We start from the raw sequence: 144,179 nt of genomic DNA on the forward strand, positions 1-144,179 counted from the left end.
AGAAAGGAGAGGACTGAGTGACGATCTGATAGAGGTTTTTAAGATTTTGAAAATGTTTGATAGTATCGGTATAGAGATGTTTCCACTTGCAGTCGAGACCAGAACTCGGGACCATAAATATAAGCTAGTCACTAATAAATCCAATCGTGTATTCAGGACAAACCTCTTTGTCCAGAGAGGGGTGGCAATGTCGAACTTGTTACCACAAAGAGTAGTTGAGGCAAATAGCATAGATGCCTTTAAGGGGAAGCTAGATAAACAGACGAGGGGGAAAGGAATATATTGATAGGGTTAGATCAAAAGGGGTGGGAGGAAGCTAGTGTGGAGCATAAACATGGGCATGGACCTATTGGGCCAAATGACCTGTTTCTGTGCGATAAATACTTTGTATTTTGCAAGTTAACCACTGGAGAAATGAGAAGTTAGAATGTGATGAAGGGTGTGGGGGAGTGCGAGGCTGTGTGTTCAAGAAAGAAAGACTTGCTTTTGTATTATGTCTTTCATTACCTTAGGATGTCCCAAAGTGCTTTACAACCATTGAAGTACTTCTGAAGTATAGTCATTGTTGCAATGTAGGAAATAGAACAGACAACTTGTGTATAGCAAGCTCCCACAAACAGTAATGTGATAATGATCAGATTATCTGTTTTTGCAATGTTGGTTGAAGGATAATTATTGGCCAAGGCACTGGTGTGAACTCCCCTGCTCGTCTTCAAAATAGTGCTGCAGGTTCTTTTACATCTCATCTGAAAGACGGCACCTCCCACAGTACTGCACTGAAGTGTCAGCCTGGGTTCTGTGCTCAGGCCCCGAGAATGGAGTGGGCAGATTCGTTGCTCTAATTCCGACATTACACTTAAAGAGTGCTTCATTGGCTGAAAAACTGCTCTGAGAAGTCCGATGGTCGTGAAAGGCACTATATAAATGCAAGCCTTCCTTTTGAATTTCCAACCTTCTGACTTAGAAGCTAGAGTACAAACACATGAGCCATGAGTAACACCTTGAGGCTGCACAATAAAATACAATACACCAAATTGCAAACGTTCACTAGAAGCAGCTAAAAATATAATACAATGAACAAACAACACGTCAAACATTCTGTTCAAAGGAAATATTCTGAAAACATGTGGAGAAAACAGAACATGACAGGTGCCCTATCTATCTGCTGTCATTTGTTTCGAAAACTGGATAAAATCTCAATTATAATATCTCTTAATCTTGGCATTTAAACCACCGGAATGAATGTCTAGCCCTCGTTTTAAAACCACTTTTCCTTATTAGACTGTCACCAGGGAGCTTAGATAGAGCTTTTAGATCAAAGAGATCAGAAGGTTGGGTGGATATATTGACACATGGGATTAAAAACTAATTTTTAAAAAGCTAATACTTTTGACACCTCTCATTGCCATCCCATTGCTCCCAGTCCATTTTAGAGTCATAGAGTTATACAGCACAGAAACAGGCCCTTCGGCCCATTGTGTCTGTGCCGGCCATCAAGCACCTAACTATTCTAATCTCATTTTCCAGCACTTGGCCCGTAGCCTTGTATGCTATGGCGTTGCAAGTGCCCATCTAAATACTTCTTAAATGTTGTGAGGGTTCTTGTCTCTACCACCCCTTCAGGCAGTGTTTTCCAGATTCCAATGACCCTCTGAGTGAAAATTTTTTCCTCAAATCCCCTCTAAACCTCCTACCCCTTACCTTAAATCTATGCCCCTGGTTATTGACCCCTCTGCTAAGGGATAAAAGTTTCCTCTTACCTAATCAATCAATGTCCCTCATAATTTTGTATACCTCAATCATGTCCTCCCTCAGCCTTCTCTGCTCGAAGGAAAACAACCCTAGCCTTTTCAGTCTCTCTTCATAGCTGAAATGCTCCAGCCCAGGCAACATCCTGGTAAATCTCCTCTGCACCTTCTCCAGTGCAATCACATCCTTCCTATAGTGTGGTGACCAGAACTGTACACAGTAATCCAGCTGTGGCTTAACTAGCATTTATACAGCTCCATCATAACCTCCCTGCTCTTATATTCTATGCCTTGGCGAATAATGGCAAGTGTCCCACATGCCTTCCTAACCACCTTATCTACCTCTGCTGCTGCCTTCAGCGATCTATGGACAAGTACACAAGGTCCTTCAGACCCTCTGTACTTCCTAGGGTCCTACCATCCATTGTATATTCCCTTGCCTTGTTAGTCCTCCCAAAATGCATCACCTCACACTTCTCAGGATTAAATTCCATTTGCCACTGCTCCGCCCATTTTACCAGTCCATCTATATCGTCCTGTAATCTAAGGCTTTCCTCCTCACTATTTACGACACCACCAATTTTAATGTCATCTGTGAACTTACTGATCATACCTCCTATATTCACGTCTAAATCATTAATGTACACTACAAACAGCAAGGGTCCGGGCACTGATCCCTGTTGTACACCACTGGTCACAGGTGTCCACTGCAAAAACAACCCTCGACCATCACCCTCTGCCTCCTGCCACTCAGCCAATTTTGGATCCAATTTGCCAAATTGCCCTGGATCCCATGGGTTCCTACCTTCTTAACCAATCGCCTATGCGGGACCTTATCAAAAGCCTTGCTGAAGTCCATGTAGACTACAACAACTGCTTTAGCCTCATCGACATTGTAGATGTAGAGTATTGACAGGCAGAGAGATCTGGGCGTACAGGTCCACAGGTCACTGAAAGTGGCAACGCAGGTGGATAATGTAGTCAAGAAGGCATACGGCATGCTTGCCTTCATCGGTCGGGGCATAGAGTATAAAAATTGGCAAGTCATGCTGCAGCTGTACAGAACTTTCGTTAGGCCACACTTCGAATATTGCGGGCAATTCTGGTCGCCACACTACCAGAAGGACGTGGAGGCTTTGGAGAGGGTACAGAAGAGGTTTACTAAGATGTTGCCTGGTCTGGAGGGCATTAGCTATGAGGAGAGGTTGGACAAACTCGGATTGTTTTCACTGGAACGACGGAGGTGGAGGGGTGACATGATAGAGGTTTACAAAGTTATGAGCGGCATGGACAGAGTGGATAGTCAGAAGCTTTTTCCCAGGGTGGAAGAGTCAGTTACTAGGGGACATAGGTTTAAGATGAGAGGGGCAAAGTTTAGAGGGGATGTGCGAGGCAAGTTCTTTACACAGAGGGTGGTGCCGGGGGAGGTGGTGGAAACAGGTACGATAATGACGTTTAAGAGGCATCTTGACAAATACATGAATAGGATGGCAATAGAGGGATACGGTCCCCGGAAGTGCAGAAGGTTTTAGTTTCGGCAGGCATCAAGATCGGTGCAGGCTTGGAGGGCCGAATGGCCTGTTCCTGTGCTGTACTGTTCTTTGATCAAGGAAACTAAAGCCCTCCCTCCTGCACCATCTCCTCAGCCATGCATTCATCTGCTCTATCCTCCTATTCCTATACTCACTAGCACATGGCACTGGGAGTAATCCAGAGCTAACAACCTTTGAGGTCCTGCTTTTTAATCTGCTACCTAGCTCCCTAAATTCTTGTAGCAGGACCTCATCCCTTTTTCTACCTATGTCGTTGGTACCAATGTGTACCACGACCTCTGACTGCTCACCCTCCCCCTTCAGAATGTCCCGCAGCTGTTCTGTGACATCCTTGACCCTAGCACCAGGGAGGCAACATACCATCCTGGAGTCACGTTTGCGGCCACAGAAACGCCTATCTGTACCCCTTACGATAGAATCCCCTATCACTATAGCTTTTCCACTCCTTTTCCTACCCCTCCTGTGCAGCTGACCCACCTGTGGTGCCACAGACTTCGCTCTTGCTGCATTCCCCTGAGAACCTATCTCCCCCAACAGTAACCAAAGTGGAAAATCTGTTAGAAAGGGAGATGGACCCAGGGGACTCCTGCACTACCTGCCTAGTTCTTCTACTCTGCCTGGCGGTCACCCATTCCCTTTCTGCCTGAGCAGTCTTTACCTGCGGTGTGACCACCTCCCTGTACGTGCTATTCACGATGATCTCAGCCTCGCAGATGCTCCACAGTGTCTCCAGCCGCCGCTCCAGATCCGAAACGTGGATTTCGAGTAGCTGCAGCTGGAGACACTTCCTGCACACGTGTTCGCCCTGGACACTGGAAGTGTCCCTGACTTCCCACATTGCACAAGAGGAGCACTCCACACTGTCGAGCTGCCCTGCCATGACTTACCCTTAATTTCTCTCCTTACCCAAAAATTAGATTATTTACACTTGATTCCCTAAAAAAAAACTACCTACTATATTTTTTAACTGTAGACCTTTCCCTTTACCTTTTGTTACTATCCCAGCTATTTAGAGTTATTCCATAACAGCAGTTACTCACTAACCAATCATCTTGCAGCTTTCCTGTGGCAACACTGCTCACTTTGTTTTCAAACTCCAGTGCGCCTGGACTGCTCTCCGGTCAGCTCCCGGAAGGTATTGTTTGCCTTTGCTCCGTGACCTTTTGGTCAGCTATGTGGCCTGGTCCAATCTAGACCTTCTCCTTTGTTATCTCTTGCCCCACCCCTACCTCACTTGCTTATAATCTGTGACTTTTCTAATATTTGTCAGTTCCGAAGAAGGGTCACTGACCCAAAACGTTAACTCTGCTTCTCTTTTCACAGATGCTGCCAGACCTGGTGAGTGGTTCCAGCATTTCTTGTTTTTATTTCAGATTTCCAGCATCCGCAGTATTTTGCTTTTATTGAAAAATTATTAATTGGCTGCTCAATCAATGAGTGGAAGGAGGTCGTAAAATAACATTGAAGGACCTTAAATGGGATACATGTTGCCTTTATTCAGAGAGCAAACATACTGTCGGTTAAAGTTATGATATAAGTAATCTTTATGAGAAAGACTGGTGCATCTATGAACTTGGCCTGTGACACCGGTCAATCTCTGACGCTGTGTGCCAAGCTGAACCAATGTCAGAGGGCAGCGCCCCCTCCACTTTAAGAAAGAATTTGCATTTGTATAATGCCTTTTATGAGCACAAGACATTCCAAAGGGTTTTGCAGTCAATGAAGTCATTTTTGAAGTGTCGTCACAGTTGTAATGAGGAAACATGGCAGCCAATTTGCATACAACAAGCTCCCAAAAACAGCAATAAGCTGAATGAACAGTAATCCTTTTTTTTTTAGTAACGTCGATTGAAGGATAAATATTTGTCAGGTCAGTGGGGAGAACGCCCCTGGTCTTCTTTGAGTTAGTGCTGTGAGCCACAAACAGAATTGAGATAATGCTCACAGCCATCACTGCAACATCTATTAGCAGTTACTAACAATAAACACAGGTACATAGGAACACAGGAACAGAAGTAGGCCATTTAGCCTGTTGAGCCTGTTCGACGAGATCATGGTTAACTCCATGTACTCACCATGACCTATATTCCTTAATGTCTTTCGTTAACAAAAATCTATCAATCTCAGATTTAAAATTAACAGTTGATCTAGCATCAGTTGCCATTTGGTGGAAGAAAGTCCCAAATTTCTATCACCTTTTGTGTGTCGAAGTGTTTCCTGATTTCACAGCCGTCAAAGTTTTAGTTCTAGTTTTTAGGCTATGCCCCCTAGTCCTCGACTCCACACCCAGCAGAAATGATTTCTGTCTATCTACATTATCAGTTCCCCTTAATATATTGAAAACCTCAATCAAATCACCCCTTAACCTTCTAAATTCCCGGGGAATACAACCCTAGTTTGTGTAATCTCTCCTCGTAATGGAGAGATGTTGGCAGTGGAGAAGGAAACCCAAACAAACAATAGTCTCACTTTAATTCTTTCGAATGATTTCATGTGCGATTTTCATGCTATGATGCAGAGCAGCCATTTCTGACAAGCTGCAAGTACTGCTGTGATGACAAAGCAGAGTCTGACTGTCTGATGGTGAGATGCCTCATACAGCAGTCAGGGCCCCCTTAGCCCTGAGCGGTCACTTGCTGCGATCATCACAAGAGCCCCCTTTTTTTCATTCATGGGATGTGGGCATCGCTGGCTAGGCCAGCATTTATTGCCCATCCCTAATTTCCCTTGAGAAGGTGGTGGTGAGCCGTCTTCTTGAACCACTGCAATCCACGTGGTGTAGGTGCACCAACAGTGCTGTTAGGAAGGGAGTTCCAGCATTTTGACCCAGTGACAGTAAAGGAATGGCGATATAGTTCCAAGACACGATTGTGTGTGACTTGGAGGGGAAATTGCAGGTGGTGGTGTTACCATGCGTCTGCTGCCCTTGTCCTTCTAGGTGGTAGAAGTTGGGGGTTTGGAATGTGCTGTCCAAGGAGCCTTGTAGATGGTACACACTGTTGCCACTGTGCGCTAGTGGTAGAGGGAGTGAACATTTAAGGTGATGGATGAGGTGCAGATCAAGCAGGCTGCTTTGTCTTGGATGGTGTCGAGCTTCTTGAGTGTTGTTGCACTCATCCAGGCAAGTGGAAAGTAATCCATCATACTCCTGACTTGTGCTTTGTAGACAGTGGACAACTTTGGGGAGTCAGAAAGTAAGTTACTCTCCACAGAATTCCCAGCATCTGACCTGTTCTTGTAACCACAGTATTAATATTGCTGGTCCAGTTCAGTTTCTGGTCAATGGTGAGCCCCAGGATGTTGATGGTGGGGGATTCAGTGATCGTAATGCCATTGAATGTTAAGGGGGGTGGTAGACTATCTCTTGTTGGAGATGGTCATTGCCTGGCACTTGTGTGGCGTGAATGTTGTCACCCAAGCCTGAATGTTGTCCAGGTCTTGCTGCATGCAGACAAAGAATGCTTCATTACATGAGGAGGTACGAGTGGGACCAAACACTGCAATCATCAGCGAACACCCCCACTAATGACCTTATGATGGAGGAAAGGTCATTGACATAGGAGTTGAAGATGGTTGGGCCGAGGACACTACCCTGTGGAACTCCTGCAGTGAAGTCCTGAAGCTGAGATGATTGACCTCCAAGAACCACAACGATCTTCCTTTGTACTAGGTATGACTCCAGTCAATCAAAAGTTCCGCCCCTGATTCCCATTGACTTCACTTTTGCTAGGGCTCCTTGATGCCACACTTGGTCAAATGCTGCCTTGATGTCAAGGGCAGTCACTTTCGCCTCACCTCTGAAATTCAGTTTTTTTGTCCATATTTGTCCCTAAGACTTCCCAAAGTCTGGAGCCAAGTGACCCTGGCCAAACACAAACTGACCATCAGTGAGCAGCCGATTAAATGGGCCACAGCAGCCTTCCACCTACCATTCTGCTGTTCCAGGCTTTCACTTGGTGAAACACCAGCATAGGTAAGAGAACATAAGAACGTTAGGAGTAGGAGCTAGAGTAGGCCATTTGGCCCTTCAAGCTTGCTTCCACCTTCAACAAGATCCACCTCAACTTCATTTTCCTGCACTATCCCCATATCCCTCAATTCCCTTAGTACCTGAAAATCTATTGACTTCTGTCTTGAATATTCTCAATGAGATCACTTAAGGGAGGGACTATGGGGTCTCATACCAGGTTGATAATTTGTGCTGTGGCTTGCTAGTAAAATTACTGATAAACCCAAAAGTGATGCCAACAACTTGCATTTATATAGTGCCATTAATATAGTGTGTGCTAGGTCCCCACCTGCCTAGAATGAGGCACATCAATTTTGTCATGAACATTGATTTGTAACTGTTATTGGAGCGAGTAAATGACTTGTTAAACAGACCAGCCATGGCATTAAAGGTGAGGAAGTGCATTCCAGGGCCTGCTAACGAGGATACAATCCACAAGGGCCAGGACTGGTTAGACCAGTTGGTCACATGACTAACTGCCTATTCCAGGGTTTTCTTTTGAACGGGCCACAGAGAGTTTGAACTCAGAAAGACTTTTTGTTCCTGGACTGAGACAATCTCTCCTGTCTGCTCCCATCTCTTTCTCGCAAGCCTTTGAATCCACTGAAGACACATGAACCCCAAGAGAGAAAAGTCTCCTACAGCGAACAAGGTTTAAGAAGAATACTAGGCCCCAACGAAAAGCAAGATCTACCTACAATCAAGGACTCTACAGTGAGCTCGAAGAACCGTAACAAAAACTCTTCAGATATTGCCTCAAACTTTCCCACTTTATTTTTCTTCTGCTCTTTTCTGTCTCTATTTGCATGTGTGTATCGCATATGCCTGTTAACGTGGGAGTGTTGTATATCCGTAGGCATCAACCAAATTAGAGTTTAAGTTTAAGTTCAATAAATTTCAACCTTCTTTTCTTTAAACCTAAGAAAACTTATTTGTGATGGTTTCTTTGCCTTATAATTGGAAAGTGGTGAACAAGGATTCACCAAGGGGGAGCTAAAAACAGGTGTGTTTAAAATTAAACCCTGTTACTGTAAGACCAGGTGATGGCTGAAAGGGAACCCTAGACCTCTTCCTCACTGGGTCGTAACAATAGTAAAACGTCCCAAGGTATTTCACGAGAGTGTTGTCAAACAAAATTCAATACTGAGCCGCATAATGAGATATAATGAAAGGTGACCAAAGCTTGGTCAAAGAATTAGGTTTTAAGGTGCATCTTAAAGGAGGAGAGAGAGAAGTAGAGAGGTGGAGAGGATTAAGGAGACGATTCCCGAGCTTCAGACCTGGGCAGCTAAAGGCACAACCACCAATGGTGAGCCAGTGATGCGCAAGAGGCCAGAATTGGCGGAGTGCAGTGTTCTCAGAGGGTTGTAGGGCTGGAAGAGGTTACATAGATAGGGAGGGGTGAGGCCATGGAGGGATTTGGAAATGAGGATGATAACTTTAAAATCAAGGCAGTGTTGGACCAGGAGCCAAAGTAATTCGGCGATCCCTGGGGTGATGGGGGAAGGGGATTTAGTGCGAGTTTGGATACGGGAATAGGGCAGTATCTGAATCTAAACCTTGACATGACAATGCTGCACAGTTTCAAACTGATGAAAGGCAAATTTAGGAGTGATGATGGAAAGATTTTCTTCTTCCAAGGAATGATCAGAGCAGAGGTTTCTCTAGACGGATGAGTTAAATGAGCTAAAATGGCCTACCTCATGCATATTGATCTCTGTGATTAAAAATTAAAATGATCTTGTGTGGAAAGAGCCTGAGGCTATGTCACATCCATTTCCTACAAGTGTGGTTCGTATCCTTCACTGCCAAATAAGATAATTATCTGAAAATGTTACTCAATTAAAGATTTAAAAAATATTGATGCATTTATTTGCCTCTGTGTATTTACATTAAATGAGTTAATGACTGCATTAAAGTGGACCACAGAGAAAATTAAACCTTCAACGCAGTTCAATATGACATAAAGGTGTAAGCTGTGGTTCAGTGGGTAGCACTCTCACTAGAAGCTCGTGGGTTCAAGTCCTACTCCAGACACTTGAGCAAATAATCTGGGTTGGTACTTCATTGAGGGAGCGCCGTACTCTTGGAGGTGTAATGTTTTAAAATTCCTATTGCATTGTGTAATCTTGAGGCTAATGTAGAACACACATGATAGCAAAGAGAAAGTGAAACTAAAACAGAAAGAATAAAAGGTAAAGCCTTTATGTTCAGGTGCTGCAGTCTCTGTCTCAATCTCTGCCTCACATCTTATACTAAAACTCGGTCAGACCGCACTAAAGCTACAAGGACCTCACAAAGGCGATGTGGTAAGCAGAGAAAGGATTTTTAAAAATGGAAACATTGCTTTCAGGTATGGAAATTTTGCAAGAGTTTTATCTACTTTTACAGATAGTATTTTACTTGGACACTGTGTTAGTTACACACAGGAAGCTTGTACAGTCTAGACTCACTCACTGATCTCTCCAAAATAACCATCCTAGCCATCCTAGTGTATCACTGCAGATAAGTTTGCTCTGAAAGGAGTGTGATCCTGGATCCCTTATTACTGCGTTGCTGATCATTATGGCGTTGTCTTTGCCCAAGCTACCACCTTTTGATGTGCATTCAAAGGCATCATCCATATCCCCACATTGGTAAAAGTGGCTGTGACGTTTCGAAGGTGTGATGGAAAATTTTGCAATCAAAGACGACACAAGGGAAAAGGCTTTACTTCTATGTTAGGGAGGTGAAGAATTAGAAGATATCTTTGAAACACTTACACCTGAGCAAAATTACTACAACTCAGCAAAAATGCACTGACGACAACTTTATGCCCAAGAAAAACATCATATACTAAACCAATTATCTTCCAATGCACTAAGCAAGAAGTAAGCGAGACAATTGACCAATATTGCATGCGTTTGAGGAACCTAGCAACCAGATGTGACTTCAGTAATGTTGGACATGTCGAACGGGAAATCAAAACAAATAATCAAAGGATATCTCTCCAGTCAAGTACATCGAAAAGCACTCAAGAAATACAGAAAGCTACTAGAACTGCTGGCGTTAGCAAGATCACTATCATTCAGAGCTACTGAAGTTGAGGCTGCTAACAGTAACAACCACACTCCAAGTTCAACTTCTGTGAACACTATGCATCGCTCTCCTGGTAGGAAACCACCTACAAAGCAACAACAGCTGTCTCACAAACAGAGCTGTGACTTATCCAAAGAATGCTTCCATTATGGTAGTGCTTACGCACATGGGGCAGAGTGTCCTGCTACTGGTGAACAGTGTAAAGCTTGTGGAAAACCCAATCATTTTGCTCGTGTTTGTTGCTCATCAGCAAAATCTACAAAGACCAATACAAACAGAAGGGTGCCACGCAGGCGAGAGAATGTAGCCAAAGTAGAAGCCGGTGGCCCTGGACATATTTTTGAGATCTCTCTCAGCCACAGCAAACAGCCACATGTGACAGTGACCATTGGCTGCTCGGACGTAGATACTCTCATAGACACAGGAGCGTCTGTCAATGTCAGATTTGTCCACAGGTGAACACCTACTTGTTGTCATTGATGACTACAGCAGATTCCCAATCGTGGAATCAGTTATGTCAACTTCAACAAAAGCAGTCATCCCAAAGTTTGACCAGATCTTTGCTTTGTTTGGAATCCCTCAAACAGTGAGAAGTGACAATGGTCCCCCATTCAACAGTGATGAGTTCAGTAAATTTGCAAACTACTTAGGAAAATTACACCCCATTGGCCAACAGCTAATGGTGAAGTTGAGAAATTTATACGAACCTTGAAAAAAGTGATACATACAGCTACAGCTGAGAACAAGTCATGGAAGCAGGAGCCATATCACTTTCTTCGTAATTACAGAGAAACACCTCACTCGACTGCTGGAAAACCTCCTGCTACACTCATCTTTGCGCACACATCTACCTGAGCTACCCTGCGGAGCCAAAGATCAACATGTAGATGAACGCAATCGAGAATAGAAAGATCGAATGAAAGTACATGCAGAGCAAAACATGAAAGTTAGAACTACACCGCTGAAGCCAGGTGATAAAGTACTTGTGAAATGTGATGGTCATATTGGAAAACAAACAGCCGCTGATGATATCCAACCATTCGTTGTGGCCAACACAAAAAAATCTGCTAAGCGGGGTTCACAAATCATCACACGAAACACGTCATTCTGCAAAGCACTGAAAGCACCACTCATAAGCATTGAATCCTATTCTTTGCCAGCATGTGTGTTCTACAGAAGCCTCTAGAGTACACAGTGCATAATGCAATTGCAATTTCACAACACTACAACACTACATCCCTCCCCTTCTTAGTAAATAAGACATCGACACCTCAGATGAAGAACATGAGTCAATGAGACTACATCTGATGTCAGACGATATTCTACTTGTGAGAGAAAACGCTCACCATACTTAAGTAACTGTGTCATGAGATGAGCTATTTATGTTTAAGTTTATTGTTTACAGTTTGAGAAACAAACTATTGAAACATGCTATGTCTCTTATTTACTAAAAGAAAATAAAACAGGCAGAATAAAAGGAGAAGCCTTTATGTTCAGGTGCTGCAGTCTCTGTCTCAATCCGTCTCAATCTGTGGTAATGTAATTGAACTAGTAATCCCGAGGCCCAGGTTAATGCCATGGTGAAAATAAAATTCAATAAATGATTATAAAAAAATCTGGAATGGAAAGTAATGGTGCTATGAAACTATCATCAATTGTCGTAAAAACCCATCTAGTTCACTAATTTCCTTTAGGGAAGGAAATCTGCCAAACCTTACCTGATCTGGCCTACATGTGACTCCAGATTCACAGCAATGTGCTGACTCTCAGCTGCCTTCTGAAATGGCCTGGCAAGCCATTTGTCTCAGTTGTCAAGGGAAATTAGGGATGGGCAATAAATACTGACCTTGCTAGTGATGCCCACATCCCATGAAAGAATAAATAAAAAATCTCTGCCTCACATCTTATACTAAAATTTGGCTAGACCTCACTAAAGTCCCGAGGACATCACAAGAGGTGCCGTCTTTCGTATGAGACGTTAAACCAAGGCCCTTCTGCCTTCTGCCATGCTAGGCCTCCACCTGCCAAGACGAGGCACATTAATTTTGTCATGAACATTGATTTCAAACTGTTACTGGATTGAAGAAGACTTGTTGAACAGATCAGCCGAGGCTGGAAAGGACATTTGTATATTAACAGATGGTGTTTGAAAGGATAAAGCAGCCATTCCCTGACATTCAACCCACAATGGACTTCTGATCGCCAGACGTTGAAGGTGGGAGAGCTCGCATTCCAGATTGACTGCTAAGATGGCCGAATACACAAACGGACATGGTCACACCAGCTGGTCACATGACTAACCTGCTGGGCAACTTGAGTTTTTTGAATTTGTACAAACAGTTTGGGCTCAGAAAGTTGTTTGCTCCTGGACTGAGATCTCTGTCCTGTCTGCTCGCATCTCTTTCTCACAAGCCTCTGAATCCACTGAAGACACATGAACCCCAAGAGAGAAAAGTCTCCTACAGCGAACAAGGTTTAAGAAGAATACTGGACCCCAACGAAAAGCAAGATCTACCTACAATCAAGGACTCTACAGTGAACTCGAAGAACCGTAACAACAGCTCTTCAGATATTGCCTCAAACCTTTCCACTTTATTTTTCTTCTGCTCTTTTCTGTCTCTATTTGCATGTGTGTATCACATTTGCATGCTAGCACAGGGCACGGCGTGTATCCCTCGGTGTTAACCGAATTAGAGTTTAAGTTTATTAAATTTCAACTTTTCTTCTTTAAACCGAAAAAAAGCCTGTTTGTGCTGGTTTCTTTGCCTTATAATTGGAAAGGGGTGACCAAGGATTCACCAAGGGGGAGCTAAACCTCTACCACCCCTACAGGTAGTGTGTTCCAGATTCCAACCACCCTCTGGGTGAAAGAGTTTTTCCTCAAATCCCCTCTAAACCTCCTGCCCATTACCCTAAATCTATGCCCCTGGTTATTGACACCTCTGCTAAGGGAAAAAAGTTCTTCCTATCTACCATATCTATGCCCCTCATAATATTGTACACCTCTATCAGGTCTCCCCTCAGCCTTCTCTGCTCTAAGGAAAACAACCCTAGCCTATCCAGTCTCACTTCATAGCCAAAATGCTTCAGCCCAGGCAACATCCTGGTGAATCTCCTCTGCACCCTCTCCAGTGCAATCACATCCTTCCTATAGTGCGGTGACCAGAACTGTACACAGCACTCCAGCTGTGGCTTAACTAGTGTTTTATACAGCTCCATCATAACCTCCCTGCTCTTATATTCTATGCCTCGGCTAATAAAGGCAAGTATCCCATATGCCTTCCTAACCACCTTATCTACCTTTGCTGCTGCCTTCAGTGATCTATGGACAAGTACGTCTGGGCTGGAAGTGCAAAAGACTAACTATGCACTTTGACTCATACCCCAAAGTATCAACCAGTTTTTGCCTGTCTTACACAAATGTTTTCTACCCAACCACTGTCTTTGTCTGCGGACCCAATGTGAGGTTTAGCTTTCTGGCTTTTAGCTGGAGAAGGAATGATTGATGGAGCCACAAATAAAACAAGATGGAAAAGAAAGCCGGCGTAATTGTGCTGACACACTGGTAAACAAATCAAGTCAGTAAGGCTGTTATTGGTCTAAACATCCCAGTATTACACATTCCCTTGCTCCTCTTCGCTACTGACAGAGGCACTATGAATTATGCAACACTGTACTGTGTGATTACATTGAGAGGAAGGATTCCAAATTATGCCCATCTTTAGTATAAGAGGTGAGGTAAGCTAATACAGCAGGCAATTCTTCCAGGCATGTCCAATATCACTGCAAGTCAACAACGAGGGGGGAGGAAGATCGGAGGGGTATCAAGGGTCGGGGTTAGGGGAGGGAGATTGGGGGAGATCTGGGGTCGGAGTCAGCGGAGGGAGATCGGGGGTCAGAGTCAGGGGAGGAAGATCAGGGGACAGGGCTGGGGTCAGGAGAGGGAGATCAGGGCTCGTAGTGAGGGGAGGGAGATTAGGGGTCAAGGTCAGGGTAGTGAAATCAGTGGTCGGGAGGGATATTAGCAAGCAGGGTCAGGGGAATGGGGGAGATGAGTAGGGGTCAGGGGAGTGAGGGAGATTAGGAGTCAGATTCACAGGTTGGAAATTGAGGGTTAGAATCATGGGAAGGGGGAGATCAGAAATTGGGTAGATTAGGATCAGGGGTGGCAGGTCTTGGGGTTGGGGTCAGGGGAGGGAAATTAACATTTGAGAAGATTGGGGGTGGGGAGATCGGAGTCCGGTGAAAGTAGGGGTTGGGGAAATCAAGGCTTGTGGCTGGAAGATTGTGGGATGGTAGGCGCTGGTGGTGTTTCGTTCCTTTAATGTGGGATTGTGAGTAACAGCCCTGCAAAGGACCTAACATTTGTTTCAGGTATGGGCAAAAGACATATGTGCTTTCCCCTTATCAATATGGCAAATGTGGACTTTTGGCTGGAAACCCTGCTTGATTTCCTGTCTGCCATAGAGTTAGAGTCATACTTAGCGCAAAGGAAGATGGTTGTGGTTGTTGGAGGTCAATCATCTGAGCTCCAGGACATCACTGCAGGAGTTCCTCAGGGTAGTGTCCTAGGCCCAACCATCTTCAGCTGCTTCATCAATGACCTTCCTTCAATCATAAGGTCAGAAGTGGGGATGTTCACTGATGATTGCACAATGTTCAGCACCATTCGTGACTCCTCAGATACTGAAGCAGTCCGTGTAGAAAATCAGCAAGACCTGGACAATATCCATTGATAAGTAGCAAGTAACATTTGCGCCACAGAAGTGCCAGGCAATGACCATCTTCACAAAGAGAGAATCTAACCATCTCTCCTTGGCATTCAATGGCATTACCACCGCTGAATCCCCCACTATCAACATCCTAGGGGCTACCATTGATCAGAAACTGAACTGGAGTAGCCATATAAATACCGTGGCTGCAAAAGCAGGTCAGAGGCTAGGAATCCTGTGGCAAGTAACTCACCTGTTGACTCCCCAAAGCCTGTCCACCATCTATAAGGCACAAGTCAGAAGTGTGATGGAATACTCTCCACTTGCCTGGATCGGTGCAGCTCCAACAACACTCAAAAAGCTCGACACCATCCAGGACAAAGCAGCCCGCTTGATTGGCACACCATCCACAAACATTCACTCCCTCCACCACCGACGCACTGCAGCAATGCACCTAGGCTCCTTAGACAGCACCTTCCAAACCCGCGACCTCTACCACCTCGAAGGACAAGAGCAGCAGATGCATGGGAACACCACCACCTGCAAGTTCCCGTCCAAGTCACACACCATCCTGACTTGGAACTACATCGTCGTTCCTTCATTGTCGCTGGGTCAAAATCCTGGAACTCCCTTCCTAACAGCACTTTGGGTGTACCTACCCCACATGGACTGCAGCGGTTCAAGAAGGCAGCTCACCACCACCTTCTCAAGGGCAATTAGGGATGTGTAATAAATGCTGGCCTGGCCAGTGACGCCCACTTCCCATGAATGAATAAAAAAAAATATTGTGGCTTTAGTAGTGAGTAGTGCCCAATCAATCAAGTCTATTGATACTAACTCTGTTAAATGGTGCAAACTTAGTGCAGTGCAGTCCCTACTCACTACTACAGGAGAGACAAGTAATCATAAAGAAAACTGTTGCCAGTTTCATTAAACAGAAACACCTGGAAACTTCTTCCAATTTACCTCAGGCAATGAGGCAAACGCTGGGACACCATGATTACCAAGAATGTATCCATCAGCTTCGGCTTTCACTGCTATCCTGGGTCGGTTATTCCGTGCATTCACTGCCCTGTATGGAGGCATGGGGTTTGATCAGGGTGGTGGGGGGGAGGGGTGTGAAAGGGGGAAAGTTCTCCATTATGCGTGGGTTTCTGTCAGAGCAGGACATCCTCTGTGTGTTACAATGTTAAGGTTATATGTAATTCTGTTGTTGTTGTTGCTGTGGATGATGTTTTTGTTGTTGTTAGTAGTAGTTAGTAGTAGTAGTAATGGTGATAGTTAGTAGTAGTCGTAATAGTAGTTAATAATAGTTGACCTGTCTGCAACCTTTGACACGGTTGACCACACCATCCTCCTCCAATGCCTCTCCACTGTCGTCCAGTTGGGTGGGACTGCTCTCACCTGGTTCCATTCTTATCTAACTAATTGTAGCCACAGAATCACTTGCAATGGCTTCTCTTCCCACTCTGGCATCGTTACCTCTGGTGTCCCCCTGGATCTATCCTTGGCCTCCTCCTATCGACATGCTGCCCCTTGATGACACCATTCGAAAGCACAGTGTTGGTTTCCACATGTACACTGATGACACTCAGCTCTACCTCACAACCACCTCTCTTGACTCCTCCACTGCTGCTAAATTATCAGACAGCTTATCCGACGTCCAGTTCTGGATCTGCAGAAATTTCCTCCATTTAAATATTGGAAAGACGGAAGCCATTGTTTTCAATCTCTGCTCCAAACTCCGCTTCCTAGCTCCATTCCTCTCCCTGACAACAATCTGAGGTTAAAACAGTCTGTTAGCAAACTTGGTGTCACATTTTGACCCCAAAATGAGCTGATGACCACATATTCGTCATCACTAAGACCGCCTATTTCCACCTCTGTAACATCGCCCGACTTCACCCAGTCTGTGCTCATCTGCTGCTGAAACCTCATTCATGCCTTTGTTACCTCTAGACTTGACTATTCCAATGCACTGTTCTCGCACATTCTACCCTCTATAAACTTGAGGTAATCCAAAACTCTGCTGCCCGTGTCTTATTTGGTATAAAATCCCGTTCCTTTATCACCCCGTGCTGGCTGACCTACATTGGATCCTGGTCAAGCAACGTCGATTATAAAATTCTCATTCTTGTTTTCAAATCCCTCTATGGCCTCACCCCTCCCTACCTCTGTAATCTCCTCCAGCCCCACAACTCGATATCTGCAGTCCTCTAATTCCTCTTGTGCATCCCTGATTTTCATCGCTCCACTATTGGTGGTTGTGCCTTCAGTTGTTTAGGCCCCGAGCTCTGGAATTCCCTCCTTACACTGTCTCTCTACCTTGCTTTCCTCCTTTGAGACTTTCCTTAAAACCTATCCCTTTGACCAAGCTTTTGGTCATCTGACCTAATAGCTCCTTATTGGGCTCGGTGTCATACTTTGTTTTATAACACTCCTGTAAAGCACCTTGAGACGTTTTATTAAGTTAAAGGTGCTATATAAATACAAGTTGCTGTTGTTGTAATAGTAATAGTTAGTAATCGAGGTTAGTAGTAATAAAATAGTTATTAGTAGTAATAGCAGTTAGTTGTTGTAACTGTAGTTAATAGTGGGAGGAGCATCTGGCCCAGCACTGATGGTCGGGGCTCATCACATTGCTGCCAACACTGTCAACCAAGCCACTTCTTCCCCAACCCCTCCAAGTGGACACTTCCAGTTGGCCCATTAATGCTGTGGCCACTCCAGGACTTGAGCACAGAAATCCAGGTTAACACTCCAGTGCAATACGGAGGGAGTGCTGCACTGTTGGAGGTATCGTCTTTTGGATGAGACATTAAACCGAGGCCCCATCTGCTGTCTCTGGTGGATGTAAAAGATCCCATGGCAATATTTTGAAGGACATCAGGGGAGTTAATAATATTTACCCCTCAATCAACATCACAAAGTAGATTTTCTAGTCATTATCTCTTTGCTGTTTGTGGGATCTTGCTGTGTGCAAATTGGCTGCCACGTTTTCTGCATTACAACAGTACTTCAAAAGTACTTCATTGGCTGTAAAGTGTTTTGAAATGTCTAGTGGTCGTGAAAGGCGCTATACAAATGTAAGTCTTTCTTTTTCTTTCCATAAACCCAAAAATTCTTTCTGTGGCGATATCGTGTCAAAATGCAAAGATAGCGTCACAGTTAGTTTGGAGTGCTTGATGCCATTGTGCAAGGCAGCCGCCAAAAAAAGTTTAATTGTCCAAAAAAGATCCCTTCCCCTTGATAATTCAAAAATTCATCAAATATGTAAAGAATGTTCCAGCCATTGGATGGAGCTGCACAGCAGCTGTAGAAAACCACGGGTATTGAGGCAGTAATATATCTTGTTCTCTTTTTATGTCCGTTTAGTCTCCTAATTGTGTAACTCTTCTAAACCAACCCATTGATGTCTACTTAAACTGAAATGGGAACAGCTCTACTTCTGCTTATTACAGAGAAAGGCAAATTGTTTCTATTTTTGGGAACATTTGATTAATGGCCTCCAGTACTGCTTTGCTCTGTGTTGCATGAATAAGTAATTAATTGCAACTTGAATCAGAACAGCAAGTAGGCTTTTACATCAGAGATCAATAGGCATGCAATGAGGAAAGGAGTACCCTCTAACATACATATAGGTGAAAATCAACCCCTCAGCGCCTACAGAGGGAAATTCCGGAATGAATTAAAATTCTAAGCCCGCCACCAAATCACACCACCACCCTGTAATCTACAGGCCAGGTGTGATCTTAATCTAGCAACAGTGCTGTTCAAAGGTGTCTCCCGAGGCAGAGTCGGTGGCATCGGGTCTTAGCAGGTTAGACATTTTGACTGACATTGTACCTGTATGAATACTTAACAAACTTGTGTTAATGCAGGCATCAAAATAAGAACATAGCAAATAGCAGGACAGGTCAATAAGGTGGTTAAGAAGGCATACAGAATCCTATCCTTTATTAGCCGAGGTATAGAATATCAGAGCAGGGAGGTTATATTGTAATGATACAAAACACTAGTTGGGCTACAACTTGAGTAGTGTGTGCAGTTCTGGTCACCTCATTTTTAAAAAATTCATTCATGGGATGCGGGCGTCGCTGGCCAGGCTATTGCACATCCCTAATTGCCCTTGAGAAGATGGTGGTACAACTGAGTGGCTTGCTAGGCCTTTTCAGAGGGCATGTAAGAGTTAACCACATTGCTGTGGGTCTGGAGTCACATGTAGGCCAGACCAGGTAAGGACAGCAGATTTCCTTCCCTAAAGGACATTAGTGAACTAGATGGGTTTTTACAACAATCGACAATGGTTTCATGGCCATCATTAGACTAGCTTTTAATTCCAGATTTATTAATTGAATTCAGATTCCACCTTCTGCTGTGGTGGGATTTGAACCCATGTCCCCAGAGCAACACCCTGGGTCTCTGGGTTACTAGTCCAGTGACAATACCACTACGCCACCGCCTCCCCTTTCATTACAGAAAGGGTGTAATTGCACTGGAGAGGGTACAGAGGAGATTTAGGAGGATGTTGCCAGGACTGGAAAAATGCAGCTATGAAGCAAGATTGGAAAGGCTGGGGTTGTTCTCCTTGGAACAGAGAAGGCTGAGGGGAGATCTGATTGAAATGTGATAAGTTGTGAGGGGCCTGGATCGAGTGGGTGTGAAGGGCCTATTTACCTTAGCAGAGGAGTCAGTGACGAGCAGGCATAGGTGGTAGGGGAATTGTGGGGATGTGGTAGGAACATGGGATTAATGTAGGATTAGTATAAATGGGTGGTTGATGGTCGGCACAGACTCAGTGGGCCGAAGGGCCTGTTTCAGTGCTGTATCTCTAAATAAAATAAAATAATATGATTGGTAGAACGATTAGAGGGGATATGAGGAATGTTTTTTTCACCCAGAGGGTGGTAGAGGTCTGGAACTCACTGCCTGAAAGACTAGTAGAGGCAGAAACCCTCAACTCATTTAAAAGGTGTCCGGATATACACTTCAAGCGCAGTAACCTGCAGGGCTATGGACTAAATGCTGGAAGGCAAGATTAGACTGGGTGGCTCGCTTTTCAGCTGGCGCAGACACGATGGCCAAGTGGCTTCTCTCTGTGCCGTAAACTTTCTGTGATTCTATGATTCTAGGAGTAGGCTATACAGCACCCCAATCCCACTCCACCATTCAATAAGACCATGGCTGATCATCTAACTCAATCCCACCTTCCTGCATTATCCCTTGCTTCCCTATCAATCTCAGTCCTGAAAATACTCAGCGACTGAACATCCACAGTCCGCTTTGGTAGGAAAGTCCAAAGATTTACAACCCTCTGAGTGAAGGAATTTCCCCCTGTCACGAGACTATGGCCCCTCACCGACTCTCCAGCCTGGTGAAACATCCTCTCAACATCTACCCTGTCAAGCCCTCTAAGAATTTTTTATGTTTCATTGAAAAAATAGGAGCAGGAGTAGGCGATATAGCCCTTCAAGCCTGTATCACTATTCAATATGATCATGGCTGATCATCCAAACTCAGCACCCTGTTCAATGTGATCACCTCTCCTTCTAAACTCCAGAGAATATTTACTTAATCTCTCCTCATGGGACAGCCCTGCCATGCCAGGAATCACTCTAGTGAACCATTGCTGCACTCCATCTAAGGCAAGTACATCCTTCCTAGCTAAGGCAACAAAAACTCTGGTCTCAGTAAGGCCCTATATAATTACAGTAAGCCTTATTTACTCTTATACACCAATCCATTTGTAGTAAAGGCTAACATACTATTTGTGCTCCTAATTGCTTGCTGTAATTGCATGCTAACTTGCTGTGATTTGTGTAAAACAAATTTGTGTCCATCATACGGCCCGCGGGTCAGGATCAGGCCTGCCAAAGGTTTCCATCCAGCCCGCCGATGTAAACACTCCCTGGGGCCATTCCTCAGCCTTGCCAGAGGTCCGTGACCGGAGATGCGAAACTTTCCATTGTCAGAGTGGCTTTTAAAAAAAACACTGCAAGTTAATTTCACAGCTGACAGCTGCTGACATCGAGAACAGCCGTTTCTCAACTTGATTTGGGGTATTCTGGCAGGCTTTAAAAGAAAGTTAGAACCTGCCAGAAAACTCCAAATTTCTCTGAAGTTGGGAAACAGCTGTTCTCAATGTTAGCAGCTGTCAACTGCGAAACTAACTCACGATGTTTTAAAAAAAAAACTGACCAACCATCTGCTGAGCATTCCTGCTTTCTGCAACTGTCAGCGAGAGAGAGAAATGGGGACGGGGGAGGTGGGGGGAACAGGGACAGAGAGAGAGAAAGGGGGAGACAGAGTGAGGATGACATGGGGGAGGGGAATAACACAGAGGGGAGGGACACAGAAAGGGAGGATACGGGGAGGGAGAGAGACGGAGAGAGAGAATGATCAAGATCACTCCCGACAGATGGACATGTATCCGGAATACTCCGCATTGCTACAGCAAGTGTGCTGGCAAACATTGACTACTTGCGCAAGCAAAGAAATGCCAGGTATCTCACTAAATTACTGCCCAACATAGTGATGAGAAAGTAAGTCAATAAATTACTCTTCTCATTTAAAGCTTCTTCACAAATATACATTTGTTGTTGTTTTGATTAATAGTAAGATTAATTTTTAATGCCTTTATCTTAGCAAAGTTGTCTCACTGGCCCCCTATTTAAGGCAAAACTTGTAATGTGGTCCCCCACATGAAAAGGTTGGGATAACCCTGGTGTACAAGGACACACAGTTCCCTTTGAATCCCAACACTTCCCAGCCTCTCACGATTTAGAAAATATTTTGCTTTTCTATGTTTCCTACCAAAGTGGATAACTTCACACTTCCCTACATTATATTCCATCTGCAATGTTCTTGCCCACTCTATTGTCTTTTGCAGCCTCTTTTTGGCCTCCTCACAGCTTATTTTCCCACCTAACTTTGAACTTTGTATCGTCAGCAAACTTGGATACATTATGCTCAGTCCCCTTGTTTAAATCATTGATGTAGATCATAAATAGCTGAGGTCGGAGTACTGATCCTTGCGACACTTCACTGGTTACACCTTGCCATCCTAAAAATTACCTATTTATTCCTACTCTGTTGTCTGTCCGTTTACCAATCTTCAATCCATGCTAATATTTTCCCCCCATGAGCCCCAACTTTGTGCAATAACCTCTTGTATTGCACCTTATCGAATGCTTTCTGAAAATCCAAATATACTCCATCCATTGGTTCCCTGCTATCTGCCCTGCTAGTTTGAGAGTTGGTGGTGCAGAGAGGTTTAGAGAGGGAATGCTACCTGTCTGTTTCATACCAGTGTAATTGAAAGAAAAATTATTCTTGGGATGTGGGCCTCGCTGGCAAGACTGGAATTTATTGCCCAGCTCTAGTTACTCTTCAAGAGTTGGTGGTGAGCCTTCTTCTTGAACCATTGCCGTACGTGTGGGGAATTTGGTAAGTGATAGTGTAGTTTAATGGATCTCTGAAATGCGCTTTCCCCGAGTTGCATTTTTGCAAAGTAGGCTGCTAGGTTAGATGTCACTTTATATAATAATTATGCGAATAGAATCACAAGGCTGGCTACAAATTAAATTGAGTGTGTAAGACAGTAATAGCTTTACTAAAATTTAACTCCATGTTAAAGATTGACTATATTCACTGTCATGCCCTGCAAAGAACCAGTGAACTGCGCTGGGAGAAAGATTTCTTGTTTTTAAAGTAAAATAGCTGCTTTGTGGCAGGAATGGCAAGGAACCAGTTAACGCTATCAGGAAGGAACAAAGATGTTCCAACTGAAGGAGACATCTGTTCAAATTAATGAGCACCAGGACCTTGAGAAGTCTCACAAGAGTGAGAGAACACAGGACTAAATGATCTGTTGACTTCTTCCGCAAAACACCTTTTTTTGGAAGTTGCCCAGCTCAACTGATGAACCTTGAACCAATCCACGACCCCCAACTGTTGCAGCTGTTCTTTACATGATGGAAAATTACTGAAGGAGGCGCAAGGAAGAGGGAGAGCACCAGGGTGGGCTTTCTCAAACAAAGGGGTCAGCATGTGGTTGGACATTTTGGCCTAAGACAAATATCAGTTGGACAATAAGCCATTGCCAGCATGGTGTCTTGTCCCTCCCTAAAATTAAGAGATAAAATAAACTGTTAGAAAAATTTTGGTGTTGTAACTGGCGGGGAGGGGTTGCGGGGGCGGTAGGAGTGACTTGGTCAGTCACTAGGAAACTACAATCAATGTGAAGTTGACTACTCTTGGGTGATTGTATGTATTTGCTTGCTTCATATAATTATAAGTTTTAAGTAGTCCCTAGTAGGGTAGAGCATTGTATTGCATGATTTTTGGATATCTGGAGTAACTCGATAAAGTTTGATATCTGACTTGGTACTTTGAGTGTATTTCATTATTCCTGTAATTCCCGTGTCTGAACCAGTATAAGAGCACACAAAGTCCCACAAGTGTGAATGATGTCAGCCAGACACAGTCTCCGTGCATTCCACTGCTATAAGAGAGTCTTGCTTACAGATTCTCTTCAGTACTTTTAAGGCTGAAAGCTAAAATGTAATGAAAAGTATCATGATCAAGGATTAACTCTAAATACAACGTCATAAGTCACTTGTTGATATTGGGCCAGTTGTGCAGGGACAAAAGATGAAAATAAACTCATTAAAGGAACACTCTGTGCAACAACTGTTTTGGCAAAGATGGACCATCACATGCTCTGGGAAAGTTAAAAAGCTGAAATCCTGCAAGTATCTGCAAACTGAAACAAAAACAGGAAATGTAGGAAATACACAGCAGGTCTGTCAGAATGTGTAATATGTCAGCCATGCTGCATTTCCTATATTACAAAGGTCGTGGCACTTCAAAAATGCTTCATAGATGGTAAAGTGCTTCAGAACATCCTGTAAGGCGCGATATACATGAAAGTCCTTTTCAGCCTAAATGCAGCAGTGGTCCTACCATTGCTGCAAACAGAAAATCTACTGGGACAATATGCTGCACGACTGGAAATACTCAACAGGTCTGGCAGTGTCTATGGAGAGAGAACAAGAGTTAACGTTTCAGGTCTGTGTCATCACAGACCTGCAATGTTGGACAGAACTTTACTGGCCCCTGGGTGGCAGGAATGAAGGCAGGGTCCAGTAAAACAGCGGCGAACCACACAGAGCTCCCTGACGTCAGGGAAATTCCCCAGGGCTGAGCAGCAAGGCAGATTAGCTGCCTTCTCCAAGAAGGCGGGAAACCAATTTGCATATTTAAAGACCCAATTAGGAGCCATTTTACAGGGCCGACAGCAATTTGCTGACGGTGGAGTGTCCCCATGCCGCATAGGCAGGCCGTCAGCTTCATGGAGGCAGTCTGAGGGTACCATTGAAGCCTTTGCCTCCAGAGGGGAGGCAGTGGCATAGTGTTAATGTCACTAGACTAGTAATCCAGAACCCAGGCTAATGGTCTGGGGACATGGGTTCGAATCACACCACGGCAGATGGTGAAATTTGAATTCAGTTAGTAAATCTGGAACTAAAAGCTAGTCTAATGGTGACTGTGAAACCATTGTTGATTGTTGTAAAAACCCATCTGGTTCACTACTGCCCTTTAGGGATGGAAATCTGCCATCCTGACCTGGTCTGGCCTACATGTGACTCCAGACCCACAGCAATGTGGTTGACTTTTAAAATGGTCTCTGAAATGGAACCTGGAATGATAACTTTGCTTTTCTCTCCACAGATGCTGCCAGACCTGCTGAGTTTTTCCAGCACTTTCTGTTTTTATTTTTTTTAAATTACTACTTTTGAGGTTCTGCTTGCTAATTTCTTATCTAGCTTCCTAAACTCTGAGTGCAGGACCACATCCCTCTTCCTACCTATGTCATTGGCACCATGTGGATCACAACCGCTCTCTGTTCACCCTCCCCCTCTCCCTACATCTCAGCATTCTTTTGCTGTATTAGCCTTCTTTATTTATTTGGTGACAGTTCCCGTGTCCTCCGTTATTTCCATAGAGTCATATATGGCACAGTAGGAGGCCACTTGGCCCATCGAGTCTATGCCAGCTCTCTGTGGAGCAATCAAATCAGTTCCATTCCCCCGCTCTATCCCTGTAGTCCTGCAAGTTTATTTTGTTCAAGTGCCCATTCAATTTTCTTTTGAAATAATTAATTGTCTTTCCTTCAATCAACCTTGTAGGCAGCGAGTTTCAGGTCATTACCACATGCTGTGTAAAAAGCTCTTCTTCACATTCCCCCTGCATCTCCTGCCCAAAACCTTCAACTTGGGCCCCCTAGTCCTTGTCCAATAAGCTAATGAGAAGATGTTTTAAGTCTACCTCATCCAAACCTGTCATAATCTTGTACACCGTTATCAAATTTCCCCTCAATCTCCTTTGCTCTAAGAAGAACAACCCCAGCTTCTCCAATCTAACCTTGTAGCTAAAATCCCTCATCACTGGAACCATTCTGGTAAATCTCTGTACCCTCTCAAGGACCCTCACATCCTTCCTGAAGTGTGGTGACCAGAACTGGATGTAATACTCTAGTTGTGGCCTAACCAGAGCTCTATAAATGTTCAGTACAACTTCCCTGCTTTTGTACTCAATATCTCTATTTATGAAGCCCAAGATCCCATATGCTTTGCTAACCACGCTCTCAATATGTCCTGCCACCTTCAAAGATCAATGCCCATGCACCCCCAGGTTGCTCTGTTCCTGCTCATTCTTTAGAACTGTAATTATCAAGTATTTTTTCCCTTTCCCACGCTGGAACTGTGCAACATGGAAGAGGTTGATGTGTGTGTAGCACTTGCCATGTTGAGTGTCCAACAACAAGAAGCAGACCAAGTGACCACTTCCCTCTTGGCTATCGCCTGATTGGCCGGCTCCAGTCTAATATCTGAGCCCAATGTCAACAGTATCTTGTGAACAATTTCCTGGCAATTCCTTTGCAACAAACATCAATCCTCCTCAGAGACAAGTCAAAAGGTAGGATTTGGTGTTTTGGGTCGGGACACCAGCATTGGGGTCAAATGCGGGTCCCGGCTCTGAACTGTGCCAGGTGCAGCCAGCTGACATCCAGTTTGGCTGGATCAGCCAATTAGAGGCTAGAGGGTGTGCTCGCCATTAAGAACGGCAGGCTGGCTCTCAAAGCTAGAGGGGCCGATAAGGAAGGAGCTGCAGCCTGCCGTTGCAGGTAAGGGAGAGAGAGGACGCCTCCATATTGAGGCGTCCTTTCAGCACTTTTAAAACTTTTGAAATAAACAATGGCCACAGCTGATATATCATCATTGTTAGGGGATAAGCCCTCCACGGGTCAGCCTGTGGCTACAGCTGGGTGAGGGTGGGGCCTCAGAGTCAGCATGCCACCCACCCCACACCGTGGTCGCTCCAGGAGGCTGCCTCCAGGCAGCTGCCGTGCTCACGGCACTGTGGGGGGTCTGGCAGGCTGACTGGTATATTCCAGTCAGTCTCTTTTAAATTCATTTTCATGGGATGTGAGCATTGCTGACAAGGCCAGCATTTGTTGCCCATCCCTAATTGCCCTTTCGAAGGTGGTGGTGAGCTGTCTTCTTGAAATGCTACAGTCCATCTGCTGCAGGTACACCCACAGTGCTGTTAGGAAAGGAGTTCCATGATTTTGACCCAGTGACAGTGAAGGAACGGCGATATAGTTCCAAGTCAGGATGGTGTGTGGCTTGGAGGGGAACTTGCAGGTGGTGGTGTTCCCATGCGTCTGCTGCCCTTGTCTTTCTAGGTGGAAGAGGTCGCGGGTTTGGAAGGTGCTGTCGAAGGAGGCATGCTGACTTGCTGCAGTGCATCTTGTAGATGGTACACACTGCTCCAACTGTGTGCCGGTGCTGGAGGGAGTGAATGTTGAAGGTAGTATATGGGGTGCCAATCAAGCATGCTGCTTTGTTCTTTACAGCTTCCCGATTGTTGGAACCACACTCATCCAGGCAAGTGGAGAGTATTCCATCACACTCCTGACTTTAGATGGTGGTCAGGGTTTGGGGAGTCAGGAGGTGGGTTACTCACTGCAGAATTCCCAGCCGCTTTCCTGCTCTTATAGCTGCAGAACTTATGTAGCTGTTCTAGTTGAGGGTCTGGTCAATAGTGACCCCAGGATGTTGATAGTGAGGGATTCAGCAATGGTAATTCTGTTGAACGTCAAGGGGAGATGATTAGATTCTCTCTTGTTGGAGATGGCCATTGCCTGGCTCTTGTGTGGGGCGAATGTAACTTGCCACTTATCAGCCCAAGCCTGAATGTTTTCCAGGTCTTGCTGCATGTAGACATGGGCTGGTTCAGTACCTGAGGAGTTGCGAATGGTGCAATCATGAGCGAACATCCCCACTTCTGACCTTATGATGGAGGGAAGGTCATTGATGAAGCAGCTGAAGATGGGTTGGGTCTAGGACACTACCCTGGGGAACTCCTGCAGTAGTGTCCTGGGATTGAGATGATTGACTTCCAACAACCAGGACCATCTTCCTTTGTGCTAGGTATGACTCCAACCAGCGGAGAGTTTTCCCCCTGATTTCCATTGGCTCCAGTTTTGCTAGGGCTCCTTGATGCCATACTCAGTCAAATGCTGCCTTGATGTCAAGGGCAGTCACTCTCACCTCACCTCGAGTTCAGCTCTTTTGTCCATCTTTGGACAAAAGCTGCAATGAGGTCAGAAACTGAGTGGCCCTTGCGGAACCCAAACTGAGTGTCACTGAGCAAGTTATTGCTGAGCAAGTGCTGCATGAGCAAGACTGACGACCACTTCCATCACTTTGCTGTTGATCGAGAACATACCGATGGGGCGGTAATTGGTCGGGTCAGATTTGTCCAGGACATACCTGGGCAATTTTCCACATTGCCAGGTAGATGCCAGTGTTATAGCTGTACTGGAACAGCTTGCCTAGGGATGCAGCTAGTTCTATCTCTGATCAGTGGCCTTAATTGGCCTCTTAATGACCTTACCCACTACTTGTTGTGGGTGGGGGGTGGGTAGCCGTTTCTTCCCCCCTCACCCCCCGATCCGGCCTCCAGGAAAACAGCAGGATGATGCCAGTGAACCAGCAAGTCGGCTGGTGGCGCCAAATAACGCATCCACTTGCCTCTGTTCCCGCCCCAAATCAGGGTGAAAACCCTGCCCGAAAGAACCCCTAGTACCACACAGTAACATTTTCTCAGATCTTTTTATTCAATGGGTTAAAGGTTTGGGGAAAAAAACATTGGAAACAATCTTATTTTATCCAGCTCTCACACCATAGTTATTTCAGAGAACATTCTGGTAGGTTTACAAAAGCAGGCCGGAAATTACAACTCACATAATATATTTTGCCCGATTTTAACTGTAAGTGAATGGGTCAAGTGTGTTAAAATATCCCCCACTATGTCTGCAGGAGTTAGTACTTTCCGTCTGGTTTTGTTTCTACCTGGCTGTCAGGTGACATGGTGTGCTCTGGGTGTTGTCATTCCACTCTGTGTGTTGCAGATGTACACAAGGAGGGTTAAAATTGCAATATCTCACTCACATAAATGTGAATACATCACACACAGAATACGTCAATGGGAGTTGTAGATTTCAACTCATGAATTTGACAACTCATGCCCTTAAATTCCAAAAGAAAGTGCAGGCTTATCTGAGGAAGGTTTGCAAACAATTAGGGTATTTTAGGTGCTTGTTCAGTGATTTCAAGATTGTGTAATCTTTGTGTGCGTGTTTGTCACTAACGTTATTCCCAAGTGAAGTGGCAAAATGCTAGATGAAAACTGTGTGAAGATGATTTATTGAACACTTTGATTTTGTTAGATTTGATAAAAATTAAAGCATCTCCTAACTCAGTTTCCCTCCAGACCACATTGGTGCCTTTGATTCACTCGCACTAAATGGCGCCTTAAAAGTTAACAATTTTTTGTCCTTTTGAGATGTGACACTTTGAAGATAGTGATGAAGGAACATTTGAGATATTGGGCCTGGTGCCACTTCAGTACAGACAGTTAAGAGGAGATTCAATGAAGGTTTTACCAATTGACAAAGGTGAAGTCAGCAATGATGGGCCATCGAGTCGAAACCCTCAGCAAGTACAGTGCACTTTAGTGGTTATAGTGGAATGGACTAGCAACCCAGAAGATTCTCAGCTTCGATCGTGAATATCACGTTTGTTTGTTTGGCAGGGCAGGGGATGGGGATGGGGTGTGGTTAATCAGCACTGGACCTGTTCCCATCAATAAACAAACTGCACGTGCACTTCCAGTATTCAGGAAAGGGGAACAGCTATGACTGTCTTTGCTGCCGAGATCATCATGATTTCTATAAATATATAGGCTGTTATGTGAGGCAAGGGAGGAGATAGCAGGGGCTCGGACACAAATTTTCAAATCCTTTCTGGCCACAGGAGAGGTACCAGAGGATTGGAGGACAGCGAATGTGGTACCATTATTCAAGAAGGCTATCAGGGATAAACCAGGTAATTACAGGCCGGTGAGTCTAACACCAGTGGTTGGGAAACTATTGGAAAAATTCTGAGGGACAGGATTAATCTCCACTTGGAGAGGTAGGGATTAATAGACAGCATGGCTTTGTCGGGGGGAGATCGTGTCTCACTAACTTGATTGAATTTTTCGAGGCGGTGACTAGATATGGAGATGAGAGTAAAGCAGTTGATGTAGTTTACATGTACTTCAGTAAGGTTTTTGATAAGGTCCAGCATTGGAGATTGTTTAAGAAGTTAAGAGCCCATGGGATCCAGGGCAATTTGGTAAATTGGATCGAAAATTGGCTTAGTGGCAGGAGGCAGAGAATGATGGTCGAGGGCTGTATTTGCGATTGGAAGCCTGTGACCAGTGGTGTACCACAGGTATCGGTGCTGGGACCCTTGCTGTTTGTAGTGTACATTAATGATTTAGACGTGAATATAGCAGGTATGATAAGTAAGTTTGCAGATGACACGAAAATTGGTGGTGTCGTAAACAGTGAGGAGGAAAGCCTTAGATTAGGGACGATATAGATAGGCTGGTAAGATGGGCGGAGCAGTGGCAAATGGAATTTAATCCTGAAAAGTGTCAGGTGATGCATTTTGGAAGGACTAACAAGGCAAGGGAATATACAATGGATGGTAGGACTCTAGGAAATACAGAGGGTCTGAGGGACCTTGGTGTACTTGTCCATAGATCACTGAAGGCAGCAGCAGAGGTAGATAAGGTGGTTAGGAAGGCATATGGGATACTTGCCTTTATTAGCTGAGGCATAGAATATAACAGCAGGGAGGTTATGATGGAGCTGTATAAAATGCTAGTTGGGCCACAGCTGGTGTACTGTGTACAGTTCTGGGCACCACACTATAGGAAGGATGTGATTGCACTGGAGAGGGTGCAGAGGAGATTCAGCAGGATGTTGCCTGGGCTGGAGCATTTCAGCTATGAGGAGAGACTGGATAGGTTAGGGTTGTTTTCCTTAGAGCAGAGAAGGCTGAGGGGGGACATGATTGAGGTATACAAAATTATGAGGGGCATAGATAGGTTAGATAGGAAGAAACATTTTCCCTTAGCGGAGGTGTCAATAACCAGGGGGCATACATTTAAGGTAAGGAGCAGAAGGTTTAGAGGGGATTTGAGGAAACATTTTTGCACTCAGAGGGTGGTTGGAATCTGGAACGCACTACCTGAAGAGGCAGGAACCCTCACAACATTTAAGAAGTATTTAGATGAGCACTTGAAACGCCATTGCATACAAGGCTACGGGCCAAGTGCGGGAAAATGAGATTAGAATAGTTAGGTGCTTATGACTGGTACAGACATGATGGGCTGAAGGGCCTGTTTCTGGCTGTATAACTCTATGGCTCGATATGTATATTTTTAAACTGTCCAATTCTGTGAATATCAATTTCTTTAAAACAAATAAGTCAGACCCACAAAAAGGATGTGAAAACTGGGAATACACTTCAGTTGTGTACAGACTGTCACTGCAAGATGTTTTTCAGTTAAAAATTCAAAACATCCTGGAAGTTCTGAGAAATTAGGGACGTTGCCAGCCTACAAATGGTTGGTTCTGACGAGTCCATTTGCCATATTAATGGTGATGTGGGAAGAGGCCATGCAGATAAGTGGTGGAATTCTGGGATACTGCTGGCACTGCAGTGATCAGAGGCTGGGGTGGGGTTGATGGGGGAGGCGAGTTCAGAGAGCAGGGAGACTGGAAATCAGGCCTAGAGAAGAGCTCAGTCAGAGGTCGTGTATATTGGGACTGATGAGCTGGGAGCAATGACCTTGCTCCTCCTGGCTCCACAGTCAGAGGTTAAAACTTATATTTCTGTTGCAGGTATCCTGCAGGGATAGCAGGTAGATGAGAAATTGCATCATCTTCTGCTGCTTCACTCCACTCCCATAGCCATCCGGGTCAAACTTCCTCTAAGGGTTCGTCCCGGCCCTCGTCTAGATGTTGCACCTTTCTCTAGTTTCTCTTCTATCTTCCCTCGGCGAGCTCTTGTCTCTGAGACCCACCTCCTGCTCCTTCGACCTGATTCCTAATAAACTGTTGACCACTTAACTTCCCTTCCTGGCTCCCATGTTAGCTGATATTGTTAACAGTTCTGTGTGTTCAGATACTGTCCCTCTCTCCTTCAAATGTTCCGTCATCATCACTTCTCCTCAACAAACAAACCTTGACCCCTACTTGCAAAATACGGCCCCATTTTCAACCTCCCTTTTCTCTCCAAAAGTTCTTGAACCTGTTGATGCCTCCCAAATCTATGCCCATCTTTCCTGGAACTCCATGTTTGAATCACTCCAATCAGGTTTCAGCCCCTGCAAAATACCCAAACACCTCTTATCAAAAACACAAATGACATCATAGCTATCCATGACAAAGGTAAACTTGCTCTCCTCAGCTTTCACGACCTGTCTGCAGCCTTTGACATGGTTAACCACCTCACCCTCCTCCATTGCCCCTCTACTGGTGTCCAGCTGGGTGAGTCTGCACTCACCTGGCTCCATTATTATTTATTTAATCATAGCCAGAGAATCACTTCCAATGGCTTCTCTTCCTGCTCCAGAACCTTTATCTCTGGTGTTCCCCAAAGTTCTATCCTTGGCCCCCTCCTATTTGTCATCCAATGCTGCCCTTTGACGACATCATGATCTTGAGCTTTCTTGACTCCTCCACTGTCTCTAAATGATCAGACTGCTTGTCTGACATCGAGTACCATCGAGCTTAGATTTCCTCCAACTAAATATTGGGAAGACTTTGGTTCCCCCACAAACTCCGTTGCCTAGCCACCGACTCCAACCCTCTCCTTGGAATTGTCTGAGGCTGAACCAGACAGTTCACAACTTGGCGTCATATTCAACCCCGGGATGAGCTTCCAGCCGCACATCTGCGCTATCACATTCCCAACTCTGTAACATCATCCAACTCCGCCACTGCCTCAGCTCTTCTGCTGCTGAAATTCTTATCCATGCCTTTGTTACCTCGAGACTCGACTATTCCAAAGCATTGCTGGACGGCCTCGCACATTCCACCCTCTATAAACTTAAGGTCATCCAAAACGATGCTCACTGTGTCCGAAGTAGCACCAAATTCAATTTACCTACCTCTCCTGCGCTCGCTGACCTACCTTGGCTCCTGGTTAAGCAACACCTTGATTTTAAAATTCTCATCCTTGTTTTCAAATACCTCCATGGCCTCACCCCTCACCATCTCTGGAATCTCCTCCAGCCCCATAACATATATCTGTGCTCATCTAATTCTGGCTTCTTGAGCATCCCCGATTTTAATTGCTCCACCATTGGCGATTCTGCCTTCAGCTGCCTAGGTCTAAGCTCTGTAATGCCCTCCCTAAATCTCTCCACCTCTCTCTCTTCAAGATAGTCCTTAAAAACCTATCTCGTTGACCAAGTTTTTGGTCACCTGTTCTAATATTTCCTTATGTGGCTCAGTGTCAAACTTTGTTTGATAAGGCTTCCGAAAAGGGCCTTAGAAGGTTTGACTATGCTAACGGCACTATATAAATATAAATTGTTGTTGGTTTCTCTGGAGTAATGTCCATGAGTGCTGAACTGCCTCAGAACAAATTAATCTTGCAGCACAGACCTCAAGTAGGCATTAGGCCACCTTATGCGCATATCTATTGGCTATCCCTCGCAGGCGAGGATGATTGTCTTCCATGAGTCCGCAGATGACTGATGAGGCTAATTCGGGATTTGCAGACGTTATGGTACATAGTTTTGTTTGCACTGGAGCGCTGACTTGGGTTGCATTAGAGTGCGACAGTGGAAGTTTGGTAACTGAGGGTAATTAAGGGCTAATTTTATCTTAAATCTAATCTGTCTTTTATTTAGCAGATTAACTTAACAATTGCTGTTAGGGTTGGAGAAGGTGAGTTTCAGACCAGCTTTAAACAGGGTTCACTCAGGCTCAGCTTGCAGTTGCATCTTGTTAATTAGAGAAGTGGCTGAAACCAGTTTTCAGGGGGCTAGAGTCAGTCAGTATAAAAATGAGCCATCTTACAGTGCTGACTTTGTTTGCACTAGAGTGCTGACTTGGGTTGCATTAGAGTGCTACAGTGGAAGTTTGGTAACTGAGGAAGTTCGGTAAAGAGGGAGTGAGGAGCTCCTTTCATTTCCTACCTGTCCTCAGAGTGAGGAGAGCCAAGAGCTTCCAAAGAGCACAGCTGACTGGGAGAAGACTCGGAGGGCGGAGTTCCGGACTGGTAAGTAAAAAAAACTTACCTCTGGGAAAAAAGCTGAAAGTGACGTCACAGGAAAGCTGTGACCTGATTGGCTGGTAGAATTTTTTTTTTACTGAATTTGAAAATAAAACATTGATAAAAATGGATTAAAACCCTAATTAACTAATTAATAAGTGGAGTAACTAAATCAGAGGGAGGAGATTACTGTATTTAGTTAGCATTTAATATTTATAGTAGGAATCTAGCACTAGGGACCATATAGTTATTATAACAATTTAGTAAGGATTTCATAAGTATTTATTTATTTTAAATTAATTTATTAGTTAGTGCTAGAAATGTCAGTTAGAGGGGTGAAGTGCTTCATCTGTGAGATGTCGGAGGTCCGTGATGTACCCAGTTGCAGCTCCTCAAAGACCGCATGGATCGGTTGAAGCGGCAACTGGATGCACTTAGGAGCATGCAGGTGGCAGAAAGTGTCACAGACAGGAGTTTTAGAGAAATGGTAACACCCAAGGTGCAGGCAGATAGATGGGTGACCGCTAGAAGGGGCAGGCAGTCAGTGCAGGAATCCCCTGTGGCTATCCCCCTCTCTAACAAGTATACCGTTTTGGATACTGTTGGGGGGGATGGCCTATCAGGGGAAAACAACAGCAGCAGCCAGAGCAGTGGCACCACGGCTGGAACTGTTGTTCAGCAGGGAGGGACAAAGCGCAGAAGAGCAATAGTTATAGGGGACTCTATAGTCAGGGGCACAGATAGGCGCTTCTGTGGACGTGAAAGAGACTCCAGGATGGTATGTTGCCTCCCTGGTGCCAGGGTCAAGGATGTCTCTGAACCGTCAGGGGGCATTCTGAAGGGGGAGGGTGAACAGCCAGAGGTTGTGGTACACATTGGTACCAATGACATAGGAAGAGTGATGAGGTCCTGCAGGGGGAGTTTAGGGAGTTAGGTAGTAAGTTAAAAAACAGGACCTCTAGGGTTCTAATCTCGGGATTACTCCCTGTGCCACGTGCCAGTGAGGCTAGAAATAGGAAGATAGTGCAGCTAAACACGTGGCTGAACAGCTGGTGTAGGAGGGAGGGTTTCAGATATCTGGACCATTGGGATCGCTTCAGGGACAGATGGGACCTGTACAAGAAGGACGGGTTGCAACTAAACTGGAGGGGCACAAATATCCTGGCTGCGAGGTTTGCTAGCGTCACTTGGGAGGGGGGTGGGAACCAGAGCAGTAGGACAGCAAGTGAAATAACTGAGGGGGAACTAGTAAATAAGGCCAGTAAGACTAAGAGGAAGAGCAGGCAGGGAGATGTTGCGGAGCACAGAGGGACTGGTGGTCTGAAGTGCATTTGTTTCAATGCGAGAAGTGTACCAGGTAAGGCAGATGAACTTAGAGCTTGGATTAGTACTTGGAACTATGATGTTGTTGTGATTACAGAGACTTGGTTGAGGGAAGGACAGGATTGGCAGCTAAATGTTCCAGGATTTAGAAGCTTCAGGCGGGATAGAGGGGGATGTAAAAGGGGTGGGGGAGTTGCATTATTGGTTAAGGAGAATATCACAGCTGTACTGCGGGAAGATACCTCGGAGGGGTCGTGCAACGAGGCAATATGGGTGGAGCTCAGGAATAGGAAGGGTGCAGTCACGATGTTGGGGGTTTTCTACAGGCCTCCCAACAGCCAGCGGGAGGTAGAGGAGCAGATATGTAGGCAGATTTTGGAAAGATGTAAAGGTAACAGGGTTGTAGTGGTGGGTCATTTTAACTTCCCCTATATTGACTGGGACTCACTTAGTGCTAGGGGCTTGGATGGGGCAGAATTTGTAAGGAGCATCCAGGAGGGCTTCTTGAAACAGTATGGAGATAGTCCAACTAGGGATGAGGCCGTACTGGACCTGGTATTGGGGAATGAGCCCAGCCAGGTGGTCGAAGTTTCAGTAGGGGAGCATTTCGGGAACAGTGACCATAATTCCATAAGTTTTAAGGTACTTGTGGATAAGGATAAGAGTCGTCCTCGGGTGAAGGTGCTAAATTGGGGGAAGGCTAATTATAACATTATTAGGCAGGAACAGAAGAATTTAGATTGGGAGCGGCTGTTTGAGGGTAAATCAACATCTGACATGTGGGAGTCTTACAAACGTCAGTTGATTAGAATCCAGGACCAGCACGTTTCTGTGAGGAAGACGGATAAGTTTGGCAAGTTTCGGGAACCTTGGATAACGCGGGACATTGTGAGCCTAGTCAAAAAGAAAAAGGAAGCATTCGTAAGGACTGGAAGGCTAGGAACAGACGAATCCCTTGAGGAATATAAAGATAGTAGGAAGGAACTTAAGCAAGGAGTCAGGAGGGCTAAAAGGGGTCATGAAAAGTTATTGGCAAACAGGATTAAGGAAAATCCCAAGGCTTTTTAATATGTATATAAAGAGCACGAGGGTAACTAGGGAAAGGGTTGGCCTGCTCAAGGACAGAGAAGGGAATCTATGTGTGGAGCCAGATGAAATGGGCGAGGTACTAAATGAGTACTTTGCATCAGTATTCACCAAAGAGAAGGACTTGGTGGATGATGAGCCTAGGGAAGGGAGTGTAGATAGTCTCAGTCATCTCATTATCAAAAAGGAGGAGGTGTTGGGTGTCTTGCAAAGCATTAAAGTAGCTAAGTCCCCAGGGCCTGATGCAATCTACCCCAGAATACTGAGGGAGGCAAGGGAGGAAATTGCTGGGGCCTTGACAAAGATGATTGATGAAGGAAGGGCTGTGGATGTTATCTATATGGACTTCCGTAAAGCCTTTGACAAGGTCCCGCATGGCAGACTGGTACAAAAGGTGAAGTCACACAGGATCAGAGGTGAGCTGGCAAGATGGACACAGAACTTGCTCAGTCATAGAAGACAGAGGGTAGCAGTGGAAGGGTGCTTTTCTGAATGGAGTGATGTGACTAGGGGTGTTTCGCAGGGATCAGTGCTGGGACCTTTGCTCTTTGTAGTATATATAAATGATTTGGAGGAAACTGTAGCTGGTCTGATTAGTAAGTTTGCGGACGACACAAAGGTTGGCGCAGGCTTGGAGGGCCGAATGGCCGGTTCCTGTGCTGTACTGTTCTTTGTAGGTCATTTGTTGTCATGTGGGATGTGTATACGCAAAGTGCGTGACAGCCTCTTCAGGCCTGGGTGTAGGATACCTCTTCTTTGTCCCGACCCAATATAGTGGGTGATGTCTTGCCGGTCGCTTTAGGGAAGTAGATGCCTGCGTAGTGCCTGAAAAAACTGGAAGCAAGCAGCCCAATTTCTAGGTCACTAGATCTCACCATTAAAGAAATAAAATGTACTGGAACACATCTGGGTGGCACAGTGGCGCAGTTGTTAGCACCGCAGCCTCACAGCTCCAGTGACCCGGGTTTGATCTGGGTACTGCCTGTGTGGAGTTTGCAAGTTCTCCCTGTGACTGCGTGGGTTTTCGCCGGGTGCTCCGGTTTCCTACCACAGCCAAAGACTTGCAGGTTGATCGGTAAACTGGCCATTATAAATTGCCCCTAGTATAGGTAGGTGGTCGGGGAATTGAGGGAAGGTGGGGATGTGGTAGGGGACATGGGATTAATTCATTCATTAGTATAAATGGGTGGTTGATGGTCAGCACAGACTTGGTGGGCCAAAGGGCCTGTTTTAGCGCTGTATCTCTAAAATAAAGAAAAATCTCTCAATGATCAGTGCAGACAAAGCAGGCCAGTCAGCCAATAAAGCTCTGCTTTCCTAAAGCAAGTTGCGATCCCTCATCTGTCTGCCTTCTGGAGGACTCTGAAAGACAGTTAGCAGCTGCATATCACTCTTTGCATGAAAATAGTTCTTCCCAACTTCAGGACTAAACTTGCTCGCATTTTTAAGCCCTTACTTGTGGTTTATCTTGAAACAGCTATAGAAGATCCTTCTACAAAAAACAGTTAATTAAATACCTCTGGGAAAAAAAGATTTTATAGAACACGTTAAGTTTTCATCGAGTTTGTGAAGAGATCCGTTTTGTTGTGTGCAACCTTTTCATTAAGCAGTTCTACACAGATTCTTTGATGAGGGTGGCCAGTCTTTGCAAACCCTGGAAGGGATAAGAAAAATGTAAATGAAGAATGCTTATTCCATCATTTTATTTCATTACTTTTCAGGATGATAGGCAAAGTGTACTCTCTGAAGTTTCGAAGAATGAGAGGTGATCTCATTGCAACGTAGAAGAGTTTGATAGGGTAGATGCTGAAAGAATAGGCGGGACACTGGGCCGCATTTTGCCAGCGGCAACCAATTAAGTGTCTGCCACTGCTATTACGGATTGTGTCCCATTCCCAAGAGCTGCCAGCTCAATCAGAAGGCCAGCTGATCAGCAACCTCAGTCATTGGCCACTGCAGGGGTTACACCTGGAGGATGAGGGCTGTGTGCCCTCAAAGTCAGGTAAGGGGGGGGGGGCAGGGGGGGTCTGGGGCACTGGGCCAGTCAGACGGGCCCCAGCAAGGGCAGGTGGGGGGGGGGGATCACTGTGCCCAAAAAGGAGGCTCCCCCCCCCCCCCCCCAACCACTGGTGCCCAATGGAAGGTTGCCAGAGTTTACCTTGCAATTTCCCCATGCAGTGGTGGCCCCCACCCAGCCACAGGTAAAATGCCAGCACAGGTGGGAAAAGGCCTTTAAATGGTCACTTCACTGGCTCAACTGGGCTCCAGGCCAGAGGCCATCTGCTAGCTTTCCCACTGCTGGAAAAATGGCCTGGCTGCAGGAAGACATTGGGAATACCATCAGACGCTTTCCTGCCATTTTGCCAACCTTCCGCCCAGCCTGTCCCCAAAGACCTGGTAAACTTCAGCCCAATGTTTCCCCTGGCTGGAGAGTTAAGAACTAGTGGCCACAGTCTCAGGATTAGTGGTCAATTATACAGGACTGAGATGAGGAGAAATGTCTTCCCTCAAAGGGCTGTGAATCTTTGAAACTCTCTATATCCCAGAGGGCTGTGGGTGCACAGTTGCTGAGTATATTCAAGACTTGAAATTGGTAGATTTTTTGGACTCTCAGGGAATTAAGGGATGAGGGGATTGGGTGGGCAAGATGAGTTGAGATCGAAGATCAGCCACTGTTGTATTGAATGATGGAGCAGGCTTGAGGGGCTGTATGGATTACTCCTATTTCTTATGCTCTTACTAACAGTGACTCGCAAAACACGTGCAAATTACTATAATTAACCAATTCCATCATCTCATCCATCCCTCCCATGTCATTCCATCCCTCCCATGCCATTCCATCCCTCCCATGCCATCCCCAACCCAACCCATTTCCATCCTGACCCCCCCTCTAAACCCGCAAGTAGCAATTCCTTGGCTGACATCTTGAAAATCATCTAATTAAAATTCAACAGGATTGGTTTTTGCCTGAACTAAACACAGGGCAGCACTGACTCACAAAGTGGAACAGGATCTCAGCTTCACTCCTTAACTCGGGATGGGTGTGGGTGTGTGGGGATTGTTGGGGGGGAGCGGTACCATCCTAGGTCGGTCCTGCTACAATCCTGACCGCTGACAGTGGCCAATGCGGAGCTGCTGACCGAGCCGGCGCGGGTGTTTAAGTGATTCTAAGTAATGTTCGCACATACTCATCTCCCAGCTATCGCATGTTAACACCATCGGAAGGAGGTGAGAAGAAAGGACAAATCCTGGTGCTTTCTGCTGATTTCCACCTCGGCTTTAAAAAAAATACAACCGACGTTCATAATACTCAGGGAGATTCCACACTGCTTCTCTCTCTTTGTCTCACACACACATACTCCATCACTGCATGGAGACAGCAACACACCAACTGTTGGCATTGCAACAGTATTTCTTTAGATCCCCATCCCATGCCATTCTATCCTTCCCATGCCATCCCCCTCATGCCATGCTCATCCCATTCCTTTCATCCCTACCCTATTCCGCCCCGTCTTCCTATTCCATCCCTCCCACGGCATCCCCTCTAACCCCCTCCTCCCCATCCCCAATTTGTCCAGCCAGGGTAACTTTGTTGTTGGGCTCCCCTTACCTTCCACTATTCCTTTTCACCACCAACTGCCCCCACCCCCACTGCCACCAGTTGCTGGCAGCTGCATGGGTGTCACACACTCCAGTCCTCCCCACACTGCTCGTGTGCCAGGCTCCACCCACCAAACCAACCCACTGACCAAACAGAAAAGTGTGGACAGACAAAAACTGCATATTATTATAATAAAGTAGAGAAAAAGAGACTTGCATTTACATTGTGCCTGTCACAACCACCTGACATCTCAGAAGGAACTGTAATTTACATAGCACCTTATTGCAACTCAGAAATATCTTTAGGTACTTTGTGTACAATTAATTAATTACTTTTTAAATGCAAAATCACTTAGGTGGGCAAATAAGTCATCACTTTTGAGCATAGCAATGGAGGATAGGAGGAGATAGGTCACTACAACAGGCTGCTCTACATTAAAAGCAATGTTTACAGACAACAATAAGCAACAATTGGGCCAAGATTCATATTTTCAAATGTTCTGATGAAAGGTCACTGATCTGAAACGTTAACTCTGCTTCTCTCTCCACAGTTGCTGCCAGACCTGCTGAGTATTTCCAGCACTTCCTGTTTCTATTTCAGATTTCCAGTATCTGCAGTATTTTGTCTTAAGTATTTAAATTGAGTTCTGCAATTTCAGATTGTAACCTTTGCCCCCATTTTGCTTCCTTTTTCTTTGCTGGTATTATTTTTTCTTTCTTTTATTTTGCTCCCCATGATTCTTCCATTCACACCTCCCCAAACATATCTCCTGTTTCTTTACTTGTCCCATTACCACTCCCTTTACCCTTGCAAAATCAACCCTTTGTCATTTAATCTCTTCTGCATTCCATCCTATCACAGACCTTCCCTTTTATTCTATACCCCTCCCTTTCACCTGCTCAAAACCAGTTACACCTCTAACTTTTCCCAGTTCTGATGAAAGGTCACTGACCTGAAACATTAACGCTGTTACTCTCTCCACAGATGCTGCCAGACCTGCTGAGCATTTCCAGTATTTTCTCTTTTCATTTCATCTTCCCCCCCCCCCCCCTCTCAGTTCTCCCACAACCACAGCTCCAAAACATCGTCCATCTCTAACTCCCTCAGCACTGGAGTTTCCTTCCTAAACTTCCCTGTCTCTCTTACCTCTCTTTGACATGTCCTCATATCCCTTTGTGGCTTGGTGTCAGATTTTATTTGAGAATGCTCCGATAAAGCACCTTGGGATGTTTTAATACAATGGGGTACTATGTAAATGTAAGTTGTTGTTGGTTAGCTATTGTTACTTTGGTGAAAAGGTTTAAGCTGTTTTTTAATACTTACTAGCATTTATTTTGGTTACAGTTTTCAGAGGGAGTGGCCTCCATGTCCCACTGTCATACCTTTATACTCTTGGTTTGGGAGCTAGTCACCTCTGACTGCTCCCTTTCACTGCACAATTACACAGAGAATGTACAGTACAGAAACAGGCGATTCACTCCACATGAGCCTCCTCTCACTCTATCAAGTATATCCTACTATTCCTTTCTCCCTCATGTAATTATCTAGCTTCCCCTTAAAGGCATCAACGGTTTGTCAGGGTATCAGCTGTAGCTCAGTTCATAGCTTCTCTTGCTCCTGAGCGTAAAAAGTTATGGCTTCATGCCCACTCCAAGATATCAGCATAAGAATCAAGGCTGAAACTCTGGTGCAGTACTGCGGGAGTGCTGTTGGAGGCACTGTCTTTCAGATGAGACATTAAACCAAGGCTCTGTCTGCCCTTGCAGGTGGACATTTAACATGGCATGGCACTCTTGAAGAAGAGCAATGGGGGCTATCCCCAGTGTCCTGGCCAACATCTGTCCCTCAATCAACATCAAAAAGATTAACTTCTTGTTGTCACATGGCTGCTTGTTGTGTGCAAAATTGGCTGCTGTGATTCTTACAACAGTGACTACACTTCAAAAGTACTTCACTGGCTGTAAAGCATACTGGGGACATCCTGTGGTCAAAGGTGCTACATAAATGCAAGCTGTTCATTCTTTTTATTTGCTTCAACTGCTCCTTATGGTAGTGAGTTCCACATTCTAACCACTCTCTGGATAAGGAAGTTTTTCCTGAATTCCCTGTTGGATTTATTAGTGAATATCTTCGAAATATGACTCTTAGTTTTGGACTCCTCCACAAGTGGAAACATCTTCTCTACATCTATCCTATCAAACCCCGCCATAACTTTAAAGGCCTCTATCAAGTTGCAACTCACTCAGCCTCCTCTTTTCTGGAGTAAAGAGCCGCAGCCTGTTCAGTCTTTCTGATGGTTATAACCTCTCAGTGCTGGTATCATCCCTGCACGTATTCATTGAATCAGTGAATATTGAAAGCATTTACCTGGTCTATTTGTTCAGGGGTGGAAACAGAAAAGGAAGCACGGATGTAAGAGCAAGGTGCCGATTTATCAATCATGAATGCTTGACCGGGAACAAAGAGCACCTGAGGAGAGGCAGACACATGCATTCTTAGCAGCCAATTTTTAACATCCAAAATGCAAGGAACTATATTGTTTTCACGGCAGTAACACTCTTAAACTTGTGCAAATACAAAAAGGGGACGGAGAGGGAAGAAATAAAATAAACAGAAGGCATTTTTGTGGAGAAAATGTTTAAGGGCACTGCAGTCTATGAGAAAAAGAAACTAAATCAGAAGGCAGGTAGAGCAAGATGAAGAATTCTAACAGGAATCAACAGCATTAAGCCTGGCATGAAGTTCAGTAAATATTGTATTTAAAGCAGATCCCTTTAAAGAACTTTTAAAGAAGGTTCCCCTCCAAGTCACACACCATCCTGACTTGGAACTATATCGCCGTTCCTTCACTGTGGCTGGGTCAAAATCCTGGAACTCCCTTCCTAACAGCACTGTGGGTGTACCGACCCCACGTGGACTGCAGTGGTTCAAGAAGGCAGCCCTTCTCCAGGGCAATTAGGGATGGGCAATAAGTGCTGGCCTGGCCAACGACGCCCACATCCCATGAATGAATAAAAAAAAAGATACTGGCTCCTTTCATGAGATGCTCGGGATAGAAATTGGAACTCATCTCTAGTGTTTTTCAGGCAAGAAGGTTGAATTTCATGGGGCTATTTCCTAGGCCCAATGGCACCTGAAATACATCCGATCCCATATCAGGATGCAGTGATATTAAGGCGTCCCTGACACTCACCTAAAACAAGCATTAGGCCCCTTGAGCATGTCAATGAGGAGCATAGTGCCTGTTTAAGGCCCTTTTCCGGATATATCTGTCAGCACTGAGACTTGCCCTGCTCTTTTCTTTTGGTTCCTTGTGTAGGTTGGGGGTGGGGGGCGGGGGGTGATGAAGCTTGCAAGAGTGCTCTTGTTGGCCTTTGCCAGTCTCCCATTCTCCTCCGCCCACTGGACCAACCTGGTTTTTAAACCGGCCCTCTTCAAGGCAGTGAGCTTCTTCTGGACACATGATGAATCTTGAGGCCGAACTTGGGAATGAGCTTTGGGTCTCTGGCTTGTGGAGCCTGCTGGGAACTCACTGCCTATTTCAGGCCCAAAACATTTAAGGAATTGAGTGTAGGGTGAAGAGGAGGGGAGCGTGAATAGGGCGGAGGGTGATCAGGAGGGGAGGGTGAATAAGGGAGAGTGATGAGAGGGTGAAGAGTAGGGGAGGTGAAGAGGAGGGGAGGATGAAGAGGAGGGAGTGTGAAGAAGGGGGGGAGGATGAATAAGGAAGAGTGATGAGGAAGGGAAGGTGAAGAGCAGGAGAGAATGATGATGAGGAGGGGAGGGTGATGAGGAGGGGAGGTTGAAGAAGGGAATGATATGGAAACGAAAAAGTTCCTTCCGGAATGTCGGATGTTGCTGGGAGAATTGCTTCCACCATTCAAGCCAGTACCTCTTTTTGCACAGCCTTCTCCGAGATTAGTTGGTACGTGTCTGGGATTCCCTTTAGCTTCATCCAGAAGAACATGCCAGCACTGGGAACATGCCAATCAACTACATCTGGAAAAGAAGTAGCAAGCAATACGGATAAAGGTTCATGAATTATTAACAAAAGCATTACAAGACTTACAAATATCCGTGAGTTCGGCTAGGACACTAAGGATGAAAAAAAATGCCGAGAATGTTAGAAAGGAAGATGGCGAGGAGTCCATTTTTTCTGGTTCTGCTCTCCAGTCAATGATTAAAATAAAAATTAGCAGACATGGACCAGTTTGACACTATATCAAGAAAAAGTGGTGTTTTGCAATATTCCAGAATTATCGCTACATTGTTCTATGTGCAGGGAGAGACTTTACCTATGCTGTTCCTAAGCCTGGGCCAAAAATATTCCACTTTGTAATTACCTTGAGGTGAAGGAAGAAGGAAAGTTAATAGTTGGGATGGGAGCCTTCCTCAGGATTTGATCTGATGAACAGACAAACCAAGTAAGTTGACTTTCCTTCTTTCCTTGTTGCCTTTAGTCCTTTGTGGCCTTCTAGCTGGAGCATTCCATAATCTCTTAACCAGCTGAACAGAGCTCAGGAAGTTAATTCAATTTATCCCTCCCACTGAGGGAATGCTACCTGTTGGACTTGCATAATATTTACAACACAGCAAACGGGCCGATTGGTCGATGCCAGTGTTTATTCTCCCAATCTTCTTCATCTAATCTTATTAACATATCCCTCTATTCTTTTCTCTCCTACGTGATTGTCTGGCTTTCCCTTAAATGCATCGATATCTATGTTGTTGCCTCAATTACTCCCAATGGTAGTACCACATTCTAACCACTCTTGGGATTTCCTGTCTTTCGGATGAGATTATTAAACCCAAAGCCTTGCCTGTGTACAGAAATGATCCCCTGGCATTATTCAAGTTCTCTTTCTGTTATGGCCCATATTTAGCCCTTAGCCAATATCACCAAGGCAGGTGACCTGGTAATTTAACTCATTACTGTTTGTGGGATCTTGCTGTTTCCCAACACCAGATCAGTACCTCAGAACTAATTCATTGGCTGTGAAGCACTGTGGGGCATCCATGTGATCGCGAAAGGTGGGCATTTGCTTCCTGGTGATTAGCAGTTGAATGCGTTAGTTTGCTGTTTGTGGGATCTTGCTGTGCACAAATTGACTGCTGAGCTCCCAACATTACAACCGTGACAACCCTTCAAATAAAAGTAAAGTACTTCATTGGCTGTAAAATGCTTCCTGACGTCCCTGAGATTGTGAAAGGCACTATAAAAGTGCAAGTCTTTATCCTTTTAGACTTTCTTGATGCAATCCATAGTGTTGGAGGGATACTGTTAGAGGGCCCTGCGTTCAATGACGAGAGGGATGCACATGCCGCAGTGATTCAGACTCGGGACCAGGCAGCTTATGGATTTTCAGAACTGTTTTCTCTTGTCTAAACTGAGTACTTGACAACACAGAATGCAGGGGACAAAAAAATAAAATGGCAAAAAAATGTTTTGGGAAATAGAAAATTCGTATTGATAGCGGCAGTAAACAGCGCACATGCTGCATGTCACTCAAAAACAGCGATCTAAGGAAAATGCTGGGAGTATGCATCAGGTCTGTTAGCATCTAAAAATGTTTCGGGCATTTACCCCTTTGATATGCTCGCCAGTCTTTTTAGGTTTAGGGGGAAAGGAATAGAAGGTAATGCTGACAGGGTATAATTAAGAGGGGTGGAAGGAGGCTTGTGTGGAGCTTAGACACTGGCATAGACCAGTTGTACTAAAAGGCCTGTTTCTGTGCTGTAAATTTTACATAATTCTATGTATACCCATTGCCTAATTCACTAACCAGTCATTTCGCTGTTCAGATAATGATGGATCTATTTCTATTTTAGCCCGTCTCAGCTCTTTTTCCTCAGAGGTGGAATACTCTGAAAAGGTCAAACAGACACCAGGCAAGCTCTGTAACTTGGGGATCATTACGGCACACGGATTGTGAAAATAAGCAACAATTAAAAACATAAACCAGCTGTTATTTAACCAGGAGTAATTCCAAGTCTACTGGCGTCCTTCGAATCTTTAGAAGTGGGGTATAATGGGAGTTGGCGGCAGGCAGATCTGGATATAGCTTTACAGACGAAAGTACACGCCTATCTCAGGCTTGATGGTTTCAACAGAACGAGCAGTCAGGGAGCCTATAGAAAGCTGTGGGATAGAACCATAGAAAGGTTACGGCACAGAAGGAGACTATTCAGCCCGTTGTGTCTGCGCCGGCTGAAAAAACTAGCCGCCCACTCTAATCCCGCCTTCCAGCACCTGGTCCATAGCCTTGCCGGTTACAACATTTCAGGTGCATGTCCAGGTACCTTTTAAAAGAATTGAGGGTCTCTGCCTCCACCACCAGCATTCCTGGATGTGAATTCCAGACACCCACCACCCTCTGGGTGAAAAAGCTTTTCCTCATGTCTCCTCTAATCCTTCTACCTTAAAACTGTGTCCCCTGGTAATTGACCTCTCCGCTAGGGGAAACAGGTCCTTCCTGTCTACTTTATCTAGGCCCCTCATAATTTTGTACTCCTCAATTAGGTCACCCCTCAGCCTCCTCTGTTCTAAGGAAAACAACCCTAGCCGATCCAATATTTCCTCATAGCTTTCCTCCAATCAAATGATAGTGTTCCCCCTCCAGCCTAGCAGCTGTGGCCATATTTATTTTTATTACATTTCTTAAGTCTTCAGAGGCTGCCTCTCCTATGTCAGTAGTGCCCACCACGTGTGCGGCAATCTGATTGGCCCTCCTGTCTGTGAAGCCCGCCCACTGTCCCTGATTGGTCACCTCTTGGAGGATCGCGCTGGTGGGCAGGACTCGGACACCGTCCCTATGCCCGAAAATCTTCTAACGTGGTTAACAATCAAGATTTTAATCTTTGGAGGCCATATAAAGAAAGAAGTTGCATTTATATAGCGCCTTTCACAACCTCAGGCTGTCCCAAAGCCAATGAAATACTTTTGATGTGCAGTAACTGCTGTAATGTAGGAAACACACCAGTGAATTTGTGCACAGCAAGCTCCCACAAACAGTAATGAGATAAATGACCAGATCATCAGTATTACTGATGTTGGTTGAGGCATAAATATTGACCAGGGCACCAGTTCTTCAAAGTAGTGCCATGGGATCTCTTATAGAGTCATACAGCATAGAAACTGGCCCTTTGGCCCACTGTGTCCATGCCAACCATAATGCCTATTTATACTAATCCCACCTACCTGCATTAATTCCATATCCCGCTATGCCTTGCCTATTCAAGTACCTGTCCAGATGCCTCTTAAATGTTGCTACTGTTCCTGCCTCCACCACTTCCTCAGGCAGCTCATTCCAGATACCCACTATTCTTTGTGTGAAAAATTTACCCCTTTGATCCCCTTTAAACCTCCTCCCTCTCTCCTTAAATCTATGCCCTCTAGTTTTAGTCACCCCTACCATGGGAAACAGACTCTGGCTATCTTCCCTATCTCTGCCTCTCATAATTTTATATACCTCTACTATGTCCCCTCTCAGCCTCCTTCGCTCCAGGGAAAAACAGACCCAGCCTATCCAATATTCACCTGAGAAGGCAGGCAGGGCCTCTGTTTAATATCTCACCTGAGAGATGACATTGCTGACTTTGCAGCACCTCCATCAGCACTGCACTGTCAGATCTGGTACTCAAGTCACTGAAGTGGGACTTAAACTCCCAACCTTCAGATTCAGGGGTGAGTGTGCTACATACAGAGCCACAGCTGTAGTACATGTGGGTTAAAGGAAACTCTATGAGCCACATGGAACACCTACGGCCTACAAGTATCCTACATATAGATTTATCAAGATCGGCGCAGACTTGGAGGGCCGAATGGCCTGTTCCTGTGCTGTACTGTTCTTTGTTCTTAAAGAGATAGTCTTAACCTATTCGCTGGAGGAACCAGGCTCACACTCCATAATTTCCATAATAATGGGAAAACCAAACAATTCACATGGAGAACAAATGATGGTTGGCATTGTAGGAGCTGCTTCTTTCAGCTTGGGTTAAGTCACACTATTGAGGCACACGTGTCTTCACAGCTTTTTGGAGGGGTGACTAAATGCTTGGTTTTAAGTAAGGTATTAAAAGGAGGAGAGGGAAGTGGAGAGACAGAGAGGTTTAGGGAGGGAATTCCACAGCTTGGGACCTAGACAGTTGAAGCCAAAGCCACCAATGAAGGAGCGGAGGAAGGAGGGTGAACGCACAAGAGGCCAGAGCTAGAGGACTGGAGGGTTTGGGAGGGGGTATTGTAAGGTGGGAGGTAGGAACAGAGAGGGAAAGGCTATGCCGTGTTTAAACACAAGAGTAAGAATTTTAAATTTGAGTCATTGGGTGGTCGGGAGCCAATATAAGTCATTTGTCTGGGATGATGGGTGAGCAGGACATTGTATGAGATGGGATATGGGCAGCAGAGGTTTGGCGGAGTGTAAGATTACAGATGATAGGATGCCAGCCAGTGAAATAGAGTCTGGAGGTAACAAAGGGAGGGATGAGTTTCAGCAGCAGATAAGCTGCGATAGGAGGTTTGAGGTAGAAGCAGGAAACCTTTATGAATGGAGATGATATAGGATCTGAAATTAGTTCACAGTCAAGTAGAACATCAAGAGTGCTAATGGCTTGATTTAGCCTGAGACAGACAGTGACTGGGTAGAATGATGGCGTTGTCAGTGGGCTATGGAGACTGTGGTGAGAGCTGAACAATATCCCTATGGCCTTCTGGAAGAAACTGCAGCTCATCGGAGATTGGATGTCAGACAGGCATTTATTTTTAAGAAAATCTATGCCGTAAGTAATGGTAATTAATAATAATCCCAGCCAAGATATCTTTGTAAAAAATGTTTTAAGTTACCTAAACTGTTCTTATCCAAAAACTGTCAGTACAATGAATCAACAATGAAAACAGAAAATGCTGGAAATACTCAGCAGTTCTGGCAGCATCTGTGCAGACAAACAGAGGCCGGAATTTTACGTCAGGCCGCAGGCCCCGCCCACTGGCAGAAAACGTTGGAGGCAAGCCCGCCTTCGCCAGGCCTGGAAGCCACGCTGTGATTTTACATGGCCCAGGCCCTTAATTGGCCTTGGGCGGTACTTCCGCTTCTCTGAGGCAGGAAGTCCTGCCTCCAAGAGCTGCTGGCCAATCAGTGGGCCGGCGGCTCTTCAGTCCCAGCAGCGCCACCGGGAGTGGTGGCCACTGCTGGGGCTGTACCCAGCCAGGACCGGCCACATGGATGAGATCCAGAATACAGGTAACTGTGTGGGGTGCGAGGCGGGGGGGGCGGTGAGGTGCTACAGGGGAGACAGACTGTGCCGCGTGAGGGACACTCCGTGGGGCACAGGGTGCCTGATCAGGAGGGCTCCCCCACAGCCCGCAATGAAGTCACCAGGCTTAACTGAGCAGCCTCCTGAGCTACGGAGCCACCTGTCTGCCACTGGTAACACAGCAGCAGCGGAGGGAGGAGGCTCTTAAGTGGCAATTAATTAGCCACTTAAGGGCCTTAATTGGCCTGGGGCAGGCAGGCCATTTGTCACCTCCCCCACTGCTGGTAAAACTGCAGCGGGGCGAAAAGGTGACGGAACAGCAACCCCCACCTCCCACTCAATTTTACGCCCACCGTCCCCTCCCCCCGCCCACCCCCGCGAGTGGTGTAAAATTCCAGCCAGAGTTAACGTTTCAGGTCAGGTTCTGATGAAATGTCATCGATCTGAAATGTTAACTCTGTTTCTCTCAATGCAGATGCTGCCTGGCCTGCTGGGTGTTTGCAGCATTTTCTGTTATTATTTCTGATTTCCAGCATCAGCTTTTGTATTAATGGATCTATAGTTTATTCAAAGAACAAAGAAAATTACAGCACAGGAACAGGCCCTTCGGCCCTCCAAGCCTGCGCCGATCCAGATCCTCTATCTCAACATGTCGCCTATTTTCTAAGGGTCTGTTATCTCTTTGCTTCCTGCCCATTCATGTATCTGTCTAGATACATCTTAAAAGATGCTATCGTGCCCGCGTCTACCACCTCCGCTGGCAACGCGTTCCAGTCACCCAACACCCTCTGCGTAAAGAACTTTCCACGCATATCCCCCCCTAAACTTTACCCCTCTCACTTTGAACTCGTGACCCCTAGTAATTGAATCCTCCACTCTGGGAAAAAGCTTCTTGCTATCCACCCTGTCTATACCTCTCATGATTTTGTACAACTCAATCAGGTCCCCCCTCAACCTCCGTCTTTCTAATGAAAATAATCCAAATCTGCTCAACCTCTCTTCATAGCTAGCGCCCTCCATACCAGGCAACATCCTGGTGAACCTCCTCTGCACCCTCTCCAAAGCATCTACATCCTTTTGGTAATGTGGCGACCAGAACTGCACGCAGTATTCCAAATGTGGCCGAACCAAAGTCTTATACAACTGTAACATGACCTGCCAACTCTTGTACTCAATACCCCGTCCGATGAAGGAAAGCATGCCGTATGCCTTCTTGACCACTCTATTGACCTGCGTTGCCACCTTCAGGGAACAATGGACCTGAACACCCAAATCTCTCTGTACATCAATTTTCCCCAGGACTTTTCCATTTACTGTATAATTCACTCTTGAATTGGATCTTCCAAAATGCATCACCTCGCATTTGCCCTGATTGAACTCCATCCGCCATTTCTCTGCCCAACTCTCCAATCTATCTATATTCTGTTGTATTCTCTGACGGTCCCCTTCACTATCTGCTACTCCACCAATCTTAGTGTCGTCTGCAAACTTGCTAATCAGACCACCTATACTTTCCTCCAAATCATTTATGTATATCACAAACAACAGTGGTCCCAGCACGGATCCCTGTGGAACACCACTGGTCACACGTCTCCATTTTGAGAAACTCCCTTCCACTGCTACTCTCTGTCTCCTGTTGCCCAGCCAGTTCTTTATCCATCTAGCTAGTACACCCTGGACCCCATGTGACTTCACTTTCTCCATCAGCCTACCATGGGGAACCTTATCAAACGCCTTACTGAAGTCCATGTATATGACATCTACAGCCCTTCCCTCATCAATCAACTTTGTCATGCTGAACGGTAGCTATAAACCTGCAATCACACAGTTAGCGCTTCAGGCGATGTTTAGCTGAAACCATGGGGGTAAATCTCCTCCTGAACTCTCCCAGCACTCAAGCCACAAGTCAGCTGTGTTGAAGATAAAGTGTCAGAGCAGAAAGCCTGAGAAATTTCACCCTCCTACAAAACAGAAATCCTGTTTATTTGTAGACTGTCACATAGAAGGAAATAATTTATGTTTCCATTGAACGTCAAGATTCTAGGTTCTGATGTCTGGTATTAAAAATGTCCAAAAATATTTCTCCAGTGGCTCTTTGTAAACCAGAGAGTTTGAAGGCTGCCAAGTGCATTCCGGAACTACGGCTTACATTGGTACAGCACTTCACGTTGTGAATCATCTCAGACTGTTTAACTGGGGGACAGGAAGGAGAATAGGCAAGGTCAAAGTGAAAAGATTTTAAAGGAGAGTTTCAGAACCACGGTTTTGGTATTCTGTACCCCAGACAGTTGTGAATGCTCAGTCGATGCGTACGGTTAAGACAGCAGGAGAGATTATTGGGCACTAAGGGAATCAAAGGATGTGGGGATAAGTCAGTAGGTGGAGTTGAGATAGAAGATCAGCCATGATCTTATTGAATGGCAGAGCAGGCTCAAGGGGCCTACTCTTGCTCCTATTTCTTATGTTCCACAGGATTGGAATGTCATGGGTGAAAGACTAGGGATCTGACGGTGCAGGGGATTGAGCGTGGGAGCTGTAATCCAGTCCTCAGAGCAATGGAGGGAGCCAGCTAGAGGAGAGAGTTTCTCCAGGGAGGATGGAGAAAGGCCAGAGAGGAATTGTGAAATGGGCTGAGGATCTTGAAATCAATATACCTAACACAAAGGAAGGTGGTTGTGGTTGTTGGAGGTCAATCATCTCAGTCCCAGGACATCACTGCAGGAGTTCCTCAGAGTAGTGTCCTTGGCCCAACCATCTTCAGCTGCTTCATCAATGACCTTCCTTCAATCATAAGGTCAGAAGTGGGGATGTTCGCTGATGATTGCACAATGCTCAGCACCATTTGTGACTCCTCAGACAATGAAAACCTGTGTACAGATTCAGCAAGACCTGGACGACATTCAGGCTTGGGCTGATAAGTGGCAAGTAACATTCGCGCCACACAAGTGCCAGGCAATGACCATCTCAAACTAGAGAGAATCTAACCATCTTCCTTTAATGTTCAATGGCATTACCATCACTGAATCCCCCACTATCAACATCCTGGGGGTTACCATTGACCAGAAACTGAACTGGAGTAGCCATATAAATACTGTGATTACAAGAGCAGGTCAGAGACTGGGAATTCTGCAGCAAGTAACTCACCTCCTGACCCTCCAAAGCCTGTCCACCATCTACAAGGCACAAGTCAGGAGTGTGACGGAATACTCTCCACTTGCCTGGATGGCTGCAACTCCAACACTCAAGAAGTTCGACACCATCCAGGACAAAGCAGCCCACTTGATTGGCACCCCATCCACCACCTTCAACATTCACTCTCTCCACCACTGATGCACAGTAGCAGCAGTGTGTATCATCTACAAGATGCACTGCAGCAACGCACCAAGGCTCCTTCGTCAGCACCTTCCAAATGTGCAACCTCTACCACCTAGAAGGACAAGGACAGCACACAACTGGGGACACCACCACCTGCAAGTTCCCTCCAAGCCACACACCATCCTGACTTGGAACTATATCGCCGTTCCTTCACTGTCGCTGGGTCAAAATCCTGGAACTCCCTCCCTCACAGTTGGTGTACCTACACCACATGGACGTCAGCGGTTCAAGAAGGCAGCTCACCACCACCTTCTCAAGGGCAATTAGGGATGGGCAACAAATGCTGGCTGAGCCAGCGATGCCCACATCCCATGAAGTAGAAAAAAAGATCAGGAGCAGGAAGCCCAACCACGATGGGATACTAGCTCGTGTTCTGAAGTTTATGTTGTTCAGGAGGAAATTTGGCAAGGAGAGCCTTTGAGAAACCAGTCCAGGAGGATGAAAGTTGCGAATAAGAGTTCGAGCACAAGAGAGGAGTTCTCTTTTATTGATTAATTTTTGGGATGTGGATAACGCTGGCATTTACTGTTCATTCCTAATGGTCCAGGTTTCCCGTACGGGCTGCTCCTACACACTCTCTCCAATTCTTTGCCCTCGCCTGTTGTCCGCATACCAGAGGAGGTGGGAGCCCCCAGTAGAGGGCTCTCTATGTGGGAGTCCTCCCCTTTTACATCGCTGAAACACTCATCCATGCCTTTGTTACCTCTAGGGTTGACTATTCCAACACACTCCTGGCTGGCTGTCCACCTTCTACCCTCTGCCAACCTGAGGTCATTCAAAAATCTGCTGCCCATGTCCCGTTCAGCCATCAAACCTCGGTTTGGTTAAAATTCTCATCCCTCCTTGGCCTTGCCCCCTCCCTATCTCTGCAATCTCCTCCAGCCCCACAACTCTCTGAGATATCTGCACTCTTACAATTCTGGCCTCTTGAACATCCCTGATTTTAATCGCTCCACCATTGGTGGCTGTGCATTCAGCTGCCAAAGCCCTGGAATTCCCTTCCCTAAACTTCTCCCCTCTTTACCTCTCTCTCTCCTCCTTTAAGATGCTCCTTAAAACCTACTTCTCTGACCAAGCTTTTGGTCATCTGTACTATTATCTCCTTATGTGGCTTGTTGTCCAATTTTGTTTTATAATGCTCCTGTAAAGCACCTTGGAACATTTTATTATGTAATAATATATAAAGAGGGATCAGCAACATGTCCGTACACAGTCTGTGGTTTCCATCTGGCCCGCCAATCCTGTGACTGACAGCGGGCTGTCCGTGGCTCGGCTTTGACTGACAGCTCTCCAATTAAAGCATACGCCAGGCAGAGGCGGGACCTGCGTCTGACAGGTGACAGATGCCTGTCTGTGATTGGTCATGTCTGTGAATGACAGCGGGCTGCCTGGGCAGGATGAGCACTGATTGGCGGTACACGACGCAAGTGCGCTGGGATCGGCCGCCCCTGCTGTTTTTGCATGGTTCAAGGAGTGAGCGGGAATGGCTATTGCAGCGGAGAGGGAGTGGGAGAGGGGCTGAGGGGAGAGCAGGAAGAGGGCCAGCACACAGCCAGAGATGCGGTGCGGAGGGAGAGGCTGAGTCAGGCAGTTCTTCAAACAAGCACCGGACCAGGAAGGTGCAGATACACACAGAGAGGGGGATAGACAGTGAGGGAATGGAAGCCGGGGAGTGGGTGATGAACACGCAGAGGGGAGAGGGGGCTGGCAACAGTGAGGGGAGAGAGGGGGATAGACACATAGGGGAGGAGAGGGGGATGGACACAGAGGGGGTGGGCACAGAGGGGGTAGAGGAGGATGAACACAGAGCGGGTAGAGTGGGATGGACACAGAAAGGGATAGATACAGAGAGGGGGAGAGAGAGAGATCAAGATCACTCCTGACAGATGGACATCTATCTGAATTCTCCGCATCGCTATATATAGTGTGCAGACATTGACTACTTGTGCAAACAAAAACAATGCCAGGTATCTCACTAAATAGGGAGAAATGCCTTTTAAATCAGACTGTGTTTTGATGGCATTTGGTTGGCTATGCACTTTATATATAGATTAATTTCCCCCTTGTCTGTGAGTGACAAATTTTGTCAAACGTCCCTGGTGCAACATGTTGGTGCCCATCCTTATAAATAATCACAAGTTGTAGGATTTGGCCTGGAGGGTGTTGGATGGAACAGATTACGTGCAACAGATTTTTCAGCAGAATCACAGACTGCCTGTAACTTTTGTGGCTTGGATGAGTCTCTGGTTCACATATACGTGGAATCTGACAGGTTGCAGCCCCTCTTTCACTATTTGAAGGATCTGTTCCTCAATTTCTAGCTGCACTTCAGTCCCATGCTCCTTATCTTTGGTCACCTGGTGCAGAAGGGAGCAGGTAAATCAGAGAACCCCCTCACAGGACTACTCCTGGGCCTGGTCCAGCTCCAGCCAGCGGGCAGTCAAGGTGGTCGCTTGGCCCAACTGCCCGCTTCTCTTCTGTGGTTATGTTCACGCCTCAGTTTCCCTGAAGAGGGATCAAATGGTGTCTACTGGTACACCTGAGGTTTTCTATGACCTGTGGGCACTTTGCTTCATTGACACCTGGAAACAAATTTTAATTTCATTTGATAGAGTTTTCCTTCAAACTTTAGTTTAATTGTCATGTCAGGGTTGGTGGCCCCTTTAAACAGGGGCACCTACAAATTCTTAAAAGTTGACGTCATTCTTACGGCCCAATCAAAAGACGTGGTGGTGGTGAGCTGCCTTCTTAAACCGCTGCAGTCCATGTGAGGTAGGTACACCCAAAGTGTTGTCAGGAAGGGAGTTCCAGGATTTTGACCTAGCGACAGTGAAGGAACGGCGATATAGTTCCAAGTCAGGATGGTGTGTGGCTTGGAAGGGAGCTTGGTGGTGTCCCCATGCATCTGCTGCCCTTGTCCTTCTAGTTGGTAGAGGTTGCGGGTTTGGAAGGTGCTGTCGAAGGAGCCTTGGTGAGTTGCTGCAGTGCATCTTGTTGATGGTACACACACCTACCACTTTTTGGTTAAAGGACCCCCTTTGAAATGGATCAGTAATCACGAATCTCCCCATCTAAATTATAATACGATATAATACTCAGAATATGAAAGTGCTGCATGTAAAGAGAGTTTTGATAATACTTTAAAGAAAACATCTTACAGATATAGTGATCTTCAAGGTACCCTCAAGAGCTCCTCTATGAATGTTCTCCTACAGGAGGCAGCCAGCCCACTCTGCCCTGCACATGCGGAGGCCGCACTCCACTCCTGTCTCTCACTGTCTCCGCCCACCCACATTACCGACCTGTAAAAGTGGCCCTGCTCGGTATGCACTTTCACATTATTTTGTGGACCCCGGCAAGTCTCTCCGGACTGCCAGGGATCTGAGGACCCCAGTTAGGCAAGCACGGGTTTAAAGGTAGTGAAAGTGCAAATGGGAAATGCCCTGGAAGTGGGAGGAGGAGAACCTGTTGAAAATGATACTGATTGTTCAGCAGCTGATCTTGCTCCGAATCATTTCTTTTTTATTACACCTTTGTGAAGTACCTTGGGATTTCTTCCACATTCAAGGAGCATTGCCAAAGTTCATGGTGGTTTGAATGGTGATAGATTGACTTTGCAAACATTACCTTTCAGCCATCTTTCAGCAGATGACTGCATAGCATCTCGCTGCTTCCTGTAAAACTCCACCACCCTGTCATAAAATAAAAGGAAAACAATTCAAATCAGTCAGTAATATGTTGGTATCTGTTGTACAGTTATTTTTAAAAAAAAATCATTCAAGGGATGTGGGCGTCGCTGGCCAGGCCAGCATTTATTGCCCACCCCTTGAGAAGGTGGTGGTGAGCTGCCTTCTTGAACCGCTGCAGTCCATTTGGGGTAGGTACACCCACAGTACTGGAGTGGGGGGTGGGGTTAGGAAGGGAGTTCCAGGATTTTGACCCAGCGACAGTGAAGGAACGGCGATATAGTTCCAAGTCAGGATGGTGTGTGACTTGGAGGGGAACTTGCAGGTGGTGGTGTTCCCATGCAGTTATTCTTTTAAGTTCTCTCAAAAATAACTCTCTTCTTCTATGACACACACATAGCTCCTCATCTAAGTCGTGCTTTGAACAAATCTCAGACTGACTACTCTTTCTGAGGTCCCTTGAACACGATTGACAATTAGCACCGATTAACTGCGAAATTGCAAGAGGCTTTGCTCGGGGCCCATGCTCACCAGGATTTGGGATAAACCCAATTTACACAAAACCCTTGCAGGAAGGGTGGGGGAGAGAGGAAAGTCAGAAAGTGAACAAGACAGAGGAAGGAAGGAGTGTGAAAGGAGAGAGAAAGAATGAGAAAGAATAAGGAGAGAGATTAAAATGAAGAAATCGGGCTAAGTGTAACACAGTTGGATAATACCCTGTCGGCCTCCAAAGTCCAATTTCACCCCAATGTGGGCTGAGTTTGATCTTGGGAGTCAGGAGTGAAAAGACGTTTTGCTCATCTAGTCTCCTAAATACCATACTCTTGAAATGTTCAACAAGTGAGTCCATAATATAGGTCTCAGCAAGCATAAAAATAGCTGAGCCTCCAGACACCAGTCCTTTAGATGTTTTCCACCATTGTGAACCTGTGCGCTCCCCTCTCCCAATGATACCCAATTATTAAACAAATTCTTGTAACACATCACGAGACTCAGGTGCTTTGGGTTTGCACTCGGCCAATGCTCACCTCCCAGGAAACAAAAAAGGAGAACGAGGGCATGCACGAGAGAAGGAGAAAGCACAAAGGGAGAGAAAGAGATGAAGGAGGGAGAGAAAGGGAGAAGTCATGTTTCCAGATTCCCATCCTGATCATTCTAATCTATCTCCGAGAGTTTCCTAGGGATGGGTGATTTGGCTGAGATAAGGAAAAGATTACAACTGCAGCATGCAGAATTGTATTTGGAATGACAATGAACCTGGAGGGATGTGGCCACCCCTCCCACCCCATTACCTGGGCCTCCATTTCATGGGGATCCCCTCAAACAGAAGTCACACCCACAATTAGCCGGCCCCAATGCAGCCCCATCAGCTCAGGAGAAGGGATCAATGGCAAGTTCACTTTTTAAGCAAGGTCTTCTGGATGCTGAAGGCACCACCCCCCACCCCACCCCCCACTCCAGATACTGCTGCCCTGACCACAGCTACATGTCTCTTTTGGGCTTGGCTTAGGGCATAACCTCTTGCTGAGAGACAGGTTTGCATTGGTGAGGGAGGAATGGACATGTGAATTTGTGCAGGTTCAGGTCAGGGCATGGCCAGTGCACTTTTAGTGCACTCACATCTGAAATGCGCCCTACACAGGAGGAGCTATGGGAGGAAAGTTGGCCCTTGTAAGTCTATATGAGATCTTACTATGCACTGATCAGACCATATTTAGGGCACTGTGGTTTATCGTCACCACACCCCAAAAGATATCCTTCACATTAGGAAAAGGAGAGGAAAGTACGACTAGACTCACTCCCAAGGTACAAAGGGCATAAGGAATGATTAGGGAAGCTATTTAGTCTATAAAAGGAATGCTTAACGGTAGTGTTGAATCCAGTAAAAGGATGGAGGAGTGTGGTCAGACTCCCCACTCACTTTGAGGTTGGCTAATATGGTCAAAACTAAGCCCACAGGCCTGCAGCAGCGAGAAGGCCTCACTTTCAACGATCATTGTTTCCTACATTACAGCAGTGACTTCATTTCTATGATTCCGTGAGTTCACAAAGAGCTTAGGGATAAAAATAGAAAATGTCTGAAATATTCAGCAGGTCAGGCAGTGTCTGCGGAGAAAGAGATAGAGTAAATGTTTCAGGTCGCTGACCTTCCGCCAGAAGTTCATGTAGTGAAGCCCACTAATTAAGGGTACTGCTACATATAGGGGCCCCCTGACTACTGAGACCCAGGAAGCACAAGTAGGATTGAGTCATCATAGCTTCGTGAGCTGGGTCATGGTTGTACATGTCTCAAGGATTCTGTAAGGAAGGATGGGCTTCGATGGACTGAATGGCCTCTTCCAAGGCTCACATTCTTATTTCATTCTAATACATAAATTACAATGAATCACAGAGACATACAGCACAGCAGCAGGCCATTCATCCCATTATGCTTGGGCCGGTTATTCGAAAGAGATATCCAATTAGTCCCACTTCTGTTACCCCATGGCCCAGCAATTTTTTCCTTTTTAAGTATTTATCCAATTCCCTTTTAAATGTTACTATTGAATCTGCTTCCACCATCCTTTCAGGCAGTGCATTTCCCCTCACATCACCCCTAGTTCTTTTTGTCAATTACCTTAAATCTGTGTCCTCTGCTTACTGACCCTTATGTCATTAGAAACAGTTTCCCCTTATTCACTGTATCTAAATCTTACATGATTTTGAACACCTCTATTAAATCTCCTCTTAACCTTCTCTGCTCTAACGAGACCAATCAGTTTTTAGAAGCTGAAAGAAAGTAGGATTAAATATAAACCTCTGGCTCATTCACTGGTCATATCCCCATGACCCAGAGAGAGAAAAGGACAGATGTCATGTTGTAATTATTACCTGTCAACATGTTCCAGGAAGCCCTTCTGTCCCCATTGTTGAAGTAGCTGCGCAACCAGGAGCTATAAATGGAACGTAGATTAACTGTGGACTCACTGTCACACTTAAGTAAGTAACGACACCTGTGGTTAAGAATGAGTTTGACTTCTCTCTGCAACATTAGGTTCCTGTCAGTTTTTCTATCCTGTCTCCTTCAAACAATCCAGTCAGTTACCCAATGGGCAACCCAACTCCCTATGCCCCCATTAACGTTTCCCGATAAAAATATGACCGATGGACAGATTGAACAAGAAGTGACAGGCCAGTGAAGACCAGTCATACCCATGTTGAGGCAGTAGCAAGGCCAAGAACAGGACAAAGAACATGCCATTTGTATTCATTTTAAATTAGGGATGACAGTCAGACCAAATATGATTTAAATGGGAGCGAAACATCATACATTCGCGACTTTGGTATCGTACTTAATCCCCACATGAGCTTCCAAGCACATATCTGCACCATCACCAAGACCGCCTATTTCCACCTCCATTACATGGCCCGATTCCACTCTAACCTCAGCTCATTGGCTGAAACCCTCATTCATGCCTTTGTTACCTCCAGACTTCATTATTCCAACACACTCTTGGCTGGTCTCCCACATTCTGCCCCCCATAAACATGAGGTCATCAAAGCTCTGCTGCCCATGTCTTAACTTGCACTAAGTTCTCGTTCATCCATCACCCCTGACTTGCTGACCTACACTGGCTCTCGCTTAAGCAATGTGTTGATTTTAAAATTCTCATCCTTGTTTTCAAATACCTCCATGGCCTCACCCCTCACCATCTCTGTCATCTCCTCCAGCCCCACAGCCCTCTGAGATATCTGTGCTCCTCTAATTCTGGTCTCTTTGAGCATCCTCGATTTTAATTGCTCCAGTATTCCTCCGATTGCCGACATGCAGTGACATTGTAAACATGCTCACAAGGATTCCCTTCATTTCGTTATTTTTAACAAAATAGTCAACACGTTCTTTTAGATATAGCAGAGGTAATCTTCGCAGACAGACTTGTGTTGCTGCTACAGGTTGGTGACCAGAAGAATTCTTTCCCCTGTACACTCTTTATTTCAGGTGGTGAGTACAACAAGATTGAGGAGGAGAGAGTTGTGATAGAGTACGTGAACAAATGGGATTGAAAGCAAGAAACTTCAGAGATATATAGAGAGCTATGGAGAGACAGACTTGCTTTTACTGGGAACCTTACTTCCACCCTAAAGTGTTTCACATATAATCAATTATTTTTACATTGTGTAAGACAAGAATGGAAGAATGTCCCATTTTCTAAACTTGGGCTAATAATTTAGGTAATTCTACTTTTTAGAAATGTATGTATTCCACACATTTGCTATAAAATGATATGACTGCATAATAATTCAAAATGTTGAACAATTAGTTATTTAATACAAAGAAATGAATTGTTGGATGAAATGGTTAAGTGGTCTGTCAAGAGAGATTATGTATTCCTGGTTGACTGATTATTCACTTACCCGGTCAATGAAACAAATTGATCATTTAAGTCAATTGATTATTTAGTTATGTAATTTGTCTATGACAGCTCTAATCTATATTTTACAGAATCAGCAGAGATGCCAATTAATCTTTTGAGGCAATCGATTACTTGGTCCCTTGCCTCTATTGACAATCTATTTAGTCAAACCTCTCAGTTAAGGTTCAATACAAATCCAGTAACATTTATTCATCCACTTACTGCAGCTACACTGCAACGAATACATAAATCATAGAATTGTTACAGCACAGAAGGAGGCCATTCAACCCATCATGTCCGCGCTGGCTCTCTGCAAGAACAATTCAGCTCGTTTCACTCCCCCGCCATTTCCCCCTGGCCCTGCAAATTTTTTATTTTCAGATAATTACCCAATTTCCTTTTGAAAGCCATGAATTAATCTGCCTCCAATTGAATCTGCCTGCACCACACTCTCAGACAGTGCATTCCAGATCCTAGACCCTCACTGCATAAAAAAGCTTTTCCTCATGTCGCCTTTGGTTCTTTTGCCATTCACCTTAAAATTGGTGTCCTCTGAGTTCTGGCCTGTCCACCAATGGGAATAATTTCTCCCTATCTACTCTGTCCAGACCTGTAATAATTTTGAACGCTTCTATCCAATCTAAATATTGCTAGAATTTACTGAAGTTTGTCTTCTGACCAACAGCCCTCAGTAAAATGAATGCTGGGGTGAGTAGCATACAAGGGAGCTTAGCTACTTAATCAATAATTCTTAAAATGTGCCTATGTTTAGAGAGAAGTTAAGAGGAGGTGTTCACAAATGGGAACAAGGGTCCTGAGGTACAGCGAGAGTGCTAGGTGGGTTCACAAAATGGCAAGATAAACATGGATGCGGAAGGTCCGTTGAGCCATCTTGGTTCACTCAGGAAAGCACCCAAGATGTCTGCCACTTTTTAAAATGCTTCCTCTCTTTTTGCCTCTACTAACCTTATCAATCAGGATCAGGAGTAGGCCATTCAGCCCTTCTGGTGGAGCAGAGGGTGAGAACAAGGAGGCATAATCTTAAATTTAAGCTAGGCTGCATAGGAGTGAGGGCAGGAAGCACTTCTTCACACAAAGGATAGGGGAAATCTGCAACTCCCTCCTCCAGGAAGCTGATGAGGCTGGGATCAATTGATGATTTCAAAATTGAGACGGACAGATTTTTGTTAGGCATGGGTATTAAGGGTTATAGAAACAAGGTGGGCAGATGGAGTTAAGATACAGATCAGCAATATTTTAAATGAACGATGGAACTGACTCAAGGGGCTGAATGGCTTCCACCTGCTCCTATTCCAACAGGCTATCATTATTGCCCATTATTAAAGCCATTCTGGTGACTCCTTATAAAGTTTGTGCTCTTTAAATAGGCCTGGACAACACCAGGATAATAACCTCAAACATTTTTTTCCACTACCAGTGTAGGACTGTCAAGACTATAATAATTCATAGTGGGTGGTGCCATGTCTCAGAATGAGTCACCAGCTTGAGGGAAGGGGAAGGAGGAATCCCAAAATATATTTTGGACTAAAAGTACTTTATGTTGGGACCTCCAAAAATGAAATGGTGTCATATAATATTTGGTCTTTGAAATAATGAAGGGATTAGGCGGTCCTATTTGACCTAGAGAGACAAGAGAGGACTAGGGGACATAAGCATGAAGTTGATGACATATGTAACAAATGCAGATTCTGTCAGCATTCAAAGGCTGGACAAGTTGCAGTGGTGAGCACCACCGCATACCAAAGGTTAATGAATGAATGGGGGCTGATGTCACTTGTTACTGTGATCTCCTGGAGACTACCTGGTTACTATTGAGAATTTCCTCGAGTTTTTCTTTCAAGTTGGCTACATTACAATACTGACTACACATCAAAAGTAATTCATTGGCTGCAAAGCACTATGGGATGTCCTGAGATCATTTAAGGTGCTTTATGAATGCAAGTTCTTTCTCTCTTGTCTCCTTCTCTGCTTTATGAGCTCACAACAATAATAACTTATATTTATATAGTGCCTTTAATGTAATAAAGTGTCCTAAGGCGCTTTACACGAGCATTATAAAAATAAGTATGATGCTGAGCCACAAAAGGAGATATTAGATCAGATGACCAAAATCTTAGTCAAAGAGATAGGTTTTAAGGAGTGTCTTAAAAGGAGGAAAGTGAGGTTGGAGGGTTTTCCAGAGCTTGGGGCCCAGGCAACTGAAGGCACAGCCACAAATGGTGGAGCAATTAAAATCAGGGATGCACAAGAGGCCAGAATTAGAGGAGCACAGATATCTTGGGGGGCCGGAGGAGATTACAGAGATAGGGAGCAGCAAGGCCATAGAGGGATTTGAGCGATCGCCAAGGAGATCCCATGAATGAGAGGGGGCAGAGGTAAAATACTGCGTGAGAAAGTCATAATGTGCCAGGTAGGGACAGGTTCAAAGGTCTTTTCTTGTCCTTAATTGGACGTTGGTCGCAATGGAGCATTAACAGGACTGCATGAAATCCCTCCATCCCCCATTTGATCAAACTATCAATAGCTATAAAAGTAAAATTAGTCAATGTCTGTTAAAATAAAAGAAATTTCACACAAATGTGCTAATGTATTCAAGATGAATACTGCAGAGCCTGAATTTAACCCACGTTATTAACGAATTAAGTGTTAGAAATGTTAAAGTCAAAATAAACAGGTGTTCGATCTATTCCCTTCCGGCTGGCAGTGATTGTTAAAAATTGATCCCTTTGACTTAAGTTTGATTGTTAGTCAGGAGTGAGCTTACCTGTGTGAACGTGCTGGTGTGCATCGTCGAACACTGAATATGTAAGATGATTTGGTCAATGAGTGGTTTGGGACCAGTTACAAATCCTATTCTCAGCCTATTAAAACAAATACAAGATCAGATGCTTCAGAAAAGTTCCCTTTTTTTTTAAAAAGGGGAAGTTAATGTTCTTTAAATGAAGTAGCACAATAGGCATGGCTCCATTTCTTCCCTCATTATGGCATGACGTCAAGTCTACATTGAACTCCTCCCCAAAATTACCCTGACAAAGTCTCTCACTCCAAATTTCACCAACTGGTGTTTTAGGATGATTATTTAAACCAGGGCTGTTCAACATATGGCCCGTGGGCTAGTCTCCAGCCCACCAAAGGTTTCCATCCGGCACGCAGATAGATTTTACAGATGAGAAATTTTCCATTGTCTTCTTTCAGACCATCTTTTAAAAAACATCGCAGGTCAGTTTCACAGCTGACAGGTGCTGACATCGGGAACAGCAGTTTCTGAACTTCGGACAGATTCTGGGTTTTCTGGCGGCTTCTGAATTTTTTTTAAGTCCTGAATCTGTCCGAAGTTGGAAAAGGGCTGTTCCCAAATGTCAAGAGAGAGAGAGAGAGAGAGAGTGAAAGAGGGTCAGAGAGAGGGGGTGGGGGGAAAGAGAGAGAGAAAGAGGGGGGGAATGGAGAGATGGGGAAAACAGAAAGAAAGAGGGGGGAACAGAGAGAGGAAGAGGGAGTGATCAAGATCACTCCTAACAGATGGACATCTATCTGGAATACTCCGCATCGCTCCAACAAGCGTGCAGGCAAACATTGACAACCTGTGCAAGCAAAATAAATGCCAGGTATCTCACAAAATCAGTGTCCAATTCTCTTTTGTAAGTTACTATTTGCTCCCACTGGTCTTTCAGGCAGCACATTCCAGATCATAATAACTCGCCATATAAATAAAATTCTCATCTTCCCTGCGGGTAATGAGACATTAAACCAAGACCCTGCCTGCCTTCTCAAACACAGGCAATACTATTTCAAAGAAGAACAGGGGAATTTTCCCTGGTTTCCTAGTCAATATTTATCCCCCAACCAATGTTACTAATATGTAAAAAAAAAAGAATCAGATTATTTCATCACTGTTTGGTTTTCTGTATGCAAATTGGCTGCCCAGGGTTTCCTGAGGAAATGAAAGGCACTATATAAATGCAAGTTCTTTCTTTCTTTGGACTGCTAAGGTTAAGGAGTTCTCACTGGATGACCTGGGAACATTGTGAATGTAATAAGGAATCATCTCAAGTCAGTAGAGCCGGTGTTCCTGCTCGTGCCCCCCACATGTAGACTGCAGCTAGCTTCTTTTCACTGGGCAGAATACAGTGCCAGAGCAGGCCACCTGCCTCCCATCAGGCAGCTCCATACTGTACATCACAGGTTTGGAGCCCGAGACAGGTACCCGCAGTATAATATACCTACAGTAACAGCAAAGGCGAGATAACATCCTTACCCCGAAGACAAAATCTTGGAAAAGGAATCTGTCCTGATTACTCGACCGTCAACATCCAAAGAAAGGAATGATGGAGCCCAAGGCTGCAAGTCAAATAAAAAACACAAGACAGCCATAATCAGTTGTTCAGAACAATATGAAGATCCTTCATGGTGTGTCAGCTGTGAGTGAGTGGGTAGTGCTGTATCACCTCTGAGTCAGATGGTTGTAGGTTCAAAGTCCCATTCCCACAAGATTTGAGCAAAGCGATCTAGGCTGACGCTCCTAGTACAGTACTGAGGGAGTGCTGCACTGTTGGAGGTGCCACCTTTCGAATGAAATGCTAAACCACAGCCTCGTCTGCCCTCTTGGGTGAATGCAAAAGCTTCCATGGCACTATTTTCTTGAAAGAGCAAGGGACATGTCCCCAGTGCTCTGGCCAATCTTTATTCCTCAATCAACATCACTAAAAGAGATTATCACATTGCTATTTGTGGGAGCTTGCTGTGTGCAAATTGGCTGCTGCGTTTTCTATACTGCAACAATGACTATGCTTCAGTTGGCTGTATAGCACTTTGTGACATCATGAGGTTGGGAAAGGCACGATATAAACACAGTTTTATTTCTTTAAAAGAATCACTTTGGGATGCAAGTCTGTTTTAATACTAGTAAACAGCACATTAACACTGTACGAATGCCCTCCACCTACTATTTTACCAGTTGCTTTTAAATGAGAGAGAGAGAGAGAGAGAGAGGCAGAGAGTGTTAACACTTCAGGTTGATGACCTTTTTTTAAAAAATGAGATTTAAGTCTGTTTCTCTCTCCATAGACTTGCTGACTATTCCCAGCATTTTCTGTTTGTATTACAGATGTCCAGCATCCACAGTATTTTTGCTTTTGTCTCTTTTTTAAAGAAATGGATTCGTGCCTTTCATAAAATTGAAGAATTTCATATGAACATGTTTATACTTTTGTTACCATGGCAGCCCCATGTGTCTAAATGCTTAAAGAGTGAGTCCTGTTTGTCTCCTAAACACATTAAAATAATGTCCTACATTAGCAGCCTCCCTATGGCATTCATGAATTTTCCCATTTATTATGTGCAACACCCGAACAGAATGTAGGAGAAAGCATCAACATTCAGTTAAAATGACAATTGGTGAAGTGTTCACTAAGTGACTATACATATTAATTTAGCTCCTTGAAGCTGCTGGGTTAAATAACTCCAATGAGCTCATCAGTTATTTTAAATATAGATGGTTACAGTGAGTGGCGAGGATCAAAAAAGGGAGCCTTGTTTGGCTTTGCTTTTTTATTATTCATTCTTAGGATGTTTTTCAAAGAAGACCTAGATTTTTCCAGATCTTTTCCACAGCTCACAGATCAGAAAAACAAACAAAAAAAATAAATTGCAGCAGATTAGACAGAAACAAAGTCTTACATTTGTTCCAACGTAGTCCAGTGCAGAACCATGATCTTGATGGCTGGTGAAGCCAGGAATTTTAAGCCAGATTTGAGAGAAAAAACAAATCCAGGTCTTATCCAGATCTTTACCAGAGCTCACAAGGTGAGGCCGGGGGATGGGGCTTGTACCATCAGACAGAGGCTGTTTAAACTAACAGTTAACTTGAAGTTTGGGCTAAAAATGCACCCACTATTAGAATCAGGGGAACTTAAACAGTAGGAGAAAGGATTTAGTGGAGAGAAGCAGCAACAGATGGCAGCAGATGGCCACGGATAGACGCGAACAGTCAGGAGCTCCCTAGGGAGTTGACTGTCCGGGAGCCATCTTAACACTGCTAATCCAGATCTTCAAAGAACAAAGAACAGTACAGCACAGGAACAGGCCATTCGGCCCTCCAAGCCTGCGCCAATCTTGATGCCTGCCTAAACTAAAACCTTCTGCATTTCCGGGGACCATATCCCTCTATTCCCATCCTATTCATGTATTTGTCAAGATGCCTCTTAGACGTCGCTATCGTACCTGCTTCCACCACCTCCCCCGGCAGCAAGTTCCAGGCACTCACCACCCTCTGTGTAAAGAACTTGCCTCGCACATCCCCTCTAAACTTTGCCCCTCTCACCTTAAACCTATGTCCCCTAGTAACTGACTCTTCCACCCTGGGAAAAAACTTCTGACTATCCACTCTGTCCATGCCGCTCATAACTCTGTAAACCTCTATCATGTCGCCCCTCCACCTCCGTCGTTCCAGTGAAAACAATCCGAGTTTATCCAACCTCTCCTCATAGCTAATGCCCTCCAGACCAGACAACATCCTGGTAAACCTCTTCTGTACCCTCTCCAAAGCCTCCATGTCCTTCTGGTCGTGTGGCGACCAGAATTGCACGCAATATTCTAAGTGTGGCCTAACGAAAGTTCTGTGCAGCTGCAGCATGACTTGCCAATTTTTATACTCTATGCCCCGACCGATGAAGGCAAGCATGCCGTATGCCTTCTTGACTACCTTATCCACCTGCGTTGCTACTTTTAGTGACCTGTGGATCTGTACGCCCAGATCTCTCTGCCTGTCAATACTCCTAAGGGTTCTGCCATTTACTGTACACTTCCCACCTGCATTAGATCTTCCAAAATGTATTACCTCACATTTGTCCGGATTAAACTCCATCTGCCATTTCTCCGCCCAAGTCTCCAACCGATCTATATCCTGCTGTATCCTCTGACAATCCTCATCACTATCCGCAACTCTGCCAACCTTTGTGTCGTCCGCAAACTTACTAATCTTCTTTGAAACATAGCTTCAAATTTCTGGACTTATCTCAACATCGAGAAGATGCTTTTGCTCTGGATGACACTGGTTATAACGTAAGACCCAACGTTGTGTCTGAATTGCTACTCTGTTGTGATACTTAAAGTAACTTTGATCAGTTTACTGCCCTTCCCCCACCACTGACAAGTTTGAGAGATTTCCTGCTGAGCCTGTGACTGACCACAAGTTATACTGGTTTTTTTGCTTCAGCCTCTTTCTGTCCAGAAAACCACTTGCCTATTCAACGTATAGTAGCCGGAGGGTTCGGAGGATGGAAGTGGCAACGTGGAGGTGGGAAGTAGCGACCTATCGCTGCTCCTTTCGCACACTTGGAGAACAAGATCACACCTACTTTTGTGCTGATCTTGGGCCCTGCCAGTTGGTGCCTTGAACATTAACAACAACATCAAGAGCTAATGGCTAAGGGAGTAAACCCGACAAAATCTGGAGTGGAGTCCCATTAGGCGGTGGGTGTTTCCCTCAAGTTAGCGCCTTCTGGCAACTCCTGCAACCGGATAGGCCACAGACGTAAAGGCTTTCATCTTTCCTCTGGAGACCAGCCTATGAGGTCGAAAGGGGGGTGCAGATGCTATGCAAGTCTGTGTTAATCTGCAAATTGTGTATCGATTGTTTGATTATATGCAGGTGGAGGATGTTAACTGGGGTCTTACTTGAGCACTTATAAGCAGACACTTACTGAGACTGGTGTTGGGTTTTGAGTGAGGAGCTACATGTTTGTAATCATTTTACTCTGCACAATAAATGTGAAACTGAGTAAAGATAGGCTCCAGCATTATCCTTCCATAACAAGCTTTCTTGAGTTTAGCAGTCTGCACCTCCTAAAACTATACCTAGGCTATGCAGCAAACAAAGAAAGGTAACCTAAATAAAAGGAAATACAGCAGATGCTGGAAATCTGAAATAAAAACAAGAAATGCTGGAAATACTCAGCTGGTCTGGCAGCAGCTGTGGAGAGAGAAGCAGAGTTAACGTTTCAGGTCAGTGACCCTTCATCAGAACTGGCAGAGGTTAGAAATGTAAAAGGTTTTAAGCAAGTAAAGCAGGGGTGGGGCAAGAGATAACAAAAGGGAAGCTGCTGATAGGACAAGGTCACAGAGAATAACTGACCAGAAGGTCATGGAGCAAAGGCAAATGGTCTGTTAATGGTGTGCTGAAAGACAAAGCGTTAGTACAGAGAGGGTCTTAATGGACAGAAAACCGAACAGCTTGGCCCCAAGCACATACATGAAAGAAACAGTGGGTAGGCACAGTAGAAATAAACTAAAATAAAATAAGCACATAAAAATAAAATAAAAAATAATTAAAAATAAAAATAAAATGGGGGCCCCCCATCATGCTCTGAAATCATTGAACTCAATGTTCAGTCCGGCAGGCTGTAGTGTGCCAAATCGGTAAATGAGATGCTGTTCCTCGAGTTTGCGTTGATGTTCACTGGAACACTGCAGCAATCCCAGGACAGAGATGTGAGCATGAGAGCAGTGGGAGGGGGGGGGGGGGGGGGGGGGTGGGGGGGCAGGGTGTTGAAATGGCAAGCAACCGGAAGCTCGGAGTCCTGCTTGCAGACCGAACAGAGGTGTTCCGCAAAGCGGTCACCCAGTCTGCGTTTGGTCTCCCCAATGTAGAGGAGAGCACACTGTGAACAGCGAATACAGTACAGTAAATTGAAAGAAGTACAAGCAAATCACTGCTTCACCTGAAAGGAGTGTTTGGGGCCTGGGATAGCGAGGAGAGAGGAGGTAAATGGGCAGGTATTATACTTCCTGCGATTGCAGGGAAAGGTGCCATGGGAAGGGGACGAGGTGGTGGGGTAACGGAGGAGTGGACCAGGGTGTCGCAGAGGGAACAATCCCTTCAGAATACTGACAGGGGAGAGGAGAGGGAAGATGCATTTGGTAGTGTCATCTCATTGGAGGTGGAGGAAATGGCAGAGGATGATCCTTTGGATGTGGAGGCTGGTGGGGTGGAAACTGAGGACAAGGGGAACCCTGTCGCAGTTCTGGGAGGGAGGGGAAGCGGAAGTGGGTGTCTCCAGCAAGGCTGGCATTTATTGCCCATGCTTAGTTGCCCTGAATTGAGTAGTTTGCTCGGTCACTCCAGTTGGCAGTTAAGAGTCAACAATGTTGGTGTGGGACTGGAGTCACATATAGACCAGATCGGGTAAGGATGGCAGGTTTCCTTCTTTAAAAAGAACATTAGTGAACCAGATGAGTTTTTGCAACAATTCATGGTAGCTTTAATGGATACCAGAGATTTTCCTTGCAGACTTTTAAAAACTGAATTCAAATTCTCATTTTTAAAAAATTCATTCATGGGATGTGGGCATCACTGGCTATGCCAGCATTTATTGCCCATCCCTAATTTCCCTGAGAAGGTGGTGATGAGCTGCCTTCTTGAACTGTAGTCCATGTAGGTACAGCCACAGTGCTGTTAGGAAGGGAGTTCCAGGATTTTGACCCAGCAACAGTGAAGGAACAGCGATATAGTTCCAAGTCAGGATGGTGTGTGACTTGGAGGGAACTTGCAGGCGGTGGTGTTCCCATTTGCTGCCCTTGTCCTTCTAGTTGGTACAGGTCATGGGTTTGGAAGGTGCTGTCTAAGGAGCTTGGTGCATTGCTGCAGTGCATCTTGTAGATGGTACACACTGCTGCCACTGTGTGTCGGTGGTGGAGGGAGTGAATGTTTGTAGATGGGGTGCCAATTAAGCGGGCTGCTTTGTCCTGGATGGTGTCGAGCTTCTTGAGTGTTGTTGGAGCTGTACCCATTCAGGCAAGTGGAGAGGATTCCATCACACTCCTGACTTGTGCCTTGTAGATGGTGGACAGGCTTTGGGGAGTCAGGAGGCGAGTTCCTCGCTGCAGGATTCCTAGCCTCTGACCTGCTCTTGTAGCCACTGCATTTATATGGCTCCTCCAGTTCAGTTTCTGGTCAATGGTAGCCCCTAGGATGTTGACAGTGCAGGATTCAGAGATGGTAATGCCATTGAATGTCAAGGGGAGATGGTTAGATTCTCTCTTGTTGGAGATGGTCATTGCCTGGCACTCGTATGGTGCGAATGTTACTTGCTCTTATCAGCCCAAGCCTGGATATTGTCAAGGTCTTGCTGTATTTCTACACGGACTGCTTCAGTATCTGAGGAGTCACGAATGGTGCTGAACATTGTGCAATCATCAGCGAACATCCCCACTTCTGACCTCATGATTGAAGGAAGGTCATTGATGAAGTAGCTGAAGATGGCTGGGCCTGGCACACTACCCTGAGGAACTCCTGCAGTGATGTCCCGGAGCTCAGATGACTGACCTCCAACAACCACAACCATCTTCCTTTGCGCTAGGCATGATTCCAACCAGCGGAGAATTTTCCCCGATTCCCATTGATTTCAGTTTTGCTCGGGCTCCTTGATGCCATACTCAGTCAAATGCTGCCTTGATGTCAAGGGCAGTCACTCTCACCTCACCTCTTGAGTTCAGCTCTTTTGTCCATGTTTGAACCAAGTCTGCAATGAGGTCAGGAGCTGAGTGGCCCTGGCGGAACCCAAACTGAGTGCCAGTGAGCAGGTTATTGCTAAGCAAGTGCTGATTGATAGCACTGCCGATGACACCTTCCACAGCTTTACTGATGATTGAGAGTAGACTGATGGGGCGGTAATTGGCCGGGTTGGACTTGTCCTGCTTTTTGTGTACAGGACATACCTGGGCAATTTTCCTCATTGCCGGGTAGATGCCAGTGTTATAACTGTACTGGAACAGCTTGGTTAGGGGCCCGGTCTTTAGTACTATTGCCGGAATATTGTCAGGGCCCATAGCTTTTGCAGTATCCAGTGCCTTCAGTCGTTTCTTGATATCAGGTGGAGTGAATCGAATTAGCTGAAGTCTGGCATCTGTGATGCTGGGGACTTCAGGAGGAGGCCGAGATGAATCATCAACTTGGCACTTCTGGCTGAAGATTGTTGCAAATGCTTCAGCCATATCTTTCGCGCTGATGTGCTGGGCTCCCCCATCATTGAGGATGGGGATATTTGTGGAGCTACCTCCTCCAGTTAGTTGTTTAATTGTCCACCACCATTCACGGCTGGATGATTATTACTCCAGGCCTGTGGCTTACTGCTTGTCATTTGAATTCACCCCCCTGCTCTCATGCCAACATTTCTGTCTTTGGCCTGCTGCAGTGTTCCAGTGAATCTCAACGCAAGCTCGAGGAATAACACCTCATCTTCTGATCAGGCACTCTACAGCCTTCTGGACTCAACATTAAGTTTAACAATTTCAGAACATGACTGCCTTTTTTATTATTTTATTTTATTTTTTAACCATGCGCCTGTTGTAAACTTATTTTTCAGATTTTTGCTTTTGGACAGAGCTGTTCATTATTCTGCCATTAACAGTTTCTCTGGACTAATGCTTTGTCTTTTAACACATCTATTAGCACTTCCTTTGCCTGTGTTCCATGACATCTTTGTCATTTAATCCCTCCTGCCCTCTGCCTTATCACACAGCTTCCCTTTTGTTCTTCTTCCCCCCTTCCCCCTTTTCACTTGCTCAAAGCCTATTGCATTTCTAACTTTTCTCAGTTCTGATGAAAGGTCACAGACCTGATACACTAACTCTGTTTCTCTCTCCACAGATGCTGCTAGACCTGCCGAGTGTTTCCATACTTTCTGTTTTCACTCTGGATTACTAGTTCAGTAACACAAAATCACAGCATTTCTACCAATAACGCAATCGCATTTTAAACGCATAAAATTCAACACCTTGGCATATTTTGCCACCAATTGCAAGATCCATCATTTCAGGGACAGTATTTATGTTCAATCTTGGCTCAGTGGAAGCACTCTAATCTCAGAGTCAAAAGGTTAGAGGTTCAAGCCCCACTCCAGAAACTTGTGCACAATATAGAGTTGGGCACTCAGGTGCGGTACTGTGGGAGTGTTGGAGATGCTGTCTTTTAAATGAGATGTTAAACGGAGGCCCTGCCTTCCCTCTCAGGTGGATGTAAAAGATCCCATGGCACCATTTCAAAGAGGAGCAGGGGAGGTGCCCTGCCCAATATTTAACCCTCAACCAACCTCTGTTTGTGGCAGCTTGCTGTGTGCAAATTGGCTGCCACGTTTCCGATACAACAACACTTCAGAAGAACTTCACTGAATGTAAAGCCCCTTGGGATGTTCTGATGTTGTGAAAGGCGCTATAAAAATGCAATTTTTATACCTTTTCAAACTGCAGAAAGTAATAAGGATCATCTTCAATTATCAGTAAATCATATTTTCTGGCAATCTGCAAAAAAACAAAAAGTACACATTGAATTTATTATACGGTGGAAAGGTACAGAAAAATTACGGCACAGGAGGAGGCCATTCAGCCAGTCGTGTCTGTGCTGGAAGTTTTCCTTTTTTTCATAATGTTTTCATCTCTGGGTGCAAATCATTCCTCTGTTTTATGATAATTTCAGTATACAACAGTACTAGTTTCATATGTAAAAGTGCTGAGCACATGAGTGAGTTTTCACAGTGTTTCGCGAAGTGGCCTGAAGGGGTCTTCAGAATGGAGTTTCCAGCATTCCAGCAAATCTCTGGGAAAAAAGAAAGGGTTTATGCTAAGAAGCATAGCTACTTCAAGATAACCCTGTGACCTGTGAGCAAACGGAAATCTCAGTCAGCATCTTGGTTCCAATTGATCAAAGGAACTAAGAACAGCCGAGGCATGAAGGGTGAGTGAAAAATTATGCTTTGATGACCATAAGAGAACATAAGAAATAGGAGCTGGAGTAGGCCATTTGGCCCTTTGAGTCTATTCCGCAATTCACCAAGAGCATGGCTGATCTTCAACCTCAATTCCACCTTCCCGCACTATCCCCATATTCCTTAATTTCCTTAGTACCTAAAAAATCTATCAAACTCTGACTTGAATATACTCAATGACTGAGCATCCACAGCTCTCTGAGGTAGAGAATTCCAAAGAGTCACAGTCCTTTGAGCGAAAAACATTTCTCCTCATCTCAGTGCTAAATGGTCGACCCCTTATTCTGAGACTGCGACCTTGTCTTCTAGATTCTCCAGCCAGGGGAAACATTTTCTCAGCATTTACCCTGTCAAGCCCCTTAAGAATTTCATATGTTTCAATTAGATCATGTCGCATTCTTCTAAACTATAGGGAATATCGGCCTAGATCACTCAGTCTTTCCTCATAAGACAATCCTCTCATCCTAGGAACCAGTTTAGTGAACCTTTCTTACATTCACTCTCGGGCAAATATGTTCTTCCTTAAGCAAGCAGACCAAAATTACGCACAGTACCCCAGGTGCGGCCTCCCCAATGCTCTGCATAATTATAGTAAGACTTCTTTACTCTTGCACTCCAATCCCTTTAGCAAAAGCTAACACACCATTTAGTTTCCTAATGTCTTGCTGTACCTGCAGAAGTGCCGATAGCAATTTCTTTTATCTTGTCCTGTCCCCTTGTTGTGACTGTGGCCAAAGTGAAAGGAGTCCTCACAAATAGCCCTGAAGATCCTATTTTTATTCAGATTATCTACAAATACCATAGAAAGACAAACAGAGTAGTCTAGTGACGAATGAGCAAATTTAACTCGTTTCTCCAGAAATGAAGAATGTATTGATAAATGCTTCTTTACATGTGCAACTACGTTAACCCTAACCTTAAGGAATCTCCAAATAAGGGAATCACTGCTATAAATGTAGCAATTGGCTGAAATAAAAATCAAAGGGATTTGACTTTGGTCCTTCCACAGACTCAGTCCTCACACTACCAATTTCCCCCTTCTTGCCTATTATCTCAAGTTCAACTGGGCTTTGAAACCCTGGAGACCTATTCAACCCCTCAAAGGCTGTCTTACTTCCATCTCCGTGACATTATCTACCTCCATTTCAGCCTCAGCCCATCTGCCACCTCCAGACGTGACTACTGCAATGCTCTTCTACGTTAGCTCCCATCCTCCACAGCTCATCTAAAACTCTGCTGCCCACATCCTGTCCCACACCAAGTCCTGCTCACCGATCACTATTGTCCTTGCTGATCTACATTGGCTCTCAGTAACCATCCACTCCCCTTCACCCCCATCTCCCCAATCGTCTCCAGTTCTACAACCCCTCCCCCAAACCCATCCTTCCTGACTCAGGCCTCCTCTCTCCTTTGCCTCACTCTGTTGGCCAGGCATTCAGCCATCTAGGCCACCTGCTCTGAAATCTCCTTCCAAGACCCCTCTGCCTCCTCCTTTAAGACCACCCCCTACCCTGCCAATATCATCTCTATGCTCTTGTCATCTATTTTTGTCTGATTTCACCTCTGAAGAGCATTGGGATGTTCTTTGTCATTAATGCAAATTGTTGAATTTGCTTTGTTAATCCAACATGTGATAAAGGTAATACAAAAGAAAAATACTGTGAATGCTGGAAATAGGAAATAAAAATGGAAAATGCTGGAAATACTCAGCACCATCTGTGAAGGCAGAAACAGAGCTAACGTTTCAAGTCTGTGGCTTTTCATCAGAACTGGGAAAAGTTAGAAATGTAATAAGTTTTAAGCAAGTGAAAGGGGAAGGGTGGGAAAAAAAACAAGAGGGAAAGTCTGCGATGGGGTCAGAAGACCAGGAGAGATTACGTCACAAAAGACTTGGTTGTGCAAGGCGAAATGGTAATGGGACAAGGAAAGAAACAAAAGATGTGTCTAGCGGAGGTGTGCATGGTAGAAGGATGAACAGCCGTCCGTGAGCAAAAACAAGAGAAAATCCAAGACAGTAAAACCAAAACATGCAAAGGAAAAGGAAACAAAATGGGGGCAGAGGTTATGATCTGAAATTGTTGGACTCAATGTTGAGTCCAGAAGGATGTAAAGTGACGAATCAAAAGATGAGATGCTGTTCCTTGAGATTGCATTGAGCTTCACTGAAACACTGCAGTAGGCTGTGGATAGAGAGGTCAAGGTGGAGAATTAAAATGGCAAATGACTGGAAGCTCAGGGTCATGTTTGTGGACTGAACGGATGCCTTCCACAAAGCAGTCCCAATTTGCATTTGGTCTCCCCAATTTAGAACAGACTGCACTGTGAGCAGCAAATACAGTACACTAAATTAAAAGGAGTATACGTAAATCACAGTTTCAGCTGGAAGGAGTGTTTGGGATCTTGGCTGTTGTGGAGAAAGGAGGTAAAAGTGGGCAGGGGGGCAGTGTATTGCACCTCTTGCACTTGCATGGAAAGGGGCTGTGGGAAAGAGATGAGGCATTGGGGGTGACTGAGGAACGTACCAGGGTATTGCAAAGGGAACGATCCCTTCGAAGTGCTGAAAGTGGAGGAGAGGGCAAGATGTGTTTGATGGTGGCGTCATGTTGGAGTTGGCAGAAATGGCGGAGGATGATCCGTTGAATACGGAGGCTGGTGGTGTGGAGGCTGAGGGCAAGTGGAACCCTATCATGGTTCTGGGAGGGTGGGAAAGGGGTAACAGCAGAAGTGTGGGAAATGGGACAGACACAGTGATGGGCCCTGCCAACCACAGTGTGGGGGGGGGATTCCTCGGTTGAGAAAAAAGGAAGACATAGCAGAAGCGCGAGTATGGAAGGTTGCATCATCAGAGCAGATGAGACGGAAAGAGAGAAACTGCATAAATGGAATGGAGTCCTTACTGAAACAGGGCGTGAGGAACTGTAGTTGAGATAGCCGTGGGAGTCAGTGGGCTTATAGTGAATATTTATTGATAGCCTATTCCCAGAAATGGAGACAGAGAAATCGAGGAAGAGAAGAGTCAGAGATGGACCATGTAAAGATGAGAGAACAATCGAAATCGGAAGCAACGTCGATGAAATTTTCCAGTTCGGAGCGAGAGTAGGAAACGGCATTGACACAGTCATCAGTGTATATATTACCCCCAACTCCAGGAGCCTTGATGTTGCCAATTAACCTTTTTTGTGGCTCGGAGGGCGGAGGTCCAGACCGGTAAGTATAAAAAGCTTACCTCGGGGATTCGCGGCCTACATTCTCGGAGCAGATTCGGAGGGCGGAGTTCCAGACAGGTAAGTATAAAAAACTCACCTCTGATAAAAAAAAACTGAAAAGTGACGTCACAGGAAAGCTGTGACCTGGTTGGGTGGTAGGGAATCTGTACTGAATTTGAAAATAAAACATTGCTAAAAATTGATTAAAACCCTTATTAACTAATTAATAAGTAGAGTAACTAAACCAGAGGGAGGAGATTACTGTATTTAGTTAGCATTTAATATTTATAGTAGAAATCTAGCACTAGGGACCATATCGTTAATTATAATCATATCCTCTAACCAAAAAAAAAAGGACTATGGTGTGTTGATAAGGTAAGCTTTTTATTTTATTTCTTCTGTATCGTGTGATTGGTAAAAATTTACTTTCTTCTTTTACTTTTTTGACTTATCTATTAATTGGTTATTTGAAAAAGACCACAGCAGAGAAGAATCAAAGTATTTAGCTCATAAATTTATATAAATTAATAAAGTAATTAACTAAGTAGAGATGGCTGGGCAGGTGATGTGCTGTAGCTGTATGATGTGGGAGCTGGCTGATCCCATTGTGAACGGCAGGGACCACATCTGCGGGAAGTGCACCCAACTCCAGCTCCTCGAGAACCGCGTTAGGGAACTGGAGCTGGAGGAACTTCGGATCATTCGGGAGGCGGAGGGGGTTATTGAGTGGAGTTATAGGGAGGTAGTCACACCTCAGGTAAAAGAAGTAGGTAGATGGGTTATCGTCAGGGGAAGGAGAGGGAACCAGCAGGCAGTGCAGGGATCCCCTGTGGCCGTTTCCCTCAACAACAGGTATACCGTTTTGGATACTGTTGGGGGGGACGACTTACCAGGGGTAAGCAATGGGGTACAGGTCTCTGGCACAGAGTCTGTCCCTGTTGCTCAGAAGGGAAGGGGAAAGAGGAGCAGAGCATTAGTCATTGGGGACTCCATAGTTAGGGGAACAGATAGGAGGTTCTGTGGGAACGAGAGAGACTCATGGTTGGTGTGTTGCCTCCCAGGTGCCAGGGTTCGTGATGTCTCGGATCATGTTTTTGGGATCCTTAAGGGAGAGGGGGAGCAGCCCCAAGTCGTGGTCCACATAGGCACCAACAACATAGGTCGGAAGAGAGATGGAGATTTAAGGCAGAAATTCAGGGAGCTAGGGTGGAAGCTTAGAGCAAGAACAAACAGAGTTGTTATCTCTGGGTTGTTTCCCATGCCACGTGCTAGCGAAGCGAGTAATAGGGAGAGAGAGGAGTTGAACACGTGGCTGCAGGGATGGTGTAGGAGGGAGGGTTTTGGTTTCCTGGATAATTGGGGCTCTTTCTGGGGTAGGTGGGACCTCTACAAACAGGATGGTCTTCACCTGAACCAGAGGGGTACCAATATCCTGGGGGGGAGATTTGCGAGTGCTCTTCGGGGGGGTTTAAACTAATTCAGCAGGGGGATGGGAACCTAAATTGTAGTTCCAGTGTACAGGATGTTGAGAGTAGTGAGGTCAGGGATAAGGTTACAAGGACACAAGAGGGCACTGGCAAGCAAGAACTTGGTTTAAAGTGTGTCTACTTCAACGCCAGGAGCATCCGGAATAAGGTGGGTGAGCTTGCAGCATGGGTTGGTACCTGGGATCTCGATGTTGTGGCCATTTCGGAGACATGGGTAGAGCAGGGACAGGAATGGATGTTGCGGGTTCCGGGATTTAGATGTTTCAGTAAGAACAGAGAAGATGGTAAAAGAGGGGAGGGTGTGGCATTGTTAATCAAGGAGAGTATTACGGCGGCAGAAAGGACGTTTGAGGACTCGTCTACTGAGGTAGTATGGGCCGAGGTCAGAAACAGGAGAGGAGAGGTCACCCTGTTGGGAGTTTTCTATAGACCTCCGAATAGTTCCAGAGATGTAGAGGAAAGGATAGCGAAGATGATTCTCGACAGGAGCGAGAGTAACAGGGTAGTTGTTATGGGGGACTTTAACTTTCCAAATATTGACTGGAAATACTATAGTTCGAGTACTTTAGATGGGTCAGTTTTTGTCCAGTGTGTGCAGGAGGGTTTTCTGACACAGTATGTAGACAGGCCAACCAGGGGCGATGCCACATTGGATTTGGTACTGGGTAATGAACCCGGCCAGGTGTTAGATTTAGATGTAGGTGAGCACTTTGGTGAACAATTCGGTTAGGTTTACCTCAGCGATGGGCAGGGACAGGTATATACTGCAGGGCAAGAATTATAGCTGGGGGAAAGGAAATTATGATGCGATTAGGCAAGATTTAGGATGCGTAGGATGGGGAAGGAAACTGCAAGGGATGGGCACAATCGAAATGTGGAGCTTATTCAGGGAGCAGCTACTGCGTGTCCTTGATAAGTACGTACCTGTCAGGCAGGGAGGAAGTTGTCGAGCGAGGGAGCCGTGGTTTACTAAAGAAGTTGAAGCATTTGTCAAGAGGAAGAAGAAGGCTTATGTTAGGATGAGACGTGAAGGCTCAGTTAGGGCGCTTGAGAGTTACAAGCTAGCCAGGAAGGATCTAAAGGGAGAGCTAAGAAGAGCGAGGAGAGGACACGAGAAGTCATTGGCGGATTGGATCAAGGAAAACCCTAAGGTTTTCTATAGGTATATCAGGAATAAAAGAATGACTAGAGTTAGATTAGGGCCAATCAAGGATAGTAGTGGGAAGTTGTGTGTGGAATCAGAGGAGATAGGGGAAGCGTAAAATGAATATTTTTCGTCAGTATTTACAGTAGAGAAAGAAAATGTTGTCGAGGAGAATACTGAGATACACACTACTAGGCTAGATGGGATTGAGGTTCACAAGGAGGAGGTGTTAGCAATTTTGGAAAGTGTGAAAATAGATAAGTCCCCTGGGCCAGATGGGATTTATCCCAGGATTCTCTGGGAAGCCAGGGAGGAGATTGCAGAGCCTTTGACCTTGATCTTTATGTCGTCATTGTCGACAGGAATAGTGCCGGAAGACTGGAGGATTGCAAATGTTGTCCCCTTGTTCAAGAAGGGGAGTAGAGACAGCCCTGGTAATTATAGACCTATGAGCCTTACTTCGGTTGTGGGTAAAATGTTGGAAAAGGTTATAAGAGATAGGATTTATAATCATCTTGAAAAGAATAAGTTCATTAGAGATAGTCAGCACGGTTTTGTGAAGGGTAGGTCATGCCTCACAAACCTTATTGAGTTTTTTGACAAGGTGACCAAACAGGTGGATGAGGGTAAAGCCGTGGATGTGGTGTATATGGATTTCAGTAAGGCGTTTGATAAGGTTCCCCACGGTAGGCTATTGCAGAAAATACAGAAGTATGGAGTTGAAGGTGATTTAGAGCTTTGGATCAGAAACTGGCTAGCTGAAAGAAGACAGAGGGTGGTGGTTGATGGCAAATGTTCATCCTGGAGTTTAGTTACTAGTGGTGTACCGCAAGGATCTGTTTTGGGGCCACTGCTGTTTGTCATTTTTATAAATGACCTGGATGAGGGTGTAGAAGGGTGGGTTAGTAAATTTGCGGATGACACGAAGGTCGGTGGAGTTGTGGATAGTGCCGAAGGATGTTGTAGGTTACAGAGGGACATAGATAGGCTGCAGAGCTGGGCTGAGAGATGGCAAATGGAGTTTAATGCGGAGAAGTGTGAGGTGATTCACTTTGGAAGGAGTAACAGGAATGCAGAGTACTGGGCTAATGGGAAGATTCTTGGTAGTGTAGATGAGCAGAGAGATCTTGGTGTCCAGGTACATAAATCCCTGAAAGTTGCCACCCAGGTTAATAGGGCTGTTGAGAAGGCATATGGTGTGTTAGCTTTGATGAGTAGGGGGATCGAGTTTCGGAGCCACGAGGTCATGCTGCAGCTGTACAAAACTCTGGTGAGACCGCACCTGGAGTATTGCGTGCAGTTCTGGTCACCGCATTATAGGAAGGATGTGGAAGCTTTGGAAAGGGTGCAGAGGAGATTTACTAGGATGTTGCCTGGTATGGAGGGAAGGTCTTACGAGGAAAGGCTGAGGGACTTGAGGTTGTTTTCGTTGGAGAGAAGGAGGAGGAGAGGTGACTTAATAGAGACATATAAGATAATCAGAGGGTTAGATGGGGTGGATAGTGAGAGTTTTTTTCCTTGGATGGTGATGGCAAACACGAGGGGACATAGCTTTAAATTGAGGGGTGATAGATATAGGACAGATGTCAGGTAGTTTCTTTACTCAGAGAGTAGTAAGGGCGTGGAACGCCCTGCCTGCAACAGTAGTAGACTCGCCAACTTTAAGGGCATTTAAGTGGTCATTGGATAGACATATGGATGAAAATGGAATAGTGTAGGTCAGATGGTTTCACAGGTCGGCGCAACATCGAGGGCCGAAGGGCCTGTACTGCGCTGTAATGTTCTAATGTTCTAAAAATAACACTTAAGTAAGGATTCAATAAGTATTTATTTATTTTATATTAATTAACTAATTAGTGCTAGCAATGTCAGTTAGAGGGGTGAAGTGCTTCACCTGTGAGATGTGGAAGATCCGTGACACTTCCGGCGTTCTGGACGACGACATCTGCAGAAAGTGTACCCAGTTGCAGCTCCTCACAGACCGCATGGATCGGTTGGAGCGGCAACTGGATGCACTTAAAAGCAAGTGGCAGAAAGTGTCATCGACAGGAGTTTTAGAGAAGTGGTTACACCTAAGGTGCAGGCAGATAGATGGGTGACCGCTAGAAGGGGCAGGCAGTCAGTGCAGGAATCCCCTGTGGCTATCCCCCTCTCTAACAAGTATACCGTCTTGGATACTGTTGGGGGGTGGGGGGGGCGGGGGGAATGATCTGTCAGGGGAAAACAGCAGCAGCCAGAGCAGGGGCACAACGGCTGACACTGTTGTTCAGCAGGGAGGGACAAAGCGCAGAAGAGCAATAGTTATAGGGGACTCTTTAGTCAGGGGCACAGGGGCGCTTCTGTGGACGTGAAAGAAACTCCAGGATGGTATGTTGCCTCCCTGGTGCCAGGGTCAAGGATGTCTCTGAACGGACAGGGGGCATTCTAAAGGGAGAGGGTGAACAGCCAGAGGCTGTGGTACACATCGGTACAAACGACAAAGGCAGGAAGAGCGATGAGGTCCTGCAGGGGGAGTTTAGGGACTTAGATAGAAAGTTAAAAAACAGGACCTCTATGGTTGTAATCTCGGGATTACTCCCTGTGCCACATGCCAGTGAGGCTAGAAATAGGAAGATAGTGCAGCTAAACACGTGGCTGAACAGCTGGTGTAGAAGGGAGGGTTTCAGATATCTGGACCATTGGGATCGCTTCAGGGATAGATGGGACCTGTACAAGAAGGACGGGTTGCATCTAAATTGGAATGGCACAAATATCCTGGCTGCGAGGTTTGCCAGCGTCACTCGGGAGGGTTTAAACTAGTGTGGCAGGGGGGTGGGAACCAGAGCAGTAGGACAGCTAGTGAAATAAATGAAAGGGAACTAGTAAATAAGGCCAGTAAGACTAAGAGGAAGAGCAGGCAGGAAGATGTTGCGGAGAATATAGCAGAATATAGATACAGCAGAATATAGATAGACTGGAGAGTTGGGCAGAGAAATGGCAGATGGAGTTCAATCAGGGCAAATGCGAGGTGATGCATTTTGGAAGATCCAATTCAAGAGTGAACTATACAGTAAATGGAAAAGTCCTGGGGAAAATTGATGGACAGAGAGATTTGGGTGTTCAGGTCCATTGTTCCCTGAAGGTGGCAACGCAGGTCAATAGAGTGGTCAAGAAGGCATACGGCATGCTTTCCTTCATCGGACGGGGTATTGAGTACAAGAGTTGGCAGGTCATGTTACAGTTGTATAGGACTTTGGTTCGGCCACATTTGGAATACTGCGTGCAGTTCTGGTCGCCACATTACCAAAAGGATGTGGATGCTTTGGAGAGGGTGCAGAGGAGGTTCACCAGGATGTTGCCTGGTATGGAGGACGCTAGCTATGGAGAGAGGTTGAGTAGATTAGGATTATTTTCATTGGAAAGACGGAGGTTGAGGGGGGACCTGATAGAGGTGTACAAAATCATGAGAGGTATAGACAGGGTGGATAGCAAGAAGCTTTTTCCCCAGAGTGGGGGATTCAATTACAAGGGGACACGAGTTCAAAGTGAAGGGGGAAAGGTTTAGGGGGGATATGCGTGGAAAGTTCTTTACACAGAGGGTGGTGGGTGCCTGGAACGCATTGCCAGCGGAGGTGGTAGACGCGGGCACGATAGCGTCTTTTATGATGTATCTGGACAGATACATGAATGGGCAGGAAGTAAAGAGATACAGACCCTTAGAAAATAGGTGACAGGTTTAGATAGAGGATTTGGATCGGCGTAGGCTTGGAGGGCCGAAGGGCCTGTTCCTGTGCTGTAATTTTCTTTGTTCTCGAAGGACAACAGGTAAGGCAGATGAACTTAGAGCTTGGATTAGTACTTGGAACTATGATGTTGTTGCTATTAGAGACTTAGTTGTGGGAAGGACAGGATTGGCAGCTAAATGTTCCAGGATTTAGAAGCTTCAGGCGGGATAGAGGGGGATGTAAAAGGGGTGGGGGAGTTGCATTCCTGGTTAAGGAGAATATCACAGCAGTACTGTGGGAGGACACCTCGGAGGGGTGATGCAGCAAGGCAATATGGGTGGAGCTCAGGAATAGGAAGGGTGCAGTCACGATGTTGGGGGTTTATACAGGCCTCCCAACAGCCAGCAGGAGGTAGAAGAGCAGATATGTCGACAGATTTTGGAAAGATGTAAAGGTAACAGGGTTGTAGTGGTGGGTGATTTTAACTTCCCCTATATTGACTGGGACTCACTTAGTGCTCGGGGCTTGGATGGGGCAGAATTTGTGAGGAGCGTCCAGGAGGGCTTCTTGAAACAATACATAGATAGTCCAACTAGGGATGGGGCCGTACTGGACCTGGTATTGGGGAATGAGCCTGGCCAGGTAGTCGAAGTTTCAGTTGGGGAGCATTTTGGGAACAAAGAACAAACAACAGTACAGCACAGGAACAGGCCATTCGGCCCTCCAAGCCTGCGCAGATCTTGATGCCTGCCTAAACTGACACCTTCTGCACTCCCTCTATTCCCATCCTATTTATATATTTGTCAAGATGTCTCTTAAACGTCGCGATCGTATCTGCTTCCACCACCTCCCCTGGCAGCAGGTTCCAGGCACTCACCAACCTCTGTGTAAAAAACTTGCCTCGCACATCCCCTCTAAACTTTGCCCCTCGCAACTTAATCCTATGTCCCCTAGTAACTGACTCTTGCACCTGGGAAAAAGCTTCTGACTATCCACTCTGTCCATGCCGCTCATAACTTTGTAAACCTCTATCATGTCGCCCCTCCACCTCCGTCGTTCCAGTGAAAACAATCCGAGTTTTTCCAACCTCTCCTCATATCTAATGCCCTCCAGACCAGGCAACATCCTGGTAAACCTCCTCTGTACCCTCTCCAAAGTCTCCACGTCCTTCTGGTAGTGTGGCGACCAGAATTGCACGCAATATTCTAAGTGTGGCCTAACTAAGGTTCTGCACAGCTGCAACATGGCTTGCCAATTTTTATACTCTATGCCCCGACCGATGAATGCAAGCATGCTGTATGCCTTCTTGACTACCTTATCCACCTGCATTGCCACTTTCAGTGACCTGTGGATCTGTACGCCTAGATCTCTCTTCCTGTCAATACTCCTAAGGGTTCTGCCATTTACTGTATACTTCCCACCTGCATTAGATCTTCCAAAATGTATTACCTCACATTTGTCCGGATTAAACTCCATCTGCCATTTCTCCGCCCAAGTCTCCAACCGATCTATATCCTGCTGTATCGTCTGACAATCCTCATCATTATCCGCAACTCCACCAACCTTTGTGTCGTCCGCAAACTTATAATCAGACCAGCTACATTTTCCTCCAAATCATTTATGTAAACTACAAACAGCTAAGGTCCCAGCACTGATCCTTGCGGAACACCACTAGTCACATCCCTCCATTCAGAAAAACACCCATCCACTGTTACCCTCTGTCTTCTGTGACTGAGCCAGTTCTGTTTCCATCTTGCCAGCTCACCTCTGATCCTGTGTGACTTCACCTTTTGCACCAGTCTGCCATGCGTTACCTTGTCATAGGCTTTACTGAAGTCCATATAGACAACATCCACTGCCCTTTCCTCATCAATCACTTTCGTCACTTCCTCAAAAAACTCAATCAAATTAGTAAGACATGACCTCCCCTTCACAAAACCATGCTGTCTCTCGCTAATAAGTTCGTTTGTTTCTAAATGGGAGTAAATCCTGTCTCGAAGAATCCTCTCTAATAATTTCCCTACCACTGACGTAAGGCTCACCGGCCTATAATTTCCTGGATTATCCTTGCTACCCTTCTTAAACAAAGGAACAACATTGGCTATTCTCCAGTCCTCTGGGACCTCACCTGTCGCCAATGAGGATGCAAAGATTTCTGTCAAGGCCCCAGCAATTTCTTCCCTTGCCTCCCTCAGTATTCTGCGGTCGATCCCATCGGGCCCTTGGGACTTATCTACCTTAATGCTTTGCAAGACACCCAACACCTCCCCCTTTTTGATAATGAGATGACTGAGACTATCTACACTCCCTTCCCTAGGCTCATCATCCACCAAGTCCTTCTCCTTGGTAAATACTGATGCAAAGTACTCATTTAGCACCTCACCCATTTCCTCTGGCACCACACAGATTCCCTTCTCTGTCCTTGAGTGGGCCAACCCTTTCCTTGGTTACCCTCTTGCTCTTTATATATGTATAAAAAGCCTTGGGATTTTCCTTAATCCTGTTGCCAATGAGTTTTCATGACCCCTTTTAGTCCTCCTGACACCTTGCTTAAGTTCCTTCCTACTGTCTTTATATTCCTCAAGTGCTTCATCTGTTCCTAACCTTCCAGCCCTTACGAATGCTTCCTTTTTCTTTTTGATGAGAATCACAATATCCCGTGTTATGCAAGCTTCCCGAAACTTGCCAAACTTGTCTTATGATCACTGTTTCCTGGTGGATTTTTTACTATGACGGTGCTAATTAACCCTGCTTCATGACACAATACTAGATCTAAGATAGCTTTATCCCTAGTTGGCTCCACAACATGTTGCTCCAAGAAACTGTCCTGAAAACATTCTGTAAACTCATCTTCTAGACCACTCCTGCCAAATTTCATTGTTCCGGTCTGTATGAAAATTAAAGTCCCCCACAATTATTACATTGTCTTTGTTACAAGCTCCAATAATTTCTTGTTTGATGCTCTGTCCAACGGCATAACTACTGTTAGGGGGCCTATAACATACTCCCACCAGTGTTTTCTGATTCTTGCTATTCCTTATTTCCACCCACACTGATTCTACTTCATGATCTTCTGAGTCCAGATCCTTTCTCACTAATGCCCTTATGTCCTTTAACATAGTGCTGCCCCTCCTCCTTTGTTATTTCTCTTTCTGAAATATTGTGTACCTGGAATATTTATTTCCCAACCTTGATCACCATGGAACCATGTCTCTGTAATTAGATGCAAATCATGTACCTCTATTTGTGCCACTAGTTCATCTAACTTATTGCAGATGCTTCGCGAATGGGGCTGCTCTCATCTGGTTCCATTCTTATCAATCTAAATGTAACTAGAGAATCACTTGCAATGACTTCTCATCCTGCTCCTGCACTATTACCTCTCGTGCTCCTCAAGGATCTATCCTTGCCTTCTCCTATTTCTCATCTACATGCTGCCTCTCAGCAACATCATCTGAAAGCACAGTGTTAGTTTTCACATGTACACTGATGACACTCAGCTCTACCTCACCACCACCTCTCTCGACTCCTCCACTGTTGTTAAATTATCAGACTGCTTATCCAACATCCAGTACTGGATAAGCAGAAATTTCCTCCAATTAAATATTGGGAAGACTGAAGCCATTGTTTATGGTCCCCGCTCCAAACTTAGTTCTCCAGCTTCAGACTCAATCCATCGTCCTGGCAACAGTCTGAGATTCAGTCAGTCTGTTCGCAACCTTAGTGTCACATTTGACCCCGAGACGAGCTTCCCACCTGATATTGTGCCAGCAGTAAGACTGCCTATTTCCTTCTCCGTAACATTCTCCAACTTCACCCCATCTTGGCTCATCTGCTACTGAAACCCTCATTCATGCCATCGTTACCTCGAGACTTGACTATTCCAATGCACTCGTAGCTGCTCTTGCACATTCTACTCTCTATAAATTTACATATGAACTAGGATCAGGAGTAGGCCAACTGGCCCCTCTAGCCTGCTCTGCCATTCAATAAGAGCATGGCTGATCATGACTCTGCTTCCACTGCCTTTTGAGGAAGAGAGTTCCAAAGACCCCCTCTGAGAGAAAACAAATCTCCTCATCTCTCTCTTAAATGGGCGACCTCTTATTTTTAAATAGTGACCCCTAGTTCTAGATTCCCCCGCAAGGGGAAACATCCTTTCCACATCCACCCTGTCAAGACCCCTCAGAATCTTATATGTTTCAATCAAGTCGCCTCTTACTCTTCTAAACTCCAGTGGATACAAGCCCAGCCTGTCCAACCTTTCCTCATAAGACCACATTGTTTGCCGCTCATGTCGTTCAGCCAGCCTGTGCTTCATAAATTGCAGGCTGTACCTTAAAGGGGAGCTACACTAAAATATTGCTGGAATATAAAATTATTGGAAAGTAGACGGAGGGTTTTAGACTGCTGGATGGGGAGCTGGAGGCGTTCGTGGTACGGGTGGTCAGGAAGGTCAATTCCTGGAGCCCGGACCCAAAATACCAGGCAGGAATGTCACAGGAAGTCAAATGACTTCCTCTCAGAGTGGTCAAGGTCAGTGAATGCATCTTCATATGGCATCTTCTACTCACACCAGTCTCTCACACTGCTTAATGCACTACACCCCCATCACTCACCCAGCAGCAATGCCTGGCATTCAGGACTCATGCCCAACATCCAGCTACTCCACCCTCACACACCTACCAAAGCTGCCACCCTCACACCCACCTCTCACTGCCTAGACATACCCTTAGCTATTCAGCTATGGCAGGCTCATTACCCAAACACAATCACCAATATTTTGCCCGCTCTCTTGGAGGACAAGGTGGTACACAACAGAAGGAAACAGAGTAAGCTGGTGAGGGCAAGGACACCTGCATCTCAAGGCCCACGGGGCCGGTTGTGAGAGTCACAGGGGGCCCTAGGAGCAGGAGAGAGAACAACAGCACAGCACTAATGAAGAGGGCCCACTACTTGATCTGACATTCACAGGCACCAGCTCAGACACTGACTCTGCACGTACCTTGGAGGCTAATATAGAGTAGGTGGTAAGTCATTAGGGCACAGGCGGAAACCAGGGCAGGGGTAAAAGGAGGGTTCGTGTGCCAGCTCACTGGAGTGTGAGGCTACAGACGAGTTCTGTTGCAGAGGACTCAGATGAGGAGCTCGCTGGGATGGCATACAGGAGAACATTGAATGGGCATGCACACCGAGGTGCTGGGTGCACTGGCTGGCCTGACAGACAGCCATTGTCACTGTCGAGGAGCATGGAGGAGTCCGGCTCCAACTTGGCAGAGAGCTTTACATAGCTTCCCCTCTCTGCAGCCAAGCTCTCGCTCCCTGTGGTGCTGCAGACACAGAGACACTGCTACTGCTGCCCCCATACCTGTTGCAGCCTTTGCACAGATCGGTCACCCCTGCGAGGATTCGGCAACACTCTCTGGCAAATCCAGGAGCTCACCAAAACACCTCCAAAAAACACTCCAGACTATTTCCAATCACTTTGCACAAGAAGTTGTTCAAAGAAGTTACCAGAGCTGCAAACTAGGGTGCCATCTTTCACCATCACACTTTATGAGTGACCAATGCAGACGTTGCCTGCGCATACGTTGCCCAAATTTGGGATCTTGGCAGCTGGTTGGACTGCGTGATGTTAGTAGGTGTGACTCAGCACTAGCCTAACGCATAGACAGACTGCACCTGCATGCGCCCTTCTCCTCGCAGAAGGCTGAACAGGCCACAGAGAAAGGGGCCAGCAGTGCAGGCCACGCATTAAAGGCAATCTCTATTGTGGCGTTAAAGAGGCAATTTCCTGCCCATTATATCCTGATAACTGTTATTGTGAAGAAGACCCTCAGAAATGAGTTCCTACAAAAAAAAACTTTACATACCAACCTTTCATCATCTTGGCCCGTTGTCCCGCATCCTAATGCTACCTCGGGCCATTCTCGTTTCCCAGTGTATTGACAAAGTTTAGTCAAACAGACATGAAGCATACGTCCTGCACTTTCAGAAAATGCTAAAATGCAGAGCCAGCTAAATGGTATCCTGACATCTTAAACCCTAAAGTATCCTGGGAAAGAGCAAATTTAACCAATTCATTATTTCTAACTACAGTACAAATCCACAAGCCATTTCTAATTAAGAGCACAAAAACCTCCAGTAGATATTTGATTAAACCAAATCCTAGTCCTGTGTCTATATCTATACACAACTTAGGTATCTTATGACTGGTCTTCAGGTGGTGGAATGGGGAAGACAGGAGGACCAGCAGGAACCTACAGAGGCAAAGAAGCAGATGGTTCAGGCTGGATTTCTGCAAAGCAGAAGATAGCTGGAGCCAAGCTGTGTGTGAGGTTTAAAAAAAAATGAGAACCATGAAATCAATATGCTGGTGAACTTTGAAACATACGCCTGCATGCAGATAGCACCACCATGTGAAGCAAAACAAACATCTACTAGGGTTACCAACCTGCCAGCAGTACCCTGGAGTCTCCACGAATTGAAAATTAATCTCCTGGATTTACCACCTATCAATATATTGGTTGTACCGTACCTAATCTTATATGAGCAATCCGGGAGAGAAATCAATGTGTTGCGAAGGAAAGCATCTTTCCCTCAACCCTCATTTTCTTTGAACACTTTCACTAATTCATTATAAAAGTACTGGGAGATGGAATAAGAGACCATTTCTCTGTGTGCGCTGTCGGAGATAGGAGGTCATGTGAGGAAACCTCTAGGAATATTTCCAAGCAGAGTTTGGCAACCTTACCATCTATAAATATTCTGCTTTGTGACTTACCTGATACACCTCCCTCTTCCGGTCAGCAGTTATGGAGACTCCAGTTGGGTTTCCACCATTTGGAATTGTATACAGAACTCTTGGAATATCGGAGGCTGGATTCTTTGCATCTTCTGGCTTCCACTTCGAAAGGATGTCTGACAGAGATTGTGGAATGAGTCCATGTTGATCACTCGAGACACTGAGGATCTTGCAACCTAGTGGTTGGAGCTGTAAAAAAAAACCAATATAACACACAAGAGAATAACGGCCATTAGTGGCCACTGCTGTTGAAGAAAGGTTTCCTTGAAATCACATTCACTGTAAAATAAGAGCTACTCCCGATGCCTCAATTAATAACAGCACAAATTAACATGGAACTGAGCCACAACGATTTCCAGACTCAGTCCCCAGGTTATGTACTTTGCTGATTTCAGCCAGTGCAGTGCTGCCTCTAAGGCCTGGCTGTATGTATGGCGGGGGAGGGCAGGATCAAGCCTGGTTTTAGAAAATCATGATAGGCAACAAGATTTTACAAATAGGAAATTGTGTTTGACAGTTTATCAGAGTTTTTCAGGATGTAACTAGTAGGATAGATAAAAGGAACCAGTAGATGTAGTATATCTGGATTTCCAAAAGGCATTCAATAAGGTGCCACACAAAACGCGAATACACAAGATAAGGGCTCATGGAGTTTGGGGTGATATATTTGCATGGATAGAGGATTAGCTAATGGACAGGAAGCAGAGAGTAGGGATAAATGGGGCATTTTAAAGTTGGCAGGCTGTGAAGGGAGTGCCTCAAAGATCAGTGCTGAGGCCTCAGCTATTAACAATCTTTATTAATGACTTAGATGAAGACATCGAAGAGTAATGTATCTAAGTTTGCTAATGATACAAAGCTAAGTGGGAATGTAAGCTGTGGGGAGGACACGAAGAGGCTGCAAAGAGATACAGACAGGTTAAGTGGCGCAGTGGTTAGCACCGCAGCCTCACAGCTCCAGGGACCCGGGTTCAATTCCGGGTATTGCCTGTGTGGAGTTTGCAAGTTCTCCCTGTGTCTGCGTGGGTTTTCTCCGGGTGCTCCGGTTTCCTCCCACAAGCCAAAAGACTTGCAGGTTGGTAGGTGAATTGGCCATTACAAAAATTGCCACTAGTATAGGTAGGTGGTAGGGAAATATAGGGACAGGTGCGGATGTGGTAGGAATATGGGATTCGTGTAGGATTCGTATAAATGGGTGGTTGATGGTCGGCACAGACTCGGTGGGCTGAAAGGCCTGTTTCAGTGCTGTATCTCTAAAAAAAAACAACAAGGTGGCAGATGGAGTATAATGTGGGGAAGTGTGAGGTTATTCACTTTAGTCGGAAGAACAGAAAAGCAGAATATATAAGGAAATGTTGATGTTCAGACAGCCTTGGGTGTGCTTGTACTAGGAAAGCAGAAAGTTAACCTGCAGGTACAGCAAGCAATTAGGAAGGCAAATGACATGTTTGCCTTTATTGCCAGGGGACTGGAGTACTAGAGTAAGGAAGTCTTGTTACAATTGTATGGGACTTTAGAGAGACCACACCTGAAATATTGTGCACAGTTCTGGTCTCCATATTTAGAGGAAGGATATATTTGCGTTGGAGGTGGTACAGCGAAGGTTCACTAGATTGGTTTCTGGGATGAGAGGATTGTCCTATGATGAGAGGCTTAGCAAATTGGGCCTATACGCTCTGGAGTTTAGAAGAATGAGAGGTTCTCATTGAAACATACAAGATTCTGAGGGGGTTTGACAGGGTAGACAGTGAGAGTGTTTCCCCTGGCTGGGGAATCTAGAACACGGTGGCACAGTCTCAGGATAAGGACCGATAATTTAGGACTGAGATGAGGAGAAACTTCTTCAATCAAAGGGTCGAGAGTCTTTGGAAATCTCTACCCCAAAGGGTTGTGGACGTTCCCACTGTTGAATACATTGAAGGCTGAGATTGTTAGATTTTTTGATCTCCCAGGGAATCAAGGGATATGGGGACTGGGCGGGAAAATGGAGTTGAGACAATAGATCAGCCATGATCGTATTGAATGGTGGAGCAGGCTTGAGGGGCCGTAAGGTCTTCTGCTCCTATTTCCAATGTTTTATGTACCTTTCCAGGGTGAAATAGACTGTGAAATGGGCACCTGGCTGAAATATGGGGAAGGGGTACAATTCCTGTCCAACCGCACCTAGGCAAGAGTCAATGCTTTCAGGAGAGGAGATAATATTGGGGCGTGAATTTAAATTCAGTTTTAAAATACGTGGAGAGAGAGAGAAAGAGAGAAAGAAAGAGAGAGGGAGTTACATTTCTATCGCACCTTTCATGACCTCTGGACATCCCAAGGCGCATCACAGCCAATAAAGTACTTTTGAAGTGTCGTCAGGGTTATAATGCAAGGCAGCCAATTTGTGCACAGCAAGCTCCCACTAACAGCAATGTGATAATGACCGTTTGTCTGTTTATAGGTGATTTTGGTTGTGGTATAAATATTGACCAGGACACTACGGAGAATCCCCCTGCTCTTCTTTGAATAGTGCAGTAGGATCTTTTATGTACAGCTGGGAGGGCAGATGAGGCACTGGTTTAACATCTCATCCGAAAGACGGCACCTCTGAAAGTGCAGCACTCCTTCAGTATTGCACTCCAGTGCCAGTCTAGATTTTTGTCCTCAAGTCACAAGAGTGGGATTTGAAACCACCACCTTCTGACTCAGAGGTGAGTGTACTACCTACTGACAGAGATCGCACACGCCTGTTATAGAATCCACCAGCTGACAGCAGAAGGAAAATTGGATGGGCTCTAGAATGGGCTGCACCAGCTGAGTGCCCAGGTGTAGACAGAAACAGTCTCTTTCCAAGCAAAATTTAAGTACTTCTTACTGTGGCTAATGTCCCAGCATATGTCGGAGTGTCTAGAAGAACGGTGTCCCCAGGATTGAGCAGCATATCAAACACCTGGAAGAAAAATCACTACTTAGCTCACAGATGAGAAGATTTGAGAACATGCACCTTCCCGACTTGTGTGCATCACAATTTTGGATCACTCTGCAGCCGTGCAGGACAAGAGCCTAATGCTCTGATTTAAGAAAACAGAAGCGTACCAGAATATCTTTCCAGCAATAAAGATGCTTAGGGGGTGAATTTAACCTTACCAGCCCACACAGTTTACACCCTGTCTGACATTGCTCTCATTGAAGTCGATGTACATTAATAGACATTCAGGGTCTGAAAGGTGTCAACAAAACACTCCTCACCTAACCAGATGTCTTGGGGGTGAAAAACCAGAGGAGAGGGTGGTGCCCAAGGACTTGTGTTTTTAGGAAGTTCTTGAAGACAGAGAAAGAGCTAAAGTGGTTTTAGGAGAGGATTCCAGAAGGCAAGAGGAGTAATGACTTTCCTCACTTTACCTGAAAATGTACAGCACAGGATAAGGCCATTTGGCCCAACGGATCTATACCAGTGTTTATATTCCACGAGGTCCTAGATTGGAGAATCGAGCAAAATGGGGCAAATTTGCCAAATTTTCACCTCCCCCTTGTGATGAAAACCCCACATGCCAAATGGAAAATATTAATTTCAGCATGTGGAACTTTGCCTCAGACTTTTACTGGAAATTGTTACAAATTGGGCGGCACAGTGGCGCAGTGGTTAGCACCGCAGCCTCACAGCTCCAACGACCCGGGTTCGATTCTGGGTACTGCCTGTGTGGAGTTTGCAAGTTCTCCCTGTGACCGCGCGGGCTTCTGCCGGGTGCTCCGGTTTCCTCCCACAAGCCAAAGACTTGCTGGTTGATAGGTTAATTGGCCATTATAAATTGCCTCTAGTATAGGTAGGTGGTAGGGGAATATAGGGACAGGTGGGGATGTGGTAGGAATATGGAATTAGTGTAGGATTAGTATCAATGGGTGGTTGATGGTCGGCACAGACTCGGTGGGCTGCAGGGCCTGTTTCAGTGCTGTATCTCTGTAACTGTAACCCCCACCAAGTAGATCTGGGCAGCCTGAGGGAGAGCTTTGAATTTCAGAGACCATTCCAAAGATTCTCATTCAAACACAAAGAGGTGGTCATATCATGTGGCTTCTTGGGCCACTCTGGGGATTTGTGAGTTGTGACTCAGAAGACAGACAGTAACTGAGATCCAGCAAGAGAACAGCTCTCTCTTCTCTCTCCGGTAAAGTCCCAGAGAAGCCTCGGCTGCAACTACTAAGCCTTAAAACTGCAGCCTAGCACAGCCAGCAACTAGGAGACATGGATAAAGCCTTCTGAAACCTGAGAAGCACGCCTGAACTGTACACTTGGCCCAGCGAGGACTTCAGGATTACAGGAACTCTGGGACTGAGATTCAGTATTTAAATTCCATTTGTTACAGACTCTACTCCAACCTCCCAACTCTGTTTTTCCCTTTGTAATCTGTGTCTGTGTGTCTCTGTGTGTCTCTGTGTGTCTCTGTGTGTCTCTGTGTGTCTCTGTGTGTCTCTGTGTGTGTGTCTTGTGAGACAGTGGGCGTGGATGTGTAGCGTATTTTAAATTTTTTTAATAGGTTTAGAATGAGAAGGTGAATAAACAAAATTTGGCTGATTGGTTCATTTGCATACAGGAACAGGAACAGGTGCTCACTGAGGTGGTTAAGTTAAATCTCTGTTAAAAGGATAAACCCTGTTGTGGTCAAACCAGAAAAAGGGCAAAAGGGGAGCCTGAGGCCCCCTCCTCAACTGGACGTAACACCCTCAATACCACCAGAAACCCCACACTTACAAATAATCTCAAATATTTTATCTCCCTCTCCCAGTTGGGCCTGGACTCTTTTGGCTATTCGATTTCTCTCCCGACTGGATGAAAATGACAGCAGGTGGGTAGCATTTGCTGTACTTTGCATCACCTATGCCAGTCTTCAGCCAATTTGACACACTCCACGTGATATCAAGAAACGGCTGAAGGCACCGGATACTGCAAAGGCTATGGGCCCTGACAATATTCTGGCAATCGTACTGAAAACTTGTGCTACGGAACTAGCCATGCCCCTAGCCAAGCTGTTCCAGTACAAATACAACACTGCCATCTACCCAGCAATGTGGAAAATTGCCCAGGTATGTCCTGTAGACAGAAAGCAGGACAAATCCAACCTGGCCAATTACCACCCCATCAGTCTACACTTGACCATCGACAAAGTGATGGAAGGCGTCATTGAAAGTGCTATCAAGTGACACTTACTAAACAATAACCTGCTCATTAACAGTTAGGTTCTGCCAAAGCCACTCAGCTCCTGACCTCATTACAGCCTTGGTCCAAACATGGATAAAGAGCTGAACTCAAGAGGTGAGGTGACAGTGACTGCCCTTGACATCCAGGCAACATCTGACTGAGTGTGGCATCAAGGAGCCCTAGCAAAACTGGAGTCAATGGGAATCAGGGGGAAACCACTCCACTGGCTGGAGTCATACCTAGCACAAAGGAAGATGGTCATAGAGTCATAGAGTTTTACAGCACAGAAACAGGCCCTTTGGCCCATCGTGATGGTTGTGGTTGTTGCAGGTCTATCATCTCAGTCCCCAAGACATCACTTGCATGAGTTCCTCAGAGTAGTGTCCTAGGCCCAAACATCTTCAACTGCTTCATCAATGACCTTCCTTCAATCATAAGGTCAGAAGTGGGGATGTTTGCTGATGTTTGCACAATGTTCAGCACCATTCGTGACTCCTCAGGTACTAAAGCAGCCCATGTGCATATGCAGCAAGACCTGGACAACCTCCAGGCTTGGGCTGATAAGTGGCAAGTAACATTCGTGCCACACAAGTGCCAGGCAATGACCATCTCCAACAAGAGAGAATCTAATCATCTCCCCTTGATGTTCAATGGCATTACCATCACTGAATTCCCCCACTATCAACATCCTGGGGGTTACCCCATTGATGAGAAACTGAACTAGACCAGCCACATAAATACTGTGGCTACAAGAGCAGGTCAGAGGCTGGAAATTCTGTGGTGAGTAACTCACCTCCTGACCCCAAAGCCTGTCCACCATCTACAAGGTCAAGTCAGGAGTATGATGGAATACTCTCCACTTGCCTGGATGGGCGCAGCTCCAACAACACTCAAGAAGCTCAACATCCATAACAAAGCAGCCTGCTTGATTGGCACCCCATCCACAACCTTCAATATTCACTCCTTCCACCACTGATGCACAGTGGCAGCCGTACCTTATACAATATGCTGGGCCAAAGGGCCCGTTTTTGTGCTGTATAACTCTGACACTGCAGCAACTCACCAAGGCTCTTTCAACAGCACCTTCCAAACCCGGGACCTCTACCTCCTAGAAGGACAAGGGCAGCAGATGCATGGGAACACCACCACCTGCAAGATCCCCTCCAAGCCACACATCATCCTGACTTGGAACTATATTACCATGCCTTCATTGTCATTGGGTCAAAATCCTAGGACTCCATTCCTAACACCACATGGACTGCAGCGGTTCAAGAAGGCAGCTCACCACCATCTTTAAGGGGAGGCAGTGGCATTTGGTAATGTCACTAGACTAGTAACCGAGAGCCCCAGACTAATGCTGTGAGGTCATGGGTTCGAATCCCATCACGAAAGATGGTGAAATTTGAAATCAATTATTATATCTGGAATTAAAATCTAGTCTAATGGTGACCATGAACCCATTGTCGATTGTTACAAACCCATCTGGTTCACAAATGTTCTTTAGAGAAGGAATTCTGCCATCCTTACCTGGTCTGGCCTACTTGTGACTCCAGACCCATAGCAATGTGGCTGACTCTTAAATGCCCTCTGAAATGGCCTAGCAAACCAATCCGTTCAAGGGCAATTAGGGATGGGCAATAAATACTGGCCTAGCCAGCGACGCCCACATCCCACGAACGAATAAAAAAAAGGGCAGTTCGGGAGGGGGCAATAAATACTGGCCTAGTCACCGATGCCCACTTCACATGAAAGAATAAAAAAAAAAGCTACTTCTAAAAGCACATCGCTACATCATCATGTTCAGATGGCCTTCCTGGAAGACAGAGTTTAAGTTCTTCTAGCGCTTTCTGGCCTTGCCAGGTACTGATAAAGGGACAGAGGTTAAGCTTCATCCTTCCTTTTATTTTTACCCGTTAGTCCTTGGCTGCTGAGAACAGGCATCAGTTTCCATCCAGGGGCCTTGAGGAATAATGGGAGGGAGGAACGATATTGGATGGCACAGGGGACTGAACCTGTTCTGATCATTGCAATGACCATCTCATCACCCCAACCCCACCCCGAATACTGGGATTTAGGATGGGGGTGAAGACTTGATGAATCAGCAGCCGGGGTCCCTATTGTATCACAGTTCCTATGTGGGGGAAGAGATCCTAGAATTTTTGGGCCTTAATTACAACATGGGGAATGGATTTTCAGCAAGGTAGAGATGCCAAACACCATTGAATCATTTCGCGAGATCCACATTCTAAACACTCTCTGGGTAAAGAAAGTTATCTTTCATTCCCTATTTGATTTATTAGTGAATATCTTACATTTACGACCCTTAGTTTTGGACTCCCCCACAAGTGGCATCATTTCTCTACACCTACCCTATTGGTCATTGGCATCTGCTGTACAGGGGGTAGCCCCTCAAAATTATATTTTATCTGCAGACAGAAATTAAGAAAAATACATTTCAGATCAATTTGTTTTTGTTATCTGTTAGCACGTATTTTTAAAAAAACAGGTCCACCCACCAATACTTTGTTCAGGTAATTGTCAAGACTGCCAATCTCGCCTCACCTTACTGAGACCCTCCTGACTGCCATTGGTGACACATAATTCCATCCGTCCTTGTTCAGGACTGTTGTTAACGGTTGGAGGATTGTGAATAGTTTTTTGAAAGTCCTTCATCCAAGAGATTAATTCTGGAATTCTGCAACACACAAGCGCAATACAGTTTATTGCTTTGGAAACCTGTCTCTGCCCTTTCTGAACGATTTCAGTATAAGTGGTTCAGAAGACTGGGTGAATAAAGTAAATGGTGAAATTCATCCTCTCATTTAAAAAAAAAAACTGGGCATGGCCTACGGAAGGAAATAGGACAAAGATGGACCGGAAATAAAAGTACTGAATTGGGGGGAAGGCCGATTTCAATATGATAAAACAGGATCTGGCCAAAGTGGACTGGGAGCAGCTATTTGTAGGAAATTCTACATGAGACCAGTGGGAGTCATTCAAAAAGGAAATAGTGAGAGTTCAGGGCCAACATGTTCCCGTAAAGGTGAAGGGGAGGACCAACAAGTCCAGGGAACCCTGGATGTCAAGGGAGACAGAGGATTGGATAAAGAAAAAAAAGGAGGCTTATGGCAGATTCAAAGCGCTGAAAACAGCGGAGGCCCTAGAGCAGTATAGAAAGTGTAGGGGGGTACTTAAAAAACTAATTAGGAGAGAGAAGAGGGGACATGAAAAAACACTGGCGGAAAAGATAAAGGAAAATCCCAAGGTGTTTTGTAAGTATATTAAGGGCAAGAGGATAACCAGGGAAAGAGTAGGGCCCATTAGGGAGCAAAGTGGCAATCTGTGTGTGGAGCCAGAGGACGTAGGTGAGGTTTCAAATGATTACTTTTCATCTGTGTTTACTATGGAGAAGGACGATGTAGTTGTAGAGATCGTGGGGGGGTGGGGGGTGGGGTGATTGTGATATACTTGAACACATTAGCATTGAAAGGGAGGAGGTATTAGCTGTTTTAGCGGGCTTAAAAGTGGATAAATACCAGGACCAGATGAGATGTATCCCAGGCTGTTATGTGAGGCAAGGGAGGAGATAGCAGGGGCTCTGACACAAATTTTCAAATCCTCTCTGGCCACAGGAGACGTACCAGAGGACGGGAGGACAGTGAATGTGGTACCATTATTCAAGAAGGGTAGCAGGGATAAACTAGGCCTGTGAGTCTAATGCCAGTGGTAGGGAAATTATTGGAAAAAATTCTGAGAGACAGGATTAATCTCCACTTGGAGAGGCAGGGATTAAGATGTGGCAGATAGTCAGCATGGCTTTGTCATGGGGAGATCGTGTCTAACAAACTTGATTGAATTTTTTTGAGGTGGTGACGAGATGTGTAGATGAGGGCAAGACAGTTGATGTAGTCTACATGGTCTTCAGTAAGGCTTTTGATAAGGTCCAGCATTGGAGATTTTTAAAAAGTTAAGAGCCCATGGGATCCAGGACAATTTGGTAAATTGGATCTAAAATTAGCTTAGTGGCAGGAGGCAGAGGGTGATGGTTGAGGATTGTTTTTGCGAGTGGAAGCCTGTGACCAGTGGTGTACCACAGGGATCGGTGCTGGGACCCTTGCTGTTTGTAGTGTGCATTAATGATTTAGACGTGAATATAGGAGGTATGATAAGTCAGTTTGCAGATGACACGAAAATTGGTGGTGTCATAAATAGTGAGGAGGAAAGTCTTAGATTACAGGAAGATATAGATAGTCTGGTAAAATGGGCAGAGCTGTGGCAAATGGAATTTAATCCTGAGAAGTGTGAGGTGATGCATATTGGGAGGACTAACAAGGCAAGGGAATATACAATGGATGGTGGGATCCTAGGAAGTACAGAGGGTCTGAGGGACGTTGGTGTACTTGTCCATAGATCACTGAAGGCAGCAGCACAGGTAGATAAGGTGGTTAGGAAGGCATATGGGATACTTGCCTTTATTAGCCGAGACATAGAATATAAGAACAGGGAGGTTATGATGGAGCTGTATAAAACGCTAGTTAGGCCACAGCTGGAGTACTGTGTACAGTTCTGGGCACCACACTATAGGAAGGATGTGATTGCATTGGAGAGGGTGCAGAGGAGATTCACCAGGATTTGCCTGGGCTGGAGTATTTCAGCTATGAAGAGAGATTGGATAGGCTAGGGTTGTTTTCCTTAGAGCAGAGAAGGCTGAGGAGGGACATGATTGAGGTATACAAAATTATGAGGGGCACTGATAGGATAGATAGGAAGAAAATTTTCCCTTAGCAGAGGGATCAATAACCAGGGGGCATAGATTTAAGGTAAGGGGCAGGAGGTTTAGAGGGGATTTGAGGAAACATTTTTTCACCCAGAGGGTGGTTGGAATCTGGAACACACTACCTGAAGGGGCGGTAGAGGCAGGAACCCTCACAACATTTAAGAAGTATTTAGATGAGCACTTGAAACACCATAGCATACAAGGCTATGGGCCAAGTGCTGGAAAATAGGATTAGAATAGATAGGTGCTTGATGGCCAGCACGGACACGATGGGCTGAAGGGCATGTTTCTGTGCTGTACAACGCTATGACTCTATGACTCTAACTAACGACTTCCCATTGAAATTGCATTCTTGAACGTTTCAAAGCCGCTTGTTCCTACTATTAGTCGTGATTCATTAATGAGGAGAAAATGTGGAAAATGTTTATTGGAGTCTACTCCCTTGATATGCACTAGCATCACTATCGCTGAATCTTCCACCATCAACATCCTGGGGGTTACCATTGACCAGAAACTGAACTGGACCAGCAACATAAATGCTGTGGCTACAACAGCAGGTCAGAGGCTGGAAATTCTGCGGCGAGTAACCTACCTCCTGACTCCCCAAAGCCTGTCCACCATCTACAAGGCACAAGTCAGGAGTGTGATGGAATACTCTCCACTTGCCTGGATGGGTACAGCTCCAATAACATTTAAGAAGCTCAACACCATCCAGGACAAAGCAGTCTGCTTGATCGGCACCCCATCTACCACTTTCAACATTCACTCCTTTCACCACCAACGCATAGTGGCAGCAGTGTGTACATCCTACAAGATGCACTGCAGAAACTCACCAAAGCTCCTTCGACAGCACCTTCCAAACCCGCAACCTCTCCCACCTAGAAGGACAAGGGCAGCAGTTGCATGGGAACACCACCACCTGCAAGTTCCCCTCCAAGCTGCACACCATCCTGACTTGGAACTAAATCACCGTTCCTTCACTGTCGCTGGGTCAAAATCTTGGAACTCCCTCCCTAACAGCACTGTGGGTGTACCTACATTTCATGCACTGCAGCAGTTCAAGAAGGCAGCTCGCCACCACCTTCTCAAGGGCAATTAGGGAAGGGCAACAAATGCCGGCATAGCCAACGACGCCCACATCCCATGAATACAAAAGACTTTCAATCCCAAAACGACATCGTGCAAACATTTAATCTCTTCCACCCTGGAAACCTGAGCTCATCCAATCCTCTGCTGCCCGTAACCTAACTCACAGCCATCACCTCTGAGTTTAATTTGGCTTCCAGTCCAGCAACACCTAGATTTTAACATTGTCATCCTTGTGTTCATTTCCTACATGGCCTCGCCCCTCTTCAACTCTGTAACCTCCTCCAGCCCTACAACCCTCCGAGGTGTCTGCACTCTTAGTGAGTCCCTGATTATCAGTGCTCCACTACTGATGGCCATGCCTTTCAGCTGCCTAGGCCCGAAGCTCTGGAATTTCCTCCCTAAACCTCTCCACCTATGTCCCTCTCCTCCTTTAAGATGCTCCTTAAAACCTACCTCTCTGACCAAGCTTTTCATCAATTGTCCTAAGATTTCCTTATGTTGCGAGACATCGAATTTTGTTTTAAAAAGCTTACAGAGCTTAGGGGCTCAGACATGGAGTTATGAAAATCAGGCCTGTGCAAGAGGCTAGAACTGAAGGATTGTAGATACCTGATTCAGTGGAGGAAGTGACTTGTTCAGGTGTGCGACACGGAATAACCCTGTGAATTTCTATAGTGAGCCTGACCACCACCATAATGCAATGGAAAATATTATAAACTCCAATATTTTAAAGAAAGAAAAATAATTTTTGGGATGCAAGTACCACTGGCAAAGCTGGCATTTATTGCCCAATCCCTCATTGCACTGAGAAAGTGTCAATTCAACACAGGCCACTTCAGACAGCAGGTAAGAGTCAACCACATTGGTTGTGGGACTGGAGTCACATATGGGTCGGACTGGGTAGCAACCAAAGTGCTGCCTAAGTTGCACGGGTGCTCGGCCACGCAGCAAACACTAACGTGCCACTGAGGGGGCAAACAGGCCGTGCACAAGCAGCTGTCCCTTTAAGATGTATGCATGCGCAGCAATCTTAAAGGGGCCGTGCAGTGCAAGAAACAGGCCACAAACAGTGAAGGAAAATTAGAGGGGAACATTGGTAACATCAGCAGGCTTCCTGCTCTCAAGGGACTTCAGTGAACCAGTATGATTTTTAGGACAATCCAGCAGCTCAACAGTCACTTCTACTACCACTATTTAAAGGACAGAATCAATTTGGCTCGAGCTTAGGAACAAAAAAGGTGTGGTTACATTGCTCAGTGTTGTCTATAGGCCACCAGCTAGTGGAAAGGATGTGCAGGAACAAATTTGCAAGGAAATTACAGAGAGGTGCAAAAATTATAGGGTAGTTATAATGGGGGACTTTAATTATCCAAACATAGACTGGGATAACAGAAGTGTAAAGTGCAGTGAGGGGCAAGAGTTCCTAGGGTGTTCAGGTAAATTGCAAATGTTATACCCTTGTTTGAAAAGATGTAAAGGTAACAGGGTTGTGGTGGTGGGTGATTTTAACTTCCCCTATATTGACTGGGACTCACTTAGTGCTAGGGGCTTGGATGGGGCAGAATTTGTGAGGAGCATCCAGGAGGGCTTCTTGAAACAGTATGTAGATATTCCAACTAGGGATGGGGCCATTCTGGACCTGGTATTGGGGAATGAGCCCGGCCAGGTGGTCGAAGTTTCAGTGGGGGAGCATTTCGGGAGCAGTGACCACAATTCCATAAGTTTTAAGGTACTTGTGGATAAGGATAAGAGTAGTCCTTGGGTGAAGGTGCTAAATTGGGGGAAGGCTAATTATAACAATATTAGGCAGGAACTGAAGAATTTAGATTGGGGGCGGCTGTTTGAGGGTAAATCAACATCTGACATGTGGGAGTCTTTCAAACGTCAGCTGATTAGAATCCAGGACCAGCATGTTCCTGTGAGAAGGAAAGACAAGTTTGGCAAGTTTTGGGAACCTTGAATAACGCGGGATATTGTGAGCCTAGTCAAAAAGAAAAAGGAAGCATTTGTAAGGGCTGGAAGGTTAGGAACAGATGAAACACTTGAGGAATATAAAGACAGTAGGAAGGAACTTAAGCAAGCTGTTAGGAGGGCTAAAAGGGATAATGAAAAGTCATTGGCAAACAGGATTAAGGAAAATCCCAAGGCTTTTTATACATATATAAAGAGCAAGAGGGTAACTAGGGAAAGGGTTGGCCCACTCAAGGACAGAGATGGGAATCTATGTGGAGCCAGAGGAATTGGGCGAGGTGCTAAATGAGTACTTTGCATCAGTATTCACCAAAGAGAAGGACTTGGTGGATGATGAGCCTAGGGGAGGGAGTGTAGAGAGTCTCAGTCATCTCATTATCAAAAAGGGGGAGGTGTTGGGTGTCTTGCAAAGCATTAAGGTAGATAAGTCCCTAGGGCCCGATGGGATCGACCGCAGAATACTGAGGGAGGCAAGGGAAGAAATTGCTGGGGCCTTGACAGAAATCTTTGCATCCTCATTGGCTACAGGTGAGGTCCCAGAGGACTGGAGAATAGCCAATGTTGTGCCTTTGTTTAAGAAGGGTGGCAAGGATAATCCAGGAAATTATAGGCCGCTGAGCCTTATGTCAGTGGTAGGGAAATTATTAGAGAGGATTCTTCGGGACAGGATTTACTCCCATTTGGAAACAAACGAACTTATTAGCGAGAGACAGCATGGTTTTGTGAAGGGGAGGTCGTGTCTTACTAATTTGATTGAGTTTTTGAGGAAGTGATGAAGATGATTGATGAGGGAAGGGTGGTGGATGTTATCTATATGGACTTTAGTAAAGCCTTTGACAAGGTAACGCATGGCAGACTGGTACAAAAGGTGAAGTCACACGGGCTCAGAGGTGAGCTGGCAAGGTGGATACAGAACTGGCTCGGTCATAGAAGACAGAGGGTAACAGTGGATGGGTGTTTTTCTGAATGGAGGGATGTGACTAGTGGTGTTCCACAGGGATCAGTGCTGGGACCTTTGCTGTTTGTAGTATATATAAATGATTTTGAGGAAAATGTAGCTGGTCTGATTAGTAAGTTTGCGGATGACACAGGCTTGGAGGGCCGAATGGCCTGTTTGTGTGCTGTACTGTTCTTTGTTCAAAAAAGGGTGTCAAGATAAGCCCACCAACTACAGGCCAGTCAGTTTAACTTCGGTGGTCGGAAAACTTCTAGAAAAAATAATTCGGGACAAAATCAATAGTCACATGGACAAATGCAACTTAATTAAGGAAAGCCAGCATGGATTTCTTAAGAGAAAATCATGTTTAACTAACTTGCTGGAGTTTTTTGAAGAGGTAACAGAGAGGGTTGATGAGAGCAATGCCGTTGATGTGGTGTACATGGACTTTCAAAAGGCATTTGATACAGTGCTACACTGGGTGGCACAGTGGTCAGCACTGCAGCCTCACAGCTCCAGCGACCCAGGTTCAGTTCTGGGTACTGCCTGTGCGGAGTTTGCAAGTTCCCCCTGTGACAGTGTGGGTTTCCTGCGGGTGCTCTGGTTTCCTCCTACATGCCAAAGACTTGTGGGTTGATAAGTAAATTGGCCATTGTAAATAAATTGCACCTAGTGTAGGTAGGTGGTAGGAGAATTGAGGGAAGGTGGGGATGTGAGAGGGGAAAAATGGGATTAATGTAGAATTAGTATAAGTGGGTGGTTGATGGTTGGCATGGACTCAGTGGGCCAAAGGGCCTGTTTCGGTGCTGTATCTCTCTATGACATGCAATAGACTTGTGAGCAAACTTGTAGCTCATGGAATAAAAGAGATGGTAGCAACATGGATAGGAAGCAAACAGTAGTGGTTAACGGATGTTTTTTGGGCTGGAGGAAGGTTTGTAGTGGAGTTCCCCAGGGATCAGTGTTGGGACTCTTGCTTTTCCTGATATATATTAATGACTTAGATCTTGGTGTACAGGGCACAATTTCAAAGTTTACAGATGATATGAAACTTGGAAGCATTGTGAACTGTGAGGAGGATAGTGTAGAACTTCAAAAGGACATAGACAAGTTGGTGGAATGGGCAGACAGGTGGAAGATGAAGCTCGATGCAGAGAAATGTGAAGTGATTCATTCTATAGGAAGAATGTGGAGAGACAATACAGAATAAAGGGTACAGTTCTAAAGGGGGTGTAGGAGCAGAGCGACCTGGGTGTATATGTGCATAAGTCATTGAAGGTGGCAGGACAGGTTGAGAGAGCAGTTAATAAAGCATACAGTATCCTGGGCTTTATTAAGAGGGGCATAGAGTACAAGTGCAAGGAAGTTATCATGAACTTGTATAAGACACTAGTTTGGCCTCAGTTGGAGTATTGCGTCCAGTTCTGGGCACTGCAGTTTAGGAAAGACATGAGGTCATTAGAGAGGGTACAGAAAAGATTGACGAGAATGGTTCCAGGGATGAGAAACTTCAGTTAAAGGAACATATGAACTTACGAACATACGAATTAGGAGCAGGAGTAGGCCACTTGGCCCTTCGAGCCTGCTCCGCCATTCAGTAGGTTCATGGCTGAACTGATTACTCCACATTTCCCCCTACCCCCGATAACCTTTCACCCCCTGCTTATCAAGAATCTATCTACCTCTGCCTTAAAAATATTCAAAGACTCTGCTTCCACTGCTTTTTGAGGAAAAGAATTCCAAAGACTCACGACCCTCTGAGAGAAATAATTTCTCCTCATCTCGGTCTTAAATGGGTGACTCCTTTTATTTTTAAACAGTGACCCCTCGTTCTAGATGCTCCCACAAGGGGAAACAACCTTTCCACATCCACCCTGTCAAGGCTCCTCTGGATCTTCTATGTTTCAATCAAGTCGCCTCGCACTCTAAATTCCAGTGGATACAAGCCTAGCCTGTCCAATCTTTCCTTGTAAGACAGACCACCCATTCCAGGTATTAGTCAAGTAAACCTTCTCTGTACTGCCTCCAATGCATTTACATCCTTCCTTAAATAAGGAGACCAGTACTGTACACAATACTCCAGATGTGGTCTCACCATTGCCCTGTATAGCTGAAGCATAACCTCCCTACTTTTGTATTCAATTCCCCTCACGATAAACAATAACATTCTATTAGCTTTCCTAATTACATGCTGTACCTGCATACTAACCTTCTGCGATTCATGTACTAGGCCACCCAGATCTCTCTGCATCTCAGAGTTCCGCAGTCTCTCACCATTTAGATAATATGCTTCTTTTTTATTCTTCCTGCCAAAGTGGACAATTTTACACTTTCCCACATTATACTCCATTTGCCAGGTCTTTGCCCACTCACTTAACCTATCTATATCCCTTTGTAGCCTCCTTATGTCCTCTTCACAAGTTACTTTCCTACTTATCTTTGTGTCATCAGCAAATTTAGCAACCATACCTTCGGTCCCTTCATCAAAGTTTTTTATATAAATTATAAAAAGCACTGATCCCTGTTGCACACCACTCGTTACATCTTGCCAACCAGAAAATGGACCATTTATGCCTACTCTGTTTCCTGTTAGCTGACCAACCTTCTAACCATGCCATAAGCTTTTATTTTCTGCAATAACCTTTGATGTGGCACCTTATCAAGTGCCTTGTGGAAATCGAAGTACAGTACATCCACTGGTTCCCCTTTATGAAGATAGATTGGAGAAGTTGGGACTGTTTTCCTTCGAGAAGAGAAAGCTGAGAGGTGATTTGATGGAGCTATTCAAAATCATGAGGGGTCTGGACAGAATAGATAGAGAGAAAGTGTTCCCACTCGTGAAGGGATTGAGAATGAGAGGGCACAGATTTAAAGTATTTGGTAAGCTAAGCAAAAGTAACATGAGGAAAAACTTTTCCACGCAGTATCTGGAATGCACTGCCTGAGAAGGTTCAACTGAAGCATTCAAAAGGAAATTAGACAGTTATAAAAAGAAGAATGTGCAGGGTTATGGGGAGAAGGCAGGGGAATGGAACTGAGGAAATTGCTCTTTCGGAGAGCCAGTGCAGACACTATGGGCCGAAAGGCCTCCTTCTGCACTGTAACGATTCTGTGAAATTCTTTGCCTCTGGGCATATTTAGTTGCTGTAGGTGACAAGTATAGTTTCCAATTACCCTGCTGAAGCAGAGTACTGCAGCGCCTTATTCATTGTATCCGGATTGAAGGTGATTTGCAGACCATCCTTGATGGTGAAGCTGGCGGTCTCAAAAGGGAACATACTGGCGTTTGGCATTCCTCCAGCCAAAGAGATCATGGTCGGCGGGCTCTTCTGCATCAACTCAGCTGAAAACAAGCAAAAATATTCCAGGTCACCATTATCATTAATAACAACATCCCTTGCTGGAATGACAACGAAGTTTCAAGAATGCATTTTGGGGGAATGAGGCAGATTTTAAAACATGAGAGAGAATGAACAAGAGAAAGAGAGCGCGCATATGCAAGTGCGAGAGCACGTGCGAGCGCAGAAAGCAAGCCAGCCTCCGTTCACAAAGGAGAAATGGATAAACCTGATAACTACTAGCCAGTCAGCCGAACATCCATGGTGGGGAAACTTATGCCATTTCAGCGGGGCAGTTAAGAAACAATCACAATACTTTGTGGCCTGGAGTCACAGAGGCCAGAGTGGGCAAGGACAGCAGATTTCCTTCCCTAAAGAAGATTAGTGAACCAGATGAGTGTGAACAACAATCCAGTAGTTACATCGGCTGGGATTTTCCAGCCCCTTTGTAAATGGTCTTGCAGGTGGGGGAGGGGATCGTAAAATAGCGTCGGAATGCCAGGTATCGATTTTATGACGGACAGGTAGCATGTCTAGTGGAAACGGTGCAAGGATCTGAAAACAAGATAATTAAGGCACTTAAAGTACCAACTGACTGGGATTTTACAGGCCTGTTCCAATTTTGCACAAAATTCAAGGGGTGTCAGAACCCCGGCAGGTATATCAGGGGGTGGCAAGTCAGGTCAGTGCTGAATCCGGCAGCTGTTGGGTAGGCAGTGTTCCTTCACAGGAAGGATGGGGCAGCATGCCCATATTGTACTGCAGCGATGAGGGGCGGTTCAGATGCCAGGGGTTTGGGCTCGAGCCTCCATTGTGCCATCTGGCTGCTGGGTACACGGAGCGAAGGAAGGGGGAGGTGGTTGTAGGAAGCATCTAGGAGAGTGGCCCTCGAGACCGGGAGTGCCCACCTGCTATGTACATCGTCTACTCAGGAGGCAGGTCCTCTATCGAACAGGAGAACACGAGAGAGGGATCTGTAGCCGCACAGATCCAGAGAGCAAAAATCTCATGGTCACCTCTAAGGGCAACCTCAAGGTGTGGAAGTGGGAGATGGAATGTATTACCTGAAAGGGTGATAGAAGCAGATTCAACAGTGACATGCATGAGGAAATTAGATAACTAATTGAAAAAATTTACAGGGCTTTGGGGAAAGACTGGACTTTTGTACAAATGAACTCAGGTTAATTGCCAACCAGATCTGTAAGTATGTGAAACTTTCTGTTGTCCATTAAAAAAGGATAAATCCCATGAGTGGGAGGGAAGAGTGAGTGTTCAAATATGGTTTGGTCCGAGCGCAATCAACTGTCTATTAACAAGTGACAGCATCCACCATAAAAGACATTAGATATGGGACAGCACCCGACAGTCCAGAGATCACGATATTGACTAGCAACTCAGAGAGGTTATGAAGTCAAATCCTGCCATGGTGAATGGTGGAATTGCATTGAAATAAATATGGGAAAAGTTTTAGACAATCACCAGAAAAGAGTCCTGACAGCTGCCATTTTGTTATTTTAAAATCCTCTGGTTCATTTAATGTCTTTCAGCACGATGCAATATTCCATACTGGTGCTTCCGATGTGTCTTCCTTTTCCCTCAACAGAAGCTACTCCTTCCCCCCCCACCATGGTTGACAGGGCCCTCGACCGTGTCAGTTCCATTTCCCGCACTTCTGCTCTCACCCCTTCCCCTCCCTCCCAGAACCGTGATAGGGTTCCCATTGTCCTCGCACTCCACCAGCCTCCATATTCAACAGAACATCCTCCGCCATTTCCACCACCTCCAGCGTGATGTCACCACCAAACACATCTTCCCCACCCCTCCCCTTTTAGCATTCTGAAGGCACCGTTCCCTTTGCCCCACTCTAGTCCACTCCTCAGTCAACCCCAACAACCCCTCCCTTTCATACAGCACCTTCCCATGCAAGCGCAGGAGATGCAACACCTGCCCTTTTACCTTCTCACCATCCAAGGCCCCAAACACTCCTTCCAGGTGAAACTGTGATTTACTGGTACTTCTTTCAATTTAGTATACTGTACTCGCTGCTCACGATGCGGCCTCCTCTACACTGGGGAGACCAAATCTATGCTGGGTGACCGCTTTGCAGAACACCTCCGTTCAGTCCGCAAGTGCGACCCCGAGCTTTCAGTCACCGGTCACTTTAATTCTCCAACTAGCTCGCATTCTGACCTTTCTGTCCTTGGCCTGTGACAATGTTCCAATGAAGCTCAACGCGAGCACAAGGAACAGCACCTCATCTTTTGACTGGGCACTTTGCAGCCTTCTGGACTCAACACTGAGTTCGACCATTTTAGACTTTAACCTCTGCCCCCATTTTGTTTCCTTTTTCTTTCCCTCTCACGTTTCTCTCTTTTGTCTGTTCCTTTGCTTTTAGACAGCAACTATTCATAATCCTGCCACTCACACCTCCTCTCGACACATCTTTTGTTTCTTTTCTTGTCCCATTGCGAATTCCTTTGGCCCTGCACTATGAAACCTTTCATTACTTAATCTCTCCTGCTCTCCACCCTATCACAAGCCTTCCCTTTTGTTCTTTTTCCCCACCCGCCCACTTTTCAATTGCTCAAAACCTATTGCATCTCTAACTCATCCCAGTTTTGATGAAAGGTCATAAACCTGAAACATTAACCCTGTTGTTTCTCTCTCCACATATGCTGCCAGAATTGCACAGTAGTTCTGGCATTTTCTGTCTTTATTCCAGTTCTGTTCCTCTTTTATGGTTCATTGTCATCGTTGTGCCACTTTGAAAGCTCAGTTAGATTTACGCTGTTGATTATAGGCCAGCACGATAATAGCACAGTTTTGTTGGAGGTAAAGCAGGATGTGTGTGGCCCTAACCTGCAACAGCAGCTCGCAGATGACAACTTATCATTGGAAACGAGAAACACATTGGGGGTAATTTCAATATAACTCATCGGGCGGGGAACCTATGGTGATAGGCCGGTTTTATATTCCACCCAATATTACATACCAAAATTCCACCTGATTTGGTTGGGTTAGATTAAAATTAGCTCTCTTCATTTCACTGTCAGCATGCTGCTGTGCCATTGAGCTAATGATGTTCAAAGTTCTGTTCAAAACTACCATCTCTTCACTGATCATGCAAGGACTACAATGTGGGCGAGGGGGGGTGGTGGGGCCATGGTGCAGGCAGTGGTGATTAACGCTCTTTGGATTTTTCAGTAATACAAGACCAGAAGTGACAGATTTGTTCCACTTACTCAGAACTCTGATTGGTGACGGTTTCCGAGCTGCACTGACTGCATTGATAAATCGGAAGTAATTCATGATGCCTGTAATAAAGAAATATGTATACAAACACATTATAATGAACATTTTATATTCTGCCTTTCTCATTTCATAAACATGGTCTTGATTTGCCAACTTGACACATTTAATACAAAATCTCCTAAATTTTGACATAATCTGGTTGTCTGAATTTTAATTTCTATTTTTGTTTAGTTTCTCCAAGGTTGCACAATGTTGGCCATAAAAATAATGTTGGCTCAGTTTGTAGCAGTCTTCTCTTTCTTATCCCAAGGCTGTGGGTTTAAGCCCCAGTGTTAGCACTTCAATGTTGAACTGAAGGAGTGCTGCATTGTCGGAGGTTCAATCTTTCAGATGAGATGTTAAACAGAAGCCCCCTCCCCACCACAAGTATGTAGTACTAACAGTACATAAACAAACCATTCAGCCCCAGAGGTCTGTGTCAATACTTACGTTCCACATGGGCCTCCCCCCACCCCGATTCATTTAACCCCATCAGCATCACCATCTATTCCTTTCTCCTTCATGTATTTATCTTGTTTTCCCTTAAATGCATCTATACAATTCACCTCAACTTCTCCTTGTGGGAGCAAGTTACAACATTCCTGGATTTTTTAAAAACTTATTCATTCACAGGTTGTGAGCATCACTGGCATGGCCACATTTATTGCCCACCCCTAATTGCCCTTGAGAAGGTGGTGGTGAACTGCCTTCTTGAACTTTTGCAGTCCGTGAGATGTCGGTACACCCACAGCGCTGTTTGAGAGGGAGTTCCAGAATTTGGACCCAGCGACACCGAGAAGGAACTGCAATATAATTCCAAGTCTTGATGGTGTGTCAGGAGGACATAAAAGACCCCGTCGCACTATTTTGAAGAGCAAGTGAGTTCTCCCTGGCGTCCTGGCCCATATTTGTCCCTCAGTTAACATTACTAAAACAGATTATAAAAATCAAAATACTGAGGATGCTGGAAATCTGAAATAAAAACAGTAAGTGCTGGAAATACTCAGCAGGTCAGGCAGCATCTGTGGAGAGAGAAGCAGAGCTAACGTTTCAGGACTGTGACTATTCCTCAGGAGTTCTGAAGAAGGGTCACTCACCCGAAACGTTAACTCTGCTTCTCTTTCCACAGATGCTGCCAGACCTGCTGAGCGGTTCCAGCATTTCTTGTTTTTATTTCAGATTTCCAGCATCTGCAGTATTTTGCTTTTATTTTAAAACAGATTATTTGTTCGTTGTCACTTAGCTGTTTGTGGGACCTAACTGCACTCACACTTCAAACGTACTTCATTGACTGTAAAATGTTTTGGGATGTCTTAAGGCAAAAAAGGCGCTATATAAATGCAAATGCCTTCTATCTTTTGATGTATTTGAGGAAATTGAAAGAAAAAGTAGTTTCAACTCATTATCTAATTAAAATTACAATTACACTTGCATTTTTCTACATTGTGCATCTGCAGTCCTCTCAAAGGCAGAGCTCCCAAGAGTGTTAGCACTAATCAAACAGTGGCAGCTTCAGTGGATCGGAAGTATCCGCAGGATGGAAGATGGTCTCATACCCGAGGACCTTCTGTGTGGTGAGGTAGCCTGACCCAGATGACTAGTGGGATTCCCAAAGCTCGGCTTCAAGGATGCTTGCAAGCTTAGCATAAAGGCCCTAAATGTCGACCATCACACCTGGGAGTCGCTAGCTGACGAACCAGGGAAATGGCAACACATCCTGTGGAATGGTGTGCACTACCATGATAAGTTGCTACAGCAGCTTGGCAACAGGCACATACTTCAAAAACAACAACTCACAGCGTCACCTGGCAGCTTCATGAGATGGGGAATAGAGAAATGGCAGAGAAGCTAAATGATTACTTTGTGTCTGTCTTCACTGAGCAAGATACAAGAAAACTCTCAGAATTAGAGATCCAAGGGATTAGGAGGAATGAGGAATTGAAGGAAATTGGTATTAGTAAGGCGGCTGTATTGGAGAAATTAATGGGGCTGAAGGCTGGTAAGTCCCCAGAACCTGATATTCTACATCCCAGTATTGAAAGAGGTAGCTATGGAGATAGTGGCTGCATTGGTGGTCATCTTCCAAAATGTGCTATAGATTCCAGAGCGGTTCCTGTAGATTGGAAGGTCACAAATGTCACCCCACTATTTAAGGAGGGACGGAGAGAGAAAACAGGAAATTACAGACATGTTAGCCTTACATCAGTCATTGGGAAAATGCTAGAATCTGTTCTAAAGGATGTGATAAATGGACATTTGAATAATAATGATCTGATTGGGCATAGTCAACATGGATTTATGAATGGGAAATCATATTTGACGAATCTGTTGAAGTTTTTTGAGGATGCTACTAACAGAATTGATAAAAGGGAGTCGGTGGATGTGGTATTCTTGGATTTTCAGAAGGCTTTTGGTAAAGTCCCCCACAGGAGGTCGGTTAGCAAAATTAAAGCACATGGGATAGGAGGTAATATATTGGCATGGATTGAGGATTGGTTACAGGCAGAAAACAGAGAGTCGGAATAAATGGGTCATTCTCATGTTGGCAGGCTGTGACTAGTGGGGTATCGCAGGGATCAGTGCTTGGGCCCCAGCTGTTCACCATATATATCAATGATTTAGATGTGGGGACCAAATGTAGTATTTGCATGTTCGCGGATGACACAAAACTAGGTGGGAATGTGTGTTGTCAGGAAGATGCAAAGCGGCTTCAAGGGGATTTGGACAGACTTAGTGAGTGGGCAAGAACGTGGCAGATGGAATAGAATGCGGAAAATATGTGGAAAAAATGTAAGGTTATTCACTTTGGTGGGAGGAACAAATGTGCAGAGTATTTCATAAATGGTAAGAGATTAGTAAGTGTAGATGTACAAATGGACCTGGGTGTCCTGGTCAATAAGTCACTGAAAGCTAACATGCAGGTGTTGCAAGCAATTAAGAAGGCTAATGGTATGTTAGCCTTTATCGCAAGAGGGTTTGAGTACAGGAGTAGTCAAGTCTTGCTTCAAATGTATAGAACTTTGGTCAGACTGCACCTAGAGTAGTGTGTGCAGTTTTGGTCCTCTTACCTTCGGATGGATATTATTGTCATAGAGGGAGTGCAACAAAGGTTCACCAGTCTTGTTCCTGGGATAGTGGGACTGTCCTATGTAGAGAGATTGGGGAACCTGGGCCTGTATTCTCTAGAGTTTTGAGAAATGAGAGGTGATCTCATTGAAACCTACAACATACTTAAAGGGATAGACAGGGTAGAGGAAGCTAAGATGTTTCCCCTGGTTCTAGACTCCCCAACCAGGGGAAACATCTTAACTGCCACTACCCTGTCTATCCCTTTAAGTATTTTGTAGGTTTCATTGAGATCACCTCTCATTTCCAGGGGACACAATTTCAAAATAAGGGGGAAGCCACTTAGGACGGAGATGAGGAGAAATTTCTTTACTCATAGGGTTGTGAATGTTTGGAATTCTCTACCCCAGAGGGCTGTGGAAGTTCAGTCATTGAGTATGAGTGAGGCCACATCTGCAGCAAGTGTTTGCTGCTCGAGGGGTGCGGCTCAGAGTTAGATTAGATTAGATTAGATTAGAGATACAGCACTGAAACAGGCCCTTCGGCCCACCGAGTCTGTGCCGACCATCAACCACCCATTTATACTAATCCTGCACTAATCCCATATTCCTACCAAACATCCCCACCTGTCCCTATATTTCCCTACCACCTACTTATACTAGTGATAATTTATCATGGCCAATTAACCTATCAACCTGCAAGTCTTTTGGCTTGTGGGAGGAAACCGGAGCACCCGGAGAAAACCCACGCAGACACAGTTGATGAGCTGGAGTCCGAGCTGCGGAAACTGTGACACATCAGGAAGGGGGAGAGTTACCTGGACACTGTGTTTAAGGAGACAGTCACATCCCTTAGATTAATTACATCAAATTTGGACCATGGTCAGGGACAGGAGGGTGTGACTGCGAGTGAAGCAGGTATGGGGATCCAGAATTTAGCTTTGAAGGAGCCTCAGCCAGTGCCCTTATCCAATAGGTACGAGGTACTTGCTCCCAGTGTGGACGAGGGCACAGACTGCAGGGAGGATGAGCAAACTGACCACAGCACAGTGGTTCAGAGTGCCATTCAAGTGGGGGGAGAAAAGAGAAATGTAGTAGTAATAGGGGATGGCATAGTTAGGGGAATAGATACTGTGCTCTGCAGCAAAGCCGGGGAGTCCCGAAGGCTGACTGGTGCCAAGGTTAAGGAAATCTCTTCTGGGCTGGAGAGGAACCTGGAGTGGGAGGGGAAGGATCCAGTTGTTGTGGTCCACGTAGGTACCAACCACGAGGAAAGTGGTTCTGCTGAGGGACTATGAGCAGCTTGGGGTTAAATTAAAAAACAGAATCACAAACGTAATAATCTCCGGATTACTACCTGAGCCACATGAAAATTGGCATAGGGTAAATAAGATTAGAGAGGTAAATGTGTGGCTCAAAGATTGGTGTGGGAGAAAGGGGTTCCGATTCATGGGGCACTGGCACCAGTACTGGGGAAGGAGAGAGCTGTTCCATTGGGATGGGCTTTATTTGAACCATAAAAAAGCAAAATACTGCGGATGCTGGAAATCTGAAATAAAAACAAAAATTGCTGGAAATACTCAGCAGGTCTGGCAGCATCTGTGGAGAGAGAAGCAGAGTTAACTTTTCAGGTCAGTGACCCTTCTTCAGAACTGAATAAGGTCTGAAGAAGGGTCACTGACCTGAAATATTAACTCTGCTTCTCTCTCCACAGATGCTGCAAGACCTGCTGAGTATTTCCAGCACTTTTTGTTTTTATTTCATTTGAACCATGCTCAGACCAATGTCCTGGAGATTCATATGACTAGGGTTGTAGATAGGACTTTAAACTAATTAATGTGGGGGGGGGTTCAATTGAAGGGAAGTTTAAAAAATCAAAAAGAAACGAGAGAGCAGAGGTGCAGGGTAGTGAAGAGGCGAACGATAATCAAAGTATGACAGGAAAGGACAGAAAATATAAGCAGAAGAGTGCAGCAGAAATTAGAACCAGAATGAGTAATAATGGTAAAAAGTTAAAGCTTAAAGCTCTTTATCTGAATGTACGCAGCATTCGAAACAAGATAGATGAGTTGACGGTACAAATAGAAATGAATGAGTATGACTTGATAGCTATTACAGAGACGTGGTTACAGGGTGACCAAGGCTGGGAACTCAATATTCAAGGGTATTCGACGTTCCAGAAAAATAGGCAAAAAGGAAAAGGAGGTGGGGCAGCTTTGTTAATAAAGGAAGGTATCAGTGTGATGGTGAATAGTGATACAGGTGCAATAGACCATGATGTGGAATCAGTTTGGGTGGAAATAAGGAATGGCAAGGGGAAGAAGTCACGGGTGGGAGTCGTCTATAGGCCCCCGAAGAGTTGCCTCACTGTAGGACAAAGTATAAATCGGGAAATAATGGAGGCGTGTAAGAAGGGCGCTACAATTGTCATTGGGTAATTTTAATCTGCATATTGACTGGACAAATCAGATTGGCAGAGGTAACATGGAAGACAAATTTGTAGAGTGCATCAGGGATTGTTACTTAGAGCAATAAGTTGCAGAACCTACCAGGGAACAGGCTATTTTAGATCTAGTAATGTGTAATGAGGTAGGATTAATAAGAGATATCGTCGTTAAGGATCCTCTAGGGGGTAACGATCACAACATGGTAGAATTTCAAATTCAGTTTGAGGGTGAGCAACTTGGATCTCAAACCAGTATCCTCAACTTAAACAAGGGCATACAGGAGGTATGAAGAAAGTTATCTAAAGCGGGCTGGGAAAATCGACTAAGGGGAAGGTCAGTGGATGAGCAGTGGCAGACATTTAAGCAGATATTTCATAACGCTCAGCAAAAATTTATCCCCGTCAAAAAGGACTCGCTGAGAAGGATGAACCACCCATGGTTAACAAAGGCAGTCAAGGAGAGTATCCAATCAAAAACTAAGGCATACAAAGCAGCGAAAACTAGTGTTAGGCCAGAGGATTGGGAATTTTTTAGGAACCAGCAGCAGATGACTAAAAAGCTAATAAAGAGGGAGAAAATTGATGAAGAAAGTAAATTGGCAAGAAATATAAAAACAAACAGGAAGAGCTTCTACGGGTATATAAAAAGAGAGTAGCTAAAGTGAGTGTGGGACCATTGGAGGATGCGACTGGAGAACTGATAACGGGGAACAGGGAAATGGCAGATAATTTAAACCAATATTTTGCATCGGTCTTCACGGTGGAGTGTATAAACATCCCACAGATATCATATAAGCAAGGAGCTAATGGTAGGAAAGATCTCGTAACAGTCTCTATCACGAGGGACAACGTATTTGACAAACTAATGGGACTAAAGGCAGACAAGTCACCAGGACCTGATGAGCTACATCCAAGGGTTTTAAAGGAAGTGGCTGCAGAGATAGTGGAGGCATTGGTCGGAATATTCCAGAACTCACTCGATTCTTGAGGGTCCCAGCAGATTGGAAAACCGCTAATGTGATGCCCCTGTTCAAAAAGGGAGACAAAAAGCAGGAAACTATAGATAGGTCAGTCAGCCTAAAATTGGTCGTTGCGAAAATGCTAGAGTCCATTATTAAGGAAGAAATAGCAGGACATTTAGAAAAGCTTAAACGCAATCAAACAGAGTCAACATGGTTTTGTGAAAGGGAAATCATGTTTAACAAATTTGCTGGAGTTCTTTGAGGATATAACAAGCAGAGTTGATAAAGGGGAACCGGTAGATGTAATGTATTTGGATTTCCAGAAGGCATTCGATAAGGTGCCACATAAAAGATTATTATGCAAGATAAGAGCTTATGGTATTGGGGGCAATGTATTAGCATGGATTGAGGATTGGTTAACTCATAGAAAACAGAGAGTCAGATTAACGGGTCTTTTTCAGGTTGGAAAGGCATAACTAGTGGAGTGCTACAAGGATCAGTCCAAGGTCCTCAATTATTTACTATCTATGTTAGTGACTTGGAGGAGGGGGCAGAGTGTAATATATCCACATTTGCTGATGATACAAAAATAGATGGGATGGCATGTTGTGATGAGGACATAAGGAATCTGCAAGGGGATTTATAGATAGGTTGAATGAGTGGGCAAAAACTTGGCAGATGGAGTTTAATGTAGGAAAGTGTGAGGTCATGCACTTTGGTAGGAAGAATCAATAGGCAGACTATTATTTAAATGGAAAGAGACTCCAAAAAAGTGCAGCACAGAGGGATCTGGGTGTTCTTGTACATGAAACACAAAAAGTCAGCATGCAGGTGCAGCAAGTAATTAAGAAGGCAAATGGAATTTTGGCCTTTACTGCTAGGGAGTTTAAAAATAGGGAAGTCTTGTTACAACTGTACAGGGTGTTGGTGAGGCCGCACCTGGCGTACTGCGTACAGTTTTGGTCCCCGTATTTAAGATATACTGACATTGGAGGCAGTTCAAAAGAGATTCCCTAGACTGATTCCTGGGATGAAGGGGTTGACTTATCAAGAACGGCTAAACTGGTTAGGCCTTTATTCAATAAAGTTTAGAAGAATGAGGGGTGATCGTATTGAAACGTACAAGATTCTGAGGGGCTTGACAGGGTAGATATTAAGATGGTTCCACTGTGGGGGAGATCTCGAATTAGGAGACACAATTACAGAATAAGGGGACACTCATTTAAAACTGAAATGCAAGGAATTTCTTCTCTCAGAGGGTAGTGAATGTCTGGAATTCTCTACCCCAGAGAGTTATGGAGGCTAGATCACTGAAAGTATTTAAAGATGAAGTAGATAGATTTTTGAAATATCAGAGTTGAGGGCTATGAGGAGTTGGCACGAAAGAAAAGTTGAGGTCTGGGGCAGATCAGCCATGATCTTATTGAATTGCGGGGCTGGTTTGAGGGGCAGAATGGCCTATTATGTTCTTATGTTTAAAGCAGAGATTGACAGATTTCTAAATACAAATGACATAAGGGGATATGAGGATAGTGTGGGCAAAAGGCATTGAAGTGAAAGATCAGCCATGATTGTATTGAATGGTGGGGCAGGCTCAATGGGCTGAATGGCCTACTCCTGCTCCTATGTTCCTATGATCATGTGCAGCACTTGTCAGAACCTGTCGCTGAACAATTGGCCTTCACAACCATTAGCAAAGATGCATCAAGAGAAGACACCCCACCTAAATGGATTGTTTGCTGTCTGCCCATCATCTTTTGTAGATGGAATGATGTTAACCACAAACCCCTGCTCCTCTGTGCAATACAGTTCGACACTTACTTTCCAATGAATACATGGGCTCCTTATTCTTTCTACCAAAATGCACCACTTCAAGCTTGTCTACACCGAAATTCATTATTAAATATGTCACAACAGCAGATCTTTGGACCTCCTGCACACTTAATATGGAACCATTTAAAAATAAAAAATGTGGTCAGGAAAGCAGGTGGTCTTATATAAAAGCAAAATACTGCGGATGCTGGAAATCTGAAATAAAAACAAGAAATGCTGGAACCGCTCAGCAGGTCTGGCAGCATCTGTGAAAAGAGAAGCAGAGTTAACGTTTCGGGTCAGTGACCCTTCTTCGGAATCTTTTCACAGATGCTGCCAGACCTGCTGAGTGGTTGCAGCATTTCTTGTTTTTATAAGCAGATGGTCTTACCTGGGCAGGTAGTTCTTTAATAGCTGTCTGAATAGCTCTCTCCTGGCTACAACGCACAATATTTCTTTGAAGTTTTTGCTTCACTCTCCACTGCCAATCGAAAGTTCAGTGGCAGTGCAGTTTAAATTACAGGTAGGAGCCCACCCCCCAAAAGGAGGTGCTTGATTGGACAGTAGGGTAAATCCTCCCCATGCTCAACACAAACAGCCTACTGACCTGCTGAGTATTTCCAGCATTTCTTGGTTTTTTTTTGTCATTCTGGCTGGCACTGCAGAATTTGTTATTGATTATAGTTGTTAGTTACTGGTTTAAACCAGCTGTCAATCACACGCAAACCATGCCAGGCAGCGGAGAGCCTCCCCGGTCGGCTACCGGTTGATTTAAAGATTAAAACTGTGACAAGCTGTCCGTTGCAAAGAGGCATTTAACTCACTCTTTAGTTGCATATGCAATAAAAAAAAAATCAACTGCTTGCCTGTCTCCCGCTGGACATGAAGCTGCACAGGCTCCCGATCGCTTGCTGCTCCGGCGTGACCTCTCCGCTTGCTCAAACTCTCCGCCGCAACTGCGCTCCAAGCGGCCAACTCGCGCTCTGCAACCCAGTCAAGAGTTGGATGCCAAGATTGTGCCTTTTTTTCTGCTTCTGCAATTGTAGGGCGAAGATTTAGCTGGAGCCAATGGGTTTCTGCTTATGGTGGTGGAAAAAAAAATGACTGTTGGTCAATTGTTTGATTTTTAGGAATATTGGGAACTTTTTTATTCGTTCATGTGATGTGAGCATCGCTGGCAAGGCCAGGCCAGGCCAGCATGCATTGCCCATCCGAAATTGCCCTTGAGAAAGTGGTGGTGAGCTGCCTTCTCGAACTTCTGCAGTCCATGTGGGGTAGGTACACCCACAGTGCTGTTAGGAAGGGAGTTCCAAGATTTTGACCCAGTGACTGATAGAGTCATGGGGTTTTGCAGCACAGAAACAGGCCCTTCGGCCCATCGTGTCCGTGCCGGCACTCTGTAACAGCTGCTCAGTCCCAGTCCCCTGCCATTTTCCTGAAGCTCTGCAGATTTTGTCTCTTCGGATAATTATCCAATTCTCTTTTGAAAGCCTCGATTGAATCTGCCTCGACCACACTCACAGGCAGTGCATTCCAGCTCTGAACCACTTGCTGTGTAAAAGATATTTCCTCATGTCGCTGTGCTTCTTTTAAGGAGAACTGCCCCAGCTTCTCCAACCTATCCGTGTAACTGAAGTCTCTCATCCCTGGAACCATTCTCGTAAATCTTATTGCACCCTCTCCAATCTGTGGCAGATGGAATTCAGTGTTGGGGAAAGTGCAACATCATCCATTTTGGACCTAAGAAAAATAGGAACCATGGAGGAGCAGGGAGATCCAGGGGTCTATTTGCAGAAATCACTAAAAGGTTAGTGCACCGTGACAAAAGACGATTAAAAAGGCTCATGGAATGTTTGTCTTTATCTCAAGAGGGCTGGAATACAAAAGGGTGTAAATGATGCTTCAGTTGTATAAAGCTCTGGTTTGACAGCATGTGGAGTACTGCATTCAGTTCTGGGCATTGCACCTTGGAAGGAGGTATTGGCCCTTAGAGGGCGTACAGCACAGATTCATCAGAATGATACCAGTGCTAAAAGGGTTAAGTTATGAGGACTGGTTGCATTGACTAGATTTGTATTCCCTTGGGTATGGAAGATGAAGGATTTGAGGTGTTTCTTTCTTTCTTTCTTTTCTTTTGGGCCTCCTTATCTCGAGAGACAATGGATACGCGCCTGGAGGTGGTCAGTGGTTTGTGAAGCAGCGCCTGGAGTGGCTATAAAGGCCAATTCTGGAGTGACAGGCTCTTCCACAGGTGCTGCAGAGAAATTTGTTTGTTGGGGCTGTTGCACAGTTGGCTCTCCCTTTGCGCCTCTGTCTTTTTTCCTGCCAACTACTAAGTCTCTTCGACTCGCCACAATTTAGCCCTGTCTTTATGGCTGCCCGCCAGCTCTGGCGAATGCTGGCAACTGACTCCCACGACTTGTGATCAATGTCACACGATTTCATGTCGCGTTTGCAGACGTCTTTATAACGGAGACATGGACGGCCGGTGGGTCTGATACCAGTGGCGAGCTCGCTGTACAATGTGTCTTTGGGGATCCTGCCATCTTCCATGCGGCTCACATGGCCAAGCCATCTCAAGCGCCGCTGACTCAGTAGTGTGTATAAGCTGGGGGTGTTGGCCGCTTCAAGGACTTCTGTGTTGGAGATATAGTCCTGCCACCTGATGCCAAGTATTCTCCGAAGGCAGCGAAGATGGAATGAATTGAGACGTCGCTCTTGGCTGGCATACGTTGTCCAGGCCTCGCTGCCGTAGAGCAAGGTACTGAGGACACAGGCCTGATACACTCGGACTTTTGTGTTCCGTGTCAGTGCGCCATTTTCCCACACTCTCTTGGCCAGTCTGGACATAGCAGTGGAAGCCTTACCCATGCGCTTGTTGATTTCTGCATCTAGAGACAGGTTACTGGTGATAGTTGAGCCTAGGTAGGTGAACTCTTGAACCACTTCCAGAGCGTGGTCGCCAATATTGATGGATGGAGCATTTCTGACATCCTGCCCCATGATGTTCGTTTTCTTGAGGCTGATGGTTAGGCCAAATTCATTGCAGGCAGACGCAAACCTGTCGATGAGACTCTGCAGGCATTCTTCAGTGTGAGATGTTAAAGCAGCATCGTCAGCAAAGAGGAGTTCTCTGATGAGGACTTTCCGTACTTTGGACTTCGCTCTTAGACGGGCAAGGTTGAACAACCTGCCCCCTGATCTTGTGTGGAGGAAAATTCCTTCTTCAGAGGATTTGAACGCATGTGAAAGCAGCAGGGAGAAGAAAATCCCAAAAAGTGTGGGTGCGAGAACACAGCCCTGTTTCACACCACTCAGGATAGGAAAGGGCTCTGATGAGGAGCCACCATGTTGAATTGTGCCTTTCATATTGTCATGGAATGAGGTGATGATACTTAGTAGCTTTGGTGGACATCCGATCTTTGAGGTGTTTAAGATGATTAAAGGATTTGATAGGGTAAATAGAGGAAAAGCATTTCCTCTGGTGGGGGAGTCCAGAACATGGGGGCATAACCTTAAAATTAGAGTCAGGCCATTCAACAGAAGAACATAGGAAATAGGAGAAGGAGTAGGCCATCCGGTCCCTCGCGCCTGCTCTGCCTTCAACCAGATCATGGCTGATCTTCTACCTCAATGCTATTTTATTGCATTATCCCCATATCCCTTGATATCTTTAACGCAAGAACACAAGAAATAGGAACAGAAGTAGCCCATATGGCCCATCGAGCCTGCTCTGCCATTCAATATGATCATGGCCGCTCTTGGGCATCAATTCCACTTTCCTGCCAGTTCTCCCCTCATATCTTCGTAATTGGCTTTGCTTAAGTTTAAGATTCTTGTTTGTGATTGAAATGTGTCACATTCAAACTTAACATGAAATTCAATGGTATTATGATCACTATCTCCCAGTGGATCCTTTATCATTACATTGCTTATTAACCCTGTTACATTACACAATACGAGATCAAAGATAGCTTTATCCTTAGTCGGTTGAACAATGTATTGCTCCAAGAAACTGTCATAAAAACATTCTACAAACTCATCTTCTAGACCACTGTTGCCAATTTGATTGTCCCAGTCTACATGCAAATTAAAGCCCCCACAATTAATACATTAATTTTTTTATGCGCCCAATAATTTACCATTTAATGTTCTGTCCAATAATATAACTACTGTTAGAGGGCCTTCCACCAGTGTTTCTGACTCCTGCTATTCCTAATTTCCACCCAAACAGATTCTACTTCATAATCTTCTGAGGCCAGATCCCTTCTTATTAATTTCCTTATGTCATCCTTTACTATCAGGGCTATCCCTCTTCCTTTGTCATTCTGTCTGTCCCTCGAAAATATTGTGTTCCCTGGAATATTCATTTCCCAACCTTGGTCTCCTTGTAACCATGTCTCAGTAATGTCAATTAGATCTAGTTCATTTACCTCTACTCGTGCCACTAGTTCATCTATCTTATTACAGATACATCATGCATTCAGATAAAGGAACTTTAATTTCATTTTTTTTACCTCTATTCCCTGCAGTTTCCTTATTTGCCGATGTACAATTTTCGATAAACTCTCTTTCGTTCCTGTCCCATTCTGTTGGAATTTACCCACATCACTATCCTGCTCCGATGCCCTGACCTCTCTCTTTGGATTTCTAAATTTCCCTTTAACCAAACCCTCTCCCCTTCACTGTTAGTTTAAAGCCCTGTCAACAGCCCTAGTTATGCGATTGGCCAGGACACTGGTCCCAGCCCAGTTCAAGTAAGCATATTCCAACGGAATAGCCCCCTCTTCCCTGAGTATTGATGCCTGTGCCCCAAAAATTGAAGCCCCTTCTTCCCACACGACTCTTTGAGACACGCATTTAGTTCTCTAATCTGCTTGACCCTGTGCCAATTTGTGCATGGCTCAGGTAACAATCTAGAGCTGATTACCTTTGATGTTATGCATTTTAGTTCACAGAATCGTTACAGTGCAGAAGGAGGCCATTCGGCCCATCGTGTCCACACTGGCTCTCTGAAAGAGCAATTCCCTCGGTTCCGTTCCCCTGCCTTTTCCCCATAACCCTGCACATTCTTCCTTTTCGTATAGTTTGGACACTGACTCCTCAAATTCTCTAAGCAGAACATCATTGCTGGTACTACCCATGTCATTGGTTCCCACATGGATCACAACAACTGGATCCTCCCCCTCCCACTCCAAGTTCCTCTTCAGCCATGAGGAGATGTCCTTAACCCTGGCACTGGGCAGGCAACAGCTGTCAGAGCTCCCAGAGAACAGTATCTACCCCTCTGACTATACTGTCTCCTATCACTAACACATTCTTCTTCACTTCCCCCCCCCGCCCCCCCACCACTGGAACGGCACCTTTCACCATGGTGCCATGGTCAGTCCGCTCATCCACCTTGCAGTCCTTCTCTTCATCCACACAGGTAGCAAGGACCTGTTTAATATCTAGAAATCTATCAATCTCTGTCTTGAACATACTCAATGACTGAACCTCCACAGCCCTCTGGGATAGAGAAGGGTGATGTCAGGAAGCTGTTCTTCACACAAAGGGTAACAGAATTCTGGAGCTCGCTCTCCTACAAGCTAGTGAGGCTGGGGTTCAATTGAAAATATTAAAATGGAGTTTGATAGGGTTGGTAAGGGGATTACGGGATATGGAATCAAGATAGGTAACCTGAGTTAAGATGCAGATCAGCATGATTTAGTTGCATGGCAGAATGGGTTTAAGAGATTGAATGGTTGCATCCTGTTCCCTGTTGCCTGGAACTAAATTGATCATCATAAGACCAAGCAGCTGTAGATATCGTGGATGGAACTAATTGGAGGCACTGCTTCTCAAGCTCAAAGTGCAAGCTCTGAAATGGAGTTCAGTCTATCTGGTGCAGGTTGATACTAGAACAATGACTGAAGGCTGTCAAAGCCCCCAACTGGTTCATTATTTTCTCTCAGCAAAGGGAAATTACCATCTCTGGTCTGGGCAATGAGAAAGAATTGCATCTATGACGCACCTTTCACAACCACAGGACATCCCAAAGCACTTTACAGCCAATGAAATACTTTTGAAGTGTTGTCACTTTTGTAATCTAGGAAACACAGCAGCCAATTTGCACATAGCAAGCTCCCACAAACAGCAATGTGATAATGACCAAATAATCTTTTTGTGATGTGTTGAGGAATAAATATTGGCTGTGCAGACAAGGGAGAACTCAAAATAGTACCATGGAATGTCTACAGAAACATTTTACAGCACAGAAGGAAACCATTTAATCCACTTGACAGGGCTTCAGTTTAACATTCCACCTGAACAACAGTACGGCCAATAGTGCAACCTTCCTTCACTAGAGCATTAGCATTGATTTTCACATTAAGGTTTGGAGTGGGACTTAAACCCACAATCTTCCTGAGTTGTCAACAAGCCTGCTATCAACTGAGCCACAGCTAACACTGAATGTTAGGTGTTAATATCTGAGTCAATATCTGACTCCAGTCTCACACTGCAGTTGCCAATATTTTCCAGACATCCAGGGATGTCCCGAGCTTTAGTGCGTCCCTCAGCACGTAGTCCTGGACCTTGGAATGTGCCAGTCTGCAACATTCGGCGGTGGACAACTCTTTGCGCTGGAAGACCAGCAAGTTTCGGGCAGACCAAAGGGCGTCTTTCACCGAATTGATAGTCCTCCAGCAGCAGTTGATGTTTGTCTCGGTGTGCATCCCTGGGAACAGCCCGTAGAGCACAGACTCCTGTGTTACAGAGCTGCTTGGGATGAACCTTGACAAAAACCACTGCATCTCTTTCCACACCTACTGACACAATCACTGTCAAGTTTCCCCACCAAGTCATACAGCATTCTGACTTGGAAATATGTTGCTCGGTCAAGATCCTGACTTTTCCTATCTAACAGCACAGTGGGAGCGCCTTCACCTCATAGAGTGCAAGTTAGCTGAGAGTTAGGGTATGGGAAGCAGAGTCTTGGATGAGCTCAAGTTTACATGGGGTACAAGGTAGGGGGCCAGCCAGCCAGGAGAGTATCAGGAGAGCATTGGAATAGTCACGTCTGGAGGAAACAAAGGCACGAATGGGAGTTTCTGCAGCAGCTCAGCTGAAGCAGGACGTTCCCCTTTTGTCCCATGACTCCCTCACTTGCAAAGACCTTTCAAAATGTATCTATTGGATTAGTCTTTGTCGTCTTCCTTAACCTTTCTCACTGCTTGGTGCCAAATTTGTATTATTTGTAAAGCTCCTCGGGATAGTGTGGGAGTTAAAGGCAGTGTAGTTGTGTGGTAGTCGGACATCTAGTGGAGAAGCACATCATTGCATCATATCCAAAAACTATTGGAGTTAAATTTTTCATTTTACTGAAGGAACTCAACTATTAGAAAACCAATAGTTATACAAGTATTTTGATCACTGTTCGGCTACATAAAAGCATTGAACTGACATTATTTAATTTACGCAGAGTGCTGGGGATGGAGGATGGTCGGGTAGAGAACTTAATTCACTGCAGTTAGTGAGAGAATTCCCTGTTGCTCCAACAAAAACAAGAAATGCTGGAATCACTCAGCAGGTCTGGCAGCATCTGTGGAAAGAGAAGCAGAGTTAACGTTTCGGGTCAGTGACCCTTCTTCGGAACTGACAAATATTAGAAAAGTCACAGATTATAAGCAAGTGAGGTGGGGGTGGGGCAAGAGATAACCAAGGAGAAGGTGCAGATTGGACCAGGACACATACCCTGTTGCTCCAGATCTCTGAATGTACATATCATGTTTCTATGGGCTTGTCCTACTTAAGAGACTGATCATTACATCGGGCAGAGCCCGCAATTCCCTTTCCATGGAAGATGACTTGCTTTGGCTGCGACAGTGATGTTAGACACGCATTCGTGGAGACTTTATTTGTAGCTGAATTGTAAACACATTCTGTTAGAACATGCTTGTGATTTCACCAAAGGTGGAATTTGGTGGAAGGCCGAAGGTGGAATTTGAGTTTTCTTTCTTTTGGGCCTCCTTATCTCGAGAGACAATGGATACGCGCCTGGAGGTGGTCAGTGGTTTGTGAAGCAGCGCCTGGAGTGGCTATAAAGGCCAATTTTGGAGTGACAGGCTCTTCCACAGGTGCTGCAGAGAAATTTGTTTGTTGGGGCTGTTGCACAGTTGGCTCTCCCCTTGCGCCTCTGTCTTTTTTCCTGCCAACTACTAAGTCTCTTCGACTCGCCACAATTTAGCCCTGTCTTTATGGCTGCCCGCCAGCTCTGGCGAATGCTGGCAACTGACTCCCACGACTTGTGATCAATGTCACACGATTTCATGTCGCGTTTGCAGACGTCTTTATAACGGAGACATGGATGGCCGGTGGGTCTGATACCAGTGGCGAGCTCGCTGTACAATGTGTCTTTGGGGATCCTGCCATCTTCCATGCGGCTCACATGGCCAAGCCATCTCAAGCGCCGCTGACTCAGTAGTGTGTATAAGCTGGGGGTGTTGGTCGCTTCAAGGACTTCTGTGTTGGAGATATAGTCCTGCCACCTGATGCCAAGTATTCTCCGAAGGCAGCGAAGATGGAATGAATTGAGACGTCGCTCTTGGCTGGCATACGTTGTCCAGGCCTCGCTGCCGTAGAGCAAGGTACTGAGGACACAGGCCTGATACACTCGGACTTTTGTGTTCCGTGTCAGTGCGCCATTTTCCCACACTCTCTTGGCCAGTCTGGACATAGCAGTGGAAGCCTTACCCATGCGCTTGTTGATTTCTGCATCGCATCTAGAGACAGGTTACTGGTGATAGTTGAGCCTAGGTAGGTGAACTCTTGAACCACTTCCAGAGCGTGGTCGCCAATATTGATGGATGGAGCATTTCTGACATCCTGCCCCATGATGTTCGTTTTCTTGAGGCTGATGGTTAGGCCAAATTCATTGCAGGCAGACGCAAACCTGTCGATGAGACCCTGCAGGCATTCTTCAGTGTGAGATGTTAAAGCAGCATCGTCAGCAAAGAGGAGTTCTCTGATGAGGACTTTCCGTACTTTGGACTTCGCTCTTAGACGGGCAAGGTTGAACAACCTGCCCCCTGATCTTGTGTGGAGGAAAATTCCTTCTTCAGAGGATTTGAACGCATGTGAAAGCAGCAGGGAGAAGAAAATCCCAAAAAGTGTGGGTGCGAGAACACAGCCCTGTTTCACACCACTCAGTGATGTTAGACACGCATTCGTGGAGACTTTATTTGTAGCTGAATTGTAAACACATTCTGTTAGAACATGCTTGTGATTTCACCAAAGGTGGAATTTGGTGGAAGGCCGAAGGTGGAATTTCAGTTTAATTACTAAAAAAATCTGCAATTAAAAAGCTCGTCTAATGATGGCCATTGTCAATTGTTGTAAAAAGCCATCTGGTTCACTAATGATCTCTGAAATGGTCAAACAAGCCACTCAGTTGTATCTAACCAAGTCAATAAGGAATGAAAGCAAAATACTGCGGATGCTGGAAATCTGAAACAAAAACAAGAAATGCTGGATTCACTCAGCAGGTCTGGCAGCATCTGTGGAAAGAGAAGCAGAGTTAACGTTTCGGGTCAGTGACCCTTCTTCGGAACTGACAAATATTAGAAAAGTCACAGATTATAAACAAGTAAGGTGGGGGTTGGGCAAGAGATAACAAAGGAGAAGGTGCAGATTGGACCAGGCCACATAGCTGACCAAAAGGTCACGGAGCAAAGGCAAACAATATGTTAATGGTGTGTTGAAAGACAAAGCATTAGTACAGATTAGGTGTGAATATACTGAATATTGAACAGCAGCAAGTGCAAACCTGAAGAAAAACAACCTGAAAAAAACAGTGGGTAAGCAAACTGAACAAACTAAGATGAAATGAAATAAATGCAAAAAAAGATTGTAAAAAATGTAAAAAGGCATGTAAAAAAAAGGAAGAAAAAATAACTAAAAATGACTAAAAATGAAAGTAAAGTGGGGGGCTGTCATGCTCTGAAATTATTGAACTCAATGTTCAGTCCGGCAGGCTGTAGTGTGCCTAATCGGTAGATGAGATGCTGTTCCTCGAGCTTGCGTTGATGTTCACTGGAACACTGCAGCAATCCCAGGACAGAGATGTGAGCATGAGAGCAGGGGGGAGTGTTGTGTGGGATATGTCGAGCATTCTTTGTTCCAGTCCTACTCAGGCCCCCTCCCCCAACTCTTTTTCCGGTACATTGATGACTGTATCGGTGCCGTTTCCTGCTCCCGCCCCGAACTAGAAAACTTTATCAACTTTGCTTCCAATTTCCACCCTTCTCTCACCTTTACATGGTCCATCTCTGACACTTCCCTTCCCTTCCTCGACTTCTCTGTCTCCATCTCTGGGGATAGGTTGTCTACCAATATCCAGGAGCAGCACCAGGCATACCTCAAAATGAGGTGTCAACCCGGTGAGACTACAATGCAGGACTATTTGCATGACAAACGGCATAAGCAGCATGCGATAGACAGAGCTAAGCGATCCCATGACCGATGGATCAGATCTAAGCTCTGCAGTCCTGCCACATCCAGTCGTGAATGGTGGTGGACAATTAAACAACTAACTGGAAGAGGTGCCTCCACAAGTATCCCCATCTAAATGATGGGGGAGCCCAGCATATCAGTGCAAAAGATAAGGCTGAAGCCTTAACTTTGCAACAAACTGCAGCCAGAAGCCAGAACCTCCTCCTGAAGTCCCCAGCATCACAGATGTCAGTCTTCAGCCAATTCGATTCACTCCGTGTGATATCAAGAAATGACTGACGATACTGGATACTGTAAAGGCTATGGGCCCTGACAATATTTCGGCAATAGTACCGAAGACCTGTGCCCTACACAAGCTCTTCCAGTACAGCTACAATATTGGCATCTACCCGGCAATGTGAAAAGTTGCCCAGGTATGTTCTACACACAAAAAGCAGGACAAGTCCAACCCGGGCAATTACCGCCCCCATCAGCCTACTCTCAATCATCAGTAAAGTGATGGAAGGTCTTGTCAACAATGCTATCAAGCGGCACTTGCTTAGCAATAACCTGCTCAGTGACGCTCAGTTTGGGTTCCGCCAGGGCCACTCAGCTCCAGATCACATTATAACTGTTGTTCAAACCTGGCAGGTGAGGTGAGATTGACTGCCCTTGACATCAAGGCAGCATTTGACTGAGAATGGCATCAAAGAGCCCTAGCAAAACTGGAGTCAATAGGAATCAGGGGGAAAACTCTCTGCTGGCTGGAGTCATACCTAGTGCAAAGGATGATGGTTGTGGTTGTTGGAGGTCAATCATCTGAGCTCCAGGACATCACTGCAGGAGTTCCTCAGGGTTGTGTCTGAGGCCCAAACATCTTCAGCTGCTTCATCAATGACCTTCCTTCGGTCATAAGGTAGGAAGTGGAGATGTTCGCTGATGATTGCACAATGTTCAGCAACATTCGTGACTCCTCAGATACTGAAGCAGTCCGTGTAGAAATGTAGCAAGACCTGGACAATATCCAGGATTGGGCTGATAAGAGCAAGTAACATTTGCGCCACACAAGTGCCAGGCAATAACCATCTCCAACAAGAGAGAATCTAACCATCTCCCCTTGACATTCAACGGCATTACGATTGCTGAACCCTCCACTATCAACATCCTAGAGGTTACCATTGACCAGAAACTGAACCGGAGTTGCCATATAATATCGTGGCTCAAGAGCAGGTCAGAGGCGAGGAATCCTGTGGCGAGTAACTCACCTCCTGACTCCCCAAAGCCTATCCACCATCTACAAGGCACAAGTCAGCAGTGTGATGGAATACACTCCACTTGCCTGGATGGGTGCAGCTCCAACAACACTCAAGAAGTTCGACACCATCCAGGACAAAGCAGCCCACTTGATTGGCACCCCATTCATCACATTCAACATTCACTCCCTCCATCACTGATGCACAGTGGCAGCAGTGTGTATCATATACAAGATGCACTGTAGCAACGCACCAAAGTTCCTTAGATAGAACCTTCCAAACCTGTGCCCTTATCACTTAGAAAGACAAGAGTAGCACCACTTGCAAGTTCCCCTCCAAGCCACACATCATCCTTACTTGGAACTATATCGCGTTCCTTCATTGTCGCTGGGTAAAAATCTTGGCACTCCCTTCCTAACAGCACTGTGGGTGTACCTATCCCATATGGACTGCAGCCACTCAAGAAGGCAACTCACCACCACCTTCTCAAGGGCAATTAGGGATAGGTAATATATGCTGGCCTAGCCGTCAACGCCCACATCTCAGGAACGAATAAAAAAAGCAACATGATTACAAAATTGGCTGAGTAATAGGAACCAAAGAGTCGTGGTTAATGGATTTTTTTTCGGGCTGGAGGAAGGTTTGTAGTGGAGTTCCCCAGGGATCAGTGTTTGGACCCTTGCTTTTCCTGATATATATTAATGATCTAGACCTTGGTGTACAGGGCACAATTTCAAAATTTGCGAATGATACGAAACTTGGATGCACTGTGATCTGTGAGGAGGATACTGTAGACCTTCAAAGGACGTAGACAAGTTGGTGGAATGGGTGGACGAGTGGCAGATGAAGCTCAATGCGGAGAAATGTGAAGTGATTCATTTTGGTAAGAACACGGAGAGTCAATATAAAATAAATGGTACAATTCTAAAGTGAGCGCAGGAGCAGAGGGACCAAGGTGTATATGTGCATAAGTCATTGAAGGTGTCAGGACACGTTGAGAGCTCAGTTAATAAAGCACACAGTATCTTTTATTAATAGGAGCATAGAGTACACGAGCAAGGAGATTATGTTAAATCACTGATTCGGCCTCAACTGGAGTACTATGCCTAGTTCTGGGTGCCGCATTTAAGGAAGGATGTAAAGGCATTGAAGAGAGTGCAGAAAAGATTCACAAGACTGGTTCCAGAGATGAGGAACTTCATTTGCAATGATAGATTGGAGAAGTTAGGACTGTTTTCCACGAAGAGAAAGCTGAGAGATGATTCTGGACAGAGTAGATAGAGAGAAACTGTTTCCACTCGTGAAAGGATCGAGAACAAGAGGACACAGATTTAAGGTTATTGGCAAAAGAACTAACGGCGGCATGAGGAAAAACATTTTCACACAGTGAGTGATTAGGATCTGGAATTCACCGCCAGAGAGTGTGGTGGAAGCAGGTTCACCTGAAGCATTCAAAATAGAATTAGACTTATATAAAAAGGAAGAATGTGCAGGATTATGGGGAGAAAGCGGGAGAATGGCACTAAGTGAATTGCTGATTTGGAGAGCTGGTGCAGACACAATGGGTCAAATGGCCTCCTTCTGCGCTGTAACAATTCTGTGATTCTGGGACAGATATAATTGGATAAATTAACCCATTGGACTCAGGGGCAGAGCCACAATGGATTCTTTGTATTTTTTTTTTAAACAGTTGACGATGGTTTCCAGGGTTACATGACAGCTGATGCTGCAGCAAGAGACTCAGCAGCTTTAAGAATTTAAGAACTTATCAAATGTCACAGCACAGTCACAGTTTGGACTAAAGTCTCTCTGTCTTTTCAAAGATTTTTGTTATTTGTTATTTGTTATTTTCCGTGACAAAGTGTATGAGAACAGGAGTTATGGAAGTTACCTCTAGACTGATCGCAAGCATTTCTGTTTCTATCGTGAAAGCACCATTTTTAAACTCCTAAGCCTGGGCAGAGGAGATTGGAATCGATAAACAAATTAAATTGATATGAGTGGTTATTCCAAATATTCAAAGGGTAATTTATTTGAAATTTGAGGGGATAATCAAAAGTTTAGAAAACTGAAAAAACAGTCAAGGTGGTTTCTGTAAACACTGAGAAATAAAGCTCTTTTGCAGAAAGATAAATGGATCATAAACAAATCCTGTTCTCCCAGCAATGCTGTTATTTGAATTAGGAATAATTTGAGATTCAAGAAGTGCAGTGTAACTTGGCACATTGCTTTTAAGAACTAAAATGTCATTTTTTAAAATTTGTTCATGGGATGTCGGCATCACTGGCTAGGCCAGCATTTATTGCCCACCCCTAATTGCCCTTGAGAAGGTGGTGGTGAGCTGCCTTCTTGAACTGCTGCACTTCTTGGGGTGTAGGTACACCCACAGTGCTGTTACGAAGGGAGTTCCAGGATTTTGACCCAGTGACAGTGAAGGAATGGCGATATAGTTCCAAGTCAGGATGATGTGTGGCTTGGAGGGGAACTTGCAGGTGGTGGTGTTCCCATGCATTTGCTGCCCTTGTCCTTCTAGTTGGTAGAGGTCATGGGTTTGGAAGTTGCTATAAAGGAGCCATTGACTCCAGTTTGCTAGGGCTCCTTGATGCCATACTAGGTGAAATGCTGCCTTTTACCTAATAATGTGAGCGCGGAAGAACCATTCGGACAGGTTTTCTTGAGTTTAAACAAGAAAGAGGTGAGTTTATTACACTTAACAACCTAAAACTGATCTAGATAAAATAATATATTTACGTTACACATTCACACGGGACTCATGCACACAAATAGATTACAGAGGGAAAAGTGGATTTTATGCTTGGATTAGAGTTCAGAATAAATGGAAATGAAATACACAGTCTGTTAAGTTGGTTGATTCGGTGGCCTTCCAGCTGAAGTTGTATTCTTGACGTCCTTGGCTGGTCAAAGTGCACTTTGTGGCTGGCCTGCTTGGCTAGAGGCTTTCTTGGAGGCAGACTTATAGCTGACTCCCTTCTCCTGTCTCTGTTTGTAGTAATCTGTAGGTTTGGAGGGTCCACAGTTGCAGATGGGGTTCAAACCTGTGTTAACTGGAGAGAGAGAGAGCAAAAAAGGCACAGAAATGGACAGATGATTACATGATGGCCTCCATGTATTCACCGGAACCTTCTAATGAAATCCAAGGCTTGGAATTGGCTCCCCAGGCCCCAGGAGGGGGTTTGCCCTTTCAAAGTCAAGGTGTTAAGATTGCCTTGAATGCCATGTTAATGAAACAATCTTAGATAATATAATCACTTAGAGCAAGCCATTGTTCTGGGTCCATACTGTTACGAACAGATAGTTAATTGTGTAAACAAATTTCTCTACATTTTCAACAACCCGTCCATAAGCAGATTGTGATTTAAATGTTTCCCCTTTTTATTAAAAAAAACCCTGATGGCGTATTTCTCCACTCCCTCACTTTGTGAACCCCAACTTTTAAGGAACGGAACAGCACTGTTTTTAAAGTTAAAAAAAGTAGGGTTTATTAACACACATTCTTTAACTCGGGGGTTAACTTCGCAACACACACTCAAACATACAAGGAAAGGTAAAGTCATCAAAAGGACAAGGACATTTACCAAGTAGAAAATACCTTACAAACTGACAGGGGTCCCAGCAGAAACCAGAGTCCGTTTTTTTTTACGAACATAAAAGACCAAAGCTGGCATTAACTGACTGGAAATGCCGAGTGGAGTAGAAGCCATAGGTTTCACTTCTCTTGAACTTTCTTCTTATGCACTTTTGGAAATAAGCTGAGGCCGTTTAGTTTCTGATTTTGCCCTTTCTGACGAGAGAGAAACTGACAGAGAGCAGAGACAGATTTATTTTGCTGCTTTTCAGACTGTGACACTTCTTCTTGCAAGCCCTGGAGATAGAGAGAGTTGCAGGGCTTCAAGACAGCTGTTTCTTATATGAGCTGGTCCCTTTAACTGAAACTGTTTCAAAATTAGACAGACTAGACCCCTTCAAGTAGCTGTCCCACCTCCTGTTGGCCTTACTACATGTTAGAGTTGGTGAAGTGATCTCCCTCTCCATTTTAAACAAGTTGAACACGGAAGTAAAACAACTTAACATGCTGAGATCGACACACAGCAACCCAACTTCTCTAATCTATCTCCATAACTGAAGTTCCTACTCCTGAATCTTTTCTGCACCCTCTCTAATGCCTTTACATCCTTCCTAAACTGCAGTGCCCAGAACTAAACGCAATATTCCAGCTGAAGCCGAACTAGTGTCTTATAAAAGTTCAACATAACTTCCTTGCTCTTGTACTCCATGCCCCTATTAACAAAGCCCAGGATACTGTAAGCTTTATTAATCCTGCTCTCAACCTATCCTGCCACCTTCAATGACAGACGCACATGTACACCCAGGTCCCTCTGCTCCTGCACCCACTTTAGAATTGTACCCTTTATTTTATATTGTCTCTCCTATCAAAATGTATCACTTCTCCATGTTGAATTTCATCTACCACCTGTCTGCCCATTCCACCAACTTGTCTATGTTCTTTTGAAGTTCTACACTATCTTCCTCACAGTTCACAATGCTTCAAAGTTTCGTATCATCTGGCGTGCCCTGTACACCAAGGTCTAGGTCATTAATGTACATCAGGAAAAGCAAGGGTCCCAACACTGATCCCTGGGGAACTCCACTACAAACCTTCCTCCAGCCCGAAAAACATCCATTAACAACTACTCTTTGTTTCCTGTCACTCAGTCAATTTCATATCCATGTTGCTACCGTCCCTTTTATTCCATGAGCTATAATGTTGCTCACAAGTCTGTTGTGTGACACTGCAACAAATGCCTTTTGAAAGTCCATGTACACCACATCAACAGCATTGCCTTCATCAACCCTCTCTGTTACCTCCTCAAAAAGCTCCAGCAAGTTAGTTAAACATGATTTTACCTTAAGAAATCCATGCTGGCTATGTGACAATTAATTTTGTCCCTAATTAATCTTTCTAGAGGTTTTCCCACCACTCAGTCAGTTAAGCTGACTGGCCTGTAGTTGCTGGGCTTATCTTTACACCCTTTTTTGAACAAGGGTGTAACATTTGCAATTTTCCAGTCTTCTGGCACCACCCCCAAGTCTAACAAAGACTGAAAAATTATGGCCAGTGCCTCCGCAATTTCCCCTCTCACTTCCCTCAGTATCCTTGGATGTATCTCATCCAGTCCTGGTGCCTTATCCTGAACAGACAGCCTATCCGACACCTCCTTGTTATCAATTTTAAACCCTTCTAGTCTCTGGATTACTTCCTCTTTCACCAGTGCCTGGGTTGCATCTTTTTCCTTGGTAAAGACTGATGCAAAGTATTCATTTAATACCTCGGCTACGCCCTCTGCCTCCATGCACAAATCCCGTTGTTGGTCCCGAATCAGCCCGACTCCTCCTTTTACCATTCTTTTACTATTTATAGGTCTATAGAAAACTTTGGGATTCCTTTTTATGCCAGTCTCTGTTCATACTCTCTCTTTTCTTCTCATATGCTTTTTCACTTCCCCTCTGGACCTTCAGCCTGGTTCTCAATAGTATTTTCCACTTGGCATCTGTCATAAGCATACTGTCAATTCAGAAATTTAAAATTTAATAATGTCCAATATATAAATTTTACACTCAGCAATACAAAAGTTGTGTGATGAATTAAATTTAAAAAAAAACACCTGCAGCGGGGTTAATTTCTCTGTTAGTTTTCAAGCGGATGGTGCAAAGTATTCTCAGAAGCGTCACTTAATGTAACTTTTTTAAAAATTCCTAATTGACAAAGAACCACACTCCATGGCTGGAAATTTACGCCACTCCAGCAAGCCAGATAGTGGCAGGGGTGGGGGAGGGTGGTGGCATAACATTGAGTGTGAGGCTCCGGGAGGCCTCCCCGACCCGCTCCCGCCTCCGTCCCACTTTACGTGGGCCGGGTGGGGTGTGCAAGAAACAGGCCGCCTGTCCCAGGCCAATCAAGACCCTTAAGTGGCCACTTAACAGCCACCTAACGGCCCTCGCCCGCCTCCACAGGGATTTTACCCGTGGCAAGTGAGCGTCCAGAAGACGTGAAATGCTGCCCAGTGAAACCTGGCGGCCTCTCAGCGCACCGGGGAGGAGGCCCGGACAAACGGGCACAGGGCGCCTGATTGAGGGCCGCCCCTGCTTCCCCAACTATCCCTAGGACCTGAGATGCCTTCTTCCCCCCAAACGACAATCATTGCCTCGCCGGGGCCCCACCGATTAGCCCAGTGAGCAAACCCCAATTAACCTTCAGTCCTGGCTCCATGTTCTTGGCTGGGCTGCAGTCCCAGTAGTGGCCACCGCTCTCGGTGGCACTGCTGGGACTAAGAGCTGCCGGCCTGATGATTGGCTGGCAGCTCAATGGGGCGGGACTTCCTCCCTCAAGCGGGTATAAGTCCCACCTCGGAACAATTAAAGCCCGGGAACTTGTAAAATGCAGGTTGGATCCAGAGGCTCAGGCCAAAGTCCTGTGGACATGGGTTCATATCCCACCATGGCAGCTGGTGGAATTTAAATTCAATTAATTAATGAATTTAATTGATCAAATAAATCTGGAATTTAAAGCTAACTTCAGTAATCGTGTCATATATTGTTTGTTATAAAAACCCATCTGGTTCACTAACATTTTTTTAGGGAAAAAATCTGCTGTCCTTACCTGGTTTGGCCTACATGTGACTCCAGACCCACAGCAATGTGGTTGACTCTTAACCGCCCTCTGAAATGGCCTAGAAAGCTACTCAGTTGTCAAGGGCAATTGGGGATGGGCAACGAATGCTGTTCTTGCCAGTTACGCCCACATCCCATGAAAGAATGAGAAAAAAATTAGATTAAACTCAAATTGTTTCCAAACTTTTGTAAGAGGTTTCTAACCTAAGGATTTGTTTTGATACAAACCAGGATAATTCCAAATCCAATTCACAGCAACAAACAGTTAAAAATAAGAACTGCCAATGTTATATGAGTGAACCTTATATCTGGAATTGAATAATTCTTCAAAACTTGACATGATTACTTGAAAGTTCATTGTAGCCACAAATGAAATTCCAGTTTTCCCAACTTAACATTTTAGTGTTTGATTGATCAGGGTTTAATTGTATCAGTCTGTCCACATATCTGTGTTCACTGTGTTTGATTGCTTAAGCCTCCGGTGGAGCTGCAGAGTAAAAAGTGAAACTAAGACTACTAGAAGCTTCTACAGAATACTGGCTGCTCTGAGAGACATGTACTGAGATGGTGTAAGAATCTTTATAGTTATAAGTCTTGTAAATAAACCAGTTTGTTATTTAATACAAGTGTGATATCTGCATTACTCTGAGTTAAATCAGATATTACATACTAACCCTGCAACCCAGCGTAAACACAATAAAAACGTGGCGATGAGGATGATTCAACAAAATCTAATGCTACCAGCTACAGAACCTTTTCTTCCAACAGCAGGAAATCCTTCCTTATGCTGGGAGTGATAGATTTCGGGGTTCAAGACCTATTTGATCAGTATGGTGATGGGCAGCCCAGATATAGCAGCAAACCATAAGAAAGCAATACTTGGACATTGTTTAGGAGCAGAAGGACAGCAGCTCTTCGAGCAGCTCACAGCAGATATGCCTGCGTTTGATACGGTGGTAAGTGCTCTTGGAAAATATGTCAAACCAAAGAAAGGTGTGATGATAGAATGATACGCATTCTGCCAGAGATCCCAATGACATGGTGAGCCCGTTAAACAATATGTGACAGGATTGCAGCAATTGGCATCTACATGTAAATTTGGCGTACTAACCAGTTAACTAATTTGTGACCAATTAATTGAAAATCTTGAAAAAAGCCATAACCTCAGCAGTCCTGATCGAACCTGCCATGTTATATTGGAAGAGGTTCCACACACATGCACCCTTAGACTCAGGGTTGCAAACCCAACTTGCCCAACCAGCTTCAGTGCAAGGGTTCAGGTCAAGAAGACCTCAGCAACCTCATCAAAATGTACACCATCATGCTCAGTTACCTTCAAACTGTGCCCAAATTGTGGAAATGCTCAAGTCACAATGTCAAGTCCAGCTCGAGGGAAAAAGTGTAACTCATGTTCAAAGTGGAAGCATTTTGCAAAGATGTGCAGGTCGTCAAAGGAAAAGACTTCATCGGTTCGACACGCAGAGGAGTCTCTTCCTGAGAGTGAGTTACAACATGTATTTACCATCACAAAAAGGAAAGCACCAGGTCACTTTAAGGAGTGCTCAGTTGAGATCGCAGGTATCTCAGTGTCATTTCTTATCAATGTTGGCGCGAAAGTATCTATTTTGAGTGACAAACTCTACCATCGGTATTTTTCACTATTCTCTCTAAATCCTGCAACAGACCCTCTTCAAGCTTATGACAACACTATCATTCCAGTTTTGGGGGTGATTGCAGTTCCAGTATGCTACAAAAACCTCATCCTAGACAGATTCACTTACTATTTAGCTAAAGGCCGAAGCCTTATGGTGGTGAGCCTTTTCGATAGACTTAGATTCAAACTTGACGACCCCACCGGAGCACACATTAGCGGGATTGATGATACAGATTATACATAGAAACATAGAAAATAGGAGCAGGAGTGGGCCATTCGGTCCTTCGAGCCTGCTCCGCCATTCATTGTGATCATGGCTGATCATCCAATTCAGTAACCTGTTCCCGCTTTCTTCCCATATCCTTTGATCCCCTTAAACCCAAGAGCTATATCTAACTCCTCTCGAAACCATACAATGTTTTGGCCTCAACTGCTTTCTGTGGTAGCGAATTCCACAGACTCTCCACCCACTGGGTGAAGTAATTTCTCCTCATCTCAGTCCTGAAAGGTTTATCTCGTATCCTTAGACTATGACCCCTGGTTCTGGACTCCCCCACCATCGGGAACATCCTTCTTGCATGCCAGTATCCTTCCTTATTTACTGAATTTGGGGAGATCAAAGAGTACTGTTATGCTCCTTGCATTGACACATCAATTCTACCAGTTTCACAAAATTTGAGATGGTTGCCATTTGTAATCCGTGCTGAAGTGTCATAGGAGCTGAAACGACTAGAAGCAGACGGTATCTTTAATTGAATCGACAAATTGCCGTGGATATCAAATCTAGTCATTGCACAACATAAAAATGGTGAACTTAGACTATGCATTGACCTAAAAGCAGTCAACAAAGCTATCATACCAGACAAGTATCCACTCCCTACAATTCAAGAACTGTCAGCATCATTTCATGACTCCACTGTCTTCACAAAGCTTGATATGCGACAGAGTTATCTTCAGATATCCCTAGCAGAACAAAACCCATATTTTACAGCTTTTGTTACCCATGAAGGTGTGTTTCAGTACCGTAGAATACCATATGGACTAAGTTCAGCACCTAGTGCATTCCACAAGATAGTTTCTTCAGTCTTGTCGGATGTTGAGCGGATGCTCAACCTACTTGATAATGTCGTTGTTCATGGAAGGGACAAAGCTGAACATGATCAATGATTATCAGTAGTGCTCACTCAACAAATGCATATTTGTGGCACCCGAGATTGATTTTCTAGGTTACAGAGTAACAGCAGCTAGAGTAAAGCCTACACATGGCAACGTCAAAGCCCTTCATGCACTTCCAACACCATCTAATGTGAATGAACTGGCATCGTTTCTAGGTACTACCAATTTCTATCATAAATTCGTACCCAATTACGCAGAGGTTGCGGAGCATCGTTGGAAGCTACTTCGTAAAGCGGCTCAATGGGAATGGACTGTTGCACAGCAATCAGCATTTGAAAGGTTAAAGGTGAAGATAGCATTTCCACCAGTCCTCATACATTTCAACCCACATGCGGAAACGTATGTCACAACAGATGCGTCGGGAACTGCAATTGGCACTGTACTCTCACAGTCCATTGACAGATGCGACCGAACAATAGCTTATGTGTCACGCCTGTTGTCAGAAACCGAATGTAAATATTCTACTGGAGAGCGGGAAGCACTAGCCCGTATCTATGCATGTGAACATTGGCATATGTGTCTTTTTGGTAGAAAGTTTACTTTTGTCACTGATCACTACATTGTTCGCCACATCAGGATCGGGTCATCGACCTCTGCGCATCTACAGATGGTGAGATCGTCTACATCAGTATAACGTAGAGGTCAAGTACCTTGCAGGTTCATGCAACTGAGTAACTGAAATGCTTAGCCGTAATTCTATCGCAGATAGTGTTAGCAATAGTAAAGCAACTTGTGACTTTGAAGATCACGTGATTGCAGTGATTTCGCGCGTAACCGCAAATCTTGTTACACGAGAGGAGTTGGAAGCAGAGTCAGCAGCAGATGAAGCAAGTAAGTCAATACCTCAAATCTGAGTGGCCTTGTGATATAGGGGAAGAACTGATCCCGTTTTACAGAGTACGCAACAAACTCACATTATTTAGTGATAACTGTATTGCACATGGAACTCAGGCAGTTATCCCAAAGGCACTACAGCAATGTGTATTGTATCTTGCCCATGAAGGACATCTGGGTATTGTTAAGATGAAACAATGATCCCGTGAAGCAGTCTGGTGGCCATGAATAGATCGCTGTATGGAAGAGTTCGTTAGGAACTGCATAGCTTGTAAACTCAGTGAAAAATCTGTTAAACCATCTCCTGCAATCGACAACATGGACAACAAAAACCATGGCAACAACTTCAAGTTGATATTTTTGGAGAAGTGCAAGCAGCCACTAGGAATCAACGTTTTTTTTCCTTGTTGTTCATGATCTTCACAACAAATGGCCATAAATTACTGCAACAAATTCCATTACAACCACTTCAGTCATTGACATTCTGGATAAGTTATTTACAAAATGGGGTTTGCTGGGGACCATCACTACAGACAACAGACTGCAGTTTGTTTTCAGTCAGTTCACAGAGTTCCTGGCAAGTTATGGAATTCATCACCATCTGACCTCACACTGCAACCCACAATCGAATGTTGCCGTTGAATGATTCAACAGGGTGATAAAGGAAAGTCTGGAAGCTAGTATGTCGGAGGGGAGAACATTCGAAAGGTCCATTCACATTCTACTCTGCACATATCGATCCACCCCACACTCTTTGACCAGAAAAACATCAGCCGAACTTATGATAGGTCGTAACTTTTGCATGACACTGATTGTTCTTAAGCCATCACAACCAGTTAACAAGGATGTCAGAGCAAAAGCAGATGAAATCGCAAAGCGACAAGATAAAACAAAAGCATACTTTGTCAAATGTGCAGGAGCAAGGGAGCCACAATTTAAAGTTGGAGTTTGGGTTCGAATTAAAAGGCCAAATCACGACCAGAAACTTGCTTTATCAGTGTCAGGTCCAAAGCAGATGAAATATTTGCTTGGTACCAATGCTTATGTGTTGGCTGACAACAGCAAGTGAATGTGAGATGTTTGATAGAGAGCAGATCAGGATATTTTGAGGATAGTGGTTATGAGGATACATTTCCTTTTCCAATGAATGATGTTGATAATTTGCCTCATCAAGCTGATCAAACAGATCCACAACCATTAATTTGTAAATCTAATCACAGACCTAAGAGACCTTCCAATCTCGAAAACTATTTCTGTACTTAGTGAAAAACGACAAGTTGAACACTAAGAAATAGCTTGACGTACATACTTTTGATGTCTAGAATACTTTAATTCAAAAATAATGTCTTTAGTCAAAAGGCAGAAACATGTGGTGTTTGATTAGGGTTTGATTGTATCAGTCTGTCCACTTATCTGTGTTCACTGTGTTTGATTGCTTAAGCCTCCGTGTGGATCTGCAGAGTAAAAAAGTGAAACTAAGACTGCCAGAAGCTTCTACAGAATACTGGTTGCTCTGAGATGTACTGAGATTGTCATAGAGTATAGAGTCATTGAGTTATACAGCACAGAAACAGGCCCTTCAGCCCATCGTGTCCGTGCCAGCCATCAAGCACCTATCTATTCTAATCCCGTTTTCTAGCACGTGGCCTGTAGCCGTGTATGCTCTGGCGTTTCAAGTGCTCATCTAAATGCTTCTTAAATGTTGAGAGGATTCCTGCCGCTACCACCCCTTCAGGCAGTGTGTTCCAGATTCCAACCACCCTCTGGGTGAAAAAGTGTTCCTCAAATCCCCTCCAAACTTCCTGCTCCTTACCTTAAATCTATGCCCCCTGGTTATTGACACCTCCACTAAGGGAAAAAGTTTCTTCCTATCTATCCCATCAATGCCCCTCATAATTTTGTATACCTCAATCAGGTCCCCCCTCAGCCTTCTCTGCTCTAAGGAAACCAACCCTAGCCTATCCAGTCTCTCTTCATAGCGGAAATGTTGCAGCCCAGGCAACATCCTGGTGAATCTCCTCTGCATCCTCTCCAGTGCAATCACAACCTTCCTATAGTGTGACGACCAGAACTTTACACAGTACTCCAGCTGTGGTCTAACTAACGTTTTATACAGCTCCATCATAACCTGCCTCGGCTAATAAAGGCAAGTATCCCGTATGCCTTCCTAACCATCTTATCTACCTGTGCTGCTGCCTTCAGTGATCTATGGACAAGTACACCAAAGTCCCGCAGACCTTCTGTACTTCCTAGGGTCCGACCATCCATTGTATATTCCCTTGCCTTGTTTGTCCTCCCAGAATGCATCACTTCACACTTCTCAGGATTAAATTCCATTTGCCACTGCTCTGCCCATCTTACCAGCCCATCTTACCAGCCTATCTACATCGTCCTGTAATTTAAGTCTTTCCTCCTCATGATTTACGACACCACCAATTTTTGTGTCATCTGCGACCTTACTGATCATAATTCCTATATTCATGTCTAAATCATTAATGTAAACTACAAACAGCAGGGGTCCCAGCACCAATCCCTGCGGTACACCACTGATCGCAGACTTTCCAATTGCAAAAACAATCCTCGACCATCACCCTCTGCCTCCTGCCACTAAGCCAATTTTGGATCCAATTTGCCAAATTGCCCTGGATCCCATAGGCTCTTACCTTCTTGACCAATCTCCCATGTGGGACCTTATCAAAAGCCTTACTGAAGTCCATCTAGACTACATCAACTGCTTTACCCTCATCTAGTCATCGCCATGAAAATTCAAACAAGTTGGTTAGACATGATCTCCCCCTGACAAAGTCATGCTGACTATCCTTGATTAATCCCTGCCTCTCCTGTCCCTCAGAATTTTTTCCAATAGTTTCTCAACCACTGATGTTAGACTCACCGACCTGTAATTACCTGGTTTATCCCTGCTACCCTTTTTGACTAATGGTACTACATTCCCTGTCCTCCAGTCCTCTGGCACCTCTCTTGTGACTAGAGACGGCTTGAAAATTTGTGTCAGAGCACCTGCTATCTCCTCCCTTGCCTCACATAACAGCCTGGGATACATCTCATCTGGGCCTGAGGATTTATCCACTTTTATGCCCGCTAAAATAGCTAATACTTCCTCCCTTTAAATGCTAATTTGTTCAAGTATATCACAATCCCCCTCCCTGATCTCTACGCCTACATCAGCCTTCTCCATAGTGGACACAGATGAAAAGTAATCACAGAATCACAGAATTACAGAATAATACAGTGCAGAAGAGGCCCTTCGGCCCATCAAGTCTGCACCGATGCATTAAAACACCTGACCTGTCTACCTAATCCCATTTTCCAGCACTTGGCCCATAGTTTTGAATGTTATGACATGCCAAGTGCTTATCCAGGTATTTTTTAAAGGATGTGAGGCAACCTACCTCTACCACCCTCCCAGGCAGGGCATTCCAGACCGTCACCACCCTCTGGGTAAAAAAGTTCTTCCTCAAATCCCCCTTAAACCTCCTGCCCCTCACCTTAAACTTGTGTCCCCTCGTAACTGACCCTTCAACTAAGGGGAATAGCTGCTCCCTATCCACCCTGTTCATGCCCCTCATAATCTTGTACACCTCGATCAGTT

The 144,179-nt window shown here is 45.1% G+C and overlaps 1 protein-coding gene across 2 annotated transcripts; it reads right to left on the minus strand.

Moving 5' to 3' along the window:
* Positions 1-28,267: 28,267 nt before the first annotated feature.
* Positions 28,268-119,463, minus strand: aadat (aminoadipate aminotransferase). Of its 2 annotated transcripts, none has more exons than XM_068029288.1 (14): positions 119,359-119,463; positions 110,159-110,230; positions 106,753-106,921; positions 97,367-97,499; positions 92,483-92,557; positions 89,608-89,817; positions 72,753-72,818; positions 64,780-64,862; positions 63,289-63,385; positions 58,981-59,042; positions 56,051-56,115; positions 43,692-43,798; positions 42,167-42,268; positions 28,268-37,852 (listed from the first exon to the last, which is right to left on the minus strand). In XM_068029288.1, the coding sequence occupies exons 2-14, from the start codon at positions 110,223-110,225 to the stop codon at positions 37,811-37,813; spliced, it is 1,278 nt and encodes a 425-aa protein (XP_067885389.1). In that variant the 5' UTR covers positions 110,226-110,230; positions 119,359-119,463; the 3' UTR covers positions 28,268-37,810. The 2 variants fall into 2 exon arrangements, with proteins under 2 accessions (XP_067885389.1, XP_067885388.1); XM_068029287.1 differs by lacking the exon at positions 119,359-119,463 and adding an exon at positions 118,884-119,045.
* Between the last annotated feature and the right edge of the window lie 24,716 nt (positions 119,464-144,179).

The sequence above is a fragment of the Heterodontus francisci genome, chromosome 4 (assembly GCF_036365525.1).
Source record: "Heterodontus francisci isolate sHetFra1 chromosome 4, sHetFra1.hap1, whole genome shotgun sequence".
Taxonomy (NCBI): domain Eukaryota; kingdom Metazoa; phylum Chordata; class Chondrichthyes; order Heterodontiformes; family Heterodontidae; genus Heterodontus; species Heterodontus francisci.

Coding starts and splice junctions, on each gene's coding strand:
- aadat (XM_068029288.1), bottom strand. CDS start 110,225: ATGAATTACTTCCGATTTATCAATGCAGTCAGTGCAGCTCGGAAACCG. Junction 92,558..97,366: donor GTCAGGAGGGTCTCAGTAAG/GTGAGGCGAGAT, acceptor TTTTTCTTCCAG/GTGTTTGATATGCTGCTCAA. Junction 37,853..42,166: donor CCCCTGAACAAATAGACCAG/GTAAATGCTTTC, acceptor TATCCCTTCCAG/GGTTTGCAAAGACTGGCCAC.